Source organism: Camelina sativa, chromosome 12, assembly GCF_030686135.1.
Source record: "Camelina sativa cultivar CO46 ecotype springtype chromosome 12, ASM3068613v1".
Taxonomy (NCBI): Eukaryota; Viridiplantae; Streptophyta; class Magnoliopsida; order Brassicales; family Brassicaceae; genus Camelina; species Camelina sativa.
The window spans coordinates 11333969-11468451 of NC_141891.1; the positions used below are offsets into that span (position 1 = coordinate 11333969).

Consider the following 134483-nt stretch of genomic DNA (forward strand, 5'->3'; position numbering starts at 1 on the left):
GAATCTGATTTGTTTTTCCAAACGGTATATTATGTACGTTTTAAACAAATAAACAATTACGAATTAACATAAATGTATATAAAACTTCAAGAGATTGGTGTTCCAAAAAGAAACTCCAAGAGATTGATTCATGCAAATAGTAGAAAATGAAATCATTTATAAAATACAGAGCAACTTGCAGTCTTTCGCCGAGATTTTTATTTTAAAAAACCAAAGTTTGATAAGATGGATGATTCGTCTAGATACTTCATTGTGCTTATAGTATTGAATAACATTTTGACATTTTTGTCGTCTCTCGATTTAGAAAGTTATCAGATATTTAAGCCGTCGTCTCCCTCGATATATAGTCTAATAAATTCATTCACTGAACCAAAGTAACATTGAAGTCAATAATCTAACCTCAGCCATTGTTTGTCATTTAACTCTTCTTCTTATCCTTTTTTGTTTTGTCAACTCTTCTTCTTATTAAATGTAAAATAAAAAAATTATGACTTCAGAAACTGAATACACATGTTCGTGTGTTTATACAATGAGCAAGTGAGAGTTTTTTATGGCGTGGATCAAAATGTATGAGGTGGACGATTATAAGCTCCCATGTTGATGATAAGCACAAGGACGTCGATTTCGTTTTATATAGCTCTACCGTAAATCGTTTGATTTTATATTATTTTCATTCAAGCTAATCTCCAACTTGCTCAAAATTTATAATTTCATCTTTCGATAAAATTATTAATATGTCATATAGTATATTTTCGTAATCGAAATTAAGAACTTCTAGCTTTTACACAAAGCTTACGAAATAACTTAATTATTATTTCCTTGAGTTATTTCTATGTTTCAATTTAAAACTTAAGATTATTTACTCTCTTCTTTAGAAGAAAAATATATTTACTTTATGAATATTTATTAGTTTCCGTTTAGAGATATATCCTAAAATATTACTTACAAACTACTAGTTCTTTTTGAGAAAAAAATACTATCACTAGTTTTTTTAATTCCAAAATTAAATACGATTACAAACTTTTTAGTCCAAAAATATCACAGATTAAAATAATTTTTGAAAGTTTATAATTAAACACATTGGGTTCAGATTTAGTATTTTAAATTTAAATTTTAATTTTGTAGAGTTTACAATTTAGTTTTGAAGATATAAAGTTTTAAGTTTGTGATATTTAAAAGAAAAAAATTTAGTGATATTTTTGAGAGAAAAAGAAAATAATACTAGTAATACTTTCATAATGTTCGGTCATTTATTTTCTACAAGTTTTAGAAATTGACTTTAGTTTCGTCTCGCAATTCTATACTTGTACAACATTAATTCACCGAATCAAAAGCAATAATTAATGAAGTCAACGTAAGCCAATTTTTCATTTATTTCTTCTCCTTCTTATCTTTTGAAATCTAATAAGAAATTAATTATTTACTGACTTAAGAAACTACAAAAAAAAAATTATACTTGTATATGCGCGTGTGTTTGTTTATATATAGAACAACTTGTTCTGAACAAGTCGTACTTTCTTAATTTGTAGCTCCAATTAGTATTCATTCATAACGTACCACAGCAACGTCGTTTTTGTTTGATATAAGCTCTCTTCTATATCATTTGATTTTATATTCATATACAGTCTAATCTCCAGGTTGTTGGGAAAAAGACTTTCATATTTCGATAATATTTAAATTTGTCCACATCACAAAGCATCTTCGTAAGTTCGTATACATTCCTCCAAAAGAACAGCTTGTAGCTCTTTTTCACAGTCCCGTATTTTTCATATATATTAACAGCGCCCCATGACACATAACTTACTACTCTGCGTAAAAAAACGTCCAAGAACAGAATCAATATGCTAATTATGTAGGCACTTCTACGTCGTTATTTACGCTTTTGTTGTTGTGTTTGTTTAGATGTCTTATGTGTTTGGTAATTCTTCCTATATAATTAGTTAGCCCCTTAACAATTTTTACATCGATAAATTAATAATATATAGACAAGTTCTTCATAACAAGTGGTCTTATTTAAATTATTATCGTATAGAATATAACTCAAGTTTTTATATATATGGTTACCTAAGATCCGAAGGATATTCTAAGTAGATGAACTCACTGGCCATGTCACTAGCTTGATCTTTAACTACAAAATATTCAAATAATGTGGAAATTAACCATTCATTCAATAAGAAAATTAAATTACTTAAATGAAAAGCAAGTTGCTTAGTTTGCTTGACAGCTTTATTATATGTTGATAAAGTTGATAAGCGAATAGATAATTGATAGCGCTTATAATATATTGACCATAAGAGCTTTGTCTTAATCACGTGGTTTAATATCTAATCACACATTAATTACTTATTTAAAGAGCTGTTAGGCCGAAACGCCAAATTGCAGATGCAAGAGCAAAGTTTGAGCTGTGGAATCAAAGTCAAAGCTGCACACTATTGTCTTTCGTCAGCTTTGTTCTTATCGTTCTTGCAGTTTCCACGTAGTAGCCGATCTTACTAAGTAACAAAAGATTTGTTCTTTTTAAAGATCGACCAAAATCGGAGTTGGTATCAAATATATAAATATGACGCCTAAAAAACTATATAATATACGTTTTCATGTAGAGTAACTTTGTACCAGTCCCTGATATTTAGTCTGATAATAATAATAGTGTATATATATAAATATATATGTATATATTAGATTATTACTTATTAGTAGCATAGCTTATCGCATATTGTCATTTTGAAAATAAAAGCCATGTTAGCACAAAAAATTAAAACTTAGCAATGCCTTTTACTTTTTAGCCACCCAGCTTCGGGCCTAATAAAGAAATTTGATTTTTCTGAACGTCGTTTTCGTAGGAAGACATAAAGCTTCTTGGTTGGGTGAATTTACAAAAAAATATTCAACGTAGTTTTTGGAGGACAGCTTGCGCGCCGACGACAACATTCTTCAAGTTGCCACTTGAACTCTCAAATTGGCTGCTTAATTAACATACCTTAAAAAAATATTTAGAATTAAAAAAAAAAATGTCACTTGTTACTTTGTTAGTCTTTTTACGAAATATATATATTTAGATTTTTGTCGTTATATATAAGTTGGTGGGTTGCATTTTTGTCTTATGATGGTCCACGTTAATTTCGTGAGAAACCTTTAACGTGTTTCTTTTGAGTTTTTTTTTTTCTTTTATTTGTCTGCTCAAAAACAGGAAGGAATTAAAACCAAAATCATTACTTGATTACGTGTTCCTTAATATCGTGTTTTGTTTGTTTACAAGGTATCGTTATCGTTATGGATGACCAACTTATTCTTGCTAACTTGTAATAATCTGTTGTACTTATATATTACCCACTTCATACCATTGCATTAGAACGATGATGATGAAGATGTGTTACTTGAACTTATGGTACAACTTATCTTCCGGTATCGATCTAATTTAGGATTTCACGTCATTTTCAGTAGTAATTTACTTAGTGTGCAAAAAGTTTACGATTCGGATTGATTGGATCCGTGTTGGAGTGTATAATGTGCATTACTTATTTCAAATTCATTGTTGTAGTTTATATATTTAAAGGTCTATTCATATATCAAAATGAAAATATCCGTCCAATAGACTACAACTATTCACGCTTTCCACATAAAGTGTATTCACATTTCATCATACTTTACGTGATCATTTAGATGTCTTGAGATTAGTCTGTTATAAAGAAACACGATTAACCAAATAAATTATATATATTACATCATCGAGAGATGTAAAGATTTTATGAACTAAGTAGGTAAACATTAGAGTAAATATACTGTTAGGTTTTAATTAAAAAGTGTAGTGATGAGAAGAGAAGTTCATTAAGAGGTTGAACTCTGAAAGAATAAGTATGAACCAATGTTTTAGGTTTTTTACGGTGGCCTTTAGTACCATTTTCCGGCAATGTATGTGCCTTTCCCGATTGCCGTGTTATGTGGTTGAAATTAATATAATTTGTTTTTGTTTTAAAGAACTTTCGTATTAGTTTGCTTAGTAAAATTGTCGTGGGCAAATTGGATTTGACTCAACCGATATTAACACTACATCTGCCAGTCCCTGAAAACCTAAGTCAAGATATGTAATTTCTAAACTACTACTCCTTTGTTCTACATTTAGTGTTTAAACATAATTTTTTTCTTTATGGTTAAATTTAGTAAGACGTATATGAACAGAGTTTTATGACAGCATTATAGGTATTGTTTTTGTAACCTTTTTTTAGGCCATTGCAAATGTAAAACGTCACATGATAACTTATATTTTGATCAAAAAAATTAGTTTACACAAAATGTATTAGATAGAGTCTAATTTCTTAATATTCAAACGTTGAAAATTTGAAATATTTCCTAGCTTCATTGAATCTAGACATTCGTCGGATAAGATCTAAAAGAAAAATAGTATGTTTGTATAAAAGTTTTGATTACACCAATACCCAAACATGTTTGTGTTTATCCTTCAAAATATGTAATTATATATAATTTATATGTTTGAGAAGATAAACATATATCGATTTGTTGACACACAAAAAAAAAGTTGAAGAGATACAAAACAGGAAATAGCAAAGTAAAAAAAAAGTCTCAAAGATTGGACTTAAATTAAGGCTTATTAAACTAAGTTTAGTTCACATTTTTAATGGCCATTCTTAATCCTTAGTGAGAAGAGTCGCAATCGAAGACAGCTACACACGAGCGTAGCGTGCTTGAAAGAGACACCAAATCCTGTTTTCGTGGGGTACGAATACTATACTTTCACTTTTGCTCCTCTTTGTTTATTTTTATTTGTAGTTTTTGTTTGGTTTTTTTTCACTCTTTTTTTACAAATTCATTTTTTTTCTTCATCAAGTTTTTTGATTATTTCAGTCTCTTCCAGCAGCCTTCCAGGTGTAACTGGTCACACATTTGCTCGGCTTACCTTTAACCAGGTGTTTTTCTATCTTCATAGATTTTAGGGAAACTGTTTCTCCAATTTTTTTTTTATGTTTTATTTTACTATATTATAATGTATGTTAAAAAAATATCAATTTTACATCACTATTTTCTACATATTGAATAAATATTTTTTTTAAGAAAACAATATATTTATTACTTACTTTTAAATTATTATTCACAGTTATCATGTAGATCTTATTAATTATCAATTTACAGATAAAACTATTTAAAATACCATAATTAATTTAAAATTCAGTTGCGAAAATCCACCGAATATTACTTTTTTGGCATCCCGTTTTTTTCATTTTCTAATTAGAAAAAAAAAAAAAAAAAAAATTAAAACCTGAGAGAGAAAGAGACGTCAAAGAAAGGATCTCTTCAGACTACAATTTCTGAGCTCTATAAATAATAAACTCTCTTCTTCACACTTTTCTCACACAACTCTTAAATCTCCCATCAATTAAGCATCTCTTTCTCTCTTTATCACTCTTCTTCTTCTTCTTCTTCTTGATTCTTGTGTTTCGTTCTTGTTTTTAGCTACTTCGTTGATTCCAAAGGTTCACTCCTTTTTCTTCTCCAACCATCATCTGTTTCCTCTTTATGGATCAAAAAGTTAGACAATTTGAGGTTTGCACTCAAGACGGTAGCGTTGATCGTCACGGCAATCCAGCTATCCGAGCTAATACTGGCAAATGGCTCACTGCTATTCTCATTCTAGGTACATCTCTATACTCTTCTTCTCCTTCTTTATATCATTGTTTGTGTTTTAGACGCTAAAGAATTGTTTTTTTTTTGTTCTGATTGATATAGTGAATCAAGGACTTGCGACGCTTGCCTTCTTCGGTGTCGGAGTGAATTTGGTTCTGTTTTTGACGAGAGTGATGGGACAAGACAATGCGGAAGCGGCTAATAATGTTAGTAAATGGACAGGAACTGTTTATATCTTCTCTTTGCTCGGTGCTTTCCTCAGTGACTCTTACTGGGGACGTTACAAGACTTGTGCAATCTTTCAAGCTAGTTTCGTTGCTGTAAGTCTCTTCAAATCAACACACTACTCTGTTTCTTGTTTCTTTAGGGTTTTTATTTCTTGAGGCATAAGTTAAACTTGCTTTATTTATAGGGATTGGTGATGTTATCTTTATCTACTGGTGCGTTGTTGCTTGAACCAAGTGGTTGTGGAGTTGAAGAGTCGCCGTGTAAGCCTCACTCTACGTTCAAGACGGTTATCTTTTATCTATCGGTGTATCTAATCGCGTTAGGGTACGGTGGTTATCAGCCGAACATAGCTACCTTTGGAGCTGATCAGTTTGATGCAGAGGATTCCGCTGAAGGACACTCCAAAATCGCATTTTTCAGTTACTTTTACTTGGCTCTGAATCTCGGATCGCTCTTCTCGAACACTGTCTTGGGTTATTTTGAGGATCAAGGAATGTGGCCGCTAGGGTTTTGGGCCTCCGCAGGCTCTGCCTTTGCTGGTTTAGTACTTTTCTTGACTGGCACGCCAAAGTACAGACATTTTACGCCTAGAGAGAGTCCTTGGTCTAGATTCTGCCAAGTATTGGTTGCTGCAACAAGAAAGGCTAAGATTGGTGTGAACTATGAGGACTTGAATCTCTATGATTCCGAGACTCAACGAACTGGAGATAAGAAGATTCTTCATACCAAAGGCTTCAGGTAGATAATGTTATAGTCTCAGAAACAATCTTCAAGATCAGCTCTAACTCTCTATGTTTTTTCTACAGATTCTTGGATAGAGCTGCGATCGTTACGCCTGATGATGAGGCCGAGAAGGTGGAGAGCGGATCGAAGTATGATCCATGGAGGCTATGCTCAGTGACACAAGTTGAAGAAGTGAAATGTGTTTTAAGACTCATACCAATCTGGCTCTGCACCATTCTCTACTCTGTGGTTTTCACTCAAATGGCTTCACTGTTCGTTGTGCAAGGCGCGGCTATGAAGACAAACATCAAAAGTTTCCGGATTCCAGCTTCAAGCATGTCTAGTTTCGACATTCTCAGCGTTGCCTTCTTCATCTTTGCTTACAGGCGGTTTCTAGATCCGCTCTTTGCTAGACTTAACAAAACAGAACCCAACAAAGGTCTCACTGAGCTTCAGAGAATGGGGATTGGGCTCGTGATTGCGATAATGGCGATGATTTCAGCTGGAACCGTAGAGATATACAGACTGAAAAACAAGGAACCGGAAAGTACTTCAGACTCGAGCTCTTTGAGCATATTCTGGCAAGTACCTCAGTACATGTTGATAGGTGCATCAGAAGTGTTCATGTACGTTGGTCAACTCGAGTTCTTCAACAGCCAAGCTCCAACTGGGCTAAAGAGCTTTGCAAGTGCGCTATGTATGGCTTCGATATCTCTAGGAAACTATGTAAGCAGTTTGTTAGTTTCCATTGTCATGAAGTTCTCTACAACAGCTGAAGTGCCTGGCTGGATTCCTGAAAATCTCAACAAAGGACACTTGGAGAGATTCTACTTCCTCTTAGCTGGTCTAACCGCAGCTGATTTTGTGGTTTACCTGATTTGTGCGAAATGGTATAAGTATATTAAGTCTGAAGCAAGTTTCTCCGAGTCCACAACTGAAGAGGAGGAAGTCTGAGTAAAGAGGTGGAGAGTTTTTGTGAGTGCTTATGCTGTGAAGCTTTTTACAGTAATCTGTTCAAAGCTGAGCTTGTTCTGTAAAATAAACTGGTCTTGTTGTGCTTTTTTGGCTTACTCTTGTGCAAAATTTTTGTTGATATTCTCAAATAAAGACAAAGTTGTATTCCACTCACCAGTTATAGCAATTAGCAACTTTTCTCTCCTAAACATTGAATCAGTCAAATTTTATCTCCTTAACATTGAATCAGTCAAAAACTAAACAGTTAACAACAGAAATTACAAAAATTATAAACTTAATGTCTCAGTGCAAACAGGGACTGTGTCAACTGTGAAACTGCAGAAAAAGCTTTATGAAAACTATTAACCAACTTTACTAATTTCTACTTGAGTACTAACAGCCTGAGAACAAGCCAAACGTTCATGCTTAGGTCTTTCTCTGTAGTCCCTCGAGCTGTTGCTTCAACAAGAGTTTCTTATGATACAAAATCGTGATCCAGCCCCAACTGTTGTTACAACAAGAGAAACAAGAGAGCAAGCCTGGTTCATCGTTTTTGCAAAGAAAGGAACTTGGCAAAGAATTCGTCTTGAATTGATGTAGAGAATGCTTTGTTCTTCAAATGGTTCTAGTTTACGAGTATCTTCCTGAAGATGGCATCCGTTGCAGAGACCGCTGAAAGTCTGGCTTCAAACGCTTGTTTGACATGCCGGCAAATGATCTACACATCAACAAGAAAACCGGTTTTAATATATATCAACTAACACATATTTATGTTCGAAAATCATACATATGATGAAGAACAAACCGTGGAGATCCTTGTCGCTTATGCAGAGGTTGACCAAGCATTGATCTCACACTAGACAGTGCTCTCTCAGCAGCCTAAAGGGAAGAACATCAGAGAAGGGGAAAGTTGGAATCAGAATAAAACAGAGGAAAGATTTTAGTTGAGTTACCTGCATTCGAGCTTCGTCCCATGTTGATCCAACTCCTTCCCCTAAAACACGCCCATCTATTTCAACCTGAAATCATTTACAAAGAGAATCAAGAGGGGTCTGCACTGTAGATATCTCAAACCAAATGAAAATATATGGAATATACTGATGACCCTGAGGAACATGTCATGAATGTTTATTTTTTTCATAAATGCTGTTCAGAACTGAAAACTTCTGTCTTAGATTTTCATAAAATCCAACACTTATGTGGAATCTTTAGGGGTGCGAACCTGAGCATGTAATTCATCTCTGTGGACCATGTCAGATGGAAGTGGACGCTGAGATTGAAAAGCCATCTCAAAACCCTCCGATGCACACTGGAAATTGGTTAAGGATATGAATCAAAGATGAGAAAAATAATAAGCGAAAGTGAGCAAGCAACCTTATCAACTAACAGAAAGTAAGGAGATACATACCAATTCCCTAAGCGCAGTAATGGAGCCAGTGTGCCTCATCGAACCTTCTAATCTCGGATCTGTAGGTCTAGAAGGAACTGGCATTGATGTTTCATCTCTACCAAATGGCTGATTATCAAGTGCATTTGCGTTTCCCATTATCATATTTCCATTGGTGAAGGGGCTAGCATCTCTGTGGCTTGGCACTGAGTCACCATGTGAACGCATATATACATCTGCAGAAAAAAGGGTAAAAACTCAAGAAACAGGAAACTAACAAACAAAAATCCTAAGAACAATGTGAATGAATCCAACAAATATTAAAACCTAACTAAAGGGATGGGACCCACAGTTTTGTAATATCTGTTGATGTGATATCAATTATCAAAACATACTGACACACGACCGACTGTGGTGACAGTTCTCATACTCATCCATATAAACCCTACGAGGACTAACAGGAATCTACAATAGGTCTATTAACAACATTGAACACTCCTATGAGTAGTTAGTTGGCGTGGGATTGTTGCAGACTATAACAGATTAGTTATAGCCTGAGATCTACACTCTAGAATAGCTACCAACAATGTGAAGGTGGTGTAGGAACGTCAAACAAATAACACTTGCCCAATATATCTCAATTACTATCCCTGCAGACAGTTTAAATCACGAATACATCAGGAGTGAGAATGTCTTACCAGCTAAGTTCTGTATAGAAGCTTCAGCAGCCTTGTGCAGGGCTTCTCGTCTCGATTTGCCAGTCCCTTCTCCAATTTTTTCACCAGAAAGCCAAGCCTGCAAAGAATAACATAGATTTAGCGTTACAGTTGACAAAATCAACAAAGCAACTCATCTAAGGGAATAGAGGATCACAAAGAGCATAAGGTTCCACCAAAATTACACACAGCATACAATAGGCAAGAAACAGATAAATTATATGTACCTCAACAGAAAACCGCAAATCCGTACTAGCAACCAAACTTGGTTTGTACTCCACCTACAATATCATGGAATATATAATACATCAACTCACGTTTGGAAACAATGGTAATCACGATGATATTCACATACCTTGGCACCACATTTGATAGCAATTCCATGTAGAACATCAGCAGAAGTCTCTGTTGCTGAGACACTTCGTTCAGGTAGGAAGTCAAGATCACTGTTCCTAGAAGAAGATTGATTCCAAGACGCCTCCTCCCCTAGAAAGTCCATCCCAATTCCCCCAGTCAGTAATTTATCTTCAGAAAAAAATTGATACAAGAAGAAATAACTTTAATGGCGTACCATAGAAAGGTTGAGAGCCAGGTAGATTGTTGTTTGACCTTAATTGTTCATCCCTCCGGAGCGACTGCAAATAGTGAGCACCGAACAGCGTAATGTAGCAGTATAAAAAGGCCAACAAAATTCACAATTGATTAATCATTGGTCATATAAGATTAGTGGTACCTCCTTCGGCGGCCTGCGATTCTCATGAAGCATCCTGTCAGATTGAGTTGAGTTATCAATCTTAGAAAAAAATGATGGATGGCGAGGCCTGTGCTTTTCCATATGAATCATTTCAGAATCTAATGGATATTCTTTGGGGACTGCTCGACGGATTTGAGCTGGATCCATCTCCTCCTCAACAGGAAACCAACCATTTCTTGGCTGCACATGTGGGGGTGGAGCTTGAACTGGAGGTCTCTGAGGAAAAGGAGGTTCACTTGAAGCAGGATCCCTTGTATCTTGTCCATGCTGCAATATGAGGAGCCTCCTCCTAGTATCTGGATCTAACTCTGATTCAGGTACCTCACCTTCCTCTCTAGCAGGAGAACTCTGCAAGCTTGGTTCTATAGGAACCAAGTTTTTAGCTATTGATGTTGGTTGTTGAAACGGAATACTTGGAAAGGCCATAGCAGATGGTTGTGGTGCTGCTTGTTGAACGACTGGTACTGGTACTTGTACTGGAACTGAAACAGAAGAAGCAGATACAGATGCCATGGAGTACTGAACAGGAGCAGCTATCCTCGGATCTATATTTGCCGCCGGAAGGACAACTGAAGATGCAGAAATTGCCTCCTGAATAAAAGGGAAAAATGTATTTAATTTTCATCATAGGGTAGAAGACATGTTTACTGGAGTTGACATCCTTAATGGATCACCACAATAACTCTGTAAAAATGAGCCTCAAAATTTAATCACCTTCAATCTTCTTTCCACTTCAGCATCAGCCATTCCGTCATAGGAAAGTGGATCTTTGTTCCCATTTAAAGATGTATCGTCCTACATTGAAAAGAGAATGAGCTACTGAAAGCGGTTTGGAGGGTGAAAAAATATATATTGTTGCATAGAAATGACACAATCTCCCACAATGCCTGGAAGAGACCCAAAAAATTATCTACTCACAGCCACTAATAAGTATCACAACTAACCTCCGGCACCAAATAATGGCTGACATCAGGCGGAGAAGGAATATCATCATTCTCATAAGATATTTCATTAATTCTTGGTACCAGACTCTCATCAAAATCCCTGTAACCAAGTTCAAATACCATGTACCCGTCAGTATGTACAAAGGAAGCACCCTTGATCTAGTAGAGATGCAAGGAAACAAACGTCTATTATCAAATTTGAGATCTTACTTGAAAAATCCACCTCTGACACCACAAGCAACGTTTCTGGCAACACATAGTACTGGTGTCGCAGATGCCTACAGAAAAAGAAAAGGAGCTATATGTAACCAATTTCAACCAAGTTAAAAAATTAATTACCAATTTTAAACAAGTAAAAATTATACTTACTTCCGCTTGAGGAGAATAATAGGGAGCGAATGCAGGAACAACATGCACCCTCGGCTGATCCTTCTCATCCCAAACTTTCAGCCGATCATCAATTACCAGTGCCATCTTCGGATGGCAGGTTCCGTCGAGAAACACATTGAACAGTGACTTTTTAAAACCTGTGGTGGTTAATTACAAGCTTGTTAGAAGTAAACCATGATGAAAAATAAGCAGGTATAAGTTACCAAAAAAGTATACCTGATTTCACACAAACAATGCGAGCTAGCAAGTCATTTATGTTTATCAAACTCCCTTCTGGATCAAGGAGCCTCCACATCTCTAAGGCATAATCTCTTTCAGCCATCGTGCAAACATATACTTCAAAACGCTTGCGCCCCTTTGCTGTCAAATAGCTTCGAAGTTCCTCCCATGAAGGCCTCATTCTCACAAGAACACTTGTATCACGATTCTGTGTGTAAAAATACAGGAATCGAGATTCAGCCACAGGAAGTCAGAAAATTCTAGGTGCTCAAGAAAGAAACAAAAGACAAAAATTAACGGTTATCTTTCCAATGTGATCCCGAAAATATACAAGTAAATACCACATGTGACTTCCCTGTTGGATAGTTACTCATGGAAACCATCCACACAACAAAACACTACTTGATTGTGTTTTAAAAGTGTGGTATGCATCAACATATAGGAATATACCGGAAACAGAAACTAACAGACATATACTAACTTCAAGATTTGCATACCATCGGATTAATGCGAGTCAGGATAATATTCTTCTCTTGCAACCTTATCAGGGGACGAACAAGAGGCTGATGGTTGTCAGACAAGGCAGGAACAATTTCAGATTGCACCTTCATCACCTCCCCGTTTTCAACAACCTGGTCACTGTCAACATATTGCTTCAATAGATTTTTATCATCTTGATAACGTTTCATCTCAGCCACCATAATGGCAATGCGTTGAGGGTCCATCTCATTGTTTATTCTCCGCTGCAACCCATCAATCTTATCCTCAAATGAGCGCATGGTATTCGCCACTACAAGGGTTTCATCAAGATCAAAGACAATACCCAGACATCTAATATTCAACATGTCAAGACAGGACTCGTATATTCCAGGAGCAACAACAAATGCCCAGAAAAAAGGACGGTCATTGTTGATATTTTCTGAGTACATGGCAACCAAATGGAGCTCTTCTTCACCCAGGAGCATTACTGCCGTCTGCAAGAAACCAGAAATCCAAAAAAAATCAGAAATATGAGGACAGTTCAATTACGCCTGCCTATTCTTAGTTAACATCAAAGACATTTAAGCCACACAAGATTCAAACCCCCCACTCTACTAGTATCTAAAGCCTCAGACTTGATGCAATTGTGACATTAAGGAAGTTTTCATAAGTGTTTCTAAATTTTATTTGATAAAATCCTAGTTTTAAAGGTTCCACAAGGTATAATACTATACCTTGTTCTGCGTGAGACAGGACGAGTAGAAAAAACTTAGTGACTCCTGAACAGGAGAAGGTGAAGCTTCCAATTTGAAACACAGGCCATAAGATGAAATTGTCGTAAGTACAGCAAGAGGAGGAGATCTCTCGCTAATTGAAGAAAAGTGGCTTGTTCTGATTCCCATCTTGGCTTTCTCCATAACTTCCCTCTGTTTCTTCTTCCTCTGCTTCATCACATCATCTTCTTGCTGATGATATTGCTGCTGCAGCAAGTCCCTTGGAGCGTATATCTCCATTTCCCCAACTCTCCCATCATCATGAAACAGTTCTACTCTATTATTATTACCAAACATACTTTTTTTCCTTCTCCCTTCTTTAAAAGCAAGTCCGTATCAGAAAAAGGTTAACAGATCAATGAGGGGGATGTCTATTGTTGTCTCATCTCAAAATTGGTTCATCAAAATCTAAACGTTTTCTTGTCCCTTGGCCTGATTTGGATTTTGATTTGATCACCAGTCCACACACACAAGTATTTTGAAAATTGGATCCAGAGTTTTTATATTAGCAAGAATCAAGAAAACAAAAAAACAAGAAAAGGAGAGATTTTGATAAATGGGTTAAGAGAGAAAAGGATGAGAATTTAAGTGGTTTGTTCTTTAGAATATTGTTCTCCCTTTTTGAATATATATAGATATAGATCTGTAAAATACCGATGATGAATGAAAAAAACCTAATTCTTCTTCCTTCTTTGGTTGATGAGGAATGATGATTTTGTTGTTGTATCTGGGGAAAAAAGTTTTATTTTAGGTTTTGTGGCTTTTTTTGTGCTGCGTTCTTAAGAAACAAGAGAAACCCTAGATCTGCCAGATAAAACCAACCCCAAGAGAGTCAAGATTGTGAATACGGCATCATTGAGCGTTTTGGTCTTTGGGTTTTTAAAGGGAAACACGAACGTCCCTTCATTCTTTTTTAACCATTCTTTTTTTTTATTTACTTTACAAAAATAAAAAAATAATACTATTTTTGAAAAATTAATAAAACTGCCTAAAATAGTTTGCTTTTGTATCAACAACACAAAACCTGTCAAATTCTGGTATATTTTTTTCCGACTACTTCTTCTACTTGTGTGAGTCTGTGTTATATGTACTTTTTGATTATACTCTGTTCTGATCTCATGTTTAGATTTTTTTTCCTGTGCCAAGATTCATATATACCACAAGATATTTATAGTTAATATCTCTAACTCTTTTTTTTTTTGAAATAAACACTATTCATTCAAAAGATATGATTCTTCTCATTTGTTTTAGTCTTTTTCGGTTGTGAACATTTATATATATACCAAGCTTGAAGAATGTTTTTCTTTTCTTCATAAAAGTATGGTTTAGTATATAAAACTAAATTTTGTTTTGTTTTTTCAATGATACATAGTCCCGAAACCGTAATTGTTTTGGTTAAATTTCTATATATAATTAGAAAATATATCCGTTACATATTATTCAAAACAAAAAAATATCCGTTACACATTTAGTAACGGTTACTTAACTGTTTCTTTATATATTATAAATACGATATTCATAAGCAAATATATATTTCCTCTGTTTCACAAAGAGTGTCATTTTGACATAATGCATACAAATTAAGAAAACTATCTAAATTTCTATTTTACCATTTATAAATGCACTAAAAAATTTCCTCTTTCTAATTAATTAGCAAAAATATAAGAATAAAAAAAGAGAATTTAATCTTTAAAAAACTGCATTATAAACATAAAATGACATTCTTTTTGTAACAAGAAAATAATGTCAAAATGACACCTTTTATGAAACAGAAGGAAGATTATTCCATTTATGTAACTAGAATATACGACTAATAAATTCATGCTACATGGAGATTTGTGATTTAAAGCTGAATGTTTTTACAATAATAAACCATTCTTTTTGAATTTTTATTTAAAATTTGTAGAGAATAAGAGACAAACCTACTAACTACTATATAGAATTATAGATGATACAAATTATACTATTACAATTTGATTTGGGTCCAAATCTTAAATATATTTTATGTAAAAAAAACAAGCATGTACCTTATTGCTCAAAATAAGTTAACTTTAATTTTTACAATCAACAATCTAGAAATTTAATATATAATCTAAATAAACATTGGAAATCTATTAGTCTGTGTTGACTTTATGAAATGGAAAAAAAAAACAAATCACAAAAGATTATTTTAATACCATAATTAGTTAAAACATTTTTAATCAAAGTAATAATGGTAAATATACCACAAGTTTCATCCAAGACGAAAATTAAGTAGTGAATGTGGCAGCAAAAACATGTTAAGTTTTATGATGTTAATTAATTGACAATGAGTGTATTGCTTTAAATCCATTAAAAACCTTTGTTGAAGAACACCCTCTTAGTGTTGGTCATTTTAAACTTTCAATGTAGCATCATATTAAAACATAAGAGGAAATAAAATAAAAATGAAAACACCACTAATAGAATTGAAAACACCACGGTCAAATCAGAGTATGCGGTGGAGCGTTTAGCCATCCCACACACTTTTCAGGCTTTGGGGGCAGGTCCAGAAATAACCTCACTTCTGGCTAAGGTTTGGGGAATTCCATGTCCGCCAAAACTGCAGCATTTTATGTGGCAAGTCTTGACGGGCTGTATTTCGGTATCGGCTAACTTGAGACGACGCGGGCTTGATTGTGATAACCTGTGTACACGATGCGGGGCCGAGGTGGAAGATATCAATCATGCTATCTTCCTGTGTCCTCCCGCTCGACAGGCATGGGCTCTTGCACAGGTTCCGGTGGGGCCACTTCTTTTTCCTACAGAGTCTGTCTATGCTAATATGGATCATTTTTTGGGTTCCACAAACCCGGGTTCACAAGCGGAAATTTTTTCTTGGTTTATGTGGTATATCTGGAAAGCTCGGAAAGCACGGGTTTTCGAGAATGAGGTGGAACGACCTGATGTGGTTGTCCGGGTGGCGGAAGGAGAGATGCAGACTTGGCAGCAGGCACAGGTGGAGCCCGAGCAGGATGAAATTTCTTCCTCCCCGCGGGCTCTGTCTACCAGGACTCCGGGATGTGATTTACCGTCGGTTTTTTCAGGCCATAGGTGTTTTGTTGATGGTTCGTGGAAAGAGACGGATGTTTTTGCAGGTGCAGGATGGGTGTGCACATCTTCACATGGCGCTCCTTTGTATGGCGCAACCAACTACCGGCGCAGTTTGTCTCCGTTGCATGCAGAAGTTGAAGCTTTCATTTGGGCGATGCGCTGCATGATTGGACATGATTTCCGGGAGGTGGTCTTTTATACGGACTGTTCTGACTTGGTGAAGATGGTGTCTTCGCCCCAGGATTGGCCGGCCTTTGCACCTTATCTAGACGATATCCAGAGTGACAGGGAGGAATTTTCTTCTTTTTCTTTGGTTTATGTTACTAGAAATGCGAATGTACGAGCGGACTCTTTAGCGCGCCGTGCGCGCTCGTCTCCGCATCATCTTCTTTTTGTAAACAACTTTCCCGCAAATTGGCTCGTTTGAGCTGATTTCTTTTTGTTGACAAAAAAAAAAAAAAGAATTGAATCCATTGCAGAGTTAGCTTTCGAGCATCATGAAAGAAGTGACAAGAGCATGAGCATCTATGCATTTAGACTTCCAATGTGGGAGCCTAACAAGGCACAAAACAATTTGAAGAACGAAGAACATCACAAATAATCGAAGTGAATACACAATAGAGTTAACTTCAGTGCATCATGAAGAAATGGAGACTAAACAAAAATGGGTAAATTACATTCAGCTAATCAATCTCGACTTTGCAAGAGGAGATTTTTGTTTTCTTCATGATTCTAAAAGACATAGCGTTAAACCTGTAAGAGAATATTACCTGACCCTCCCTCCTCAAAAACATATAATCGGATTTGTAATTTGTTTTTATTTTTTATTTTTTTATTTTTTTATTAGCTATTCGATCTTTTCCAATAATTTAATTTTGTAACTTCTGTTTAAATTATGAAAATAATAACAATTGATACGAAAAACATATAATACAAAGATGCATAGTTATTTAAGGTGGGTTTAGACCCTTAGCATTGGGCCACTTACATGGGCCTTTATCGGCAGAGACGGGAAAAGAAACAATTGATGCAAATATCAAACCGACTCCCTTCATATATATCCATCCTCTCGATTTCCTTCTCTCTCTCTCTTCTCTTCCCTATCTATCTCTCTCGCATCACCGTTTCTGATACTTCACCCCAATATGACCGCCGATTCAACCGTCGCACACGAGAATAGCGTCGTTACCAACGGCGATGTCTCCAACGGCAACACCATCGTTTCCTCAAAGAAATCTCGCGAGAGCGACCGTCGCCGCCGCAGACGGAAGCAGAAGAAGAACAATAAAGCATCTCAGGCCGATGTAGATGAGAAGGACGTCTCTGGTGCTTCTGATTCCAAGGAGAATGCGGATCCGCAGCGACAGGTTAGCTTTGTGCTATTATCCTCGCTCTCTATTCATGGGATTGGAGATTTTCTAGGGTTTTGTTTTTGTTAGGGTTTTTGATTTTTGTTTTTTTTCGAGTTTGTTTGGTATTGATTTATGGTTTGTGATCTTTTTGTTGCTGTTGTTATAGGTTTCTGAGGAGATTGTGATAGAGTATGTTCCAGAGAAGGCTGAATTTGAAGATGGTTTTAACGATGAGTTTAAGGAAATCTTTGAGAAGTTCAACTTCCGGGAAACCGTTGCCACTGAGGAAGACGGTAAGAAGGATGAGTCTGAGGAGAAAGAGGATGTAAAGAAGAAGGTTAACTCAGACTCAGACGACTCCGACGAGGAAGAGCAGGATAACCACCTCAGAGAGAAAGGCATCTCTAATAAGAAGAAAAAGGTCTATCTCAAATCCTATTGTATTTTACTATTTTTACCTCTTGTTTTTTTAAGCTTGGTATACCACATTTGTTCTGATTTTAAAGATTCTGACTATTCTGTTTTCCCAGCTTCAACGTAGGATGAAGATTGCTGAGCTGAAGCAAGTTTCCGCTAGGCCTGATGTCGTTGAGGTATGAATAGTTCCAAGTAGGGGTATCTTAAGCTTTATCTCTCTGTGTAGCTCTTTATATCTTATTCAGTAGTTCTGTTTTAACATTTTCAGGTCTGGGACGCTACTTCAGCAGATCCAAAGTTGTTGGTGTTCTTGAAGTCTTATCGGAATACAGTTCCTGTTCCAAGACACTGGTCCCAGAAGAGAAAATATTTGCAGGTTTGTGATATTTTTGAGTAATGGTAATGGTAGTGTAGTTAACTATATGCTTCTGTGATTTGTGGGTGTGGCACTTTAGGGGAATTATATCAAGAGGGATAGAACATCTGTGATAACCATGTCAATTAAGTTTCCTTATACCTATATATGCTTCTTGCAGGAGAGCGTCTGATAACCATGGCGCCTGGACTTGTAGGTGTAACCGGAGAGGACTCTTTATTATTTTTTGTTCTATATTTGAAATCTGTGGTGCTTAGTTTTGAAGATGTTTGATGCTTTTCTGGGAAAAGTGTATAAATGTATCAGCTGGGTGGGATATTCCCATTCTCAAAATGTTTTTGGTGCTTTCATATCCATTTTAGTGACCTTGCTTAGATGGTCCTGGATTTGTAGTACTCCTAGGATTCTGTCAAGTATCTTTGTGTTAGGTTATTTTATTACTTGCTCTCTCTTTCTCTAAGTTGGTGACATCTCATCGGGGTTTGATTTTTGCAGGGAAAGCGTGGTATTGAGAAGCAACCATTTCATCTTCCTGATTTCATTGCTGCAACCGGAATCGAGAAAATTAGACAGGTATCTTGTCTTGGAACCCGTGACTTAACTTTTCTATTGACTTGCATATTTTTCTGTCAGACGGTGTTTACTTTTATAGAAATATACTAATTAGGTATGAGGAAACAAGCTTTTTTTTCTAGCATCAGTAGATTTCTCATTCGTTTCGATCTCAGTCATACATTGTATCTGCTTGAAATTTAGTCATTTCTTGGTGCCATATACATATTCAAAATTAAGTTATTCTTTGTCAATTTTAGTTGGATCCACTTAGGTGTAAGTCGCCAAATGCTTCTAGTAGTCAGCTAATTCTTGTGTGGTTCTTGTGCAGGCTTACATTGAGAAAGAAGATGGTAAAAAGTTGAAGCAAAAGCAACGGGAGCGAATGCAACCAAAGATGGGAAAAATGGACATTGACTACCAGGTTTATATCTTTCTTTGTGGTGATTATGTATTGATATTGTTCTATAACTGATAAGTGAAAATGTACCTTCCTTTCTCAGGTCCTCCATGATGCATTCTTCAAATACCAAACAAAGCCTAAGCTGTCAGCTTTAGGCGATTTGTATTTTGAAGGGAAAGAATTTGAGGTACTTCCTTGTGACATACTTTACATCTTTATCTATAATTACATTGTTTGGCTTTATTTTTGTGTACCTGAATCTAAATAATACCATTTGGGAATTAGGTTAAACTGAGGGAGATGAAACCAGGGCTTTTATCACATGATTTAAAAGAAGCTCTTGGTATGCCTGAAGGCGCCCCTCCCCCATGGCTAATTAATATGCAGGTGAGTTTATTGTGACTTGTCTTTTTAATTATTCTGATTGAAATTGAATTGTTCACCTTAAATTTCTCTTTAACAGAGATATGGTCCTCCCCCTTCTTACCCACATCTGAAGATTCCTGGTTTGAATGCCCCTATTCCACTTGGAGCTAGCTTTGGTTATCATCCTGGTGGCTGGGGAAAACCTCCTGTTGATGAAGTAAGCAATTTTATCTACATTCTTTTAAATTATTTTTTGTGCCATCTATTAACTTCATTTTTTATTTTTACTTATTTCTTCTTATTGTCTGTGTCATATAGTCCGGGCGTCCATTGTATGGTGATGTCTTTGGTGTCAATCAACAAGATCAACCTAACTATGAGGTAATTGTTTTCATCTATCTGCTCAACTCCGGGGTCTGTTTTAAAATTTTACGTCTAAATGGTAGTTGATGTGGGCCGCGTGGTATTAAACTAGTGGATTTTCCTGTTGAATATTTAAAGTTCAGAAAAAAATGACGGTTATTCTTTTATCATTATTTCAGGAGGAGCCTATTGATAAGAGCAAGCACTGGGGTGATCTTGAGGAAGAGGAAGAAGAAGAGGAGGAGGAACAAGAGGAACAAGAAGAGGAGATGGATGAAGATGAACTAGCAGACGGCACTGAATCTGTTGATACATTGTCGAGGTATCTTTTTGCTTATGCAATTACGTTGATGCGGTGTATTTTTATTTGTTGCTTATCATTACAATATATAAGTATAAAGCTGATTTTTAATTGTTTTCCTTTTTTTTCAGCACTCCTACTGGTATTGAGACACCAGATGCAATTGAACTTCGTAAGGACCAGAGAAAGGAACCCGATAGGCCTCTGTACCAGGTATGAAACCTACTGATAATTAAACACACCATGTAGAATTTTCTAGTAATTAATGTCGAGCAATATTTCAATTCTCACCGTTGCTGCACTTCAATACTGTTTTTTAATTTGTGAAGGTTCTCGAAGAAAAGGGTGAGAGTGTTGCTGCTGGAACAGTGCTGGGAACCTCTCACACATACGTTATTAAGACTGGTACTCAAGAGAAGACGGGAGCCAAAAGGGTAAGGAATCTGTTGTTATATTACCAGTGATATGTTTACTAAAGGAATTGGTAGAGTGTGTTAGATGGCTAGCTTCATATGTTACATAATACGTAGTTGACAACAAAATTCCATGTTAGTTGAAAATGAGGAGGTAAGGAGGTAGTTTGGTCAAATAGGTCGTGTTAGTTTGTATATTCCAAAATAAACATGGTAGCTTTTCTGAAGCTTTGATAGTTACACCTTGATCTACTGTTTGCTTTATGACAAGTGGCTAATACATGCATTTGTGTCGATTTGAGCAGGTTGATTTGCTGAGAGGGCAGAAGACAGACAGAGTGGATATCAGTTTACAGCCAGAAGAGCTGGATGCTATGGAAAATGTTTTACCTGCCAAGTAAGTAGCAACACTTTTGTTGATTTGTAATCTCTACAAAACCGAATATATATTAGTTCTAAACTAAATGATTGACTATTTTGAAGGTATGAGGAGGCAAGAGAAGAGGAGAAATTGCGCAATAAGCCAGTGGACTTGAGTGACATGGTCGTGGAGGTAATGATTCTCTCTCTCCCCCTCTCTATATATTCGAAAACTATTGATATGAATGCGGATGATAAAGCTTTTTACTTGGTTGGTTAACAGCACGTGCAGCAGAACAGTAGGAAGAGGAAAATGCATGATAAGGAAGGGAAGAAGAAGAAAGATTTCAAATTCTGAGGTAGCTAAGGAGATCTATGGAAGAGACATGAAAGGATTCTGGATTCTGGACATGAGAGAAATCATAGATTCATGTTTTAGCTTTTGAGTCTGGAGAAATCTTGAGTTTTTTAGTCTTAAATGCCGTGGATTCTTATACTATGTTATCATAAATCTATCTTAGCTGAAGTAAAACTTTTTTTGGATCTGAACAATTCTAAGCCTGTAAAAACCTTAAAAAAAGTGAAGAAGAAGGCTTTGTTTCGTAAACGCCGTCTCGCTTATATTATCTCGAGCACCTTTAGCGTTATGTTTGTGAATTAATTCGTTAGAGAGTTATGTATGATTCAGGTTTATGCGGCGAGTTTAAAACATGGTACGTGAACAATTCTTGGTACGTGACTTATGTATCTCGTAACACAAAAATAGCAGTGAACGTGGGACAATATAGTAAAATTAATAGTGCAAGGGATCCAATGTTTAAAATTGACGCTTCTTTTTGTCAACACATCCCATAAATGCGAAGAGAGTCCTATATCAAAGGTACAGACTACAGAATATATTCATCTATACTAAAATGAGTAATTTAGTCGATCATGCGTGATCTAACAACTTTCCTAATTTGTTCTTCTTCTTTACCTTTTGGTATCAATAATGTTAAGTATTTGTTCTTCTTTTTGTCAACACGTTTAAGAAGGCCAGGACCGATCCTTGAATTTTGGTGGCCTAAAACATATTTTCTATGTAAAATCTAATAATTTTTTTTCCACTAAAATACTAAATATAATTAAAATATATATTTAAAAATTATTAAATACTTTAGCAATGTAAAACAATCTATGCAGAACAAGAACATAATTTTGCAATTCCTAATTCCCAAATACATTTATTATTTTTAATTCATAACCTTTGAGTTAATAATAATCACAAACGATTGATTATAATGAAATAAGGATTAAAATCAAGGAGGAGAAAAATTAAGATATTTCGACAACTCTAACCAAAACAGAAGGAAATAAAAACATAAAGAGAAGGTGCAATGTATAAGGCTCGAACTGAAGAGAAGATAATTAATTGCAGAACACCTTGCCAGCTGACCTACCTAATCTTTTGAATATGTAAATCTAAAATTTTTAATATAGTGTGTGGCCTAAAGCAAATGCTTTGGCTGCTTTATGGGTGGGCCGGGCCTTTATACTACTTACGAAAATTAAGTCGATAATGATCTAACAACTTCTTAACTACAGTACCTAACCTACTGAATTAGTCAGACATTGTTGATATTCCTCTTGTTCATTATTATCGAGTATATATATATTCTTAGATCTATATGAGATAACATCTATTAATAAATCTATAATTAGAAAGACGTCTATTATAAGAAAGACGACAATTGTAAGAGTTAAAGAACTCAAGACTGAGACAGTGTCGTGGCTCATGTATGTTGAAAAGGGCTTTTGCCCAAGGCCACATAATATAAATATATTCTAAAGCCACATATATTTTTTAAGTTAACTAATGCATTTAGTTTGAAAATGTGTTTACGCTTTTAAAAGTCTATAATATTTTGTTTATTATTAATTCTTCTTATTTGATATTACATAATCTTTTATTTGCATTATTAAAGTATTATATAATTTATTAAATGTTTGAAAGGAAAATGAAAAACTACATAAAAGTTGAGAACTTGTATTAAAAGTTTATACGAAAAGATATTATTAATTAACAAACAAAATGCTAATGTGTAATAATGCATAAAATATACTCTCAAATATCATACCATCTATTTTTTATTGTCACGTTAGCATTTGTTAGTGTGGTTGCAAATTTTCAACTTTCATGTGGTTTTTCAATTTTACTTTCAAACATCTAGCTAATACATTATAAAACACATACGTAAAAATATTTTACTTATGTTTTGTTTATATTTTGCAGGTTTTGCTTAGTTTTTGTTAATATCTATTCAATATTTCAAAGAACAAAAAAATGACTAATTTGCTGCCATATATAAACAATCACACCTACAATTTATATTTATATAAAATTTAATGTAAACTATATTCAATGTATCAAGCAATCAGATAATTTTTATATTTGTAGATGATTTTGTCAGTCACAAAATAATATAAAAATATAAACAATTAAAATTACATATCATCTACGTTTCTGATGGGTAACCATCTAGTATATATATATATATATATATATATCATTTTTAACTTTCTTTTAAAACAAAACAAAACAATTTTTTTTCGTCCTAAGTCTATATGAACCTAAGCACGGCACTGGACTGAGATGTTTTTTTCTAAGTGAGTTTGTTTGAGTTTTGATACTCCTCTCAAAGACTCAAACCAAACCAACCAAATCCAAAAATTGAATCAGAACCGAATTCGAAGTTAACCCAAAAGTTCATCACTAATGGTGTGGTGTCATGAACCATTAGTTGAAAGACGAATTACCTTATAAATAACCATAGAGGCTTCTTTTTCGCGCACACACACACACACACACTTCACTTAAGAAATGAAAAACTCTTTACGAAGTTACAGACCTGTGCTTCTTCTACTAGCAATTGCTCTGGTCCTATGTCTAACCATGATTGAGCTGAGTCTTCTTATTATAGCTAAAGGAGCCTTAGACACTAACAGCAAGGTCTGTAACCAAAGTAATACCTTTTTCTATACTCGCTAAGAGTTTACTACTTTTTTAAAAAATTATGTTGTTTTTGTGGATTTATTAGGTCTATATAGTCAGTGCCGGCTTAGGACATGTGCGAGAGGTGCAAGGGCACCGGGTCCAAGGGTCCAAAAAAAAAATTTTACATGTAATTTTTTCTTTTTTGAAAAAAATAGTATATATTTAGGGGGTTTTCAGAAAGTAGCACTGGGTCTAGTTGATATTTGAGCCGGGCCTGTATATAGTGTATCTTGGCCAACCGGAACACGATGATCCCGACCTTGTCACAGCTTCTCATCATCAAATGCTTGAATCACTTCTCCAAAGGTATTTTTAATCATCTTCAAATACCGATCTTGGACATTTACCTATTGAACTTGTTTATATGTACAGTGACTGTTCGTTAAACTTTTCATATGTATAATTTAATCTTCATTGTATAATATTTAGACATCTGATATGTTGATAATACAATATTACATATCTTGTCACTCAAGAAACTCCTCTTGCCATACTCTGTTTTCTTCACAGAACTTAGACCCTCCTCTGTTTCTTTCTTTTGTTTGTTATGAGCTCTTCTCTTACTTGCATCCCTTATGTTATATACAGCAAAGAAGACGCACGTAACTCAATGATCTATAGCTACCAACATGGATTCTCTGGTTTTGCGGCACTTCTTACATCTTCACAAGCAAAGGAAATCTCAGGTATTGCACTCAACAAAAACTCAAACTCACTTTTAGAAATGTTCATATCTTTGAATTTGGGAATTGAACAGTTTTGTGGTTTCAGAACCGGAATCTTGTATATAAACACAGAGCATCCAGCAGTAGTCCATGTTATACCAAACCGGATTCTAAAACTGAAAACCACAAGAACTTGGGATCACCTTGGCATCTCTCCAATCCCAACTCCTTTTTCTTCTTCATCAGCTGTAAAAGGTCTTCTTCATGACACCAACTTGGGCAGTGAAGCTATCATCGGCGTCCTTGATACCGGTCCTCTCTCTCTCTCTCTCTCTCTCTTGCTCTATAAAACCTAATTCTTTCTCCCATTCGGCTCAAAATCACATAATGAATATACAGGGATATGGCCGGAGTCAAAGGTATTCAACGATCAAGGTCTTGGACCAATACCTAAGCGTTGGAGAGGAAAATGTGAATCAGGAGAAGAGTTTAACGCCACAATACATTGCAACAAAAATTTAATAGGAGCTAAGTACTATCTTAAGGGTCTACTCGCCGAGTTTGGAGATTACAAATCCAACAGATGAGTAGTACCATAAGCTTCATTTGGTTTTTAAGCTTGTTGTTGTCTATTTATTATGATGAAATTATAAGTGTGTTGCTTTTGATTGGATTTCAATACATGCTTCTTTGCATTCATTGTGTCTCAGATTTTCTTTTTTGGTGAAAACAAACAGACATGGCCACTCGTGATAAGAACAAGGGCTTGTTTCATTTTTGAGTTTGGGTCCGATCCATCAAGTTTCAAATTATTTTGTTGTAAACGTAGTAGGACAACTAATTATATTTACAGAATTTTACATGTTTATATTTTAAAAATATATTTTTCTAAATCAAAAAGGAAAACTAACAAAATCAATATATTTTTTATTGTATGCTAATTATTTTATACATGTGTTTCCAATAAAATTTGACATGTGTAATCAAAAACAAATTAATAAAGCATTTATATTAATCAATAAATAATGAATAACAAAGTTAGAAAGAATACCATACATTATTTAACATAACTTAAGTCAGATCTAAATTGTATTAATCATTGTACAGTAGAACCTCTATAAATTAATACTCGATAAATTAATAATCTCTATAAATTAATAATTTTCTCTGTTCCCAAGTTGGGACTAGTGTAATTTTGGACACTATTCGATAATATAATAAAATAATAATTTTTTTGAAACTCCTTTGTAAATATATGGTCCCATCAATAATATAAATTAATAATTATATAATATTATCTAAATATATGTATATATCTACACATTAATTTTTCTTAGAGTTAATTTTTTATATTTTTACTATATAAAAATCTTTGAGTGCTATCTTCAAAATCATGATAATTGTTATTTTCACTGTAATTGGTTTTATAAAAATATTACTTATAAAGATTAAATCTTATTTTTAATATTTTTTAACCAAATTAGGAAAGTCTCTGTACAAATTAATAATAATTAATTTATCGATAAATTAAAACTTCTATAAATTAATAAAATTTTATGGTCCCGACTTTATTAATTTATAGAGGTTTTACTGTAATATAAATTTTTATTGTAAGTATGCACACAAAACCTTGAAAGAGTAATGAACTTAAAAAGAATTTTTTTTAATACATGATGTGTATTAGTATAGTTTTAAATATTTTATTTTAAAGATTTTACTGCATGTAGTAATATGAGAAGCCTGAAAAAAAAATGAGTTTGTAGGAATGAATTTTTGGTTAATTGATGAAAATTGACAAAAGTATTACTTATGAAATTATGACATATAAAAGAATAATATTTAGGATATTTTTGGATTTCCAAAATTTTTGTGGATGTTAACTGATTTTTTACTGATTATTTTTATCATTAAAGTTAAATACTAACCAATATACATATAATCTCATATGATGCTCATGTTATTTTTTTAATTAAAATTTTAACTCTAATCCATGAAAAAGTGAATTATGGTTTTACGATGAAATATATAGTTAAATGTGATTACTAAACTGAATGTCTAATGACAGAATTTATTCCAGATTTAAAAATTTTCAAATATTAATATGTATCATTTAAAAAAAATCATTTAAGAATATTAGTAATATTTTTTATGTTTGATTGTATAATCTCAACACATGTATTTTTATAATGCATATGTTAAAACATAAGATATAGATTATAATTTATATGAATGAATCTTCAGTTATTTGATAAGAATGTCTCTAATATCTGTATATCTGTTTTTATTTTATAAATTTCACTCATTTAAAATTGATTATGACATGAGATAAAATTAGTACTTATGAGATAACAACATAATAAATAAATCTTAAATAATGTTGATTCAGTTTTTTTGCGAATTATATCTTTTAATTTATATTTATATTTTCAATTCTTACTAAGATATAAGTTTGATATGATGTATTAATTGCGTTTGATATAAAATATTTAGTTCTATGCATAAGATGAAATGTATAATTAAACTTAAAATATGGTTAATTATGATGATATAGATATTTAAATGGCACTCTTTGTCCTATAAGAGTTTTTGGGTAAAAACACAAAGATTAATAACAGTAAATATTATGTCATTTATAAAATTTCAACCAATAGAAAAATATACTGCATAGTTCAAATAGTTATAAATTGTTATATTAATAAAAATTATACATAGAAATTTGAGAAATTATTATAAAATAGAGCAAAAAAAGTCTTAAAACTCTTATATAATAGAACTGAGGGAGTATTAAAATAAAATATGAAAGGTTCATATTCAATATTAAAATGTTACAAAATAAAATTTTAAAACATGTATATTACTACTTAATTATTCTCAATATTTTTTTTTTACCCGCGTTATAACATGGGCTTTATCTAGTTCCTTATAAGGGGAGATTATCTCTGGAAATTTAAGGATTTCAACGTAACATTCTCTCATTCGAATCATCTTCTGTTGCCGCTTCCTGAATTTACTCTCTCGCTGATTTTGCGCGATCCCTGAATTTACTCTCTTACCGTTTTTAGCCATGGATTCAAAAGATCAAAAGGGGAAAGAGAAAGTGACTGTTTGTAAGTTTTGCTTGCGTGAACTCCCTTTTTTCATGATATGATGACACATTCTATATGATTTTTTATAAAAAAAAATCCAATGAACTACTCTTCTTCATCTCAAAATATAAGCTTTTGGCTATCAAACTTTGTTAAATAGTTCAAAATCTGCACAAATAGACCTCGTCGACATGAATCAATATATTCATCAAAGCCTGAAGCTGAAGTTTGAGCTGATGTATCAGGTCAGCAACTTCACTTGCCTTGTGAGTTTGGCGGCTTGGAGAAGCACACCAAAGCTTTTGATCATTGATTCATTCCTAATAACTAAAGTCATGATCAATTCTCACTAAAAATATTTTTAACCTACAACAGTATTTATTATCATAATTTTTGTAACCAAAATATTTTTTCATATACACTAATCCCGAAATTAAAGATTTTATTAAATAATTTCATAATTAATTTTTTTTTCTTAATTAGTTATTAATGATTTTAAGTTATTTTTGGTAAAATCCATATTAAATACACATGGATCTTGGATCATATAATTGGATGGTCCAAACCTTTTCATCAATACCAAATTACCCTTATTAATTTTAAATTCTTTTTCTAAAATAAATAATTGAGTGGCAATTGAAGTAATTAAACTAATATTTTTGGACATTCTAAAATTTGTATTTCTCTTTTGATAGTATTAAGGATAAGAAGTAATTAAACTAATATTTTTGGACATTCTAAAATTTGTATTTCTCTTTTGATAGTATTAAGGATAAGATGAGTGAAACCTCTTTTTTTCATAAGCATAAAGCCAAAAAAAAAATATTAACTGTAAACCAAATTGGTTTTTGGTTCGGTAAGTTTTTTCTCAAATCAACCAAAAATGAAAATGGTACTTTAATGATGATAAAACCGAGTATTAACCGAAGAACAATGGGAAAGAAGTGAGTTTGTTTTGAGTTTGACACTACTCTCAATTCTCTAATTTAACCAAACCAAATCCAAAAATGTGAATCCGAACAGGATTCGAATCCAAGACAAAAACTTCACACCTGGTGGTGGTGGAGTCATGAAACGTGAATTGACAGACGAATTATGTATTATATATATACACAAGCAAAGAGCTTCTATGCCACCACCCACACACTTCTCACTTAAGAAAATGGATAACTCTTTACAAAGTTCCAAACTTATGCTTCTATTGGCAATTTCTTTTGTCCTATTTCTTAACACAGAGCTGAGATTTCTTACAGCTGCAGGAGCCTTAACAATGATAGCAAAGTATGCGTATGCAACTAACTTACTCTATTTTCGAAAAACCCTAAGAGATTACTGATTTAAATTTTGTTTGTATTATATTTGGGCGGATTTATTAGGTTTATATTGTTGGATAAACTTCAAGAGTTTAAAGCACAAGACATTCTTACCAAGGAAGATAAGGACAAGAGAGGTTTAGGACAATTCCTTAAAGGATTAGGAGTTAGTTAGTCCAAATAGAATTAGGAGATACAGTAAAACCTCTATAAATTAATACTCGGTAAATTAATAATCTCTATAAATTAATAAATTCCTCTGGTCCCAAGTTGGGACTAGTGTAATTTTGGATACTATTCGATAATATATTATAATAATAATTTTTTTGAAACTCCTTTGTAAATATATAGTCCCATCAATAATATAAATTAATAATTATATAAAATTATCTAAATATATGTATATATCTACACATTAATTTTTATTAGAGTTCATTTTTAATATTTTTACTATATAAAAATCTTTGAGTGCTATCTTGAAAACATGATAATTGTTATTTTCATTGTAATTGACTTTATAAAAATATTAGTTATAAAGATTAAATCTTATTTTAATATTATTTTTACCAAATTAGGAAAATCTCTCTATTTATTAATTTATCGATAAATTAAAACCTCTATAAATTAATATAATTTCATGGTCCCGACTTTATTAATTTATAGAGGTTTTACTGTAAAGCACTATATATATCATTGATTAAGGTGTGATCAAGATATAGGAAAAGAGTGCAAACATTGTTTAGTTTTGAGAGGAGATTTTCTAAGCAATAATATAAGAAAGTTGTTCTTATAATTTCAGTCTTTTCTATCTTATATTTGGTATCAGAGTTTCTAGGTTTAATCGATCAAGTTGTGTTTCGATTAAAGAAGCTGTTGAACATCAAGCCACAACTATGGGAGAGATAGTTGAAACATCACGTCCGAAGGAGCTGGAGAAAGGGATCTCTCTGCAGTGTCCTCTTCTGACTTCAACGAACTACACGGTATGGTCCATGAGGATGAGGATCATGCTGCGTATTCAGAAAGTATGGGAAACAATAGAACCAGGATCGAATGATCAAGAGAAGAACGACATCGCTACTGCTTTGCTGTTTCAGTCGATTCCAGAATCACTTACCATACATGTTGGTAACTTGAGTACTCCTAAAGCGATTTGGAACTCAATCCAGTCTAGAAATATTGGAGCTGAACGTGTCAAAGAGGCTCGTTTGCAGACACTCATGTTAGAATTCGAGAAGATACGAATGACAGAGAGTGATAAGGTCGATGTTTTTGCTGGAAAATTGTCAGAGATCGCAACCAAGGCAGGAGCACTTGGTGAGGTCATTGAAGAACCAAGACTTGTGAATAAGTTTCTGAACAGTCTACCTAGAAGCAAGTTTATTCATATGGTAGCTTCGCTTGAACAAGTTCTCAACCTCAACACCACAAACTTCGAGGATATAGTGGGGAGATTAAAAGCGTTTGAAGAAAGGATTGCAGGAGAAGGACTTCCTGAAGAAAATCAAACAAAACTTATGTTCTCCAACTCAGATCAATATCAAACGAATTACAATAGTGGAAATAATGGCTTTCGAGGCAGAGGACGTGGTAGAGGGAGAGGCTATGGAGGAAGAGGTTACCGAGGAAGAGGTAGAGGCAGAAACAATTCGCAGTATCAGCACAACACACAGGATCAGTCGAATACAGAACAGAACAAAGCAAAAGACAAGAAGGAGAAGACTATTATTTGTTTCTATTGTGACAAACCGGGTCACTACGCCTCACAGTGTCCGGAGAAGGTTTAGAGAAATCAAGAAGCTAATAAGGTCGAGACATTAGAAACAGAGGAAGCGGATAAGGCTCTGTTTTACATGAAATTGTTTACTTGAATGAAGAAAGGGTTATTCCAAGGAACACACCAAGGAAGATGGGATGTGGTACTTAGACAATGGAGCTAGTAACCATATGACAGGCCATAAGGATTATTTTTCTGAGCTCAATGAGAACATTGGAGGCAAGGTGAAGTTTGGAGATGGATCTTGTGTAGAAATAAGAGGTAAAGGCTCAATAATTTTTCAGAGTAAAGGTGAGGAACAGGTTCTAGTGAAAGACATTTACTATATTCCTGACCTCAAGAGCAATATTTTGAGCTTGGGACAAGAACAGAGGTTGGCTGCGATGTTCGCATGAGACAAGATTGGTTAACAGTTCATGATCCGAGAAACAGCCTGTTGGTGAGGGTTATGAGATCGACTAATAGGTTGTACAAAATTAGTCTAACAGTTGGAAGACCAGTCTGTCTACACACACGCATTGAGGATGATACCTGGAAGTGGCATGCGAGACTTGGCCACATAAATTTCAGAACTATCAAGTCAATGTTTCAACAAAAGATGGTTCTTGGCTTGTTTCAAGTAAGAGATGAGAAGATGCTGTGTGAGTCATGTCTTGTCGGGAAGCAGACTCGACAACCCTTCCCAAAAGCTACAAATTTTAGAGCTTCTAAGCCTTTGGAGCTTCTCCATGCTGATTTGTGCGGACCAATAACACCTGCAACACTTGCGCATAACAGATACATTTTTGTTATTGTGGATGATTTTTCTAGATACATGTGGTCCATCTTATTAAAGGAGAAAAGCGATGCATTTGGAAATTTCAAGTCGTTTAAAAGTGTGATCGAAAAGGAACTGGGAAAGGAGATTATTACTCTTAGAACAGATAGGGGAGGAGAATTCACATCAAGTGAGTTTAACAGTTTCTGTGAATCAAGTGGAATTAAGAGACATTTGACTGCTCCATACACTCCGCAGCAAAACGGTGTGGTTGAAAGAAGAAACAGGACCTTGATGGAGATGACAAGAAGCATTCTCAAGGCTATGGAGGTTCCGAACTATCTGTGGGGTGAAGGAGTTCGTCACAGTACGTATGTGATCAATCGGATACCAACTAAAGCTTTGATCAACATCACACCATATGAGTGTTTGCATGAGAGAAAACCAAACATTGAGCATCTGAGAGTTTTTGGGTGTTTATCCTATTCAAAAGCTGAAACTGCAGGTCTCAAGAAGTTAGACGATCGATCACAGTCGTTAGTTCATCTTGGAATCGAGCCTGGTTCCAAGGCTTATCGACTGTTCAATCTGTCTACAAGGAGAATTGTGATCAGCAGGGATGTAGTTTTCAGTGAAAACAACAAGTGGAGTTGGAGCAGAACAGAGGACAGCCAAAACAGAGAGCCTGGGATGTTTCATATGCGTTGGGGTGAGATAGAAGATGTTGGTAATGGTCCAATATCATCGCACTCTACAGAGCAAGATAAGGAAATAGCAGAACCTGAACCTGAAACTGACATGTCTCGAGAAAGCAGTGACAACAATGAGAATGTTGTTGTTCAAGAACCGATCATAAGACGATCAGAAAGACAAGTTAAGAAGCCAAAACGTTTTGAGGATTATGTGCTACCAACGATGAGCCACGGTTCTATGAAGAAGCAAGAGGAATGCAAGTGTGGAGATTAGCTTGCAAGGATGAGATTGACTCTATCAATAAAAACAAAACTTGGTTTCTTGTTGATAGACCGCAGGGTGCGAAGGTAATTGGTCTCAAATGGGTTTTCAAGATCAAGAGGAATGCAGACGGGACTATAAACAAACACAAGGCTAGGCTCGTTGCTAAAGGTTACGTGCAAGAGAGTGGCGTTGATTTTGAAGAAGCTTTCGCTCCTGTAGCTCGTATGGAGACTATCAGAATGTTGATAGGAATGGCCGCATCAGATGGGTGGGAGATCCATCACTTAGATGTAAAAACAGCTTTCTTACACGGTGAGCTGAAAGAAGACGTTTACGTTGATCAACCTGAAGGTTTTGAGATCAAGGGGGAAGAACATAGAGTTTATAAGCTGACAAAAGCTCTATACGGCTTAAGACAAGCTCCACGAGCCTGGAACACCAAGTTGGATCAAATCTTGAAGGAGATGAGCTTCAAGAGATGCTTAAAGGAAACTGCAGTCTATCGAAAGGAGAAGGGAAGAGATCTGTTGATTATTGCCGTGTACGTTGATGATCTGTTCATCACGGGAAACAACCTCAGAGCAATTGAGGAGTTTAAGGCAGGAATGTCATCAAAGTTCGAAATGTCTGATCTTGGTAGACTCACTTACTATCTCAGTATAGAAGTGCATCAAGGAGTTGATGGTATCAACATCAAACAAGAAGGATATGCACTAAGGATCTTGAGAGAAGCTGGACTCCAAAGCTGCAATTCGACAGTAATTCCAATGGAATTCGGGTTGCAGGTCTCAAAATCTCTTGATGAAGCAGAGATAGACCCTACTCTGTTTAGAAGGAACGTTGGCTGTTTAAGATACCTTTTGCACACTCGACCTGACCTGTCTTTTGCGGTAAGTGTTGTAAGCAGGTACATGCATAGCCCGCGGAAGCCTCATGGAGAAATCATCAAGCAGATCCTGCGATATCTCAGAGGTACAACATCTTATGGTCTCAAGTATAAACGAGGAGGTCTAAAGGAGATTGTTGGTTTTAGCGACAGTAGCCACAACATTGATCAAGACGATGGGAGAAGTACTACAGGGCATTTGTTTCTTTTCGGTGAAACTCCGATCACATGGTGTACAAGGAAGCAAGACACGGTTGCTATGTCATCATGTGAGGCTGAGTTCATGGCAGTTACAGAAGGAGCTAAACAAGCTTTGTGGCTGCAGGATCTGTTCAGCGAGGTTACAGGGAAGAAGGAAGCTCAAATTATGATGTATGTTGACAACAAGTCTGCAATTGCACTTGCGAAGAACCCAGTGTTTCATGGGAAGAGTAAACATATACATAAGAGGTACTACTTTGTGCGAGAATGCATTGAGAGGGAGCTCATCCGTGTGGAGCATGTACCAGGAGTGGAACAAAAGGCTGACATCCTCACCAAGGCACTGGCTAGAGTGAAATTTGCAGAAATGAGAAGCTTGATAGGAGTTCATGAAGTGAAGAAGGAAGACTTGAAGTTTAAGGGGGAAAATGTTGGATAAACTTCAAGAGTTTAAAGTACAAGACATCCTTACCAAGGAAGATAAGGACAAGAGAGGTTTATGACAATTCCTTAAAGGATTAGGAGTTAGTTAGTCCAAATAGAATTAGGAGATAAAGCACTATATATATCATTGATTAAGGTGTGATCAAGATATAAGAAAAGAGTGCAAACATTGTTTAGTTTTGAGAGGAGATTTTCTAAGCAATAATATAAGAAAGTTGTTCTCATAATTTCAGTCTTTTCTATCTTATATATATAGTGTATCTTGGCAAAAGAGAACATGATGATCCTGAACTTGTCACAGCTTCTCATCATCAAATGCTTGAATCACTTCTTCAATTGTACTTAAATTTAATGATCTTTCGAAAATGCCAAATCTCTATAGAGGCTAATAATACCTATATTAGACATTCACCTATTGAACTTGTTTGTCATATATATACATTTTTATCTCCATTTGTTAACAGATATATACAGAGATGTCTGATAGGTTGAAAATAAATTACATCCGTTTCTTGTCACTAGGAAAGTCTACTAGCTAATACTGATATACTCTGTTTTCTTTTGTTTGCCATGTTATATACAGCAAAGAAGACGCACATAACTCAATGATCTACAGCTACCAACATGGATTCTCTGGTTTTGCGGCACTTCTTACATCTTCACAAGCAAAGGAAATTTCAGGTACTCAACAAAATTCAAACTCACATATGAGGAAAATTCTGATCTTTTTGGCTGTAAAGACAAAGTTTCTAAACCAGAATCTTGTAAATAAACACATGCAGAGCATCCAGCCGTAATCCATGTTATACCAAACCGGATTCTGAAACTGAAAACCACAAGAACTTGGGATCACCTTGGCCTCTCTCCAATTCCAACTTCTTTTTCTTCTTCATCATTATCTGTAAAAGGTCTTCTTCATGACACCAACATGGGCAGTGAAGCTATCATCGGTGTCATTGATTCCGGTATCTCTAACTCCAACTTTAACTCTCTCCTTCTCTCTCTCCCCTTGGCTCAAATCATGTATGTATGTATGTATGTATATTCAGGGATATGGCCAGAGTCAAAGGTAGTCAACGATCAAGGCCTCGGACCAATACCTAAGCGTTGGAGAGGAAAATGTGAACCAGGAGAACAGTTTAACGCCACAATACATTGCAACAACAAGCTAATAGGAGCTAAGTACTATCTAAATGGTCTACTCGCCGCGGTTGCAGGAAAATTCAACAGAACAATCATCCAAGATTTCAAATCCACCAGAGATGCAAACGGTCACGGCACACATACGGCCACAATAGCCGGTGGCTCATTCGTTCCCAACGTGAGCTTCTATGGTCTAGCCGGAGGTACTGATATATAGAAGATTTTTCCAAACTAAGCCCAGAGTTTTCACCAGAGAAATTAGCTTAAGAGTCAAGGTACCGGTTTTTAAGACAATAATTTGTCTCCTTTCTAACCGATCGATGTGGGATTCTTATCAGGTATGGTCCGAGGTGGAGCTCCTCGGGCCCGCATAGCCTCTTACAAGGCGTGTTGGAACATAATGGGAGACGAAGGAGGAAGAACTGAGGGAAGATGCACATCTGCTGATATGTGGAAGGCTTTTGATGATGCGATACATGATGGGGTTGACGTTTTGTCAGTTTCTATTGGTGGGAGTATCCCCGAGGACTCCGAGGTCGATAAGCTCGATTATATCGCAGCTTTTCACGCGGTGGCTAAAGGGATTACGGTTGTGGCTGCTGCGGGTAACGAAGGCCCTGGTGCTCAGACTGTTGACAATGTTGCTCCTTGGCTCTTGACCGTTGCTGCCACTACTCTTGACCGGTCTTTTCCTACAAAGATCACACTTGGGAATAAACAAACCCTCATGGTAATTATGTTTTACTCCCAAACAAAAAAAACTCAACGTTTAAACCTTAAACCCTAAACCCTAATTCTTATTTTTTTTTTTTGTTGGTGTGTAACTAGGCTGAATCTCTGTTCACTGGACCGGAGATTTCAACCGGTTTAGCTTTCTTAGATTCAGACAGTGATGATAATGTTGATGTAAAGGGGAAAACAGTTCTTGTTTTCGATAGTGCTTCTCCAATTGCAGGGAAAGATGTAGCAGCAGTCATCTTAGCCCAAAAGCCTGACGATCTTCTTTCTCGATGCAATGGTTTACACTGCATTTACGCAGATTACGAGCTTGGAACTGACATTTTAAAATATATACGTACCACCAGGTACCTATCTCGAAAGATACAAAATATTAAACTCGGTTACATAATAAGTACATTTACATTTCTGAAATACATACATCATTGATCTGTCGAGCACAGATCTCCCACTGTGAGAATTAGTGTGGCTACTACACTAACCGGTCAGCCTGCAACGACTAAAGTTGCTGCATTCTCATGTAGAGGACCTAATTCGGTTTCACCAGCCATTCTCAAGGTTCTAAAGCCATTTGTTTATTTATCAGTTGAAATCTTTTTGAGTAAACTTGTTAAATATCTGGTCACGTTTTATTCTGTAGCCTGATATAGCAGCTCCGGGTGTGAGCATACTCGCAGCGTTAAGTCCGCTTGATCCTGATGCGCACAACGGATTTGGACTTGATTCAGGGACATCGATGTCGACTCCTGTTGTTTCCGGAATCATAGCTCTGCTCAAATGTCTACACCCTAATTGGTCTCCTGCTGCAATGAGATCAGCTTTGGTCACAACAGGTTCTTGCTTCTTCTTATTCTTCTTTTTCATAGAATAAAACTGACTAATCAGATTTCTTTTGAAGCTTGGAGGACAAGTCCAACTGGAGAACCTATTTTTGCTGAAGGATCAAACAAGAAGCTTGCAGATCCATTTGACTATGGAGGAGGACTTGTAAACCCTGAAAAAGCTGCAAAGCCCGGACTTGTCTATGATATGGGGATCAAAGATTACATCAGTTATATGTGTGCCGTGGGTTACAACGACTCCTCAATCTCTCGTGTGCTCGGTAAAAAGAACAAGTGTCCAACTCCTGAGCCATCAGTTCTTGATATAAACCTACCTTCAATGACAATTCCAAATCTTGAGAAAGAGGTCACACTCACAAGAACTGTAACCAATGTTGGACCCATCAAGTCAGTCTATAAAGCTGTGATCGAGTCTCCTCTTGGTATAACTCTCACCGTGAACCCGACCACACTCGTGTTTAACTCTGCAGCTAACAGAGTACTCACTTTCTCGGTTAAGGCTAAAACGAGTCATAAAGTCAACACTGGCTACTTCTTTGGCAGCTTAACATGAACTGATGGTGTTCATGACGTTACCATTCCTGTCTCGGTTAAGACAAAGATCAAGCATTAGCAAGATAACTCATTACTGTGTAACCGATTTAGATCGATGTAATAAACAGAGCCATATGAAGCTCATGGTCTTTGTCCTTATGTAAACTTTAGAACCAAAACAAAAGAAATGCACCGCCGGTTCGTTAGCGACGTCTTCTTCGTTTACTTATTTAAAAATTGATCCGAGTACTTTGGTCATTTAGGTCTAGGGATAAATCCATGACCGTGATCTATTTCAATATCAGTGTATGTACCTTGTTTTGTTTAGTATTAAGACAAAAAAAAAAATACGTATATTTTTCACGACATTCGCTCCTGAAACCAAATATGTAATGTTTTTGTTATATGTATAGCCATGATCCAGGTTTGTTGGGGAGTTTTTATTCCTGCATGTGTGTACTCAATTTATATACTGCATTGTAATGTGATGGAAACAAACTGAACATACAGTTGATTTTTTATTAATTATAATATTCAATTACTTTTCCAAATATTAGGAGACGAATAATATGGCGACACCTCATCCCGGGAGAGCAATGAAACTGCGACAAAGTGCCAAAATTATGCCGCGCATTGCCCTACCACCATATGCATGGCATGATGACTTGTAGGGTTCCTAAATTGCCTTTGTTCACCATTCTTTGAACACTATATCTTTTTCATCTTCAAAATGTAAGCTTTTGGCTATCAAACATGGTTATATAGTTCAGAATCGCTACAAAAAACTTTGAGAAGGAGTTTGATGGCGCCATGGCGGAATAGATATATTATTTGTTTTGTATATAGTTTTTTTTTTACTGATTAAATTGTCTAAGGTTTATTTTTCATTTTTTTCCTACCGTCAAATTGGTTTCTTTTAAATCTTGGAGGACAAGTCCATCTAGAGAACCTTTTTTTTTTGAAGGATCAAACAAGAAGCTAGCAGATCCATTTGACTATGGAGGAGGACTTGTAAACCCTGGAAAAGCTACAAACCCGGGACTTGTCTACGACATGCGGATCGAAGATTACATCATTTATATGTGTTCCGTGAAGGCCACAAATTTAAAAGCCACAATGATTGATCTTCGAATATCCGTCAGCAGTTGGTGGTGGACCAGCCATGGTCGAGGTATTTGGAAGGAGATATTTTGGGAGAGTGTTAGGCCATGGTCGGACGTTCTGAAAAACGAGTAACATATGTTTCAGCGTACCACTTTGGATTCCAATATCAAAGTGGTTCAACTATTGGTGGTCACCATTTTATCTAATAAACTGTGAAAAACAAATTCAAAATTATATTCGAGTACATCCAATCATAACAATTTTTAAAAATATCTCGTGGCATAAATCTTTAAAATTGAAGTGAAATGTATAAATTTGAACGTAACACATAAGGTATCTAAAATTATATAGTGATTGGTCACTAAAAAAATGGATTTAAATAGCAAAGAAAAAAGAAAATGTTAGAATATATAATTGGGCCCAATTTCACAAATTAACACATGTTTCATATTGTTAACAATTTTACAAAATCGGGACTGGTTTGCTCTCCTGAATGTGAACATTGAACCAAAGTGAGTTTGTTTTGAGTTCGGTATTCCTCTCAAACCGAAACAAACCACGTCCAATAATTGAATCCGATCGAACCTATATTGCTAGCCCCAACCCGTGAAGCTGAAAGGACAAATTATGTATTCTTTATATATAAACCTTAGAGGCTTCTATGTCATACAAACACTTCTCACTTAAGAAAATGGAGAATTCTATACAAAGTTCCAAACTTGTGCGTGTGTTATCAATTGCTTTGGTCCTATTTCTTAACATAGAGTTGAATTTTCTTGCAGTTGCAGGAGCCTTAGACAATGATAAAAGAGTATGTAACTAAAAAAACACCTTTCTCTATTTGCGAATAAATACTTAAGAGTGCTGATTTTAAAAATTTGTTGGTTCTTTTTTTTCTTTCCGGTGGATTTAATAGGTTTATATAGTATATCTTGGCGAAAGAGAACACGATGATCCAGAACTCGTCACTGCCTCTCATCATCTAATGCTTGAATCACTTCTTCAAAGGTACCTCTCTATTCATCTTTCAAAAAGGCAAAATTAAATCTCTATAGACACTAATACCTATATTTGACATTCACTAATTGAACTTGTTTGTATGTACACTGACTGCTCATTAAACTTTCCATATGTTTATATTATATAATCTTCATTAGTTAACATAAATATTCAAACATCTGATAGGTTGATAATATGTTACATTCGGTTCTTGTCGCCCAAGAAACTCATTTTCACTAGTACTCTCATAATTTCTTCACATAACTAATTAGGCCCTATTTTGTTTTTGTTTGTCTGAGCTCTTCTCTTACTTGTATTTCTAATGATATATATATATATATACAGCAAAGAAGATGCACATAACTCAATGATCTACAGCTACCAACATGGATTTTCTGGTTTCGCAGCACTGCTTACATCTTCGCAAGCAAAGGAAATCTCAGGTACTCAAACGCACATTTGAGAGACATTTTCATATCTTTGAGCATTGAAGATTTTTGGTTCACCGGAATCTTGTATATAAACACAGAGCATCCAGCAGTAATCCATGTTACACCAAACCGGTTTCTAAAACTGAAAACCACAAGAACTTGGGATCACCTTGGTCTCTCTCCGATTCCAACTTCCTTTGCTTCACCATCATCTGTAAAAGGTCTTCTTCATGACAGCAACATGGGCAGTGAAGCTATCATCGGTGTCATTGATTCCGGTCTCTCTCTCTCTCTCTCTCTCTCTCTCTTTCTTGCTCTCTTGGTCTCTTGCTCTATGAAGCCTAATTCTCTCTTCCCATTGGCTCACATCATATAATGAATATACAGGGATATGGCCAGAGTCAAAGGTATTCAACGATCAAGGTCTTGGACCAATACCTAAGCGTTGGAGAGGAAAATGTGAATCAGGAGAAGAGTTTAACGCCACAATACATTGCAACAACAAGCTAATAGGAGCGAAGTACTATCTTAAGGGTCTACTGGCTGAGATTGGAGGAAACTTCAACAGAACAATCATCCAAGATTACAAATCCAACAGAGATGCAAAGGGTCACGGCACGCATACAGCCACAATTGCCGGTGGCTCATTCGTCTCCAACGCAAGCTACTATGGTCTAGCAGGAGGTACTTTTATATAGAAGATTTGTTCAAACCAAGCACACATAAACGTTTGGATAGTTCACCACAGACGTTAGCTTAAGAGTCAAGCTACCGATTTTATTTGTTTTCTTCCTAACGGATGTGGGATTATTAATTATCAGGTACCGTCCGAGGCGGTGCTCCTCGGTCCCGCATAGCTTCATACAAGCCGTGTTGGAACATAATGCGAGTCGACGGAAGTTGCACATCTGCTGATATGTGGAAAGCTTTTGATGATGCTATACATGATGGGGTTGATGTTTTGTCGGTTTCTCTCGGGGAAGATATTCCCGAGGGTTCTGAGGTTGATACAAGCGATACAATTGCGGCTTTCCACGCGGTGGCTAAAGGGATCACGGTGGTGGCTGCAGCGGGTAACGAAGGCCCTGGAGCTCAGACTGTTAGCAATGTTGCTCCTTGGCTCTTGACCGTTGCTGCAACTACTCTTGACTGGTCTTTTCCTACAAAGATCACACTTGGGAATAACAAAACCCTCTTCGTAAGTTTTATACCCGAATAAACTGACATAAGTTTAACAAAATAGTTTCAAGTATCTAGCATTTTTCTCCAAAAGCTCAAATTAGATAAAATATAGTTCAATGTTTGGAGCTTCTTTAACTTGTTCTCTTTTTTTGTTGTTCAAATTAGATAAAATATAGCTCTAATTAGGCTGAATCTCTGTTCACTGGACCGGAGATTTCAACCGGTTTAGCTTTCTTGGACGTACACAGTGATGATAATGTTGATGTGAAGGGGAAAACAGTTCTTGTTTTCCATAATTCCTTTGCAATTATAGGGAAAGATGTAGCAGCAGTCATCTTAGCCCAAAAGCCTAACGATCTTCTTTCTCGATGCAATGGTTTACACTGCATTTACGCAGATTACGAGCTTGGAACTGACATTTTAAAATATATACGTACCACCAGGTACTTATCTTTGAAACATAAAATAAATCTCTGTTACATTTTTGAAATATATACATACATCATTGATCTGTCGAGCCAACAGATCTCCCACTGTGAGAATTAGTGCGGCTACTACACTAACCGGTCAGCCTGCAACGGCTAAAGTTGCTGGATTCTCATGCAGAGGACCTAATTCGGTTTCACCAGCCATTCTCAAGGTTATAAAAGCCACTATGTCTATCATATATGTGTACTTCATAATCTGAAACCTTCCTTCTTCAGTGAACTTGTTAAATATCTGGTCATGTTTTTACTCTGTAGCCTGATATAGCAGCCCCGGGTGTGAGCATACTCGCGGCATCTAGTCCGCTTGATCTAGAACAACACAACGGATTTAAACTCGACTCAGGGACATCGATGGCAACTCCTGTTGTTTCCGGAATCATAGCTCTCCTCAAATCTTTACACCCTAATTGGTCTCCAGCAGCAATAAGATCAGCTTTAGTCACAACAGGTTCTTGCTTCTTCTTATTCTTCTTTTTTTTCATAAATAAACCGACTAATCAGATTTCTTTTGTAGCTTGGAGGACAAGTCCATCTGGAGAACCCATTTTTGCTGAAGGATCAAACAAGAAGCTAGCAGATCCATTTGACTATGGAGGTGGACTAGTAAACCCTGAAAAAGCTGCAAAGCCCGGACTTGTCTATGATATGGGGATCAAAGATTACATCAATTATATGTGTTCTGCGGGTTACAATGACTCCTCAATCTCTCGTGTGCTCGGTAAAAAGAACAAGTGTCCAACTCCTGAGCCATCAATTCTTGATATAAACCTACCTTCAATCACAATCCCAAATCTTGAGAAAGAGGTCACACTCAAAAGAACTGTAACCAATGTTGGACCCATCAAGTCAGTCTATAAAGCCGTGATCGAGTCTCCTCTTGGTATAACTCTCACCGTGAAACCGACCACACTCGTGTTTAACTCTGCAGCTAACAGAGTACTCACTTTCTCGGTTCAGGCTAAAACGAGTCATAAAGTCAACAGTGGCTACTTCTTTGGCAGCTTAACATGGACTGATGGTGTTCATAACGTTACCATTCCTGTCTCTGTTAAGACAAAGATTAGGATCAAGCCTTAACAAGAAAACTCATTATTGTCTACAACGATCTAAATCGATGTAATAAACAAAGCCATATGATGCTCATGGTCTTTGTCCTTGTGTAAACTTTTGCCAATCCTAGTTCAAAGTGTGTTGAATAAAATCAAGATCATTATAATAAGATCAAAATCACCATAAAAACATAGTAGAATCCATCTCTCACTCAAACACAAACTGAGAAAACCGTAAGGGTTTCCTCATTTATTCATCACAACCATTTATATTATGCATATAAAAACTAGTACAATCGGAATCGAGACAAAAGGATCCTCATGATCATAATCTATAGCTATAACATTACATAGCAATATATAATCATCATAGTGACTATATATATGATAGAGATATGATTCTTAACAATAAGCGATACACTTCTTCTTACAATCCATGGTGCAACCTCCTCCACCACCTCCACCGCCGTATCCTTTCCCGGAGCGGCTAAAAGAGCTGAAACACTTAGCAGGACACCTCAGCTTCTTGCCATTACAAGGTCCTTTCTCTTTACAAGTCACAGTTGGCCTAACCACACCTCCTTTCCCAAAACCACCTTTTGGACCACCGAACCCTCCACCGTATCCACCGCCCATTCCGTTCCCCGGAAAGCCGTTTCCAAACCCGGGTATTCCAGCAAATCCGGATCCGGGTACTCCTCCAAATCCTAAACCATTGTTCCCACTCTTCTGACGAGATGATTCAGTTGTAGCAACGAAGATGATGAGAAGAAGAGAAGCTAAAAGGAAAGATTTTGTAAACATTTTTCTTGTGATTTATGTAGATTGATGAGTGGGTTTGTTGAGGAGATTAAAAAGTTGGATGAAATATAAATACAGTATAGAGAAAGAGCATTAAATTGGGGAGATATGAAAATACAGTTAAGACATTGATTCGTGGACTTTAGTGTGTTAGATCACTTTAATGCTCGCACTTTGCAAAGAAGACTCTTGTGTTTTGTCTCTCTATCACTTCCGTAACTTGTTGAGAGTCTGTTCAAATATAGCACTTGGCGACATTTAATTTATGCATGTGTTATTTAAACTCGACAGATCGTTTTAATTAAATACTAGTACTAGTAGTATTTGTTAGTGGAGGACTTTATTTGACAGATGTGTTCACGATACAAACTTAAAGATAATTCAATCTACCCGAAGTTGGGTTTTTATTATTTCAGCAAAAGATATAATGTGGTGCATAATCTAATCTGTCCATAAGACCCCACTCATTAATTCAACCCAACCATATTATCATTTCTGTCTTATATCAAAAACTATCCAGGTCTGATTAAATAGATACACCGGTTAACAAAGTTATTTTTTGTCCAAGGTTTCATTAAATTGGCTTTGTTGACAAATTGGTTCACTACACTGACACAGCTCTTGTTAGCTCTCTATCCCTCGATGACCCACCATATATTTTATTTTATATGATAGTGTAAATTAGTTATGTATACTTTGATATTCCATGTTTTGGTGTGGTAATTTATACGACCTACTTATTGGAACTCATTGACAAATTTGGCCCAAAGTAGACTGATAGTTACACCTCACCTGTGAAAAATGTATCCATAGCTGTGTTTGTTTATAGTACTATTGATTGGTCCAGTAGGAATATCAACTTTTTATGGATGCACACATTTTAACCACTAAAGCATAAAGTTAAAACAGTAAATGAGAGAGAAGTGGGCAAAGGTATCTGAAAGAATGCGAATTCAATGATTATCATTGATTTTGTTTCATCTAATCCTTAACATTATGACAAGTTTTTGTCATCAAACAAGTTTCAAGTTTAGTGTTCTCTCTACTTACCGGACACTGCTTAAACTTTTGGCTGGTCCTTGCTGCTCAGACCATGGAGGTCGTTTGTTGTTTTCCTGAAATATAACACAGTATACAAATGATCATCACAAGAATAAGTTACTCAGAATCTCGGGTAACGAAATGTATTACTTTCCTAAGTAGGATTTGGACATGTACCACTAAAGGATCAGTCAAAAGGGTTTCAAGAACTCTAAACAGATTAAGCTTTTCGCTTTATCCATCACCAAAGAAACCAAAACAATTCCATTTATACATGCTTGGGAGAGAAAATAAAACAAAATTGAAAGGTCACACATACTCTGATATCTGTGATAGAGTTGCAGGAGGAACATCTAACAGATGGAGCTCCATAAGGATACATGAGGAGCAGTTTGCAATTATTGCAAGTCACCTGGCCGACCTGGTTAGCTGCAAACAAAGAATCACGTATCAGAACCAATAAGCGGAGAAGAGTATGTTCATCAATTTAGGAGATGTTATACATAGAGAATAACAAAAATTGAGCAGAGGCCAGGAAATTCATCAGCTTATAAGAACAACTTTGGAAGATTCTTGTTTCAGCTAATAACCAAACCCATCTAGTTCATAAAGCTAAGAGAAGAATCCTAGCCAAAGGTAATTTTTGTTTCAGCTAATAACCAAACTCATCTAGTTCATAAAGATTAACACTTTCGAAACGGAATTGAGCACAAGAACACAGAGATATCATTCACACAAGCTAAGTAAAAACCAGACTGACAGAGCATTCACAAGATTGTTCCTTTTAACAGTTTCAAGTCACTGAGGATTATCAATCAAACACAAAGCTTTCAGTTAAATGTTATAAGAAACAGTAAAGAAAAAAAGCCAAAGGAAAAGGAACCTTCAAGAACGAGATTAGCAGTGTGACAACAAGAGCACTTGACTTGTTTGGATCCTCTTAGATACGAAAGCAAACGCCTGCAAGATCCACATACCATTTGTGCCATCTCTGCAAACCCCAAAACAAAAATATAAAATTTTGCAGAGAATCTCCAAATCATTCGCGGAATCTAAAGTGGGTTCACTCTAAAAGCCTACAAAATCCATTAAAAACCACTACTTTGATCAGACTGTACCAAAAAATGAAGCAAATCGATAAACCCTAAATAGACAAATACCGGGAATTTTGACGGTGGTGGGATTGTGGTTTACGGCAGCGACTGGAGGAGGAAGAACTGCAGCTTCCCATCCCGGAGGTGGTCCTTCTTCGTCTTCCTCTTCATCTTCTTCTTTTTCACGGTGCTTTTGTTCTTCTTCCTTCTCCTGCATTTGTGTCTCTTCCATCACGCCTTCCCGTCTCGGCTCCGGCGAAGATTTCCAAGTTAACTCCCAATTTTTTCTTTTTTTACTTTTTTAACTTTGTCAAAGCAAAAATTCACAACAAGTTCAAAAACAAAGAAAAAAAAAAAAAAAAAAAAATCTTATATAATAATCACATTGTGACATTTGACACATGGGTCCATTGTGCCTTTAGAACTAGAAGTTTAGAAATTGATGTAGAACTGAAACGATAGATCGTAACTTGGATATATAGCTTATATTAATTACATACAAGTCAATCAAACCGAGACGGCTATACCATGCAAGAGCTTCTGACGTAACGGTATACAAAACATCAACCCACTCTCAGCTTTTCGTCAAATTGTTTGTTAACCAATTTGGTCTCCACATTTTTTTTTATATCACAGAAGCCTGGTTGTGGCTTGATTTATTGATCAAGATGGTTCCAACTTTTTCAAAACACAAACTTAACTCAAGTGTGACAGATTTTGATCTTTTGTGATCGGAAAAGAAAGACACAGTCATCAGCATGTTGTTAACACAAATACAATGAATCCGGTTTCACGATCAACCATTAGGTACATTATATCCAAGAGTCAAAGACAAAATACTATTTTAATTTTCCATATAACTAGTTTGACGAAATTAAGGGTTAAACCTTAACTAATCAAATCTCTTGTTGTTCACTTTTTGACTCTGCTTTCTTCTCCTTTATCCAAGTGGTCAATGATACATTCGTTTGTAACGGAAAAAAAAAAAAAAAACATTTTGTTATCTCAAACTTTGGCAAATCGTATAAAAGAAGCATGAACATTTTCATTTAGCAATGTAATACTCAATCTTTCCGTTGACTTAGCCAAAATGTATCCAAAATGTATATATATATATATATATATATATATGCCTAAGAAGAAAGACGAAGACCTGACTCAAGACATTGACCAAATATGGGTCCATTGTGCCTTTAGAACTAGAAGTCTAGAACTTAGAAATTAATGTAGAATTCAAACGATAGATCGTAACTTGGAGTATTATACAAGTCAATCAAACCGAGACGGCTAGACAATGCAAGAGCTTCTGACGTAATTTGGGGACAGTATACAAAACATCAACCCGCTCTGATTTTCCATAAAGCCCACCTCCAACATACTTTTCCACGACGATCTCCGTGCACCAAATCTTCTTATTATCGGGATCACTACGGTTCCCGCACCCTTGCCAAACAAGTAAGAGTTTCCCACCACAGCTAACTAATTTAGTTGTACTACCGTTCAAATCATACTTTTCCCTTAGTGAGTGTGAGTCTAAACTTAACTCACTACCCGACGTGTCAGGGAGACGTTCCCAAGCCTGAGCCTTTATGTCGAATACCTCATCACATGATTCCACCCCTAGGCAGCCTCCAGTTACATATATTTTGCCATCGTGTAAACTTGCCAAGGCATTCATCCTGACTATATTCATGCTAGGTGCATCGCGCCAAGTGTGAGTGCAACAATCAAGCACCCGCACGGCAGAGGACGGTGCATAGTCCACTGGTCCGCCAATTACGTAAATTTCTGAACCAACAGCAATGGTGGATTGTGATACTGATGGAAGATTAGAAGAGTCATTAAAAGTTACGGGAACCAGCAACTGTTGATCAGTTGTCTTCTTCTTAATCACGGAGTCGGGTAGGGTTCCATTAGGGTTAAGCAAAAGTCTAAACCATTGGTGAGTGTGAAACTGCTGTCGTATAGACAGACGTAGAGCCACTGTTCGGTGTTTCCAAGGTGGGATCGAGCTGCTTTGAACTCGGCGGAAGATAGAATTGAACGGAAGCTTTTGGAAACGATTGAGAGCGTTGGGTAGTACGAACTCGAGACCCTGGCTAAGCAACTCACAAGGACATCGTCTGGGAGTAAAGAAAAAGACGGAGGTGGTGAAGAAGAAGGAGACGTCTTCTTCGTCCTCTTCCTCTTTCTCTTCCTCTTCTTCTCCGGTAGTTCTACTTGGACGTTCATAGCCACACGGATGATTTTGTGGAACTGTATCAGATTAGAGAAACTAGGGTTTGGTTTATTTAATAGCAAGACAACCCCCTAATTATAAATAACTTTTTAAAAGACCACTTTTTAAAAATGTATGTAGTTATGTTATCCAATTAGTGTGTGGTTTGTTATTAGAACCTTTTCCCAAAACACCAAAGTTATCTGATTATAATTATTGGAGGTTCATTCAACCAGACTTTTTAAAAAGTGTTGTTGGACTTGGATGATCCAAGTGGGGTTTCCTAGGATTTTTTTCTTTAGTTTCATGATCCAGCAAGCTTAGGTTTTGCAGAAAAGATGCGGTTAAGAGTGGCTGCCAAGCGAATTCCACCTTGCGCAAGTCTCTTCTCTACAACTGGTAACCGAGAAAGGAAATAGTCATCTGCAGAGAATGCAGAAGATCATCAAGTCATGTCCATGATAAAAAAGCTATGACGTACGATCTTGTTTCAGAGTAGATAGAAACTTTGAAACTCATTGCTCAGAGAGTTTGTATATATATATATATACCTCCTAAAGTAGTCCCTGGGGTAGCGTTCCTGTATGCGTACTTGCAGGCAAGATCAATGCTTTCAGACGCGTACCTTAATACATCAAACAACATACAGAATCAATCAACATTGGTATATATAATAACTAAAACCTGCAGATTTCTCCCTTCTTGTTGCAGTCAAATATAGATAGATACTTACTGATTTGGACAGGCTGTTTTGTTAAGTTGACATGACTCCCACAACGGAACATCATTTGACCAGCCATTCTATTATATTAAGACAGCCGTAAAAACAAACACTCAATGTGAGAGTTGAGTTTATCTTGGATATATGACTATAACTTGCTGAAGCTGATCAGAGAAGGGCAAGATTGTACCTTGAGTTTGGCTTGAAGGGATTGAATCATGCTTGGAAGGCTTGAGTTGTAGTATGTTTCTAGAGCAGACTCAATTATCATGTTATCCCAGACCTTCAAGATAAGACCACTCCAGTTCCGAGTCAGGAAAGATACTTAATTATTTAGCAAGCAATATGACCATAAAACAAAGCACTTACATTGTGCAAATCTGTTTTGTGATGGTACCATTTGACTATTATTGTGTTACCAGCAAGATCTCCAAGAAAACCAGTATGCAAGGGCTGTGAAAATCAAAATCCACTTAAAGATTAGCCATACATACTCTGTGTTCTTACTATACACTAATCAAAACTCCAGAGTAAATACTAAATAGAGTAGCCAAAAGTGCATATAACTCTGACAGCTTTTGGTTATAATAAATCTATGATTCGACAGAATTTGCAAAATAGGATTAACCTGATGAACATCTCCCATATAATGTGATAAGAACATGAGAGCCTCTGTCAAGTTGTCTACAAATCATTAAAAGTCTAACTCACAGTGGACTATACTCTGTGAGTTTTCAGAAGTAGACATTAACTGGTTTGTGTAATTGAAGATTGCTCCTGTCACACACCAGTCTTTATGCTTATTAGCGTCGTGGCAGTCCCCTTCACAGAAGAAAAAAAGGAACAAAGATTCAAACTTAGCATACACATTTATGCAAATACATATACAATGGAAAACAGAAACATGTATGAAGTTAGAGGAAAAAAAAAAAAAGATAAACCCACGACAGTATTCATAGTTGCATCTGTATTCAGGTGTGTTAACGTAGTGCAAAACACTAGTCCATTTCCATTGCGAGAGGTGTTTGATTTCATCAGGCCATGAGCAAAAAGCTGCTAGATCTCCTTCTGCAGATTCAGGTAGAAGTTTCTTCACTGCTGCTATAGTATCATCCTCAAAGTATCCCTGATCAGGATTTGGAAATTTAAAAAAAAAAACTGAAATCATTTTTACCACAAAGCTATAACCTTTTTACTCCATCCTAACAAAGAAGCTCTGACGCTAAATTGATTAAACATTCTCAAGCATCACAACCATCATAATTAACTAATCTCTCTCTCTCACACATCTATAATCAAGATTCAAGAAACCAATCAAGAAAATTCATCACCTCGGCTATTTTGCAGACAGTGTAATGACCTTCCTTCCCCCAACAGAGAGCTCCACACACAAGCTGCGTAAGAATGAGTACACTCGCAAACCACAATCTCAAGGAAAATCTCATTCTGAAACAGAGCTTTCAATTTCTTAACAATCTCACATAACGTCAAAGGTCAATCTCTAGTCTAGATAGCCAAAACAACATTGTGGGTTTGTCCGTAAGGCGAATGGAACACGATTCAATGTGAAGTCAACGACTTACCTAAAACACAGGCTTGATCTTTACTCTTTGCCTCTCTGCTTCTTTGATTTTTTCCTTTGCTCCTCCTCCAATAGGTAATAATAAAAAACTAATTCTTCTTCAATCTATGTTTATTTTAATTTGATTAGTTTAATCAAAAAGTAATAAACTGATAGTTGTTTTATCAATTCACATAAAGCTCTTGAGATAACATTGCAAAAGTCCCTAGGCCTTTACAATAGTATCAATTAAGTGAGTGAGACTAGCACATAGAAGGGAGGGAAGCTTTCAAGGACGAGATTAACAGTCTGATATACCACAACCACTTCACGTGTGTTTGGATTCTCTTTGATACCAGGCAATTGACATACCATTTATTAATGAATATTGCAATTTGAGTTGGTTCCTATACCAAACTCTAAGAAAAATCACAAGTTTTGACAATAAAAATTAGAAAAATGATTAGAATTGAAATGATTCTTCCCTAAGCGTGTATGTATCTCTCTTTCCCTCCAGCTTCATGGCTTATTATTTCCTAGTAGATCATGCAGAGCAAACAGTACCTAATAACAACGATGAAACTATTAACTTAAGAATTGTAGTGTATACTACTTAGAAATTAGAATTACTCCCCCCGTTTTTTTATATTTTATTGATTGATTTTCTGAGTTTACCACACACTTAGGAAACATTTAATAAACTTTTTAAAAATCGTTTAATTTACAAATAACACCACATTCAAGAAACTTTCATTAATTATATTCTATATTATAAAGTTTTTTTTAATAATAGACCAATCAAATGTAGTTATCTAATTATAATAAATTACCTAGTAAAAAAATGTATTAATTAGGGTCTAATAATCAATCTTTTCAAAACAAGGAAAAAATTAGAAAATCAATCTTAAAAAAAAAGAGGGAGTAGAATGCTTAAAAACTTTTTAAAAAAAATCTCTTGGTAAAAGGATTAATTTGTCTATTAATGAAATTAACTTGTGTGTAGTTTTAGTTGATTTTTTTTTAGGATTTTCAAAAAGAAATGTGAATCGCATTTGAGACTAGTTGAAACAAATGTGAACTACACTTGATTATTGGAACAATGTGAACCACAAAGAGATGAAGAATTAGCAGAATGAAAAAAAAAACAGATTTGAAGTAAAATGAGTGTATGAGAGTTGACAAAAAGATAAAAAAAAAAAATGGTATCCATTTGTCTAATCAGATACAACATTTCATAATCTTTATGATGTGATCCATCAATAAATAGAATAAAAAACTTTATAGCTTTAGTTAGTCTACCTGTTTTCTTTTCTTGCATTATTGAAATTATATACCAAAATTTTGTATATATTCATTACAAATGTTAGAATATATTATTGAGGATTTACAAGAGAGCTTAACCTAGGTTTGTAATCTTGCCAAAAAAATAAACAAATAAACAAGATTTACAAGCAATTGCAGATAAGATGATCTTATTATCTTAATCTTTGACCAAATTAATTGATTTGATAGTGAGTTTATGGAAACTGCATGGCATGAAAACTGGTTTATCTCAATTCATCTGTCGGGAGCTCTAACACAAATCGAAACCTAATAGCAAACGGAGGTAATGTATTAGTGATCCCTTCACAATGTGTAATAGAGTCTCTCCAAATAATATATTCTCAACTCTAAAGGACAATCTGAAAATTTTCAATTTATATTCTATTTTATCCGCAAAAAAAAAAAAAATCGAAATTAGTAAAGACTATAAAATATTTTGAAGAATAATTTCTATTGTTTCTGCGACGATCGTGAGCTTCCTTTTGTCGACAACCCCACAAGACTATGATTCCAATCCTAAGAAACATACGACACGTGGATTTAGATGTCGCGCAGTACGATGCCTTTGGATTAGTGGATGGTACGAATATAAATTTTATTCACATAAAAAAATTCGAATTCGAATTTGATAATATGTATAAGGTCAGCCAATCTTTTAAAAAAAAAATTATATTCTTCAATATACGGTTGTAGTCAAAATTCTATCTTTTTATTTGCTTGCATGCACTAACATGTCTAAAACCATGCATGAATTTACTATATACAATATTTTTAAATATTAATTAAAGCAATCCACACATTTGCCTCAACGTATGCCTGCCTATAAATACCTACATCATTAGTAAGGGTTTTGACATATAGAAAATCACATGACAAGAAGAGAAGTAGCTAGAGAAAACAATATTAGTGATGATGATGAGAGTCTCTGACTGTGTCGGAGGGTCTTGCATGGAAGAGTAGAGAATGAGGTTGAGCCAAGGATGACTTGCCGATTTTACCAAATGAATCTGAACTGATTATGGTGTCGGCAAGTTGACCTTGGCTCTGTTTCCTTCTCTTCTTTTCGATGTCAGACTCCGGATATGTGGTTTCAGTGCGATCCATAGTACCATGATTTTGTACCAATATCTTCGTGAATTGTCATCAAACTTTGTAAGTTCGCTAAATTGTGCTTTTCTTTTGCAAGGATTTGATGCACACTAATAGGTTTTGCGCCATATATTCCTTTTACTCTACGTAAATGTGGATGTGTCGGTTATGGTTTACCGTTTTTGAGTGAGTTATACATATAAGGTTTTGTTTTTTTCCGGTTTAAAAATATGATAAAATCAGTCAGATTCTATGCTAATTACACTTCATATTTCTCAGGTTATAAACATATTGGTTTGGCTTAGTTCAGTTTGATTCTTTCCACCCTTAATTCCAGCATTTAGATGTTGACAGTTTTAGTTTCATAATTATCATAGTTACGTTATAATTAACTAACTCAGGAACAATGGCAACGTAAACTACCATTACACATTTGTTATAACCAAATGATTGTTCTTAATGTTTAAATGAAGATCCTAGATCTTTCTTCATGATCATGCTCTAGAAATCTTCGGTTTTGTAGAAAATATTCGGTTAAGAGTCGCTGCCAAGCGGATTCCGCCTTGTGCAAGCCTCTTCTCTACAACGGGTAACCGAGAGACGAAATAGTAATCTGAAGAAAGAAACGTGAGAGAAATCAGAATATCAAACTATACCAAAGCATTGTTGCATATTAGAAAAGCTAGCTAAAGAAGATCTTGTTTCATAGTTAATACTTGTCTTTAAATGCTCAGAGAGTAAGTTATACCTCCTAAAGTAGTCCCTGCGGTGGCGTTCTTGTAAGCATATTTGCAGGCAAGATCAATGCTTTCAGAAGCATATCTGAATAGACCAACAACATACAGAATATATTCAAACAATACGGTCATATAGGAAAAAAGATAACTAAAACCATATTTCTCTGCTAATCATCAACTTTTACAGATCTTTTACCACGGATTCTTGTAGCAAACACATATATGCAAATGAAAAAGATTATATGCCTATTTTATATATGCTTACGGATTTGGGCAGGCCGCTTGGTTAAGTTGACATGACTCCCACGAAGGAACATCATTTGACCAGCCGTTCTATATATAATGAAGACAGCAATTACAAACAATTACTGTGACTTGAGTATCACTTGGATATGGTTATAACTTGATGAGCTGATTAAAGAAAGTAAAAATATGCCTCGAGTTTGGTTTGAAGGGATTGAATCATGCGTGGAAGGCTTGAATTGTAGTATGTTACTAGAGCAGACTCAATTATCATGTCATCCCACACCTTCACAATTTAAAGGGGTTCACAAGTTGGATCAGTAGAAAGACTATAGAATACAATTTATCTTGATTTTTCAACTTCCAATCAGGAAAGACATAACGTTTTTACCATCAGTACATGATCGAAAACAGAACACTTACACGGTGCAAATTAGTTTCGTGGTTGTACCAGTGGACTTTTATTTTGTTACCACCTAGATCTCCAATAAAGCCTTCATGTAAAGGCTGTGGAAAAATCCAAAAAATTCACAATCAAAATTAGCCATATATAAACTAATCTCAGCTGCAGTGTAATTAGACTAGTCTCCATTGCATATAAATATAACTCAGAACATCACTTCGTTGAGAAAATGATTAGTCTGAAAATTGCAAAAAGGGACTAAGTAACCTGATGGATATCTCCCATATAATGTGATAAGAACATGAGAGCCTCTGTCAAGTTATCTGCAAACGAAAACAAAAGACTAACTAACTCAAAAAACTATGCTCCTTGTAACTCACAGAACAAATTACCATAACCGAAACATAAATAATGGTATTCAGATTCACGCAAGCTAACTCACAGTGGACTATACTCTGAGAGTTTCCAGAGGCAGACATTAGTTGGTTTGTGTAATTGAAGATTGCTCCTGTCACACACCAGTCTTTAGGGCAGTCCCCTTTCACAAAAATACAAAAAGAAATAGACATTTACGTCAATGTCAAAGAGAATACATGAATGAATTTTGAAAGAAAAAGAACTCACGAGAATACTCATAGTTGCATTTGTAATCAGGTGTGTCAGCAAAATGCAAAGCACTAGTCCATCGCCATTGAGGTAGCTTTTTGATTTCATCAGGCCATGAGCAAACAGCTGCTAGCTCACCATCAGCATATTCAGGCAGAAGTTTCTTCACTGCAACTACTGTATCTTCCTCAAAATAACCCTAAAGGTCCAAAGAAGATTGCGTAAGACTCAGTGATAAAGCCTCAAGAAAAAGAAAATAAGCCTCCATTTTTTCCCTCTCAATCTATAAAACAGAGTATTAAACTGATGTTCAAGAATCTTCCAACACTCTTGTAAAGTATTGAAGCTCTCAGATCCATTTTAGACAATTTTAGAGCTGACCTTATAATAAGAAACGAATTTTAAACAAATCTTTTCACCTGAGCTATTTTGCAGACAGAGTAATGACCATCATCTCCCCAACACAGAGCTCCATGAACTAGCTGTGTAAGCACTAGTATACTCACAATCCACATTCTCAGAGACAAACCCCTTCTGATAAAAGCTTTCAACAAAGTAAGCAAAAAAGATGGCTTTTTGGAGATGAGAGCCGGATTCAAGAAGATAAGAAGGAGTAGTCAAGGAGTTTTGCTTACCTCGAAAGACGTGGATTTTATCTATCTACTTCCTCCAGTATACTTCCACTGATATAGTAGTATCTTATAAATGTATGAATAAAGAAATAAAAAGAGAGTTATAGTACTTGTTTGACCTACTGTTGTTGTTGTTGTTGTTGAGTCATTTAAAACGAGTCTCACCCGAAAAAGATGTAACGGCCAGTTTTCAAGTTCATAGTGATTTTCACATGTTATTTGGTTGCATGTGTGATTAAGTAACAACATTTAAATAAAATAAGCAGATAATTATACAAATGGTCTAATAAAGAAGCAATAAATGATGGACTTAGGAGATGAATAGTTCAAAGCTTTAATACTAGTCAATGAATATTATTAAAAGGATGGAATTTAGTAATGCTGAAGAAAAGAAATGGATTCACCAAGAACATGTTCTGTAAAACCAGCTTGTGATAACATTACCAAGATCTATCCTTTTCCAGTTTCAAGTGCCTGAAGCTGATACACATTACATATGGTGTAGTTCTAGATGTTGATAGTAGAGGACAGTTTTTGTTTGTCTACCATTGCATAAACTTAACTAACTTTACATGAATGCGCTAAGGAGCTAATAGAGTGACTGCAAATGTTTCTTGGGGATTTTTGTTCTCAGTTATATGAACCAGCAAGCTTAGATTTTGAAGAGAATATACGGTTAAGAGTGGCTGCCAAGCGAATCCCACCTTGTGCAAGTCTCTTCTCCACAACGGGTAAACGAGAGAGGAAATAATCATCTGCAGAACAGACATGAGAGAAATTCGAAGATCATCGCATTACATACAAGTGTCTAGCTGGAGATGAACATGTGTGGGTAAACAAAGCTAAGTTCTTTTTCCAGAGTGAATACTGATTGTCCAAATTTCAACCTAAAGTTTTGAATTCAATGCTCAGGATATAAGTATACCTCCTAAAGTAGTCCCGGGTGTAGCGTTCCTGTAAGCATACTTGCAGGCCAGATTTATGCTTTCAGATGCATACCTGAACAGATCCATCAACAATGATGTAATTAGGAAAAAGAATATGACAGCTATAACTATATGTCTCCACTATTCAACAACTTGCTAGATCTCTTAATGCAAATTCTTTTTCCATTTTTTCTGTTCTTAACATCACTGCAAAGATAATGATATGCTTATCTTGACTTTTGAAAGGAAATGACATATCTACATGCTTACGGATTTGGGCAGGCCGTTTTGTTAAGTTGACATGACTCCCACGATGGAACATCATTTGACCAGCCGTGCTATATTCAACCAGCAGTTAAAGCCAAAAGTCAATGTGAGTTAATTGGTTATAGTATAACATACTGGCACTGGAGCTCCCCAGAAAAAAAAAGATAGATATTACCGTAAGATTGGTTTGAAGTGCTTGTATAAAGAGTGGAAGACTTTTATTGTAGTATGTTTTAAGAGCAGACTCAATTATCATGTTATCCCAGACCTTCACATAAGAACACAGTTTAGTCATTTCCAAAAGTGTAAATTGTTGAGCACCAATATGATAGATAACAAACACTTACATGGTGCAGATTTGTTTTGCGACGATACCAGCGGACTGTTATCGTGTTTCCACCTTCATCTCCCAGAAAACCAACATGCAAAGGCTGTGTAGATTACATATAGATAAGATACATACTTTTTTCCTGATAAGACTCATTTAAATGGCAAAGGGAATGACCTGGTGAACGTCTCCAATATAATGTGATAAGAACATGAGAGCCTCAGTCAAGTTGTCTGCAGACAAAGACAAATCATGGCTCTATGCTCCATAGAACTAAAACTGAAGCTTTAGAATCAGATTCACTATAATAATCTCACTCACAGTGGACTATAGCATGCGAGTTTTCAGAAGCCGACATAAGTTGCATAGTGTAATTGAAAATCGCTCCTGTCACACACCGGTCTTGATGCTTATGAGTATCGTGGCAATCCCCTTCACAAAGACACAACATATTGATTGGATTTTCGGATATGAAAACAGGAAAAACAGGTAAGCAGTTGGAAGAGGGAAGAATAAACGGACGACAATACTCGTAGTTGCATCTGTAATCAGGTGTGTCAACATAGTGCAAAGGGCTAGTCCATCTCCATTGCCAATGGTGTTTAATCTCATCAGGCCATGAGCAAACAGATGCTAAATCACCTTCAGCATATTCAGGTAGAAGTTTCTTCACTGCAGCTGCAGTTTCTTCCTCAAAGTAGCTCTGAGGATTGTAAATATATCATTATCACAGATAGCACAAAAGATTCAATCCCAATCAAAGGTATAGTCTTTAGCCAGATTCCACCATTACAGTAATCTCCTAGAGCAGTGTAGAGCTAAATTGATCTTCAATTTTAGTAATAAAGTTCTCAAATTTATAAATCACAGTGTTTTCAGTAGCTCTAGGGTTTAAGCTCAGAGTCTGATTTTTACCTCGGCGATTTTGCAAACGGCGTAATGACCTTCTTTGCCCCAACACAAAGCTCCATGGATGAGCTGTGTAAGCACGAGTACTGTAGCTAACCACTGTCGCAGCGACAAACTCATTCTGAAACAATTACAAAGTTTCGATTTTTTTTTTGTTACCTCGTCAATCGAATGAAAAGTTTCGATTTTGCAGAACTTTTCTATTTCGGTTTTGAAATTGGGTTTATCAGAAGAACAAAGCTACAAGTCAAAGTAACTGTCATAGAGGTACCCTTCACAAAGCCGTGATCTTGAAAATATCCAACAATTTTCCCATTTTTTACATTATAAATCCCAAAAATAAAACTAAAATAATTCATAGGATAGGTCGTTTGTTGATTTTGTCATTGGAAAGTGAAATTGTTCATAATGGTTCTTGTTAAAAAGTACACATCATTTGATTCAGTCGACTATAATTATTTGGTATACAAGAGCTTATCTGATAGACTCACATAGTCTTTTTGATCAAACCAGAAGATATACACAAAACTCTTGTACATTTATTTGATTATTCACCATGATTCTTGTCTCTCTGAACATTTCTTCCTTTGGAGAGAGGATTAAGTCTCAAGCAGAATCTTACCAATATGGTTACTACTCTCCATAAGGCTATGACCTTCTGCTGCTTGTGACAATGGTAAATACTTGTGAATCACCGGTTTTACCTTCCTTGCTTCTATCGCTGGCCATACATTCTTCTCGACTTCTGCTACAACAACCGCTTTGTTTTCCGCACTTCTTGGTCTTAATGCAGCTCCTGTAGGAACAAAACAGATCAAGATTATCAGTCGGTCTCAGTTTTGATTTTCAGATGTATATGATTAATTGATTATGTCATGTGTGTGTTAAGTACCTAAGACAGTGAGACGCTTTGGAAGCAGACTACTTAGTTTTATTTCAGCATTGGCTCCTCCCATTAAACCGATAATACATAACCTTCCATCAAAGTTTAAGCTGTCGAGGTTTTTCTGCAAATATGGTGCCCCGATGCAGTCCAAGATAACATCCACACCTTTCCCATCAGTTTCCGCTTTTACCTTTGCGACAAAGTCCTCAGTTTTGTAATTTATGCAAACATCAGCCCCGAGTTCTTTGCAAGCAGCTAGCTTTTCCTCATTCCCTGTAAGTAAAAAGAACATTGGAACATTGTCAACAACAACCAAAATAATGGAGGTTATGGATAAATTAAAGCTTAGACCAAACCTGCTGTGACAAATACTCTCACTCCTAGATGTTTAGCTATTTGAATTGCAAATGTTCCAATCCCACTAGAACCTCCATGAACCTGAAATTTTCAACAACTTTCAACATTAGCAAGGAGATAGACAAAATCTGAACTAAAACCCCAAGGTGAGTAATAGATGAAGCCTCTGGTATTGCTTGTACAAGGACTAGCTACAAACAAACCATAGAAACGGTCTTACACATAGTAAGTGGAGAAGTGAAATACCAAGAATGATTCACCAGGGGAGAGGCGCCCCATCATGAAGACAGTTGACCAAACAGTGCATGCCACTTCAGGGAAAGCCGCTGCATCCATTAGCGAGATACCAGCAGGGATTGGGAGGATTTGTCCAGCAGGTACAGAAACTTTTTCTGCATAACCTCCTCCAGAAAGAAGAGCACACACCTGAGACAAAGAGTGACAGTCAGAAGTTTAACCCAAGGCATCAACTTCATACTTTGAAACTAGTACTGTGGCCTAATAAGCCTAAAGTGAAAGTAAAGCCAAATCAAACACAAAACTGTAACAAGCCTCAACAGCTAAGAACATGGAAACGAATTGCAACTAAACTGAAATCAAATTAGTTCTAGTTCAAATGCTCTGAATACTAAATCAGTAAGAACACGAGTGTAAGCACTGAGCACTAAGCAGCATATTCACACAAGTCTTAATCCAAGCTCGAAGATTCCATCAAATTCAGAGACACCAAGAGTATTACTGTGGCCTAAACTGAAAACTAAAGCCAAATCAAACACAAAACTGTAACAAGCCTCAACAGCTAAGAACATGAAAACGAATTGAAACTAAACTCAAATCAAATTAGTTCTATTTCAAATGTTCTGAATCCTAAATCAGTAAGAACACGAGTGTGAGCACTGAGCACTAAGTAGTATACTCAGAAAAGTCTTAATCCAAGCTCGATGACTCAACGGAACTTAAAGACACCATACCCTAAAACCAAAAATTGTGTATCTATAAGCCCTAAACAAGATTTTCCCCAATTCCAGAAACCAAAATGATATAGGAATCGAGCTTTGTACCTGGTCTCCGACCTTCCAACGAGAGACGTTCTTGCCAACAGATTCAATGGTTCCAGAACACTCAAGACCAAGGTAAGGGCTTGAGCCTGGTGGTGGATTATAAAGGCCAAGCCTTTGGAGAGTATCTGCACGATTCAAAGCAGTGGCGACAACTCTGATAAGAACCTCATCTTCCTTGACTTCTGGGTCTGCCACATCTCGGAGTTGTAGAACCTCCGGTTTACCTGGCTCCGAGATCACGATCGCCTTCATTCTCTTCTCTAGCTTCCGTATTCAAACTTTCCTCTTTCTCTTCACTTCGACTCGAGCAAACAGATGAAAAGTGTTGACCAAAAAAGCCCCAACCTTTAACGGTTTTATTGGGTTTGTTCCATCCAAATTAAAATTACTTTGGTTTGGTTAACCACCACAATTGGGATTGGTTTACCAATCAGCGTTCCAAGATGGTGGTGGCTCACAAGTACAAAAATTGTGTGGTTGGTTTGTAGAGAACCAAGTCTCAGCAATGACGTAAACAATGAAGCAAAGTCAATAACTACCATCTCAATCATATACATCAATCATACATACCATACCATACCATACCATAACATACCGACGTGTGTAGTTCGTAAAAGTTTCCAATACTTTTTGTTTTTTTTCCTTGTCCAAACAAAAATCCAACAAAACCGTGTGAGCGAATCAGAGAGTCACATCTCACATGTAAAACCAATGCCGACTTCTTTATGCAAATCGTAGCGACTCACGTGGTAAACGCGTCGGCTCGTCAATTTTTATAAAAATCTCTCCCAAATTATCTTATCTCAGGACCCACGTTTGTGACTCCATTAATGGCGGTCTCTTGCTCCCTCATTTCTTCATGATCTACTCAGAGATCTGATTATACTCTTCAGAGACTCTCACTCTCTCATCTTCGTTTCTTCTGTGGTAGCTCTTCTCTGGTTAGTCCACCTCTCTCTCTCTCTCTCTCTCTCTCTCTCTCTCTCTCTCTCTCTCTCTCTCTCTCTCTCTCTCTCTCTCTCTCTCTGTGGTTAGCTAGCTCTTATGTTTAGCTTTGGTTCAGATATTAATGGAGATCGCATTGTTTCTTTGGCTTTGAATCATTCTATCGGAGTAAGAAAAAATCGTACTTTTAATTTGGGTTTAGGGGTTCCTTCGATTCTAGGTTTTTGACTTTTGCCTCAATAAATCTAAAGTTTCGAGCTTTTCAATCGGTTAGATACTGTTTTGATACGGCGATATATTGTTACTCCTCGTGTTCTAATTCGTATTTAGCTTTTGCGATCTCATGAAAGGATTGTTTTTTCCAACTCTACAAATAGCTTGATGTTAGATTTGAGATCAGGAGCTAATTGTTCTGAATATAATGCTGACACGTTTGTGAAGATTCAGATGTTATGGTTGATTAGAGTTCTTGCTGCTAAAGAGTTTGTGTGAAAAATTTGATGCAGGGTTGGGTTGCAAGGGAATAAAATGATGGACATAATGAATCTGAAACCTCCACAGATCACTTTTTATTGCTCGGCGTTTTCCGTCGTGCTCACACTTCATTTTACGATACAGCTTGTATCTCAGCATTTCTTCCACTGGAAGAACCCTAAGGAACAAAAGGCTATTCTCATCATTGTTCTTATGGCTCCTATCTACGCTGTTGTCTCCTTTATTGGTTTGTTAGAAGTCAAAGGAAGTGAAACCTTCTTCCTCTTTCTTGAATCCATCAAAGAATGCTATGAAGCGCTAGTGAGTATTTGGCTTTAATTGCTTGTGTAAATCTTCAACATATATAGAGACAACACTTACCAAAGTCTCGATATTTTGCAGGTCATCGCCAAATTCTTGGCACTGATGTATAGCTATCTAAACATATCTATGAGCAAAAACATTGTGCCTGATGGAATCAAAGGAAGAGAGATTCACCATTCTTTCCCAATGACTCTTTTCCAGGTTTGTATCTATCTTCGCATGATTTGAACTAATATATATTTGCCTCATTACCCTTAAAGCCTTTGTCTCTATTGTTTTGACAGCCTCATGTAGTCCGTTTGGATCACCGCACTCTTAGACTTTTGAAATACTGGACATGGCAGTTTGTTGTCATCCGACCCTTGTGCTCCACTTTGATGATAGCTTTACAACTCATTGGGTTTTATCCTTCTTGGTTGAGCTGGTCATTCACTATCATTGTCAATTTCTCGGTTTCTCTGGCGTTGTATTCTCTCGTGATTTTCTACCATGTGTTTGCTAAGGAACTTGCTCCTCATAACCCACTAGCGAAATTCCTCTGCATCAAAGGAATTGTCTTCTTTGTCTTTTGGCAGGTAATGGTTGCATAATCTTACTCATCTTTGGATTCAAATCTTTTTAAGTAATGGAGACAAATATTCATTAGATCATTTGGATTCTGAAACTGCAGGGAATAGCATTAGACATTCTGGTGGCAATGGGGATCATCAAATCTCACCATTTTTGGTTGGAAGTGGAACAAATTCAGGAAGCTATTCAGAATGTGTTGGTATGTCTAGAGATGGTTGTATTCGCCGTGGTTCAAAAGCATGCTTATCACGCTGGTCCTTACAGCGGCGAGACCAAGAAGAAACTCGATAAAAAGACTGAATGATCGTGGAAATCAACTGGTTTTTATCAGCCATTTTAAAAAGCCAATTCTTGGTGATCTTTGTATGTTAATTGAGGGAAAAGAAGCAAAGTTTTTGCTTTAAAACTTTTGGTGATTGGGGAAGAAACAATAATGTTGACATTTAGATGATATGAAAAGTAATGTTAAAAAAAAAGCACCAGACTAGTCTCCATTTTTGTTTGGAATCATCACTTATACAAAACGTACGGGAAAAATCTATATATAATAGCAATGTAAATGCCACTAAAAGTTATGTTTCTTCGATCGTAACTTTTTAAAAAAATTTCAAATAAATCTGTATAAAATGTAATTGTATGTTTTACATTGTTAAAATTGCAACTGTTTATTGTAGAATTGTGTTTATTCGAATATTCGTATTTTTTTAAATCTATATATATTTGTATGTTTGAACTGTTTTCATTTTTTTGCCATGACACAAAATAACATAAAATTTCAATCTCAACATTTTTTACAACTTTCTAAACTATTCTCTAGCATTCATTTTTTCTAAGTAAAGAAATTCTTCCAATTTTTGATTTAACAAAAAAAAAATTATAAAAATTTAATGAAAATACCTATAGTTTTTTTTCGAAGAGTTAGATGGATTATATAGTGAATTTTTGGATTTGACTTTTGAATATGATAATAAAGATATATTCTATTTAAAAGCAGTTTATATGGTTGCATACATCAGAATTTGGATGTTGTATTGACATTACTACAACGTCCAGATCTGAAAAGATATCCTCAAGCTATATGACTATCTTGTATATTTTTCATTACTGTTGGACGCTTTAATTGTGGTAAACGTGATACATTTTAAATAGTATCCATTTCCAGTTAAAATTTCAACTGTTAAAAGAAAAGCAATGATTCCATATAAATTTATTTTGCTGAAAAAAAAAAGAAGAAAAGCAATGATTCTCATTCGTCACTTCAATATAAAAGGAAGACCTTTTCGTTAAAATTTTTTTTTTTGTTTTTTAAAAATCATTCATTTGCGTCTGTTCATTGTAGCGTTGTGTCTTTTATCATTAAAAACTATAAAATATATTTATTCTTTAAAAAAATTCATATGGTTGCGTCTATTTACTGTAAAGTTGTGTCCTTTACAATAAAAGTCTATATAAGAAAAACAATCTGAATAAATAGCAGTAACAGTTGCGTTTTTTTGTCGTATATTTTTGTTATTAAACGGTTGTATATGTTCATTGTACAGTTATATAAAAGAAAATAGATGGTTGTTTTTGTTCATTGTACAATTATGTCTTTTTATCATATCTTATTTACAATTTTTTGTTCCAATAGTTATGTTTATCTAAATGTTTTTGTCTTTTGAACTATATATATGTTTCTTCTTAGATAACTAACAAATCAATGAATCATTATTCGATGACACAAATTTTTTTGTTTCATGCTGAATCTAAATAACATGAATTTTAATATTCAATATCCAAAATTATTCTATAATCTAACTAAAGATTTTATAAATGATTATAGTAATAAAAAAAATTCAACTTTAGTTATGTAATGTACAGTTGCGTTTATTTATTATAACTTTCGGTAAAACATGTGTTTTTTAAGATTTAACTATTTCATCTTTTATTTTTAGAAATTTTCTATTTTATTATAATTATTAGTTGATAAATTTTCACTTATGAAATTTATTTTATTTTTAAAATTATTTTATCAGAAATTGCATTCACTTATTATAATCGTTTGTTTGATATTCTCACTTAGGATCACTTCGTCATAATATTTTTTATGAGTAATATAAATATTAATAACTATTAAGATGCTTATTACTTTTTACAATAATTTTTCATACAATATCTTATATACATACAAATTATAGGTAGAGTTGCCTCGATTCATTATAACTTTTCATTTAATATTTTTTTAACTAGAGTTGAGTCTTTTCACCGATATTTTTTTTTATTATAAGTTTTTATTTTGATGGTTGTGTTTTTTAAACTCATGGTTATAGATATTTAACATTTATAAAGTTTTAGCCCTACTTATTATTTTCTTTTTTTGAGATAATTTTTCATTTTGTTATTTAGCATATATTTTCAAATAATTTTATAATATATAATTTTAAATTTGAAATTTAATTTAACTTGTTTTGAAATATTTTCCGGCGACATCGTTTCCTAATTTTAAAAAAGTAAATCAAAGAAAGACCAAACATCAGCAGCAGACTTGATTAACACATTTAAAGGTTTTTTTTTTAATCCAAAAGTGGAGAGTTCAATTGCCCCTTAAACAGAGACCTTTATTACATGCGAATTTAAAAAAATATATATTCAAAATCAAAGAACTACTTAAGGCTAAAATAAAGTCAGCCGTTATTATAATTAAAAACATAAAATTGAAAGAAGAAACTAGCCGCACGCTGAGCTCAACCATCTACATCTTTGCACAATCCGTTGGCTTAAATGAGACCTTCTTAGAAACGGTGTCGTAACCAACAAGAAAGTTCATTTGCGACAAGTTCCCGTATATGGATAAGCTCGGGCTCGCGCGGAAGGCAAAGCAAACCAAATCCTGCGAGACTTGTACAAATATATTGGAGGAGTCTAGCTTCACATCTGCTCCATCAAAATGCATAGTAATGACTGGCACTTTCAGATCAGAGGTTGCGCTGTAACACAGACTTAAAACTCCCTGTGGATCCTTCTGCTTCTCAGCATCGATTGAGGACGCAACCGCATCCTCGAGCTCCTTGTAAAATTCGGTGGGTAACAACGTCAGAGTTGTGCCCGAATCGATAATGATGTTTCCCTCGCCGCTTCCAGAGTCTGAGACTGAGCCTTGGAATGGAATTTTCTTGCTTCCCACGCTAATGGCTTCTAGGGTTAGGTAATAGAAGGTCTCTGGAGACTTGGCGATCAAAGGAGTTGAAACAACTCCGGTTCCCGAGACGTCGGCATTGGTTCCGAAGTTGATCTTGCTCGTTTTATCTGTTTCAGAAGATAAAGGGACCAAGCAGTATGAGAATTTACCGTTGATCGAGTCACCGAGTTGAGTAACGAGCGAAACCGCACCACCACCAAGTCCGATGATTCCAGAGCCCTTTTCGTTAAACGTTCCAGCGTTGTTGTGACCACAGCCGATGATTACATTCTTAAGCTGCACGGGGCGGTTATTGGTGGAGCCTAACGTTAAGGTGTCTGCGGCAAGGTTACCCTTTGTGTATGAATGATCCCCGTAAGACATGGAGTAAGAGCAAGTGCTGCCATCTGTGGAACAGGAGGCTTGATTTTCAAGAGCACTACACTGGCTTGAGGAGCAAGGAACGTCTTTGTATGTGGACGACGCGTTAGGGTCAAAGAGAGGATCGTCTTGAGTGTAACAATCATCACAAGGTTTGCACTGCGTCCAGAGGAGATCACTTCCGGTGTCAGCGATGGCCATGATCGGAAAAGGAGGTGTCCCAAGGGATACGTTCATGAGATATTCACCGCCATTTGAGGTGATCTCAATTTGTGGTGAGTTAAGTGATGCATCCTCAGTGAAATGAAAAACACGGTTAACAGATCGGTGGATAGCGTTTCTCAACCGCTGGGAAGGGGTTTCCGTCGGGTTATAGAAAGGCGATTTAGGAGAATCGCGATGGATCAGATCGGTGGTGAAGCTTAGTTTTGGTTTGGCGTTAGCGTTTGAGAGAAAAGGTGAGCAGAGTAAACAAAGAGACAAGAGAACTGAAGAGAATAGGGAGGCCATTTTCTTGATTGGTAGTTTCAGTGAATGGTGAGGTTTTTACTTTTTTTTTACTTCTGACAAAATAATGAGTTGATATTTATAAGGTTAATGAGATGGTCGTAATTATATAGTAATAAATAGTGAGATTCTTACGTTTTAAGTATGTTATCTTTTTTTTTTTGACAATTTTGAGTATGTTATCTTCAAATTGATTTATCATTTGTGTTTTACAGAATCTGACAAATAATAAACAACAAAAACTGAAGATTTTCTACATTTATTGAATATATATTTTCTTCTTCTTCGAATCCAGATTCTTTATTAAAGCATTCAGCGAATGTAATTGAAAATTTTAATATTATGATATTCCCTCTGTATCATAAAGGTTGATGTTCTAGGATTTTTTTAGTATATTTAATGCATTTTTATTCTTAAAATCAAATAACTAATTAATGTTTTTTACCTTTATAATAAATAATTAAATATAGATATGCATTTGAATGACAAGTGTAAGAAAAGTATAAGTAAATGAGTTTAAAAAAAATATAAAATAAAAGTAATTAATAATAATACATTATTAATTATTTTCTTAATCCTGGTGAAAATCCTAAAACATCATGTATTTCTGAATTTCTGATACAGAAGGAGTATTTGATATTTCATGATCTCCTAATTTTTATGAATCATTCAGCTCGATATATGTACAACGTATGATTTTAATTTTATGAAATTTGATGCGTGTAAGTATAGATATCCATTTACTAGATGATAAAACGCGTTATCTTAAAAAGACAATTAATTTAGACAGATTTATGTTTAATATTCTAAATTTTTAAAAAAGATATAAATTCTAATTTTTTAAAATGGATATAAATTTAAAACTATAAGAAAAATGAAGCTAAATCAGCATTTGTAAATAATTTAAATATCAGTATACATTATGAGAATACTTATAAAATATAAAATATATCATATTATAATTTTATTAACACGATTTTCATAATAGCACGTATTGTATTCGATGACAGATTATTTTGTGGATTTATATAATTATTACATGCTATATGTTAAACGATAACACTTAATCTTTCTCTAATGGTTCGTGATTTGAAACATCCCACCAAATTTGCATGATCAATAAATAATATATTTTCATCAAATCTCACATAAAATAATTTCCCTTAAATATTTACAGAATTACGATCCTAATTATAAAGATGTCTAACATGCAAACCCGTTCGTGCGCCGTGGAATCTCACCCTAGACAAAAAAAAACAGCTAACTAAATAACTAACGGAACCAAACCGAATAACATTTGAATCGTATCCAAATCGAAGTTTATAATATAATCGAATGGTTAGTAAATTCTTCTATCCAAACTAACCAAAACGAAACCGATAATATCCAAAACCTAGAAGATACCCAAAAATAATAGATCTAATACCATTTTTTTGTGCAAGCAGATCTAATACCTAAAACTGTAATTATAAACACAAAAATATTAATTATCTTTCAGATTCAAAAGGAAAAAGAAAATACTTTAAATAATCAACATATCCAAATGTTGTTAGATATATTTCTCAAATTGAATTATTCTTTTGCAAAATAGAATCACATTCTAGTTTTTTTTATAGTATATATCTTAATACTATTAAAAGAGAAGTACAAAATTAAGAATGTCCAAAATCCTGGCTAATATTACAGCAATTGCCACTCAATTAAACATTAAGGATGATTAATTAAAATTGAAAAGGGTAAATTTTAATATTATGATACTCCCTCTGTATCATAAAGGTTGATGTTTTAGGATTTTTTCTTTTATCACAAAAGATGATTTCTTTAGTGTATTTAATGCATTTTTATTCTTAAAATCAAATAACTAATTAATGTTTTTTACCTTTATAATAAATAATTAAATATAGACATGCATTTGAATGACAAGTGTACGAAAAGTATGAGTAAATGAGTTTAAAAAAATATAAATAAAAGTAATTAATAGTAATACATCATTAATTATTTTCTTAATCCTGGTGAAAATCCTAAAACATCATGTATTCTGAATTTCTGATACAGAGGGAGTATTTGATATTTCATGATCTCCTAATTTTCATGAATCATTCAGCTCGATATATGTACAACGTATGATTTTAATTTTATGAAATTTAATGCATGTAAGTATAGATATCCATTTACTAGATAAAACACGTTATCTTAAAAAGACAATTAACTTAGACAGATTTATGTTTAATATTCTAAATTTTTAAAATAGATTTAAATTCTAATTTTTTAAAATGGATATAATTTTAAAACTATAAGAAAAATGAAGCTAAATCAGCATTTGTAAATAATTTAAATATCAGTATACATTATGAGAATACTTATAAAATATAAAATATATCATGTTATATTTTTATTAACACGATTTTCATAATAGCACTTATTGTATTCGATGACAGTTTATTTGTGGGTTTATACAATTATTACATGCTACTATGTTAAACGATAACACTTAATCTTTCTCTAGTGGTTCGTGATTTGAAACATCCCACCAAATTTGCATGATCAATAAATAATATATTTTCATCATAAAATAATTTCCCTTAAATATTTACAGAATTACGATCCTAATCATAAAGATGTCTAACATGCAAACCCGTTTGTGCGCCGTGGGCCACAATCAAATTAAAATAAAAGGATTATTTTGCTAATAGTAAGACTCAAACCCATGCACTCATTCCAACTAACATAGACAAATGCCACTAGACTAAACACATTTTTTGGAAAACAAGACCGAAAATTGTATATAAAATACACAGCATAAAATAAGGCCACAAGCTCATGCTTTATGAGCTTGGCCTTTGGGCCGGCTCTGGCGCCGTGGAATCTCAGCCTAGACAAAAAAAACAGCTAACTAAATAACTGACGGAACCAAACCGAATAACATTCGAACCATATCCAAATCGAAGTTTATAAAATAATCGAATGGTTAGTAAATTCTTCTATCCAAACTAACCAAAACAAAACCGATAATATCCAAAACCTAGAAGATACCCAAAAATAATAGATCTAATACCATTTTTTTGTGCAAGCAGATCTAATACCTAAAACTGTAATTATAAACACAAAAATATTAATTATCTTTTAGATTCAAAAGGAAAAAGAAAATTTTAAATAATCAACATATCCAAATGTTTTTAGATATATTTCTCAAATTAAATTATTCTTTTGCAAAACAGAATCACATTCTAATTTTTTTATAGAATATATATATATATATATATTTGTATTTTTCAGGTTAATTCGGTTAATTTTTGATATTTGGGGTAAAACCCCGAACCAAACCGAATTCGATAAAATTTTGATTAGTTACGGTTATATATTCAAATATCCAAACCGAACCAATCCGAACCAAAATTACTAGGATAACCAAATGGTTATTATATTACCAGATCCGAACTAACCGAAATCGAACGGTTAACTGAATGCTAAGAACTAGTAAAAATAAAAAGGAGGTAAAAATAAATAAACCGCACGTAAAATACGGGAAAAGGCGTGCGAAAGGACTCAACAAACAACAAACATAACTTGTCGTCTCTCTGATCAAATACGTCTCGATACCATATAAACAGGGAGATAGAGATACCCATTAATGGTGGCTCTCTGCTCTAGCGATTTTCTCTGAAAAAGTGAAAACCTTTTATTTGTCAACTCCTCTCAGGTCAGCTTTTTGTAAATTTCAACTCTTTTTATACAATTCTTGAGATTTAATTTTGGATTTAGGGTTTAATTGAGTTTTTCTAAATCAAGTTATAAAATTCGATAAAGTTTAAATTTTTAATTCGAAAGTTCCGTTTTTTATTTAAAATTGATTTGTTCGCGAGAATCGATGGTGATTGATTTGTTGATCCAGTGACAGAGTTCGTTGCCTTGCCCCTCGTGTTGTTTAGTTTCATACCGCGTGAAGCTTTCGTCATCAATTCATCATAAAGGAGCCGTGTTAGCACACGCAATCTCCAATCTCCAATCTCATCTCTCTCTCTCTCTCCAATCTCCATATCTTTCTCCTCTAATCCGGAGAAGTAGCTCGACCATCCAGATCCTCCTACTTGCTTCCTTGTGAGTATCTCTCTCTCTATATATATATAAATTGTGGCTTTTGTTTCAGCAGATGAATAAATTTGGGATTTTGAGTGTTGGGTTAGAATGATTTAGGGTAAAGATACATTGGGTTTTCTCCATTTCTTGCTTTGGGTGATTATGATCATGATTGCATATCATCTGCTCTCTTGGGTCTCTTCAATGTCTTCTGGTTCTTGAGTCTTTTGGCTGAATGATTCGTTTCTCAAGCTTTACCATTTTCCCTTTTTTTCGATTTACAAGATCTATGAAGCTTGGTGTAGTAATTTTGATATGATCCTATGATTGCTACCTGCATTTCTCCGTTTTGTTTTTTGGTTAGTTAGATGTGAATCTTCTTACTGTGATTTGTTAACTCTTGAGTTACTGTTTTGATAACAGAAGGAAGCTTTTTTGCTTTTTCTTCCTTGCGCGTGGCCCATTCTCTTCTCCATAGTTCCATATCTGTACTGAAAAGCTCATCAAGTCTAAAGCTCTTAGTTTCTGAAAGATGGAGGTCAAATTATGGAACGATAAGCGCGAGAGAGAAATGTACGAGAATTTCGCTGAGCTTTATGCTATCATCAAAGCTACTGAGAAGCTTGAGAAGGCTTATATCCGTGATCTGATCTCTCCATCCGAATATGAAACCGAGTGCCAGAAACTCATTGTTCACTTCAAGACACTATCTGCAACGCTCAGAGACATGGTACCGAATATTGAAAGATTTGCAGAGACATACAAGATGGATTGCTCAGCTGCAGTTTACCGCCTTGTGACTTCTGGTGTACCAGCTACTGTGGAGCATCGAGCTGCTGCTTCGGCTTCTACGTCAAGCTCTGCTTCTGTTGTTGCTGAGTGTGTTCAGAACTTCATCACTTCCATGGATTCTCTGAAACTCAACATGGTTGCTGTTGATCAGGTGTATCCGTTGTTGTCTGATCTCTCTGCTTCTCTGAATAAACTAAGTATTTTGCCACCGGATTTTGAGGGGAAGATAAAGATGAAGGAATGGCTTTTGAGGCTGTCTAAGATGGGAGCTTCAGATGAACTCACGGAGCAGCAAGCTAGGCAACTTCACTTTGACCTCGAGTCGTCCTATAACTCGTTTATGGCTGCTTTGCCTAACGCTGGGAATTAACCGATGTGCCACTAGAGACTGATGTGTGTTTCGGTTTATTTTGTATAACTTGGCTTGATGTAGTTTACAATGATGGCTTTAGGACAATGATTTTTGTTTTAAGACAATCTGCTACATTCGGGAGATGAATGTTTGTAGACAAAGCAATGCCTTTCCTTTTGTTTTGTGAAGATCATGTCAATCCCGAAAATTGATAATTTTTATTGAAATGTAATGTATGAAAAACTAAGGTCTACATTGTTTTTACTCATGGCTTTATGTTGTTAGGTTGGTTTATAACCAGGAATTTGTTTTATGACAATTTGCACGTTACAGAGAACTGAGAAGTATGTTAACATAAACCAATTATAGGAAACCTGAAGGGATTATAATTTTACCCATTGTCATTAGATGTGAGTCAGAAAAGTAATGAGCTTTCATCAGTAAGGATATTAACTGCCCATTTTATCTACAAAATGCGCAATGCCTGTGGTGTTAAAAAAATATACTTTCCCAAAATATTCAGTATTCACCTTGCAGCAATAGGAGTCTGCAAAATCTATATGGAGCTTGTGGTGGTGTCTGCAGTTTCTTCTTCTTCTTTGTTAATTTGGCTATGAGCAGTTGATGAGCTTGGTGACTTGAAGCTAGACTTTACTGTGTCATCATGATGCAGAGTCTTTTTCTTGGTAGTTTTGTTAGAACCAGGCAGAGATTCTCCGTCTTTCTCTGGTTTGAAGTTCAAATCCAATTGGCCTTTCAAAGGCGAAGCAAGACCCTCATGGTTCTCACTGTTGTTAGCAGATTGGCGAATTTCATTATCAGAGTTTGGTTGCTCGAGCTCCATGTGTGCATTGTCTTCTTTCCCCATCTGCTTCTTTTCCCTCCGTAACAACAGAGAACGCCTACGGCGTTTTCCAGCTTCACAGACCGCACAAGAACAGCATCGGTCGTGTTTAGTACCTGCCCCACTTGGGGATTGTATGCAAACGATACAAGTACAGTCATTTCTATGTCGGGGGTGCTTTTTGGTTGTTTTAGGTGACATCAAGAGTCCTTCAACATCTTCCATGGTTTCCTCATCCTGCTGTTCAGCTACAGGTTCTTGATCTGGAGTGCATGTTGATCTAAAACTAGACAAAATTCAGAAGAAAATCAATGAGCTTTCAACATTTGGCAACACTTTCTGACCATGAATAGAACCAGTACCCTAATTCGATTCTCCTGACATCATTTAAGATACGATTTACCATTTCAAAAAAAGTAAAGAGGAAAGCTAATAAAGCAAAGATGTGTAATTTACCCTGTATCATCGATAGGCTTCCCGATGATTGGAGCATCCTATTTTGACACCAGAAATATTACAAAAGATATAACTCAGTGAATTAATATGTTCCAAAACAAGTAACAAAGGATTTGAAAACACAACAAAAAGAAAAAGAAAAACATGGTTGATTATGGTAGAAGACTAATCAACTGTGCAGGTAAGAGCAGTCTACACCAATTATGTTTTTTATAAGCTTGAGATGAACATTTCTAAACCTTATCTGGTGAATATATGAACAACAGCAACAGGTTTCTATATCATGAAATATTCTTGTCTTCCAGAAGAACAATAGAAACTACAGCCAAACCATAAGGAAACTGAAAGAGAAGTAATATTCTTAAGCGGCATAGACCTCATATGCAAATAAGTAAATCAAGAACATCTGGATGTACCTCATACTCCTCGAACTCAGAACCCTCTATCACAACTTTAGATGGAGTGAAGTTGGGAGGAGGCAGGAGGAATCCTTGAGCTTCTTCCCACGTTAGCTTCAGCTCGATGTGGTCTCCCTTTTCAACTTTTCGACGTTTACCTCTTGTAATCATCATGCTACTTTTCTTCTTACTGGAGGAAATTTCTACCCCTGAGGTATCTTTAGTTATATAGGCGGACTTCTTAACTTTAGACAGTGAATGAATATCAGCTGGTTCAGCCTGCCAATGGAAATGGAGAAGAGATATAACACTACTATGTTTTGTTACAAAAGCTAACTTGTCATGAAAAGGTGTCAGATAGGATTTTAATTGCTTACATCTCTGTTTGTGCAAGTGTCACGATTGTTATTCGTTGAGTCAGTTTCCTGCAAAGACACATTTGATGAATAACAAGATATCCAGGATTTCTAGTATTTGCATCAGTTATGAGTTTCTACAGCTAAGAAATTCTGCTAGAGACAAGCCCATTCGCAACAGCACAAAGTCTACTTCTAACATAGATCCATGTAGAAGCACACTTACTCATTACTTATCCATTTTATCTGTCCACAAAGAGCATATCTTGTAACCAATTTACATGGCGGAATAAACATGACTTCCCAGAACTTTGAAAACTAATCCAAGTCATGAGACAGAAAAAAAGTGATAAAAGAAACCATTTTCGAACGCATACTTGAGAATTTTCTCCAACCTACTGAATCTCTTCACACAGACTGAAAAATTTCTAGAGAAGTAAACAATGCATTTGCAACGTTGACTATATTCTAAAGTGCAGCTGACATTTAGGAAAGCTTCTTAAAACTAGCCGTTACTTGACTAGTAAATTAAGATTGTAACAATAGTGAACCAAAAGTACTTACTACCAAAAGCTATCTAGTTAATTTAGAAAGTAACCTGATCAGATGATTGAGCAACGGAAGCCTTTCTGAATCCCAACATTAACTTCCTTTCTGGATCTAATCGATTGAATATGACTATAAAAAAAAATGGAAATCAGTTCCCAAGCATAAGCTCTAGAAAAAAGAATTATTAACTCAGAATAAGTGTAATATGCTTGACAAAAGTTATCAACTAAAATAGTAATTCAGAGAGGAAAAAGAATTGCTTCCTCATTAAACCGATGGAATTGTGAACAGTAAATTATACTACATAAAACATATTTAAGCATGAGCTACATGGTAAACCAAATTACTATATTACGAACGATATACCTGTATCACCAGTCTGCAACCGCAGGCTCTGTATGCATGGACCTACACCCTCTAGAACATAAATTCTGCTCTTGTTGGTGGCCCAAAAGCGAAAACGAAATATCCATTCTTTACCCACTGGGTCCAGTATTTTGAGAGGCACACCCTCGGGGTCGGAAATTTGGGGCAAGAAAGCCTGTTATATAGCAATGCTTTGTTCATTTGGCATCTTATACTTGATATTAGACGACTGTAAAGTTTACAGATGCTATGATTACTATTTTCATGATACAAAAGCAGTGAAGTATTTGCTATAAGCACCAGATAGCCAAATTCTAAATTCTTTCCACATGAACCAACCATATAAATAAGAAAAGAAGATTCCATACTTGCATAAGCAAACAGTATTTTACCTCTGCACATTTCTTTGGCAGCACCATCCGCCCAACTCTTCCAGTATCACTTGCACTTAGTATCTTCTCAAAGAGATGAGTGACAATGGATTCAGATCTTGCACATTGTTAAGGTTCTGATAACTTAAAGCAACCATCATTTTTTAGTTTTACATGTCATGAGCCTGAGCAGCGAAATATCCAAACAGAAAAGTAATAACCTATCTCTAAAACCATTCATCTTTAAGGCTTACATCCACCCCCTATTCTACAACCTAGTATAAACTTATTCAAATTAAAAGCTAGAAAGACAAACAACGAGCAAGATTAATAGAATACTAAAGAATGAAAAAGAAAAGCACGATTCATATGCTTATGGTGAACATACAACATTATTATCCAATGCAGTATCTATGAGACAAGAAGGATACTCTTTTGATTGATTCTGCAGAACTTGGTTTATATATGAAACCTTGGGCCAATATTGTGGAACCGCCTGATATGTTCCTGGTGTATCAAAATGAGTCCTCACATTACGACTCTTGCATTCGAATGGCGAGTCTGCTCCGCCATTCAAGTCATTGTGTAAGCGACTTAGTGGAGAACAATTAGCTGTATGCCATAAATGACTTCCACCTAGTCTAGAGTGACCAGTTCTCTCAATTGGTGTTGTAATTGGCACAGGAAACGCAAGCTGTGTCCCACATGAACCCTCCTTTAGTGAGATCAGTGGGTGATAGACATTGACATTTGTTCCATTTGGAAAAGGAGATACTTCATAATTTTTTGAGTTTTCACTCACTAATTTCCCTATCATGTTATTTAGTCCCCTTTTTCTCTCCATGGAACATGCAGTGGCCCTCTCTTTAGAAGTAAGTTGACTAAATTCATTATTATCTCCACGATTACGCAAATCAAACTGCAGAAATGAAGGACCTGAGCAACTAGGAGGCTGGAAGCTCATCTGATTTGACCTAGTTGAAGAACTCCAGTTGATCGACAAGTCCTTGAATCTCTCAGAAATTGGAGATTGGAAAAGAAAGGATGGTGATGGCGAAAAATTGGGTCCCTGAAACACGTGAATAAAGACTGTTATAGAACACAGATTAGAGATCAAAATAGATATTCAACTTGAGAAGGATCTTTGTACAGTTGGAGTTTGTTTGCTAGCTCAAGATATATAATCACTGAAAGTCATTGATTCAGGTAACATCATCCCTTTGAGGAAAACGAATGGATGGAATACTGTGATTAGGAAATAAAAAGCGAAATCGTCCCTCACCAAAGCAACTTTTTTTCTTGCGCAAGCCAAACAATCAATTCCTCCAGCATCCAGTAACATGTAAGCAGATGCAGAAACAATACAACCACAATGAACTCGCTGCATGGAATGCTATTAGTGAGATACTTCGTATATGGAAACCCCGACTATGATTTTTGTGATGCCAAGGAGACTTGAAAAGTTTTAACGAGTAAATCATATACTTATTACTTACCTTTCCACATGACTCACAACACCTCCACCCGGAAGCCTTTAGGTGAAATACGTCACAAAACTTTCCTTGCTCGTAAACAGAGCTGGAAGCAGAACAGAATCATCATATGCAAAATGGAAATACAGTAACGAGCTAATGAAATTGATGCAGGGAGCAGGTAAAAGAATTGCGTCTGCAGTGTACTAAAATCACAAAAAGAAAACCACACTCTTTGCATCGGTTAATGCACAATGCAAGTCGAACTTGCAAACTTTAAACTATTGTTTTTCAGCTCTGATGAAGCTTACATTATACACCAAAAATATAAGGCTCTGGAAAATATACAGGCATTCATAGTTATAGGAATAAAAAATTCGCATGGTTATCATTTATCAAACACACATCTTTTCTACGAAACAAGCTACATACAGAGATGAAAATGATTGAAGAGTCACCAATATCATCGAACTGCTAAATGTTTTCCAATCAAATACAGAACACAACTATGAAAATGACCTTGTGCTTACATAAAAACCATTGCTTTACCCAATTTTTATAGTTTCGAGAAGTACTCGTTATAACGCCAACTTTGAAACCCCACTAGTGGACAAATTCTCCAATCAAGGTGGATCAGAACGCAATGTAGCTTCCTATTGTTTAAATATTTTTGTGTCCTCTAGTTTTACTTGGTCAATCTCTGTGTCGTGTCACTGAACTTGAACCTCTAGACTCTCTATTTGGTACACAACATTGATGATGCTACATGAAAAACTCATTGGTCCCCCCCCTCACATCCATCAAAATGCTTAAAATTCTATACCCCAATCACTAGTTAATGGACAGCGTTAGAAGAGTGGCTCCTAATCTCTCGGATTCTAGTCAAACACAAGCGGACACTATACTCCAAAGTCCAAACCCAAACCATAAAAAACAAAAAACAAAACTCAGAAATTCTCGTTTCAAAATTTGTCACCCACATGATACCACAAACACAAATTACACAAAAGAAAAAGAAAAAAAAAAAACCAAAAATTTAACTAAACGTATTCACTGAGTTTCAAGATCGAAAACAAGCACACACACACACACACCATAAACACGAACTGATCACTCATAAAAATGGAAAAAAGCGTTAAAGTAAAGGAAAAGGGATGATTACGCGCAACGATCACAGAGGTCGACGAAATCGCCAGTACGGAGACGCCAACCAGGTCGACAATGTTGGAGCTTGAACTCGGAACATTCGTGGTTGAAGCAAAATCGAGAGGATGACATGGAGGAAGACGAGAGCATTAAAAAAAAAAACACCCTAGAAAAGCGTACCCGACTGAAATTGATGGAGAGAACAAAAAAAAAAAATGGTGAAAGCAAAGTGAAGTGGTGGTGGTGCTTTGGCTGCTGCTAGTGCTGGGTGGGTATTGCCTAGAACTGTCAAATGGTCCGTCCAGCGACCAATGGGCGTGTCCGCTTGGACAGTATTTTATATGGGCGGAAGATGGTCATGACCAAATGGACAATGGTCCAAAAAGTGTCCATGCCCATTAAGACCATTTCCAGATGGTCATGACCATGGACAGCCCAATTTTTTTCTATTGTTATTTATTTATAAAATTTGAGTTTTATTTTTGTTATTATTTTTTATAAAATCTGAATTTATTTTTGTTGTTATTCATTTATAAAATCTGAGTTTTGTTGTTGTTATTTTCTTTTATAAAATCTGAATTTATTTATGTTGTTATTCACTTATAAAATTTGAGTTTTATTTTTGTTATTTTCTTTTATAAAATCTGAATTTAATTTTGTTGTTTCTTTTATAAAACCTGATTTCTTTTTGTTATTTCTCTTATAAAATTGCTAGAGAATCCTTATTTTTCGTCAAAACCGTAAAATTGCGTTTTCCCGCCAAAACCGTAAAATTATGTTTTCTCGCCAAAACCGTATAATTATGTTTCCCGCCAAAACCGTAAATTATGTTTTTCCGCCAAAACCTTAAAATTGCGTTTTCCCGCCAAAATCGTAAAATTGCGTTTTCCCGCCAAAACCGTAAAATTGCGTTTTCCCACCAAAACCGTAAAATTATGTTTTTCCGCCAAAATCGTAAAATTATGTTTCCCGCCAAAACCGTAAAATTGTGTTTTCCCGCCAAAACCGTAAATTATGTTTTCCCGCCAAAACCGTAAAACTGCGTTTTCCCACCAAAATCGTAAAAGTATGTTTTTTCGTCAAATCCGTAAAATTGTGTTTTCCCGGCAAAACCGTAAAATTATTTTTCCGCCAATACAATAATTTGTCTGTTTCATAAAAATAAAAAATTATAAATGTGTTTAATGAAAATAAAAATTTATAAATGTAAAATATAATAATTTAAAATTATTTAGTTGTAAAAAGAATTTTTCATAAAAATAAAAAATTAAAACATGTTAATTTTGTTAGTTAGGCATGCCCATTGTCCATCTGGTTAAGCCCATATAGTTTATGGACAAAAATGGTCAAATGCCCAAATAGACCATTTATTTTTTGGTCCGACCATGGTCCGCCCATATGTATATGGACATGGACATGTCCATGGGCGGCCCGTCCAATTGACAGCTATAGTATTGCCTCATCAGCTAATACCAACAACACCAAAAGCAATTCTCTCTCTTTTGAGGTTTTAACGAAAAAGAAAGCTTTTATTATCTCTCTCTCTCCTAATCACTTTTCTCATATTTATTTCCACTTTTTCTATGATTTTTTAATATCAAAGTATACGCCAAGTCATCATTAGTATTGGTAGGTCCAAATTAAATTCCCAGGAACATTATTATATCATTTGATCATTCATACCATGTGTCGCATCAGTTTTTTTTTTTACTCATATGCTAGTTGACAAAACTTATATTCTTCATATTTTATTTGTCACAAAGCTATATAGGCTTTTAGGAGTACTCTTTTACAAATTAAAAATCACTTGTTTGTTGTTAGTATGATTCTTTTATATATGGATTAGTTTTATATGTTATAAAATCTATGACTAAACATGACTAGTCATAAAATCTATAACTTAAAGCTTGACTATTTTTATTTTTTTTTGGACAAAAATAGCTTGACTAAAATGTAGATTACACTAATGAATAAAATCTATAACTTTTTGGCTAAAAAAGTAAAAGAATAATCTTAGTATTTTATTATATGGTTTGATGATCAGTATCTTTATTCGGCAAAAATACAATAATACACAAAGTTTACACTTGAAAGTTGAAAACAATACACTCCATGGAATTTTATAAGTAGACTCGAATCACTCCCCTTTGCTTCTCATTTGATGTGTACTGTAATAGCTGTACATGTCCATCAAATCAATATTATAGCCACAAAGGAACATCAACTTTTGAATTGTGTCTTCCTCTCATCTCGTGTCAGAACTACTCAGGAGAGTAGAGAGTTGCTAAACCTTGATCAACACTTATTTGAAGCTTGTCGTAAGACATCAAAGCCTTCTGATCACATTTGTATGATCTCTTTCCTCTTGCCAATACCTCTCCGTCTGAATCTATGATTCCTTCCTTGTCTGGGTCGTCTATGCGTGCGCCTGGCTCCAGCACGAATGCCTTCACCTTTTCAACAGTAAAAAACACCGTGTAAGCTTTTTAGTCAATCATAAAATCCAGATTCATGCACAGATACATCGAAGCCATCAACTGGAAGAACACCACTATAAATATCGGTTCAGATGACAAACCTTCAGATATGACGCATATGGTGATTGAACATGTGTTCCATCATTCAACTTTGTCATCAGTGATAGCAAGGCAAGCTTAGGGCAGTCTTTCATGACAATCAAATCCAGGAACCCATCAGAAAACTGTTAAAATCAGAATGTATATGTAAGAAGCATTCACGGTTTGTTTGCAAGTAAACAACCCTATGACATCTTCAAAAGAAGATCCAAAAATGGTGTTTTCCTGGTTTAAAAATGTTATCAATTCTGTAACTGACCTTTGCATCAGGAGCAGCCAAAGTGTTCTCAGCACCCCAGGGAACATTATGAAGCCATACTGAAACAAATGGGCCTTTCATTTCTCTCCAATCCAGATCTTCAAGTTTAGTATCAGGTCCTTGGTATCCCAGTGCCTTATCACCAACATATGACTCTTTATCTACATTGCAAATGACTGGTTTCCCATAGCTTTCAAACCCAGGAGCCGGCACAAATAGAATTCGCCCATTGTATTGTCTTAAGCATATTATTCTCTGAAGACCCTGCAAATACAAGCCGTAGAAGAGAGAGAGAACACAAGATCCCTTTAGTTGAATAAGACAACATCCAGTTAGAATCATACAATCACTTATTTTTGTTCAATACCGACTAGCAACTTAATGGACAGCTTTGAATAGAAACGCATGCTTAAAACTTGCATTATAGGAAAATTTCAAAAGTTCAACTAAACATACATAGACATCAAAGCGAGCGCTACCCATCCATCTGAACTTTTCTGACTCGATGTCAATATCAGCCACTAAACCTGAAATAAAGTAAAATTATCTCAATACAAGGAACAGAAGAATTCAGTAAGTACAGCCACTACTTGCATCTGCAAATTAATTTCTAAATTCTAGAGTAATACACATACCCCAAGCAAGCATCAAGACACTGAAGAATTTGGTTGTCCCTTGTGAGATGGTTGCTACATCTAGAGAACGTGTACTACCTGCTAATACAGAAATAGTGAGACAGTAAGTTCATTAAGTGGGAAAGTCAATATATTTTCGAATTGATTGAGTAACCGTAAGGTATGGAGCAGGACCTCGGATAATCGAAATAGTAGCACTTGTTGCACTACAAGGAAGCCCTACCGGTTCCAACAATGATTTAATCATGCCATTACCACTTCCTGCCATAAAGAATTGTAGTGCAATGAAGAATTAGAAAGTAAAAAGTTAAGCTCAAGTTTCTCATACACAAGATATCAATTTGATACAATAAGCGGCAAAATTCTATCTTACTGAAGGATAACCTTTACATCTTATCTTTCACATGGAACACACAAGACAAGAGAAGCATGAAGCAGAACGAACCTGCAGGGACCATCCCAATAGGCAGTTGTAAGGCAGTTCTCCAGTCTGCTCTTTCGAGCAGTCCATTTACAACCTACTAAATTAAGGAACCAATCGTAAGAATCACCAACAACAAAATAATTGTCTAATCCTAGAGTCAAATCTAAGCAAAACAGTAAACATATAATTCAGAGATTGCTTTCTTTTAACAGATACTTCCAAAAACAATATGCTATTCCCGTAACTTCATACACATGATTTATAAATTCCTTTAGTTTGAATCATAATAGCACAAAAGACACTCATCATCACTTACAACCAAATTGACCAAAACAGAAAAGCATCCTACTTACCTCAACAAGGACACCGTCACCGCTAACACAAACAATACCATCGTATTTTGATACATCCATGGACCTAACAATTTCCTTAGCATGCAACTGATACTTTGTTTCTGAAACAATTCATCATAAAATTAATTTCTCAGACAAGAGTTCTTGACATCAGGAAGAAACAAAATAGAAATTCACACAACCTTGAATCTCAAGTTGAATATTAGCATCTTCAAACAATGGTTTCACTTCCTCTACAAATATCTTCCTCGCCGATTTGTTCCCGCCAAACGGGTTCACAAATACAAACAGCTTCTTCGGCCGACCTGAGGAATTATCAATTTAGCATTTCCATATATAGATTTCGATTTAAGCTCCGGTGATACAGAAGTTTGCGAGAATTGAACTAACCGAGAGAGTCGAGGTGTTGATGGAGCTTATCGCACCAAAGCTTTCTAGATTCGTCAGAGAGAGGCTCGAAACCAAAGTCCTTCCTCGCGTAATCACCAGCATTTCCTCCGCAGCAGATCCCTCCCCCTCTCTCTACCAAGGTTTTTACTCTTACCTTGTTACCTTCCACGACGAAACTCAGGATACCTTTCTTCGCAGTCGATTTCCGCCGCCCAGATTCCGTCCACCGTAGCTCTCCGTCAGCAGTCAAAGTTAACGGTGTCACAACACCATTTACCAGAACTCGGTAGGAGATTATCGCCGGAGGATCGTTCTCCGGCTGACGATCCATAAGAAAAGAGAGAGGAGTTTCGCTGTTGGTGAGAGCTAAGATTTAAAAATTGACGTCGAAGCTAATCTCTCTGGTTAGACTTTTCCGATCATGTGGGAAATAAACTTCACGCGCTTAGGCTGGCGAGTGGATGAGATGACGTGGCAATACTCTTTCTAGTAGTTATTACGTGTCGAATTATTGTAGGCTAGAGAGAAAAATCAAAAAGGATGGCTAGACTCACAAAACGGCAGCGTTTTATAAGTTCTAGAAATTGACGCTTGTTAAGACTCTCTCTACTTTCTAAACAAGAAGTGAAATTATTCAAACTGTGAGGGTTTATAGTAAATAACATTTGACAGTTTCAATGATCAATGGTTAAAATTTAACATTACCTTCAAAATCAAGTTCTAGCTCCCTCTGGTTAATACCAAGTTTACACTTCAAGATCTAACATAAAATCACAAACAACTCACACAACAATCTTGAGATTAATTATAAGAAAACACAAAACAGCTGTTTGCTTTTCATTTCCTGTAACGTACTGTACTGTACATGTGTATCAATCAAATTACCCCCACAACCACAAGGGAACAACATTTACAAAAAGAGATATAAATATCAAGGTTTATGAATTATGTATGATGTGAATGTGTCTTCATCTCACGTGTAGTTTTTAACATTATCAATATTCAGGAGAGAAGAGTGTGGCTAAACCTTGATCAACTGTTATTTGAAGCTTGTCGTAAGACATTAATGCTTTTTTATCACAATTATACGTTCTTTTTCCTCTTGCCAAAACCTCTCCATCTGAATCTATGATTCCTTCCTTTCCTGGTTCGTCTATAAGTGCACCCGGCTCCAACACAAATGCCTTCACCTGTTCACAGCACCGGGTAAGCTTTTTAGTCAATCACAAACGCAGGTTCACAAGGTACACTAAAGCTATATGAGGTTTTGGATGACAGACCTTTAGATACGCTATATACGGTGATTCAACATGTGTTCCACTACTCAACTGTCTCATTAGTGATAGCAGGACAAGCTTAGGGCAGTTTTTCAAGACAATCAAGTCCAAGAAGCCATCAGAAAACTGTTCATCATACCATATCCAAATGAAGCTTTAACAGTCTTTTTGCAAGTAAAAGAACCTCATGAAGGCCTCTTGATGATGCACAACAAAAGAATGTCCAGGATCTTAGTTCTGAGATGTGTAACTCACCTTTGCAGCAGGAGCAGTCAAAGTGTTTTCAGCACCCCAGGGAACATTGTGAAGCCAAATAGTAACAAATGGACCATTGATTTCTTTCCATTCAAGATCTTCAAATTTTGTATCAGGTCCTTGGTATCCGAGTGCCTTATCGCTAACAGTTGGCTCTTTGTATAGACTGCAACTGGCTGGCTGTCCGTAGCTTTCAAACCCTGGAGCTGGTAGAAATATAATTCGTCCATTGTATTGTCTTAAACATAATATCCTCTGAAGAGCCTGCGAAAACAAGAAAATAAAAGAACATCCGATTAGAATCATACAGTCTCACCAGCAATTAACAACTGCAATGCAACAATTGTCAAATGTGTTAACTAAACGTACATAGAAGTCAATGCGAGCACTTCCCATCCATCTGAACTTCTCTGACTCAATGTCTATATCTGCTATTAAACCTGAAATAGACTGCACTAATCAATACTACCAAAAGTATGTTACCAGCAAGCTCAATAACTTTCTGACTCTGGACACAGAACCAAGAAATAGAATCCACTGGCATACCCCAGGCAAGCATCAAGACACTGAAGAATTTGGTATTCCCTTGTGCAATAGTTGCCACATCGACAGAACGTTTATGACCTGCCAATACATATATAATGTGCTAAGGAGCTTATTACTGAGGAAAAAGAAAATGATATGCAGGATAAAATTTTATATGGAGCAGAACCTCGGATAATAGAAATAGTAGCACTATTTGCACAGCATTGAAGCCCAACCGTGTCCAACAATGACTTTATCATGCCATTACCAGTTCCTGCAGTCAATGATTTAAATGCACATAAAGAGAGTCGAGCAAATTCACGAAAAGTTTCTGATGCACATGTTATCAATTTTTAGTATGATAAACTACAATTTCGTCATTGTTACTAAACTGAAACCATCACAGGGAACACCACACAAGACGAAAAGGAAGAAGCAAATTAAACCTCCAAAGATCTTCTGATTACAAACACATAAACAACGAAATGTAAAGCAACTTAAGAGAAGTTACATCCTATTGCAGAATGAAATCCTATTGCAAACAGCTTTGAAGTCCGAGGATGAAACACAAACCTGCAGGGACCATACCGATAGGCAATTTTAAGGCAGTTCTCCAGTCTGCTCTTTCGAGCAGTCCATTTACAACCTACTAAATTAGGAACCAAGTGTAAGAATCAGCAACAATAAAACAATTTTTTATCCCCAGAACCTAAGAAAAAAGAGTAACCATATAATAACTTAACAAGAGACTGCTTCTTCTAATCACCACTTCAAAAAACAATATTTTTTTCCTCTAACTTCGTTTTAGTCCTGAATTCTATATTCATTTAGTTCGAATCAGGTAAGACTAGCACAAAAGACACACAACATCACTTCCAATTGAAGTTAACCAAAACAAATTGACACAGAGAAAATGATACTTCCAAGTTCCAACTCACCTCAACAAGAACACCATCGCCACTAACACAAACAATACCGTCGTAATTTGATACATCAATGGACTTAACAATTTCCTTTGCATGCAACTGATACTTGGTTTCTGAAGACTCATCATAAGCAATTCCAATTTGTCAATTTCCCCAGAGAAAAAGAGTTCTTGAACCCAGAAAGAAACAAAAATAGAAATTAAAAAAAACCTTGAATCTCAAGCTGAACATCAGCATCATCAAACAATGGCTTCACTTCCTTATCAAAAATCTCTCTCGCCGATTTCTTCCCGCCAAAGGGATTCACAAACACAAGCAATCTCTTTGGCCGACCTAATGGAAAAATTTCCAATTTTTAGCATTTGAGTGATCCACAAGTTTTCAACTTTTTTACAACAACAACTAACCGAGAGAATCAAGGTATTGACGGAGACTATCGCACCATCCATTCTGATCGATGAGTGGCTCAAAGACCAAATCTTTCCTCACGAAATCTCCACTAAATCGTCCACAGCAGATTCCTTCATCTTTCTCCACCACTGCTTTTACTCTAATCCGCTTACCTTGGACGACGAAACCAAGAACATCCTTCTTCATCGACAAACTATGGCGGAGTCCGTTCTCTGTCGACCGTAGCTCACCGTCGGCAGTCAAAGTCAACATAGCCAACTCACCGTCTATATACACTATGCCGGTGATTATATCAGTCGGAGATATCATTTGATCATTCTCCATCAGACAAGACAACCTCCGTCACGGTGGCGAAACCAAAAGAGAGAAAAAGAAAGAAAGAGAGAGAGTTTGGTCTTGCTTCTGAAGTTGAGCTAAGTATAAAAGCAAGAATCGAAGGTGACTTTAGTACGTCTTTGTCCGATCAAAGGGGACGTGGTAATCACGCGCTTAATCTGGCGTGTGGATGAGATGACGTGGCGTAACGCTCTTTAATTATGACTTGTGTTGTTGAATTAAATGAAGACCTTTGGTGGTGAAGTGTGAATTTGTTAACAAAAGTCGTAAAGTAGCAAACGACACCGTTTTACATATTTTAGAAAGTGACGTTTGTCTTTCATAACTTAAGAGTAATCAAATAAGGACGTCAGATGAGATTTTTACTTGTCCTCGGTGATTTCTTCGTCTTCATCTTCTTCCAATATGTACACCAGAGCACGTCTTCTTTCAGCAAATACACAAGCCACTCCTCTTGAAGCTGTGACAAATATAAGATAATTAAGTCAAATGCAGTTTTAAAAAAGCATTTCTCATTTGAAGTAGATATGCAACAGGAACTAAGCGCTTACCGCTTACTGCTAGAGGAGCAATGGCAGAATGTGGTACTTTGCGAACCTTTTCATTCTCCAATTCCAGGTTAACAATTGACTCCTGGAGAAAAGATAATATCGTTTCAATATGGATAAGTTCCTACGTTAACCTTCACATGGTTCACAAAACGTAGATGAGAATGGTTAAAATTAGCAATACCTTCAAATCGTCTAGCTCCCACTGGTTTAGACAACTAGATCTTGAAATGGAAACGAATGGAAGGTCACCAGTTTGTACAACCATCATGCATGCTTCTCCCGAGCCTTCAGAGTTTGTACTTGTCTTATTCAATAGTAAAACCAGTTCTTTATCCTGTTTCAAAATTAGACAGAAGGGTTTACAAGGAAACTCCACAAAAAAAGGCAAAAAGTACAAAAAGTTAAAAATCAACCAGTGCTGCAGAATAGAACGAGTATTCACCTTGTAGAGAGACAAGTCAACACAATTGTAGCCATTAGGTACAGATAACAAAACGGCTTCCAGAGAGGTATAGCCATTTTTCTCATTGTTGGAGTTCTGCTTAAAACCCTTAGCTATACCAATACAGTTCGGAATGTCCGGGAAGGTTTCATTAGGGATTTGAAAAGATATGTAATCTGTGTACCCACTTTGGGAAGGCGTGTCATCAGAAAGTTCATTCTGCACGAGCAAACGAAGACTTTAGAATATCAGGACTCAGGAGCAAATGAAGACTTTGGCGATAGTAATCAGCAATTTCTTCCTAAAGATATCCTATGGATCATAATAATAAGCATTAAGAGTGTTGTTGCAAGTACCTTATAGAAGGTAAGAGACATGGGAATTGGTGTAGGCGTTTGCGTTGTTGACAACTGAAGAGGACAAAGTGGCAATAACTTCATACATGATATCTTTCTTGATATGGTTGTAAAGGGCATTAGAAGAGCCGTCTTGAAGCTAATATTGTCAAAACTTAAAATCAATTATGATGTCCAGAAAGCCATGAGAAAGTATGACCAGACTCTAAAGACTCCGCACACTTTTTGTGTGGGTAATGGCACTTTTAAGGTGGCATCAGACCTCTACCATAACGTTTTGCACAATCAATTTACTACCGCTACACTCAACGATTTAGCATGTGTAACGAAATTTTTGTTTTAAGAAGTGGAAATGTAAGGAAATATACCTATACTCCATGTGTTGGAATTCATTAGCCAATGTCCTCTGCAGAAAATCACAGTCTTGAAACCCTCCAAACTGAAGTAACTCTTTGACTCTTCCAATGGTTTTTCTGGGACATAAGAGAACATTAAGAGCTTATATACGACTTGAGGAATATAACGTGAAATGAACAGCCTTAAAGGATACACTGGACTTCATGTTTCATCCATTTCTATGATATGCTAATATATGGTCATGTATGCAGAAACTTCTCAAACATACATAGCAGCACACAAACGCACACACATTACCCATATCTGATTTTCGTTTTAGGGTGGTTAGAGAAACCTGTTGGATATTCTTTTGTGATATCGCATATGACTACCCCTACTAAATCTGGTTATAGATGGCTTGAAAAGTTAGGTAACCTGACAGAGATTCTGATCGATTACAAGATAACTACGCAGAAAAAGTAAGTAAATGCACAGATATAGAAAGAGGTAACCTACAGATCAGTTTCAATGCTATCACCAGCTTCAGATAGCTCCAGGAGGTCCTTCACAGGATCTTGATCATATAAGAACTTCAAGAATACCACAAGGAGTTCACTGCCACAGAAAAGAACCGTGTAACTACAAAGATTTGGCTTTAATGCCATGAATAACATAGAAACATATGTGCGTACCTGTTGTATGACGAAAGCTGATCATTTGGTTCTTGCATAAGATACTTAATGCTTCTGACAAGCCAGTTGAAGAAATTTGAGAACTGAAACAAAAATGTTATAATTATTCTAATATGACCATTGCGGAAAACATGGGACAGCCAACATACAAAATATTTATGATTTCAGTGCTATATGCCTCTGTACCTGTTGGACAACAGAAGATAGTACCATCATAAATCGTTGCACTTGTACAAGTAAAAGACCAGCATTCTCAGTGGCTTCATTAAGGAGTAATTCATTCAAACCAATGCCTTCGTATCGTGCACGCCACCTCGAGAGACCTCTTAATTCACCCATCCTGAATCCAATAATTTCTGCTGCAGGCTGGAAATGAAAGCTTATTCGTGACAAAACTTTCTATATAAAAACGTATTGGCAGGATAAACAAATGATACTTCGTCTAACAATTCCAACTCTATTTCCAGGAATGAGACGAATACTAAACCTGAAGATGGTCAAGGACAATCTGCTGAAGCTCTTTTCCTGTACCACATACAGACTTCAAGACACGCTTCACACCCTACTAAACAAGATATTCACTTAGTGGTATATGATAAAACAAGTACCCTGAAGATGATCAAACAAGTAAAGCTTACCACTTCACCCAGAGAGTTAACTAGAAACTGATTAAGCGCTGGACTTATTCGCGCACCACCCAAAAGACTAAGAAATTCTTCTTGAGGAGATGATTCCAGTCCTAGGAGAAAAGCAACAGAACCCTGTGAATCTATAAGAAAAAGGGGGAAAAAAAAGACTCAACCAACAAACTGATAGTGGCAAATACCATTATCTACGATCAAGGTGGAAAGAGAATGAAACTTGTCATGAAATGTTTTCATTGCATCCGCCCATTGTTTGCTCATAACCGACAGGGATGCTCGAATAACCTCAGTCAAATCTTCAATGTTAGAAGCTTGTTGAGCAACCTGATGAAGCTCATATTTCCTGAATAAAAATTAGATGAGATAACGAATATAACCGATGCAAGGCAGAACCAGATAGTTGAAGGTATTGGAAACCAGATTTAAAACAATGAGCAGGAAGATAATAATAATAATGTCTGGGGACAAGTTACCTTTTCCAAAATATAGATGTGTCCATTGCAAGGCAATGTAAACCATGTTGATCTTGAACACTAAATTTTTCCTCTTTGGGATTGATATCACAATCTGTGAGCTCTCCTGTGCACATAACTACCAGACGGCAGAGGTCTTTCGACAGAGCAACCTAAGAAAGGAATTATACAATAATTAGACTCTTAATCATACACCGCGCCCTCCTTTCTTTGTTTCCACCACAGACATTTATAGTCAGAGACATGAAAATTGAAGAGATGTCATTTCTATCGTTTGGAAAGCATGGCTCTTGAAAAGATTCAAGTACCTTGTGGATGGACGCAATTGATTATTTTGCAAGAGGCATGCTCATCCAGATGCTGAACAGGAACAGACAGCTCGTGTATGTTCTGATCATGGTTTTGCAGGAACAGCAGAGCAAACACATGAAACAAGAGAAAATAAGACAAATTAAAAACAGTTACAAATAAACTTTACCCCTACTATTATTCAGAATATGTAATAAGAGAGCAACATAAAATTTCAGAAGCCAATTTCCGTATGCAAAGAGTGTCTAAAATTAGTTGAGCATCCTGCAATTCTATATGCAAGCAGAATTCGAAAATGATGAAGCACCATCAACCATTATACAAGAATGGTTTATTAGGTCTTAAACTAATGTACTTACAGTCAGAAGGAGCGACTTACAATCTTGCCTATCTGAAATATTCCAAATATACTAAAGCATATGCTCCCATCCTGATCTCCACTGCAGAGAATGTTAAACTTCCGGAATGAGGTATTAGATAGTTCTGCCAAAGAATCTTCACCGTCATCCATGAAACTGGAATCACCAGCAACCAGTCCAGGCACCTTTGGAGCTCTTGGAGCAGGAGGGAAAAAACGGGAGGTCCGGTCCTCATAAACTGAGAAATTTTCAATTTTATCCTGAAAACCGAACTCAAAGAAAAATTAAGCACTGGCTCAATAGCTTTCTATGTTAGAGTTGGGTGTAAAAACAAAAACAAAAACTAAAGATGTTTGCTTATCATTGCTCAATATCAATATAAGCGAAAGAAAATCCCTAGATATGAAACAAACATGAGTTCTTATCCAAACTAATCAGAGAAAAGACATACCGTATTGGACTGTCCATCCTCCTCCCAGTTAAGACACACGACAGCTACAGCATGAGGCTTCAAGCTCCTTAATAGCTTCCCGTTCTGCATAAAAAGAGTACCAACCACTTTCTGATAAGCATAAGATCTTTTTGCTTTGCAAGCTCATAAATAAAACTTCATTATAGAAAACATGTATCAGCTTCAACCTAAACATACCTCAACATCATGAAGCGCAATGGTTCCATCATCAAGCCCAACAGCTATGGCTTTACCATCAGGACGCCAACATAATGAAGTAACAGACTTCCCTATAAAAGAAAGGCACCAGAAAACAAAATCTGAATAACCGAGTAATCCTTCTACTATTGACAAGCTACTTCAAATTGCATTTCAAATTCAATTTCAGCAAAAAGTTATTGAATACATGAATCAAAAAAACCATCTTGTATTCAAAGATGTCTACTTTAATCTAACAAAGTGAACAAAAGAGAGAAACTTTACCAGGAGAAACAGTCCATAATCTCTGCCAATTGAACCGATGCAGCAAAATCTTTGAATCCTCCGTAACCATAGCCAGTAAATCCTTCTCCGGGTTCCACTCAGCTATCTTAATCTATATAAAATTGAACAAAAACATGAGAATCCATCTCAAATTTCCCCAACAACAAAAAAAAAAAACGAAATTTGAGTAGAAGTAAAATCAAAACCTGAAAAGGTATGGGCTTGTCGAACTGTAGCTGGAAAGGAATGATATTTTCACCTTCATCACTCCCCATTTCCGACATTCTGAGAAACTTAGCAACCAGAGTGAAGACGGCGGTCACCTTCGCCGGATCCGCCGGTAGTAGAAGAAAGACGCACTAATGACGAAACCTGGGCGGGCTTTTTCTTCCAATTTTCCAATAAAAATACCTAATCCGGTTTTTGGTTTAATTTCGGTTTACTTTTCGGTCTGAGATTGAAATCACCCGGTTTGGGTTTTTGAGCTTTTCGACTTTGGGGTTTAGAACAAAATTAAACCTTTCTATGCTACTTTTCTCTGACGAAGACGACGAAGATGGGTGAAGAGGAAGTAGCAGTAGCAGATGAAAATGGCGGATTAAAGGTAGAAGAATCAGGAGAGAAAACTTCATCGTGGCCTAGTATGAGATTCGATGTATCTCCTTACAGAACGCACCATTTCTTCAAGCAGTTCAGAGCTGCTCGAAACCCTAATCATTTCCTCAAGGGTCTTAAATGGTTAACCTTTTCTTCTTCTTTCAAATTCACTCTCTCGTTTAAAGTTTTGTGTTTTTTTCTCAAAGTTTGATTTTTTTTGTTTTTTTGCCTTGTACTGTTTCTTATATAGGTCACCTGATGGTTCGTGTTTCCTTGCAAGCTCTGAGGACAATACACTTAGTCTGTTTTATCTGTAAGTACTGAAACCTCTTTGTAGCTCAAGTATCTGTGATTTTTATGTTTGAGTAGTTTTTAAGTTCTCTGTTGAATCTTTTTGTATTGCAAAATTGTCTATCAGGCCTCAGGATGGAGGAGATACTAATGGCTATGGAGTGCCAATTCCTGAAGAAGGTAATCTAACTTTACATGTTGTGTCAGATGCCATTTTATTAAAATGTGAAGTAAATTTGTGATTCATGGTGTGTTTATGTTTTTCTTTCTCAAATTTTGGAATTGTAGATTCGTATGGTGCGAGTCTTCTTATCAATGAGGGTGAATCTGTCTATGATTTCTGTTGGTATCCATACATGTCAGTTTCAGGTAATATGAATAACGTTATCTCAAAGGGTTCTTTCTTTTGTTGTTAATGTTCATCATTTGAGTTACTGATTTTTGGGTTGTTCACTGATTGATTTCAGACCCTTTAACATGCGTCTTTGCTACCTCCACTAGAGACCATCCAATCCATCTTTGGGATAGTACTTCTGGTGAGGTGCTGATTTTTCTTTGAATCTTAACATGTTTACTTGTGAGTTGTTCTTGTTCCACCATCATTCTACTGTGTATCTGGTTATTTACATGTAAACATAACAATGGCAGCTTCGGTGTACGTACCGGGCCTATGATGCTATGGATGAAATAACTGCTGCATTTTCAGTTGGATTTAATCCTGGTGGAACCAAGTAAGCAAGAACTTCATCTAAGTTTTATCCATCTTTCCACATGCTAGAGAATTTGATTAACAATCATCTATATTCATTTGTTTTGTCTTTAGGATCTTTGCTGGCTATAACAGCTCCATCAGAGTGTTTGATCTTCATCGTCCCGGTAGAGACTTTGGGCAATATTCAACTCTTCAGAAAAATAAAGAAGGCCAAGCAGGTTTTTACTTAGCTTACCACTCAGACGCTGCACAATATTAGTATTACAGATTACACAGAAACAGGAAGCAAACGTTCTGATGGTTTATAATTTCCAGGTATATTATCTACTCTTGCTTTCTCCCCAACTAATACTGGAATGTTGGCTGTGGGCTCTTACGGGCAGACTACTGGGATTTATAGAGAAGACAACATGGAGCTATTGTATGTTTTACATGGTCAAGAAGGTGGTGTTACACATGTAAGCAAGGGTCAATAATTGTTACTTTCTTTATGTGCATTGAGGTATGATAAATCATAATTTGAACTGTTCTTGCTTTCAGGTCCAGTTTTCAAAGGATGGGAACTATTTATATACAGGAGGTCGCAAGGTAATGTACTGTTATAAACCTTTTTCCCTCTGAATGTTTGTCTTGATCATATTACATCCAGAGAAACTTTCGTTGGTGTCCAATATTAAAGTATGCTTTTAAATAGGACCATGTCTGTTAGTAACCTTACCAGTAAATGTTTCTTTTTTGTGTGGTCGTTTCAGGATCCTTACATTCTTTGCTGGGATATGCGGAAATCTGTTGAGACAGTCTATAAGTGAGTACTTACTTCTTTCTTTTGGTTTGGGTGGTCTTTGGGTTTCATACTTGTTCAAGAATATAATCTAGAAGCGAAAACAAGTGCTGTAAACAATATGAATGCTTAATGAGCCATGAGCAGCACAAACTTAACTCTACATTAATGTTGAAGTTACTAGGAAGTATTAGCTTGATGGAAAAGGGTAGATGTTGAAGCTCTGATAAAGTTGAAATGTGTTTTGAATTGGCTCATTTATATGTGTGTATCAGATTGTACAGAGCAACTGAGAACACAAACCAACGTGTATTCTTTGATATTGAGCCATGTGGTCGACATTTAGGCACCGGTGGTCAAGTACTATTGATCTTCCTTTCCTTTCTAATCGAAAGCAATATTTTTTCCTCTTATGAACAGACACACACACACACACACTTATGGTTAAATCATGTAACCCCATTTTATCATTCCTCTTGTCTTTTATTCCAGGATGGGCTTGTTCACATGTATGATCTACAAACGGGAAACTGGGTGTCTGGATATCAAGCTGCTTCAGGTAGCTTACACTTGGTTCTTGGTTCCACTCTCAAGTTCTTGATGAGATCCTTATTACCCTAATCGGTTTGATGCAGATACTGTGAATACTTTCTCATTCCACCCATACCTTCCAATGGCTGCTACATCCTCTGGTCACAGACGTTTTGCAATTCCTGATGATGACGATGAAGATAAGAACGATCTTCAACTGAAAGGTACATTACATTACATTAAACTCTTAATTAGTTTATATTCCCATCAGTGTTAATAGATACATAATCAAATCTTTCGTTTTCTATTTGTGGCCATCATGCAGCTGATGAAAACTGTGTATCTCTCTGGAGTTTCTACGTTACATCCGAAGAGAACAACAACAATTATGATGAAAATGACGTTACAAGCAAGTCTCATCCCCAAAATGTCACAGGAGAAGAAGAAATAGCCTAAACGTATTTTCCAATTATTTTTGCTACTCAAATGTTTAAAAAGGAATTAAAAAGTAATGTTTATTTATTAGTACTACTAATATTTAGTCTTATCCAAAAATAGGTTTGGCATATTCTCAATTTTGTGCTAAAAAAAATACACAAAACAAATAACAAATTCCAATACATATCTCTATTCCACATGGTATCCACATCTATTGTTTATGGAATCCAATGAAATCTTCTGTTTCAAAACCATCAAAACTTTTTTCGTCTGCTTATTAATTCAGTAGATCCAAACCGTTCAAACTACCAATACGTACACGTGGCAAACGATCAATGGACAGCACATTGATAATCCCATGCAACCGCACGCACACGGATGATTTTGCCTCCCGCAAAAACCGGGTTAATCTTTGTGTACAATAACTGATAGCAAAACGCGAATGACGGCTGTCCAATAAAAATCCGCCACGTGTATTTTCTCTCTCTCTCTCCGAGCTTTATTACTCTTGAACAAATCTCTCACTCTGCTTTGCTCTGTGTTTGTTAGTTTTTGGGGCGTTCTAACTTCTAAATGATCCATTATCTCCATTTCATCGGTGAGTTTTGGTTCTCTCGTGCTGCTAAAGTAGTTAAGTGGTTCTCGGAGAAGCTTCTTCTTAGTAGCAGAAGAAGAACGACAACAATGGCGTTGACGAAGAGAGGTTTCGTTGTGATGAAGTCTAACGGTGAGGAAGAGGAGCTAGAGTTAGGTTTAGGATCAGTGAGGTTCACGCGAGGTTTAGGCAGGAAAAGGATTCTGATTTCGAGCAGTGTTCGTCAATCTCTGTCTAGATCGGCCGTTGAGATTCCGGTGGTACCTGATTCGCCGCCGGTGAAAAGTTCGTTGAAGAGACAACGAAGCAGCAGAACTATTGCTTCCTCTGAGAAATCTCGACTTGAGTCTCTACCTCAAGATCTCTTGGTAAAGTTTCTTAATCTGTTTCGTTTTGATTATGATTCTGAGTCACTAATCTAAAACATGTTTACAGATTCGTGTGATTTGTGGTGTTGATCATGATGATCTCAAGAGTCTCAAACTTGTTTCTAAATCAATCAGAGAAGCTGTAAGTTTCATTCTTTTATATACCATTGTTTTACAGTTTGATCGATTCAAGTTCAGTGTTCTGATTTCAGTTTTAAACTATTAAACAGAGTTTAGTAGCCAAGAGTTTACATTTTGCGTACACCACACCGAGAAAGACTCGTGCTTTTCGAAACTCGATTGATCTCGAGGAGGTTTCGGATTCGAGCCGTCAAGAAGACGACATAGAGCCTCCTAATGCACCGCATCACTATCGATGGACCAAGGCTAAGAGGAAAGAGCAACTCTCAAGCGTCTCTGTGGCTTTGTTTACATAGAGAATGTTATGTGTTTGTAAATGGTTTGAGTCGAGTGGTGGCTAAGTCCTAAGTGTGTTACTTACACAGTTTGACTACTGTGATGGTTATAGTTCTTTTAGAGTTAGTTTTTGCATTTTGATTCAGAGAAAAGGGTTTAGAGATGAATTTTTGTATAGAAGAAATTCATCTTTTGCATACATTGGGAACTGAAAATGGTTTTTTTCTTCTTATATATGTATTTTAGTGTAATGGGTTTTAGTCAGAGACTCAGAGTATCCAAGGTTCTGTTTCTGTTTTTTGTTTGTCGTATATTGCAATAAAAAAGTCATCAGTTTCTTCCTATACTTATGTCAACACATTTAATGAATCTCTAAATAATTGATTGGTTGTCATAAATAAACCAAATTCTGACTACCCTAAATTTTTATCTTCATTACTAGTATATGGTAACTTACTAACACTCATGCACTCTCTATGCATTCAAATACTCAGCAACATTCCTTTAGACACAGAAGTTGATGAATGATGACCATACAAAGTTCACAACTCCCCATATTAGAAGTTCAAGTGCGTGTGATACACAAAATGGTTATAGTACTACTCCAGTGGTTGCATACTGTTGATTATAGGTCAAAGACTTAAGACTCAAAGCTATATATTGATTTGTTGTACTCTTAAGCCCACTGCATATTTCATAAGATTGCTGTTCTATTTTATGATTAGTTTGGCTTCAGTGAGATCTAAGCTATCAGAGAAAATGAAATATCATGAATGTAACTATTGAACATTTAATATAGGATGGTGCATTTGATAGCAACTTTGACAAAAACAGTTACTATACAAATTTAACATACTGAAATTTAAGAATTAGGCCAATAATGTTATTACAGCCAGGCTCTTTAAGCTCTTTTTTCCGATTGTGACTCTTTCGTTCTCTGTTTCTGGACACTGGATAATTGGCATCACTTAGTGAGACGTCGTTGTCCTCTCTGCTATTACCAATTATTCAAGTTTTCACTACAATGGACTTCTCTTGTACATTTTTGTAATCTATTTCCAACTTTACATGAATATATAATGAATTTTTAATATAGTTATCTACACTGAGTTACACAATAACGTAATTATAATATATGTTTCGGATCATGCATGTTAAATACTTAGATAGATTCTGTGTCGATCTCAAGATATATTAATTGTACACTAATTTAAACGATTATTTATATATAACATATGGTTACTTTAACTTTTGATCAAGATTGACATTTTATCCATACGTCAACATTCCCATATGCATCTCTATACCTCTCATTATCATTATCTAAATAGAATAGCTTTGTTTCCACTTTAGCCCATGCATTGAAAGAGACCCAAGAAAAAGAGAGGGGAAAAAGGAAGATGAAAAATGATGCCTTAATTCCTCTTTATATAACGTATCATCACAATCCAAATACCAATTGTTCATTTGCTTTAAAAAACTTTTGGACAACCAATTTTTGAAAATCATTTCGTGGAAGTCAAGCCTTGGTGATGGATGTGGTCGGTCCAAAAACAGTTCCAAGTCACGTGGTGGTGTATGTCCTTTGGGTCCATTCTCCCCTAATCATCAAAACTTTGATTAATTTTGTCGACTTTTATAAAAAGTTCTTGCTTCTTTCTTAAATAACCCTATTGTATATAAGTCAAATAATCTATTAAAAAAACCAAAAACTTGCAGTCTATTCCGCAGTTTATAGCCAGAAATATTCAATTTTGTTACTTAATAAGAAAATTCAGTATATAGAGTTTTAGGTTAAGGTGAACATATTTTCTGTCTTTTTGACAAATTTAATTAGAAATAAATCTTCATTTAGTTCATGCCAAACCTAAGAAATCGGAAACCAACTATACTCCTTTTAACCCGAACCTAACTAAAAGTGAAACACCCATGCCAAAGTTGTACTATGCTTTATACCGCAATTTGATCACGGTTCACATGTTCAAACTCTCCAAAACGAATTAATAAAATATTATACAGAAAGAAAGGAAGAGTCCTAAAAAAAGAGTAAGACATTTTTGCGAAAAAAGACCCACTCCGACTGCCCACACAACACAACTACCAATTCTTTCAGGCTTTCAACCTTTCTCTTTCTCAACAAACATAAAGCTGAACTACTTTGCTTTGTTTGATCATTCATTATTACAAGGGAAGACATATCTTATATGTTAAAGTGAAAAACAAAAACTAAACTAAGCATGTGGAGACTAAAATAATTGAATGCAAAAGATGTAACAGAGACATGTTGTGTGATGAAAACGAACTCAAAGAAATGACACAATGCATGCAACTCACCGGGGAAAAACAATTTATATGCATACGATTGGTCAAAATGGGAAACAATAAGACTTGTATTTGAGTATTGTTGGGTTATTAAATTCAACCGTTAGAACCTAGCTAGTTCAATTATATAGAATATAGTATCTCATTTTACGAAGTTAAGTAAAATTTAAATGTAATATAAAAACTTACGATCTCAATTCTTTATTCTTGTAGCCTTTGTTGGGGGACCAAACGATCATCTCGGTAACTAAACAGTTAAATTAGGTAATCTGGTTATCGGGTAAATTACATGTATCATCGTCTGATTATGCCAAATACACATATTCTTACAAAACTAATCAAAGTTAACATTTAATCTAATAGAAAGTAACCCGAAGTGTCTATGTCAAGTTAAATATTTATAAACGATTATTCATTTAAAATGAAAATATAGTATTATTTTCGTCTTTAAAACCTGACTCAGTTCTGAATTTATACAAAAAAATGAAAGAACATAGAGTGTGTACCACCTGAAAGTAAACTTTTTGTTCTTCTAGAAAATCTATAGAACTTGCGATAACATTTTCGAAAGTATTTCTAGTTACATGAAAACAAGAACATGAAGAATTTTTAACAAAAAAAAAAGAAAGTATTTCTAGTTTTTTTTTTTGTCTGGACTTTATATTTCAGAAGTATATTAGAGTGACCACGTCTAGGCTAGTATAATACTATATTCGTTGCCTTTGTCCTACGCACTTTAAAGCTTTCACATTTCCCGAACCAACAACACCCCAAGAATCGAAGCAATAAAAATCAATTCTCAATTCCTTTGTAAAGAATCAAGACAAATACGTCATTATGTCTGTATGGGTTAAAATTGAAATATTCTTCTGTTACTCACATCATGTATTTCTTTGTCATCACATCATATCCTTTTCTTTTCTTTTGGATTCTTTTCATCATTATATCACCAAATTATACTAGATCTTTTCGAAAGGAGATTTAGTAAAATATGGGTATTGATCCCATGACAAAGAGACTTTCCGGTGATTGCATTATACTTATATGGGTATATGGGTATTGATCTTATTATTCAAGAGAGAGTTTCAAACCAACAAACACTTTAATGCAATTTAACCTCCCAATACGAAAGCCTTATGCGACCATCTACGTCAACCTCCGGCTAGAAGACTTTTAAGCCATACATACATGATACATAGAAGCATTATTCAACGCTATATTTAGTAGAAAGCTAATGCGTGCATGATGTGAAAATGAACCTCGCACCAAATCAAAATGGAAAAACACAGGAAAAAAAAAAGATAAATAAGATAATTAAAACATGTATATTCCTAATCCATTTCACTTAAATATAGTATAACAGTACAATTTCAATTTAAATTCAGAAAAATATCCAATTCAAATGTATAATCCATCTACTAGATTCAAAGTTTCTTTGTATTTAACGAATTCAATGTTTCAAACAAGGAAATTTATTGAGAGAGAATTAAATATGTGTTGACTACTTGTAACAAAAAAAAAAAGACAAAACAAAACAAAACCCTCTTCTTCGGGGCATTTAAATGCAACGACCACCAAAGTCTCTCTTCTCTGTCTTTGTCTCTCTAAACTTCAAACTTCAAACACCGTCACACTCACACACACACGCCATGGGAGAAGAAGAAACCGAACAAGTCTCTTCCTCCTTCTTCTCTCATCCTCTCTTCTCCTGTTTCATCACTCTCTACGTTCTAATCCTCATCTACTTCCCTATTGAGTTGCTTAGAATCTCTCTCTCCCCTGTTCTCCTCATCTCCGGAGCTCTCCTCCTCTCTCTTCTCTATCACGGGTCGACCCGAGAATCCAACACCCGACCCGATACAAGCAACGAGAATCTCGAGGAGACAGCTGAAGACTACTACTCTAACGTTGTTCTGGTTCAAGATTCCGACAAGAAGCCCGATCATTTGACGTGTGGTTTTGTGGAGTGGAACTTGAGAGCTCCATTGGAAGTGATACACGAAGCTTACGAAGAGAACGATGAAGACGAAGAAGAAGAAGAGAACCCGGGTGGTGAAAAAGACCCGACCCGGTTTAAAGAAATCGTGAGGTTTCCGTCGTTGTCTCTCTGTTACCCAGAATCAGATTCGGATTCGGATTCTGCTTCGTCGTCGGAATTCAATTTCCCGGAGATCGGTGACTGGAACTCGCCGGAGAACATGGGATTCAGATGGGAAGAGGAGGACGACGGCGGTGGAACTGGAGGAGGAGAAGGTTTGATTGAGATAAAGCTTGATCGTAGCTATAATAATAACAAGAGCAAGATGATGATGATGAGTAAATGGAATCAAACAGAGTTGGATTTTCATGGAGAGGACGAAGATGGTTTGATCGAAATCGATCTTTTCCCATAGAAAGAAGACAAATTAATTGATAACCAAACCAATCCAAACCAAAAAGAATTGTTCGGTTAAATTCGGCTATCTTGACCTTTAACCAGAATACATGAACCAAATTCTATACAAATCGGTTCAAATTGACAGGCGGCTCTATAAGCCTCTTTTATTCCATGTCAATTTTTCAATTTTTGAGTCTTCATCTTCTTCATTAGCAATCTTTGTCATTAGTTATGGAGATATATTCAGATAAGTATGATAATGAATAGTTTTTGTTATTTTACATTATTTAGTATCAAATATTAGTAGCTCAATTGGCTAATAATCTCTTGATAAATCAAAAAAAAAAATATGAGTAGTATTTTACATACTTTGTGACACTACCATGTGTTGTTATAATTGAAAATTTTCATCTTGCTCCTCTCATAAACCTTAGTTATAGGATTATTGAGTTTCTCATCTACCTTACTAAACTTCTGATTAATTATTCAGAATCTCTTCTAGGTTCTAACAAAATCTAATATAGGTTTAAACAAATGGTTAAATGCAAAGGCAATATGGTATTTTATCCAAAATTGATTTTTTTTTTATATGATCTTTTGTCATCATCTTTGTAGTACATGTGATCTCAACGATTAAGAATCGCATAGCTATTTCCAAAAAATTGTTACAAAATAAATTAATGTACGATTTTGTAACTAATAATTATCATGAAAAAATCTCTAAAAGTTGTAAATTCATCTTAACTAATGGAGTTCTCATGCAAATAGTACTCAATCATACTCTTAGCATTTTCCAAAAAACTGTTATAAAAAAATTAATGTAAGATTTTTTAACTAACATTAATAGTGAAAAAATCTCTAAAGATTGTAAATTCATCTTAACTATTGAAGTTCTCATGCCAATACTGTATATGGATGATTAAGATGCAGACCATTTGAGTCGACGGATACATAGAGAGATATGTGTGTACTCAATATTGACTTTTATTTTTATTTTTTCAGCATTATTCACCCATAAAGCTTTAATCCATACAGACAGTCCGCATATATACAATCCTCTGATTAGTAAAAGTTTTAATTTTATTTAACTTTTATCCCCTACTATTAATTCAGAAGTACATTTGGCAAAGTAATCTTCTAGTTGTAAGATTTACATAATTAAACACTTACTATTTGAATAAATATCAAAATTTGAAGTTATTATTTATAATATATTTATTTTCACAAACGGGTGTGTGAAATATATGTCCATCAGTTAATGTATTTCGCCGCTGATGTTTTTTATTTATTTTATTATTGGAAAAATGATTCCCAGCTACACAGAGTATTCTCCAACACATCACCACATATGCAGACTAAATTAATGTTATCTTAACTACATAGACTATTGGATTTACATACGGAGATGTATAAACTAATGTCGGTTATGTCTACAACACCATAACCATACATATCGGTACCGCTCCGGTGTACGGCTCGACGGAATCCGGTACCGTCGATTAATTTTAGTTAGACCCAATTAAAATTTTGACCCGTCAATAATTTTGACCCGCTAATCAAACCGGATCAAATTTAATTGGGCCCAAACCCGGTCCAATTACTAATTACAAAAAGATAAAAAGTAAAAAACATAACCCGATGGTTTCAGTTTCTCATTTCTCGATCTAACCTAAAAAAAAAATTCCTCTTTACTTAGGGTTCTTGAGAGAAGAGGTTTCAGATCGAACACGAATCAGAGTGAATCGAACTCGTTTTGTAGGGTTTCACTACTCACAGTGAATCGAACTCGAATCTCGTTACAATGAGGTAAGATCTCTCATTTTGCGACTTTAATTAAATGTTTAAATTCCCGACAGTAGATTTTCTGGGTAGAGTTTATGAGTTTCTAGGTTTCTAATGGAATGGTTTTTGTGGAGTTATGTAGAGTTTTGTTGGGTTTATATAAGGAATCGAACATGTGGGGTTTGTTTTGTCGAGTAAAGAAAACAAAGTTTCTTGTCTGTTTGTGTCGGGGTTTTGTCGGAGTCAAAGTATTATTTTTTTCCAATTTTTTTTATTGTTTAAGTCAAGTTGTTGACAGATTAAGCTAATACGTGTTTTTTTTTGTTTGTGAAGTAACGAGGGGCTTGTCAAAGTGAATTGCTACCATTCTGGGCAATTCCAAACAATTGGTGGTTCGTCGTCTTACGTTGAGGGCACGATGGACGTGTTTCAAGTGGATCCTGCTGTTATATTCCAAGATGTGATATTGAAGTTGCTTGATAAAAGGATTGACATCGGGAGAATGTGGTACAAGCTACCATTTGAAGATTTAGGAGAAAAGCATCCTCTCTGGGAAAATGTGGATGCAAATAAGAAGAAGATGCAGGCCGCAGGGCGTTGGATGAGAGAGCTGGACGTTTATGTTGAGAAACCAGTTGTTGAGGAGTTACAAATGGAGATTGGGAACATCTTACCGCATGAGAATCAGAGTGATGGAGAAAACGACCCAGCATATGAACCTGAAAGTGAAAATGATGCATCCGATGATGATGCTAGTGATGAAGAAGATGGTTTATCTGACAATGCAGAATCAGCTGATGAGGATGAGGTTGGTGAAGCAGATATAGAGGTGTTTAACCATGACAGTTATGAAGAACAAATCCCAGATGAAGATGATGTCTACCCTGCCACTGATGATTCGTCTGGTGATGAAGAAGAACAAGCTGAGAGGTTAGTAAGAAGGAATTTACCTGATGGTGTGTTCAGCCTAAGGCAAGTATTTGCAAGTGGTCAGGAGTTCAAGCAGAATGTGATCAGATATATACTGAAGACAAGGCGTAATGTTGTGTATGATAGATGGGAAAAGGAACGACTTGGTGCTAAGTGTAATGAAAAGGGCTGTGGATGGCATATATATTGTGCCATTGAGAATCCAATAGGGAAGTGGATGGTGAAAACATTTTATGATGAGCATCAATGTCATCTGGTGGGAAGATGTAAGCAAATAAAGAGCCTTGTGGTTGCAGAATTATTTGTTGAAGACATAAGAAGAGACCCTGAGATGAGTGCTCTGGAGATCAAAGACAAGATGAAAAGGAGATACAACATCATCATCACACCTGCACAGTCACAATCAGCAAGAAGAAGGGCATTTAAGAAGCTGCAAGAGGAATGCAATGAGCAGTTTTCAAGGCTTAGAGATTATCAGTATCAACTCACCAAGTAAGTTAATGTAACAGTTACTCTCATATTGTATGTTCTCAATAACATATTTCGGCTTTTAACTTTGAGTTTGTTTTATCATTCAGGACAATGGTAGGTAGTACAGTGGAGATTAACACTACAGCCAGAGAAGATGGAACTGATGAATTCTACCAGATGTACATATGCTTTGAGCCGTTGAGGACATCATGGAAGCAAAACTGCAGACCAATCATAGGATTGGATGCTACCTTTTTGAAGCACAATATCCAAGGGACTCTACTTACAGCAGTTGGAAGAGATCCTAACAATCAAATATATCCGATAGCTTGGGTAGTGGTATCAGGGGAGAACAACCCCAACTGGGAGTGGTTTATTCACAAGCTGAAGGCAGACTTGGATTTGGGTGATGGGGAAAACATTACCATCATATCTGACATGCATAGAAGCATCGTTCATGGTATGGCAATGGAGCTACCAAGGGCATAACACCGATCTTGTGCTAGACACATCTACGCCAACCTGAAAAAGACTCACAAATCTGATACATTGAAGCCATTGTTTTGGAGAGTTGCAAGCAGTTACAATGAAGCTGATTTCAAGACTAACTTGGCTGTTTTCAGAGAGATGGATCCGAAGGCTTGTGATGATCTTTTGAAGAAGGATCATCGTAAATGGTGCAAGGCCTTCTTTAGGATTGGTTCTAGTTGCGGTGACACACACAACAATCACACCGAGTCCTATAATAGAACATTGAAGAAAGCAAAGAGAAAACCATTTGTGGAGATGTTGGAGCTAATAAGAAGAGATGCAATGCAGTGGATTGCAAGAAGGTTTAAGATAGCTGAGAAGGAGACTGCCAAATACACAAAGAAAGCAAGGAAAGAGGTTGAGAAGTCATGTGAGGAGGCTCAGAATTGTTTCTCTCTTTCTAGCACAGGTGGAAAATATGAGATTTTGGAATTTGGTAATGGGTTTAGTGTGATGTTGTCTAAGAGGGAGTGCGCATGTAGGAAGTGGGACTTAACGGGCATTCCTTGCCGTCATGCTGTATGTGCAATCAGAGAGAATTGTCAAGAGATTGAGGACTACATTTCTGATTACTACTTGACAGAAAAGTGGAGGGAAAACTATCGCAGAGGGTTGGCTCCAGTGAATGGAACTAAGTTTTGGGAGGAGACTGGAGGAAGACGCATTTATGCACCGCCGTTTAAGCCCCCTCCAGGAAGACCTAAGGGAAAAGCAAGGATCAAAGGGTTAAATGAATCACCAAGTAAGAATAAGAACAAGCATAAGGTTGGCCGACAAGGAAGGATACTACATTGTGGTTTATGTGGTGAAGCAGGGCATAATTCCAGAAAATGTCCAACTGAGGTATGATTCGGCTTTGATTTATGACATAATTACCATATGCTTTTAAGTTGGTAACTATGTTAACATTTATATCACTTTGTAGTCTGAGGAGAGCAGAACAAAGAGAAGGAAACTTGCGCTTGATGCTCAAAATGCTGCTCAATTGGAGGCTCGAGATGAAGCAGAGATGGAAGCAGCAATGGAAGCAGCAATGATAGCTCAAGATGAAGCTTGGACCTCAAACCAAGCTGAAGCTGAAGTCCAAGATGTTTCATCAACTGCACCACAAGGAAGCCAAAGGATGCGAAGGTTACTCTTTGGATAAACTACTCAGTGTTGATGTGTTTTGGTTATGATAACAATGCTTTAGGCCTTTTGGATGGGTTTGCGAGTAAACTTTATACTTTGTCACTTGGTTTTTTGTCTCTTTTTGGTGGATTTGTGACAAAGAGAAACTCGTATCGGGTTGTATGGGTTTTTGTAGTTCAAGACTCAATATTTTCGGATGTCTGTAATCAAACTCGTTTTGGATTAATATGTTTGCTCCACTATTAATCCTTGCTGATATTTAGTTTTACAACAAACACACAACTAACAACACACACGTACGACAATTGATGATTTTAAAGCAAACACACAATGGTTCCAACATCACATACAAGCAATCCAGATAACCCATGATTTTAAAGCAAACACACAATGGTTCCAACAGCACATACAAGCAATCCAGATAACCCAGTGATGATCAATCGATGCCTATACATTATTTTTTCTGCATCTTCGACATTCTTCTCCAAATCACTCCGCAGTTCCATAATTGTCTTTTGTAGATGCTCTATCAATTTATCTTTCTCACGATTTTCAGCTCAGCTTGGTTCAAGGCATTTCGCGGCCACCCTCTCACCTCTTCTTGATCAAACCACTTAAAATACTTGCAGTGCTCAGTTCCACCACCCTTCAACCATTTAAAACACTCAAAAGTTGCCAATTTTAATCACATTTACAAAAATACAACACACACAACAAATGTACCTTGTACATTGGACACCCGAAAAACTTTCTACCAGGATTCTTTTGAGTCTTAGATGTAAATATCTTTGCTGGCAATCCACAATCACAGTTCTTCATAACTCCAGAAGATGTACTCATGCTAGATGAACCCGTGCTTAAGTCCATCGATCTGATTCGTGTTCGATCTGAAACCTCTTCTCTCAAGAACCCTAAGTAAAGAGAAATTTTTTTTTATAGGTTAGATCGAGAAATGAGAAACTGAAACCATCAGGTTATGTTTTTTACTTTTTATCTTTTTGTAATTAGTAATTGGACCGGGTTTGGGCCCAATTAAATGTGATCCGGTTTGATTAGCGGGTCAAAATTATTGACGGGTCAAAATTTTAATCGGGTCTAACCAGAATTAATCGACGGTACCGGAGTCTGTCGAGCCGTACACCGGAGCGGTACCGGAATGTATGGTTATGGTGTTGTAGACATAACCGACATTAGTTTATACATGTCCGTATGTAAATCCAATAGTCTATGTAGTTAAGATGACATTGATTTAGTCTGCATGTGTGGTGATGTGTTGGAGAATACTCTGTGTAGCTGGGAATCATTTTTCCTTTATTTTTACTAGGATGTCGGCCCGTGCGTTGCCGCACGGGAAAGTGAAAACTTAAAATGACAAACATTATTAATTTCACATTTTGAGTGGATACTTTATGATAATTTTTTAACTGTATAGTATAAAAGTCGGAAATAATGACTAAGATGAATCAACCAAATTAATTAAATATTTTTTTTTGCTGTATATATATAAGTCAATTTAGGGATAACAAGAGAATAATTTAAAGATATATGAATCTAGGTTTGATGAACATACTCAGATAATCAATTTTGAAAGATATTCACATAAAACAAAATTTAAATCATTATTCTATCGAAATTTACAAAAGAAATAATAATAAGAGAAGCAGGGAGAAAGAGCTCATAGCTGCAAGCCTGCACCCAACCAAATTGACTAAAAAGATAAATCTATGAAAAGAAGATTGATGCGGGTATAAATGGAAAACGACACCAAACAAAAGTTATATGAAGTAATCAATAAATAAAATAATCCAAATTTTAACGAAGATGAATGAATCAATGTTGATTAATAAATTGAAAGAAAATAATAGTACTCAGAATTTTTAAAACTTGAAGGTGTGAAACAATACTAAAAAAACAAAAACTCTTCCCAAAATCAATAAAAATCTGTATATATATATATATATATATATATATATATATATATAAACAAAGAGATGTGAAAACAAAGAAGTGTGAAACAAAAAAGTGCGAAAACTAACAAGTGCAAACATTGAAAGCTAGGAGTACGATGAAGAAACACAACTGTTGGATCTAAACATTGTAACTTTTGAGATCATTAACAAATCTAAACTGTTAGATGAGACAATAAAAAGAATCTCATCCATTAGATTTAAATTGACCTCTAAAAGTGGATTTGCTATTATATTAAAATAAAATAAAAAAAGAAACACTCCAATAAATCAATTCTTTGATTTTGTTTATTAACTGGTAAGTTTAAAATCAAAATAATACCCATGAAATAATAATTTTGAAACTTGTTTTGATAGTTCATACAAATCTATATATAATAAACAAAAATGTGTAAATTACGGAGTTGTACAAGAGGGAGGTGTGAAACAAAAAAATGTAAAAACTAATAGGTTCGATTAAAGATGGTGGTCCGACGAAGAACACAATTATTAGATAAAAACTTGCAACTGTTAGGATCTTTAATAATTCTAAACCGTTAGATGAGATAATAAAAATAATCTCATCCGTTAGATTAAAGTTGACCTCAAAAATGAGTTTGCTATTATATATAATCAGAAATGATAATCTTATTTCAAGGAGATTGAATAAATAGAAACAGACATAGCCAGCAGCCGAGTTTAACAATCAAGATATCTGTAAAGCTCGGTGTGACAAGATTATTAACAAACTCAGGGAACAAATCTTTGTTGCGGCAGGACAACATGTACGTTTTTGGATTTGTGGTTACAACTCTTGTTTTACAAGAGTCTCTCTTCCCTTTGGTAACCATTTCAATTTATTTTATAAACTACAAAAAAATAAAATTTATTCCATGAGAGATCAAGCTAACAATAAAGCAAACTATTGTTGTGGTAGCCAACACTATAACCTCTTTACGACCCTCAGTGGCGGAGCTAGTGAATTGACACCCATGTTTTAGGTTCTACTACCCTTTTTGACAACTTTTTTCTATTTTTCTATATATTTTTTTTTTGTGTTTATATAACCTTTCAAGTTTTCAATAAAAGCTCTCATAATTTTTACATATTAGCAATACATGACCCCCATGATCCATTATTCTGGCTCCGCCACTGACGACCCTAGTCATCTTTTAAATATGACACATGATGTCGATGAGGAAAAAATAAGAGTGCAACGAATGTGATAAATACTACAAATTATTTTCCCTATGTATTGAAGGAATTGTCAATTATTCTATCCCAACGGAACTCCTCAAATTTCATATTTTTCTCTACGAGAATTAGAATAATTTCATAATCTATGAAATATCCTCAAAGAAGTTGAAAGGACAAATTTAAGAAACAAAAGCTTTTCAACGACACATATCATTGCCGACTGATCGGTTTGGTGGAAAATATAATAAACTGCATTTTGTTGATAAAATCGTCAAGCTTTTTTCTTAATTTCTCAAAACACCAACGCCTATTCATATCTACACCAAACAAACTATTCTATTACTAAATGAATTAATGTTCACTAACCCCTACGTTTCAGTAAATCCCACTTTGGGAGAAGTTCTAAGGTATTGGCCTCTTTTCACAGCGATACAATTGCAGTTCAAAAAGTATTAAATTCTGAATTTTTTTTTCTGGGAATGATACATAATTTAATCTAATGATTTAGAAACAATGAATGAAGTTTTATTATTTAAAGTTGAGATCCTTTACTGAAGAGAATTATTGTTACTATCATATTTGAATAAGTTTGTCTCTGAATTTTAATCGTTTGATTGAACATGGTTGATATTACATGGTTGCCTACCTTTCTCATCGTTTTTGTGGTTTTGTTTCCTGTCACATGAACTCGGCAAACCCAGGTTCAAGTCTTCATGTATTATGTATATCTCTTGTTAAAGTTGCTCTTTATGGTTGTCATTGAGTCCGTTTTTAATACGGCAGTGGAATTATGATTATTTTGTGTATAGTAGTGTGATCACAAGCACTAAAATGGGTATGCGGCATCGCCGTGGGAAAGAGATTAGGAAGAGCTCACTATTGATAATTTTTGTTTTACAGTTTCTTTAATTTTAAGTATATAAATGAGGACGAAGAGGCACAACCAAAAGTTGTGAGAAGAGGAAGAAGCGATGCTTCAAAAAAACGTGAATAAAACGGTTGCAATTGAAAAGACACATCCTTTTGGTTTAATGTATTTTTCAAAAAAAACACAACCCTTAGATTAATAAATAAACTAACCTCAACCATTAGATTAAAAGATGACATCAGCAGTCTTTTAAAAAATAGGTTTGCTATTATATATAGATATTATAAAGTCAAAATCTCTTATATAGAAATAAACATTAGGCAGTCCAACAAAAAAAATACAAAAAATAAAGAGTAGCTCTATGGTTTATATAATGTTAATATGACATGTTAAACTGAAAATTTAACTTACAAATTATTATGAAAACAGTTTAGCATGTTCATCATATTAGTCATATAGTTTAAAATCAAGCATATATATTAACCAATAGTTAAAAAAAATATTCAACCAACTTTCATTATTTGGATTGAAAAGTTTGAAGAGATTGAAAAAAACTATTCAACCATTCAACTTATTTTTTTTTTTTAAATAATTATAGAGGAAAAAGTGTTAAACTTGTTTATCTATCTTTTTTTAGATGAATGAGTATATTCAAACTAACTTTATTCAACTTAATATTCTCAAATTATTCTGTTTTAAACAACTATTTGTAACCCATTCATCTCAAATCTTATAAAATAATAATGTAGAAATTGGTGTTACTATACATTCCACGACAGAACAAACACAAGTCATTACAAACCTGCAGTGCAATAGTTGTTTTTAACGGTTTGTTTGCAACATTTGTATCCCCATCAATGAGCATTCCACCATGATCCCCATACACTAGTATGATTGTTAATGTACATGTCTTCTGCAGACTTCTCTGACAGATTCATCTCTTGTACAACAATTAAAAAAGAAATCACAAGCGGTTTATTCACTAGTTGAATCAATAAGGAAAACAATACATGTCTTTTTCTAATCCTCCCTGTTCCATCATAATGAGTTTCCTTTTCGCTTTGTCCAAACAAAAGTGTCATTGGCGTTTCTTATTTTGCAACTGCATTTCCGTATTTACTGATGATTACGAAATTGTACTTCCGAATAATTAATTAATAAATGTACTTCCAAATAATAATAGGGGGATGACTAATATTATTTGGAAATACATATTTTAACTTAAGCTTGAAAAATGTAAATAATTACATCACTATGATATTATAAATATAGATTTTAAAGAATAAATTAATAATAGTTATTAAGGGTAAAAATTTCAAATATTAATTTATTCAATTTAGGTATTTTAAAAAAAAACTAAAAATACTTTATTAATTTCAAAAAGTTATTTTTTTTTACCAAATAAACATAGAAGATTTGATATCTAACATATCATATTAATTTGTCATTAATCTATATACTTTACATTTTATATTCCTATAATTCTATTTTTGTGAAATAGCATCATATTATCCATATAGTAATAAAAAGTATATTTTCCGCATATACTATGATTAACTAATAAAATTATTCAATTTATGAAGAAAAAGTTGTAATGAATTAAAAATTCCGACTAACATTTTTGAGAATTTATATTTAGTTTCAATACAATATTTTGTTGAGATACATAATTTTATATAATAAAATAAAATATTGATTATTTTAAATTGTTTAAGTTGATCTTTTTAAAGAATCTCAATCAAACATTCTCCTCCAGTTCCACCGCTGTCCTCCTTCTCTTAATCATTTCTTATGTTAATATCTCACACTTACCACCAATCTTACCAACTAGGACTTCACCGCAATAGATATAGGAGGATCAACTAACAACACTACCTACAGCTAAAGATGATATGAAACACAACATGTACATTATTTAGTCATTTAGTACCTCTCTTCGTCACTTAATTGTTTTGATACATGTTTTATGGACACTAATTGCGTCGAACCTATGAGATTTATTCCGTGGAAAACATTCCACAAAACAATATAAAAGACTATAAAAGCAATTAGTAAGTAAGGCATATGCTAATTCATTCATGTATCATGTATGATGTTAATTCTCTGCTGGGGCAGCACTAAACTCGTTGTGGTATTCTTGAAATTTTTATATGATCAAGATCCTGTGAAGGACCGACCTTTGTGGAGGTATCTAAAGCTAGTAATTATTAATGACATTTAAATTGATCTGTTGGTCACTTAATTCTTCCTCTATTTGTGCTTCATGTTTTACGTACGTAGGTATCTTTATTTTATATCAGAATATTCATCAGGGAATCATAAATGCATGACAATTTAATTTCTACAGACATAGACGCATGGTTTTAGAACATGTGCCTTTCCTTAGTGATTTATTTTCTTTCAAAACTAATGTAAAGAATCGTATGCAGTCACTCTATTAGCTCCTTCATCTCATCAAGTGCAACTTAATTTTATGGTGATGGATGCTATAAATTTGTACTAAAATAAGTTATCAACATGAAGGATTATACCATATTGTGTCTATTAATTGAAGCCTTCAGAGACGTTTAAAACTGAATGAAAAGGAAGGATCTTGGGAACGTTATATGAGGATTTGTCTAAATAAGTTGGTAGTTAGAGTAGTTGTTGCAGCATACACGGGAGGTGGCCGGAGGTGGAGCCATTGAAGCAAGCATCTACAAAGAGATTCACCGGTGCTAATTTAGGTTGCGGTTGTAGATTTTTGGGACATGAGAAACTATCAGGTTTATGTAAGAATATAATCTAATAGTTTAGTTTTTCTTGGTTATACAAACCATGTGTGTTTTAGTTGATTTTAAAAAGTCATATTCAGTATTTAGATGTCCTCTAACTACTGAATTGGTGAGTTACACCCCCATATTAACCATCCTTTTTTCCAAATTGAACCGAACCAAGATTTCCAAATTTGGTTGGTTAAAAGAGTGAACTAGTTGATAGCTTTTTGAAATGAATTCAGTTAGCTGTTTGATTTGGTGAACCCTAAACCGAACAGTTAACAATTATTTAGTTTTCTTATTTATCTAAATTTTACGAATGGTGATTGATTTAAATTTGAGATCTGCCTCGTTTTGTGGGTCAGAGAGAAAAAGTGAGATCTGCGATTTCTTTGCGAAGCTCACGCCGGCGTGCGGCCTCTCGCTGTTCGCTGAGAATAATTCCCCTTTCTTCCTCCTCTTTTCATTTCTTGTTCTCCTTCAGTTCTTCCCATGACGGATCCCTCATCCAAGGAGGCCCTCCCTCGAGAACCTAAAGCCATTTCTCTAGATCTGACTCAACAAACTCCAGTCCCCACCTCAGTTAAGGCACCTACCGCCTCATACTCGAAAGTTACTGCCTCAGAGAAAGTCCTTGATCATTCCACCCCTTCGCAAGCGGAGAGGTTCAAGGCCTCATTACGTAATCTCAGAAAGATCTCCGCTCCGACCTTCCTCGACGATGGTACACCAGTCGTTCAAGCTCCTCCCTCTGTTCTGTAAAAGACAGCGGAAATCTGGAAAAGTCACATTGTGGCCCATTTTCACGGTCTCATTCCTCCCGCAGGGAAAATTTACTCAGATCTAAACCCAGTATGGGGGAAATATGGCAATATTGTCATACGGATGGTCTCCGACACCTCCTGTCTAATTTACATCCCGTGCACCTCTACTCGGGAGTGGGTCTTGCAAGTGGGGTACTGGCAGGCCGGCAACTGTGCCTTCTCAGTGTTTTCTTGGACAGAAAGAGCATCTCTGGAAATGCCTATCCTGAAGACTGCTCCGACTTGGGCGATACTCAAAGACGTCCCTCCGCAAATGTACTATTTGGATGGTATAAGTGTCATCACAAGTGCAATAGGAGAGCCTCTTCACACAGAAAAATCCAGATTGGATCCCTTCCATTTCGGAGATACTAAGGTCAAGGTGGAGATTGCGCTCGACAAATCCCTTCCAACCACCATCATCGTCCGGGATAACCAGATGAACTCGGTAAAGGTCTCGGTCTCTTACCCGAGATTTCCTCCGAAGTGTTGCAATTGCGGGTGTTTTGGTCATTTGCTGAATCGATGCCCCAAACCCCTCATGAAAAGAAAGCACAGTGGGTTTGTCCCCGGAGGAACTGCTGAGACAACTACAAAGATCAATCTGGTTGAGGGGTTAGAAGGGAACCAAGATCAGGTAACTGCGACGAATCCCTCAAACAAAGTTGCAGAGCTCCCCCCTACGAACCCCAAGGTCAATCCACTTCCTCGATCGGGTATGACTCCAACTAGGAGACTTCAAGGGAGGCAACGACCTAAGGTGAGGGGTAAGAGTAACCCCCCAGTAAAGGAAATCCAGAAGCATCAGAGTGACCCGGAGATGTCAGCTCAGACACAAGAATCGATCAAAAAATGGATTCTAGAAAGAGAGGAGAAAAAGAAGGTAGCAATCGCCTCGAATGCTGTTGGTCAAGTAAAAGAGGCTCTCTTTCAGGCCCCGGCCTGTTCACCTCCTGTGCCTGCAGAGCAGGGTCCGGTGATGCTAAAGAGCGATGAGGCAGTTGAGGAGAAGGGAGAATGGACATTGGTGAAGGCTCGTAATTCAGGAAATTTTAAAGGTTCTCAGGCCATGTTGAGTGGAAGGAAGCTGGCCAAGCACGAGAATCACAAGAAGTTTTCAAAGCCTAAAGGGAAAGACACAGTGGAGATAAAAGCGCAAAGAAGGAAAGGCGCTAAAATTTCCAAGGATTTAAGGGTTTTTAACTCGCAGGGGGAGCTTCCTCCAGTGGATATGCTTCCCTCTGAAAGCAATGGCTTTCTTTTGTTTTTTGGTAGTATCTATGAAGATATTTTCATGGAATATTAGAGGATTAAAATAGCCACTCTAGGCAGCGGTTTATAAGGAGTTGAAATGGAAGGAATAAACCACTCATCGGTAGTCTTTTGGAAACGCATGTTTCTGAGGAAAATGCGGCTTCGGTTTTGCACTCTACCTTCCCCGGTTGGAGGAGTGAATACAACTACCATTTTTCGGAGAATGGGAGGATCTGGGTGGTGTGGGATCCATCAGTCTCCGTAGTTTGTTTATATAAATCGGCTCAAGTAATGTTGTGCGGAGTTTATGATCCAGCAACAGGTGATGGGTCTCAATAGCTTTTGTTTATGCCTTCAACACCGTCATACAAAGGCGCACGTTGTGGGAAGACTTTAAGATGTTTGTTCAGAACTCTCCAGCTAGATCAACGCCTCTTTTATTGATGGAAGACTTTAATCAGATCATATCCACTCATGAACATTACTCCATTGCTCAACACCTTCTACCCCTTGCGGGGATGCCAGAGTTCAACAACTGTTTGATGGAAACTGAGCTCGAAGATATCCCAAGCAGGGGAGTTTTCTTTACCTGGTCCAACGGGAGACCGGAGGATCCAGTTCTAAGGAAATTAGACAGGGCACTAGCAAACGATTCTTGGAGAGCAAAATTTCTGGAATCACTAGCAATCTTCGATCCCCCAGGAGACTCTGACCATGCTTCTTGCTTAGTATCTACTGACGCAGCTGTCGCAAGGGGCAAGAAAAGCTTCAAATACTTCTCCTTTCTCTCGTCTCATCACAACTTCAAAACGTACATTAGGGATGCCTGGCTCGAGGAAGTTCCAGTGGGATCTCCCATGTTCACTCTTGGCCAAAGAATGAAGCGCATTAAAGCTGCTTACAAGAGGCTAAACAGGGAAGGTTTTGGCAATTTGCAACAGAAAACCAAGGGCACTTTAACGCATCTGGAGAGGATACAAGAACAATTGTTGGTCTCTCCCATAGATTCTTTGTTCAGGGAGGAGTTTGTAGCCAGGAAAAAGTGGAACTTCTTTGCCAAAGCCCTGGAATCTTTTTATAGACAGAAGTCTCGTATTCGATGGTATAAGGATGGAGATGCTAATACCGCCTTTTTCCACAGATCAGTTCTTACTCATTAAGGGAGGAATTGTATCAAAGTCATTAGGGACTCAGACGAGACCAGGGTAGAGAATCCAGATCAAATAAAGGACATGATCCTGTCTTACTACCAGAACTTGCTGGGAACGGAGAGCTCAGGTGTCAACCCGATGCAGATAGAAGAGATCAGAGTGACCCATCCGTTTAGATGTCAACAGGACCTGTCTACGGAGTTAGTAATGGTCCCTACGGAGCTTCAAATAAAAGAAACTTTGTTGAGAATGCCAAGAAATAAGGCTCCAGGCCCGGATGGTTTTCCTGACGAGTTCTTCTTAGAGGCTTGGGAGACTATGGGAGAGGATACGGTACACGCCATCCAATCCTTCTTCACTACGGGTCACCTACCGCGATATAAGAATGCCACTGCGATCACTCTAATCCCCAAACTACCAGGGGCTGATAAGCTAACACTATTCAGACCTGTCTCTTGTTGTACGACTGTGTATAAGGTCATTGCCAGGTTATTAAAGAGCAAGCTTCAGTTATTCATATCAGATACAGTACAAGGCAACCAGGTAGGATTTGTGAAGGGTAGGCTGATTTGTGAGAATTTTCTACTAGCATCTGAGTTGGTGAATGGCTTTCATGCTCCAGGAAATGTTACTCGGGGTTGCCTTAAAATAGACATCACTAAGGCCTTTGACAATCTGAATTGGGAATTCCTGCTCAACATCCTAACGGCGATGAACATGCCCGAAAAGTTCATTCTTTGGCTTCGGGAATGCTTCACCTCTCCGAGTTACAGTGTAGCGATCAATGGTGAATTAACAGGCTTCTTCCCGGGGAAAAAGGGCTTCGCCAAGGAGATCCTATCTCGTCCCTCCTTTTTGTTCTGGAAATGGATATTCTATCTAAAAAACTAGACTCTGGGGCCATGGCCAACAGGTTTGGACTTCACCCAAGCTGTCATGCCCCTATGATCACTCATTTGAGTTTTGCGGACGATATCCTCATATTCTTTGATGGCAGAGAGGAGTCGGCGCAGGGAATTCTTGAGATTCTAGATGACTTTAAAGCTGCATCGGGTCTGGGTATTAACAGAGAGAAAACTGCCCTTTTTCTAGATGGCGGTAACAATCATCTCATTCAAGATATGTCTTCAAGGCTAGGGCTGAAGCATGATTCATTTCCCGTGAAGTACCTAGGAGTGCCACTCACCTCAAGAAGGTTAAGAAGACAAGACTATCACCCACTTCTTGATAAGATCATAGCAAGGTTCAATGCGTGGACGGTCAAAAACTATCCTATGCAGGCCGTTTGTAGCTTATCAAATCAGTTATATACTCCACCATAACTTTTTGGGCCTCAGTGTTCGTCCTACCAGTGCAGTGCCTGGAAGAGATTGAGCATATGTGTTGTGCTTTTCTTTGGAAGGGCGTCACCGATTCTGCAAGAGGAGCGAGAGTAAGTTGGGAATCAATGCACCCCCAAGGAAAGTGGCGGGCTTGGCTTGAGGAGATTAGTTCCTTGGAATAAGGTTCTAATATTGAAATTGATTTGACTTATTTTTGCTGCTGGAAGCTCTCTATGGGTATCTTGGGTGAGAAGACACTTGATCGGAAGGCTGACCTTTTGGACATTGGACCAATCCTCTTCGGGCAGTTGGATTTGGAAAAGCATATGCAATCTGAGACCGCTAGCTCGCCAGTTTATAGTCTGTAAAGTAAACTCCAGTATTACCTACAGTTTCTGGTTAGACAATTGGACAGGCCTCGGTCCATTAATTGAGTTGATTGGCCCGGAAGGCCCCAGAGTCTCAGGTCTACCTATTACTGCAGTGGTTGCAGACGCCCACAGGAATGGAGAGTGGTGGTAGCTCGAAGCAGAAGCAGAAACAGGATCATCCAATTAATAAAGAACTCCTTGCCACAGCCTACAATCATTGGTTATGATGATGACTCCGCAGATGATGAGTATCTCTGGAAGATAAACGGATCCCAACCGGCGGGAGAGTTCTCCACTTTTAAAACTTGGCACCACTTACATCCGCCTGAGAACAGAGTGACTTGGTGGAAGGGAGTTTGGTTCAAGGACAGAATCCCGAAACACGCTTTCATTGTGTGGATGGCAACTAGGGATAGGTTGCTCACGCGGGATAGAATGCTCAGTTGGGGTCTTCATGTTCCAGCTTCGTGTCTCCTCTGCAGTGGTCATGACGAATCAAGACAACACCTCTTCTTCGACTGCACTTACTCTGCAGAGGTCTGGTGGACATTCACAACAAGGGCCCATGTAACCCCCCCCCCCAACTATGTTTGAGGACGGGGTTAGATGGCTGAAGAATCCTTGCCGAGATAAAAATGTAGCATTGATTCTCAGACTCGCCTTTCAAGCCTCAGTTTACTCGCTCTGGAAAGAAAGAAACGCCAAACTCCATAATGCCTCCTCACGATCTCCAGCCTCCATCATTGCCGACATCATGAACATCATCCGCTGCCGTCTTGACCCGCTAACTAGATCGCAACGGATTGGCCTCCATGAAGAATCTCTCCTTATCACTTGGTTTTGTTTATTCCAGCCTTAATGTAGCAGCTGGCTAATGTTTGTATTTCCTCTTGTAGGTTTGTTAAACCTCGTTGTAACTTCGGAGCAGGGTTGTTTCTCCTCGCCTGCTTTATATATAAAATGGTATGTGTTAAAAAAAAAAATTACGAAATTATATCCAAATTCCTTTAAAATTTATACCAAACCGATAATCAAACTGAACCAATTAAAATTGTATGGGTTTACACTTTTACTTATACATAACCATATTATCCAAACCAAATGTTTGATCCGTTGATTTTGGTAACCTTGGGCCTTAACCAGAATAATTGAACCGGTTCAAATTCACATGATAAATCTCTACTCTCTAGACCATCTCCAATGGTTTTCTCTATTTTTTCCTCTATATTTTACTCCAATGGTCTTCTATAAAATAGAGATTGCTATTTTTCCCTCTATTTATAGAGGAACCTTTGTGAAAAAAAACAGAGTTTCTCTATAAATAGAGGAAAACATAGCAATCTCCATTTTAGAGGTGAGAATAGAGGACCATTGGAGTAAAACTCACCTCTATTATAGAGTTCCCCTATTATAGAAGCAAAAATAGAAGACCATTGGAGATGCCCTTATAAGATCATATATTAATCCCTCTCTTTTATTGCATGTCATTTTTTTTTTACTTGCTTTTTTTTTGTTTTTTTTTATATGAGTTCTTCCTAAATTGGATTGATTGAGGCATAAACTTGGATGATCATTTTTGTTAATAACAGATAAACAACAAGTTAAGAGCATCACCATTAGTCATATATTGGTGAGTGTCAAGACAATAAAAAAAAAATATATATTGGAGAGAGAAAGAGACACAAAATCTCTGCCAAGACTTTTATAAACATACTAGGTTTTGAACCCACGCTACGCGTAGGTCTATTTGATTTATTTTGGTAAAAATTATATATGATTGATGACAGTTATAAATTATTAGCTTATATAAAATTTTAAAGTACAATTGATTGGTAAAAATTTTACTTTTTAAAAATATAAAAGTCACTTGTGTTAAAAATTTTACCTAACATATCCTAAACCGTTTCTTTGAATATCAGACAAACAAAACATTTTTATAATCATGAATTAAAGTTTTCTCATATTTAATTGACCACCACCATCTATATCATTTTCATTGTCAAATTTTCATGATAAATGTCAACGTTACTTTTACCGTCCGATTCTTCATTATACTCTTCTTCTTCCTCTTCCTCATCAGCTTCCTCACATTCTTCCATTGAATAATCATTTAAAACCTTTTTTTAGACTACCACACATGTTAACCCATCAAACTCTAATACCAAAATCATTGTCTCTTGTCTCATAAAATTTGTGCAATTTTACGGACCAGCTTAGTCACTACATGCACCCAATTATTGATACTTTCACCTGTATATTTACTCGGTTTTAGATCCACATGTATTGAAACTTTTCAAACCAAAATCTTTAATACTACAAAATTGCAAATTACTTGTAGAGAAAGTAATATGAACACATGTATAGCTAATAAAACAAGTGTGCTTGTCATCGATCCTTCTTCTTTAAACTTCAAAAATTAACTCAAATAACATCAAATCAAGATCTTGTGATGTCAATCCTTCTTCCTTTGATCCAAAATTTAATTTTACAGAAAAAATATTAAATCATTTATAAAGTCATACATAAAAACATGTTTTAAATTTTTGAAAGTTAAATATTAATAATACTTAAACTTCTTATAGAGTTTAAATATTTATAATATTTTAAATTTTCTATGAAGGTATTTATAATATTTTTAAACATCCTATAAAGTTTAAATATTTATAATATTTGAACTTTTTAAAAGTTTTAATAATTATAATATTTTAAACTTTTTAAATTTTTAAATTTGGACGCCTGATAAATCAAACTTCCTGCTCATTCATAGTTGGAAGCATATTAGTCTTATTTATAATGGTTCTCAACCATTGTCTAAAATTTTCTAGCCGATTTGGGACGTTGTAAATACACTTATTTAGAAGTATTTTAATATAGAAATTTAACATAATTTCAAAAATGTTAAATATTGAGTTGTATGATCGCGATTTGTCGTTTAAAAAATATTTTAATATAGAAAATTCTAAATTTTTTTTAAAATGTTAATTAGTGGCATGTCAAATTCTAATTGGATGTTTTAAATCCTAGGTGAACAGCCTTAGGAGCTTATAGCTTCTACTTTTATTTAGTATAGATGTTATTAGTGAAATATCTAATTCTTATTGGTTTTTTAAAATCCTATATGGACACCTTTAGGAGTTTATAGCTTCAACTTTTTATTAATATAGATATAATATTTTAAAATTTCTATGGAGGTTAAGTAATTGTTATATTTTCTATGAAGTTTAAATATTTTTAATATTTGAACTTTTTAAAAGTTTCAATATTTATAATATTTTAAACTTTTAAAATTTATAAATTATAATTTTTTTAAAATCTTTTAAATGATAAGAAATTTTTAAATTTTAAAAACTATAATATTTTGAAACCTTTTAAAAGCTAAGACTTTTAGAAGTTTCAATATTTATAATATTTTAAATTTTTAAAATTTAAAAATTATGATATTTAAAAACTTTTTAAAAGCTAAGAACTTTTAAAAGTTTCAATATTTATAATATTTAAACTTTTAAAAATTTTAAATATTAGAATATTTTTTGAAACTTTTTAAAGTTTTAGTTTGATGTCAAATAAAAAACCGGATCAAACCGAATAAAACTTTTAAACTTGGACGCCTGATAAATCATATTTTTCTGCTCATTCGTTGTTGGAAGCATATCAATCTTATTTATACTGGTTCTGAACCATTGTCTAAAAATTTTCTACCCAATGTGGGATATTGTACATAGTTCTTTATTTCTATAAATTTAAAATTTTCCTTTTTCTAAAAAATTCTGGAAAATTAAAAAATGTTAATGAATGACATGTCAAATCATGATAGGTTGTTTAAAATAATTTTTAATATAGAAAATTCTAGAAATTGTATAAAATGTTAATGAGTGACGTGTCGAATCCTGATAACTTGTTTTAAATCCTATATGGACAGCTTTATGAGCTTATAGCTCCTACTTTTATTTAGTATAATTGAAACATTCTTCATACCATATCTCTTCATTTGATTAGCTGATTTTTTAAAAACAAACAAAATATAAATTGAATAATATTATTACATTAAAATATTATTTGAGAGCTCACTTTTGGAGGATTACCGATGATGATGCTTTAAATGACTAAAACAAAGTTGAAGGGCAATATGGTTTTTCGTTAATTCTATTTTTTATATTTTATGATATTGATTTAAGGTTCAATTCAACAACGGTAAAGAAAAAGAAGGTTTGCTCTCTCTCTCTCTCTCTCTTTCCCTCTTCTCTGTTATTTCTTCTATAACTCCATCTGAGTTCTATTACAAACCACTAGGTGAATACCCGCGCTAAGCGTGGGTTGTTGTTTGGAAATTTGTTTTTTAAAATATTACTTTATTTTTTATTGAAAATTGTTTTAAAGAGAATTATGTTGTCTATTCCTGTTGTTAGTTTTTGTTATTTTGTGTGTTTTGATGTAGTTAATAAATTAAGATATATTTAGTTACAATTTGTATGGTAAGATTCATCTTTGACTCAAAATATCTATTATATTTTTTTCATATATTCATCTGATTATTTCTATATTTACAAAAGCAATATAGAATATACTAATACAACTGTATGCAATTATATTACTTATATGGTTAATGCTTCAAACTTGCTTAACTTGATTCTTAAAAAATAGTTTCTTACTCCATATATTCTCTCATGTTCTAGTATTCGAGCTACATGCATCATGGTAGACTCTTGATTAAAACCTGGATTGACATAATTTAAACAACATATGTATAACTATAATTACTTATTTGCTTCATGAGTTTTCATATGAAAGAGAAAAAGAAAGCTAAAACTGAGAAGTCATTTCAGTAAACACTCTTAGATCTCTCACTTTGCATATATGAGAGTGTGTCATGTCTTGAATTTATTAGTACGTCTAATGTCTCCATGTCAATGTTACTTACATATGAGAGAAGGCCATATACATATGATAATTAGTATGTAGGTCCCAAAAAGAAATTAGTTATGAATAATTAGTTAAGTGTGAGATTAATGATAATTTTTATTTCCCTTTACTTAGTTCAGTTAAGAGTGTCTTTTGATTTTCCTTTAATTAAGTTGATTAATTTTTTAAAACGTAATAGAAAAAAACACATGTCATTTTCTGGTGTGATGATGTGGCACTCATATGGAGAGAGTTGTTGCCAAACTTTCATATATATGATTTCCAGCGAATAATAGAAGCAGTATCAAGAGAACAAGTGCCAAGCAAAGAGAGATCAAAATTTCTTCGACATGAAGAGAGGTTTGTATCGATTTACTTTGTTACTGTTTCTCTTCATGAAGAGGATGGTTTGAGGCAGTGGCGGATCCACGTTATGGATGGTGGTCCAGCAACTATTAAAAAAGATAAAAATTTTACATTAAACAAATTTATTTAAGTGGCAAAGTGGCTTTAGACTCGCCCAAAAATTTCATAAGGTTAGTCTGTAGCAAGTTTGTACTATATATACTCATAGATATAGAAGGATCAACTAACATGTATAATTCTAAAATAACCATATATATGTAACAGAGATTCATTCCGTGGAAAACATCACAAAACAATATGAAAGACTATAAAAGCAATTAGTAAGTTACACATATATATGCTAATTAATTCAGATATTAAATATTTTACATTAGTGTTTTGGAGCACGTTACAACAAATTATTAACAATCATAGTAGTGTATTGGGGTCATGGTGGAATGCTCATCATTCCCTTTTTTTTCTCCATTGATTAACTTTGATTTGTTTCGAAATCAACATATGCTTCCATAACCAATCCCGTTAATATGTTGTTACTGGTTAATGTTAGTATGAAGTACATGAAAAAACATGGTCCAATAGAGTGCAAATCGAGTTCGTGCTGGTGTCTTTTTTTAAAAGAATTATGTTAAAAAGAGAAGTAAGTTTAAAAAGACGCCGAATTATATTAAAAAAACTGAAATTTTACTTAATATTATAATTATTTGGAAACTATATTTTTATTTATCAGATATATATTTTTATTTAAACAAGAAATGGACAAAAATATATTTTTACTTATTAAAACATTAGTAAATATATTAAAATAATATAACAAATTTTAAATAACTAAAATTTTATTATTTAACTAAAAAGTGTACTTAAATATCTAAAGAAAAGAAAAAATGAGAAAATTTATATATTGTATTAAAATAATAATTATCTCAAGTTCTGAATAAATAAAAATATTGTTGATTCTACTATTTAAGTTTAAATTTATCCAAAAATAAGTAATTAAACACTATGTAGTATATAAGAAAATATCTCTATATAAATATATTTGATATATTTTTGTAGATTTATACCATTTAATGTTGATTTATTAATAAAGTTGGTTTTTTAAACTCTTAGTGGATATGGTGTCTTTGCCTTCCGAGTGGCCAGCCTTTCTGCCTTATTTGGAGGACATACAGACGGATAAGGAAGAGTTCGTTTCTTTCTCTTTAGCCTACGTTCCTCGCTCTCAGAATGGTAAAGCGGACAGTCTTGCGCGACGCGTTCGTACATTGCCGCATCTAGTTACCTTTGTAAATAATATTCCAACAAATTGGCTCACCTGAGCTAATCTTGTTCTCTGTTGTCAAAAAAAAAAAAAAAGTTGGTTTTTTAAACTACATGTTTATTTATTTTTACTTATGTTAACTTAATTTCCTTCTCTGTCATCTATTTTAAACAGTTAACTTATGTTATGTCTGATTGAATTATAACATAGTCGATTTTTTGGCTATTGACTTCTTTTTTTGTTTATCAATTTATATTTTTTTATGTAGATTTGTTTATACCGATAGACTTACTACATTCTATGTTGACTTATTAATAAAGCTGACATTTTAAACTCTTGACTAAAATTTCATTTTCGTGACCTATTTTATTTTTATCTACTTGTTTTATAATAGTGGACTTATATTTTGTTTGATTATTTTTATATAGTCGATTTTTTGTTATTGTTGACTTATTTATTTTGTTTGTTGATTTATAATTTTTTTGTCGATTTGTTTGGTCTTTATTATAAACTTATTTTATTTAACATTAATTATTAATTTAGTCGATATTTTTAAATTATCGACTTATATTTTCGACTTAATTCTTTTCTTTGTTGAACCAAAGCTCGGTTTTGGACCTTTGGTAGACAATGCTGTAATAAAATCTATTTTTATCTAGGCGGTTTAAACCCTTACTTTTGACCTTCTGATGACCAGTTCGAACCACCAGCATATTTCATTATGAGACTTTTCACCTTCTTTGATAGACTATCTAAATCTAAGCTTTCGATGATTATTCTTCTCTCTCCAGGATTCTAGTCGTCTCCACCATCAGGTCACTATACCATTTCTTCGCCAATTTACTCTGTTCTGGGTCTTCAGTGGCACATATCAATTTACTCTGCTTTGGCATGAATTGATCTGTATAACGATACCATCGATTCAGTTTAGGTCTTCTGTTCTACAAATAGTCTTCTGATTTGTAGTCAGGACATTGTATGTAATTAATATTTCTTGTTTCTTAGTTCTGAGCAGCACAACTTATAGTTTACTCTGAGGCAAACCCATCCTATAGCAACAATGGTGTAGGTTGAAACTGGAACCAGAAACAAAAAAGGTTATATCGCCTAGAAACTACTTTGCTTTCACTCCCTTGTTACCTAGTGTTACTTGTGGAACTGCTGAAGCTCGCAGCGTTGTTGAACCCATTCGCAACATTGGAAGGAAGGTAATTAATACTCTGAATCTCTAAATATAATGGCTTCCAAACAGAAACTATGCCTTCTGCTTGGCACAACATTTTGATTAGGAACACACACAGTTTCTACTTCTAGTATGGAATCTTTAGAGAAGATATCAATCCAGACTTGGTAATACTTTGGAGTAAATTATAAAGACGAACCCAGTTCTGCACCAGTGCAACCAGAAGTTAGCGCTTCCATAACCAAGGAGAGAAGTACTGAAGCACCAGTTGAAAAGAGGAAAGTTCTGAGATTCGTCATTTGGCTCATATAGACAAAACAATCAAATCCTGCATTTCCCATCTTATTTAAAACGGGAAGCTCTTGATGAGCTTGTAGAAATGTTTTGCCTTTCCACAGGATGCAGTCTGCATCATGCAGAAAATTAAATCACTGTAACTTCACTACGTCTTACTTACATGTGATCATATGACTGAGATTGCACAGGAGCATTGAGGACGTCACGCATAGAGCTGCGCAAGGTAAGGTTAGATTCACAAACAGAACTTTCAGTGTACCATTTCATCTGTACGTATTATTTCCCATACTGAATTTCTCTGTTTCATTTTTGTCTCTCTATACACTGCTGATCTACTTGAAACTATATGCTTCTTTCAATTTACTCTGTTCTGTTTCTCGCACGTCATGAATTGAAATGTTACTCTCAGATTTTGTTTTCCCGTATATGCAACAGAGTCCTGTTACGTTTACTTGTCATAGTTTAGTAATATTCACATCAATTTTGTTTAAATGGTGATTCCACGGAATATGATTTAGCTTTTAAATCTGTGTTTAACTAGTGTAGAGCTTATGTTCATAATCAAATAAACAGGTGACTGAGTTTGTAGTATATATTGGTATTCTAAGTTTTAATTTAGCCACTGAGTCCGCAATATATCCATGTCGTTTATATATGATATGCATGTGTAGTATTAGGAGGATAAGTTCACCAGCTTTTCAGTTATACTTGCTCTCGAGGTCTGATCTCTTGAGCTTAGTTAAAAGTATTTAGAAAATTAAGCTTTGTAGAACCAGGAAAATTTTATGAACAAATATTGTAGACAAAGAGACTGAGAGAAGACTGGAATTTCAGACATATACAGATGCAGAATATAAGATCTTAACACTATGTGATGAGTGTAAGAAAGGATCAACTTTAAAGACAACATTGGACCACTCAATCTTCCCCCAAATCTCTCCTCCCACGCGTCTCTCCAAGGAAATCTCGGCAGAACAAAGGTCCAAACACTCTGCCATCCAGAAGATAACAATGTTTCTGTCAGAAGTTTTGCAGAGTTTGATGATACGAAAGGAATGCCTTGAACTAGAGTGAGAGTGTTGCAGCTCTTCCTAACCTTTCACTTCCTTCCAAACCAATTCTTTCACCTCAGACCATACAATCTTTCCGCGAGTACTACGGCAGTACAATAGTTTCTCAATGATACACGAATCGTTTAAGGATCCTATCTCACCTAAATTTAACAAGAAGGCGAAGCCTCCATCATCCTCATCAACCCCGAAAACACTCTTCCCCTTTACAGCCATAAGCGGGATATTTTTATTGTGTGGTGTCTCACGAACCCAACGTGGGGGTGGAGAAAAAAGAGAGGCCCAAGTTTGAGTGTTTGGATCAAATACCTCTCCCCATGTATCGTATTGCTTGGACCCTCCAAACACGTATATCATCCCGTCTAACAAGCTTGCCAATGCGGAAGCTCGAGGTGTATTCATGGATGTGAACGAGACATCCGAAGTGGGAATACCGGAGACGGAGACGGAGACGGAGACGGAGACGTCTTCTTCCTCCTTTTATTGTCCGGTGGCACTTCTGGAGCGTAAGAGTTGAACATCGTCGTCAGTTCTATTTCACAACAACTCAAAACTCACAGCTACGTACCCTACTTCTCGACTTTTTTATTTTATTTTCAGAGATTCTCTTTTCTTGAAAAAGAAACCTAATTTCCTTCTGATATATATTGCAAATTTACTTTTATTTATTTATAATTTTCCTTAACATATTTTTCGTCAAGAGGTCTTAAATTTGACAGATTTTTGTTTTTTCTGTGGTCGTTGGAACCTTCCTAAGCTCAACATAATGAACATGTTTTATTCTCGAACTAGGCCTTTTTTTTTTGGAAATTGTGGTCCAACGTCCCATAATGGGAAATCATGTGTGGAAAAGACCTAGGTCGTAAAGGGTGGAGAGAAATTCACATACAAAAACCTGCAACAAGGAAAAGGAGTGGTCACGTCTAATCAGGTTATATCCAGATGGACAAGCGACATCAACGGCAGAGACGGTGTTAGATTTGGTGTGGACGATGAAGAGCTTCAAGAGACAAAAGGGTGGATAATCGATCGAGACTGAGAAGATCGAGATTAAGACTGAGAGTGGAAGAAGAAGAAGAGATTGAAGCTTTGGAGTAAACGAGGGATCAATTTTTATTTAATTGATGTTAATGAAAAAAATACGTAGTTAGTTTAGCGACTAACGATTGATGTTAATTCACATAATTATTTTTATGGTATTAGTTATTTTTTTTTGTTATAGCATCAATAAAAACTGAAGCAAATTTTGTTTCAACTTTATAAGCTGATGTAATAAAAAAAATACCTTTAAATAATATTATGTTAAAGATCTGTCAAATCCCCTCTATAACTAAACCATATACTGAACCGATAATCAAACTGAACCAATCCAAATTTTTGTATGGGTTATACTTATACATCATAACCGGATTAACCAAACTGATCCAAACCAAATGTTTGTTCCGTTGATTTTGGTAACCTTGGCCCTTAACCAGAATAATTGAACTGGTTCAAATTCACATGATAAATCTCTACTCTCTATCAGTTCTTCCTAAATTGGATTGGCTGACACATGAATCCAAATGTAAATTTTGGTTAAAAGCAAATAAACAATTTAAATTGGTAAAATAAATGGTTGAAGGGCAATATGATCTTTTATTAATCTTTCTTCTAATATTGATTAAAAGTTGAATTCAACAACGACCAAAAAAACCATAATAAGAAACTCTATCGCAGCAGATGACAAAAACATCATCGAGAGTGTTGTTGAAAAGTACTATGAAGAAAAAAAAAGATTGATGAGATAAATATGACTACTCTAAATATACATGTCAACTATATCTAAATATGAAATTCTTATTTAGATACAATTAATGTTGTTGAGTACAAGTATTGTACATGTCGACTATACTCGAAAGTTTTAATTTTAAATTCACCAAACATAAGTAATATTAAAGCAAAAAAAGGAGGATGTTTTAGTTTTTTAACATATTTAAAACTTTAAATTATACTCTCTCTATTCTTTTATTTATTCAATTTTTAGGATTTTCCACACATATTTAAAAAAAAACATATTAAAAACTGATTTTAAATACATACTATTTTTTGTGATTGAAAACTATAAACCAATAGTACTCAGTTTTTTTTAAAGTTTACAATTTATCATTAGTTACTTATTAAAAATTCATAAAAAAAACCTAAAAAAATGTATCTTTTGCATCAAATATTTTCATAGATATTAAATTAATAAGAAATTGATGGAGTGATGATTAACTGTTTAATATGTGTATAAAATTTACAAAAAAAAATTAATACCAAATTATTCTTTTATATGCATTACTTCAATTTATTTGTTCAATTAGAAAAAAAAAAACACAATGGTTATATAATCTAATTTTGCATGAATATATCAATATCGTTTTAGTTCGCTACTTATCTTAATTATCTATTGGTTATAAAAAATATCATTAGGATCTGCATCCGGACATGGGTCTTCACGAAACAAGTATTTGACTCTCTAAAACGAGGATTGTTGTTAAAGTAAAAGAATCCTACCAATTAAACCTTTTTGATTAGCTATGGAGAGATTTAATTAGATATGTATGATAATGGGTTTACATACCTTGTACCGTGAGCAGGTGTTTTTGCAGAGGAAGAAAGCATCTTGCTAATTCTCATCATTGATAATTCTCATCTAGCATCTCCTTCAGCTTTTCCTTCTTTAGATGTTCTTTCCGTGCACACTCTTTTGCTTCATGATGCTCAGTGACACTATGGGTATGTTTTTCAAAGTCGTAACCGTTGCACGGATATTTTTTACCTTCATAATCGTGTTCCAAACTCTCAATCTTTTCACCAGCAGCTATAAACTTGTTTGTGTACTTAGCTTCAATTTTCCTTGGTCGTTCGAGACAAAGCTTTTTACCATGGGTGCTAGATCCGCAATTGCAAAGAGAATGGAAGAGAAATTGAAGGGACAAAGATAAGGTTTAAAACTTAGAGACTGAACACAAAAGTTGATAATTGGAGAACCTACTTTTCATAGGCCCCTTCGCGGTATCTATCCGCTTGATAGATCTTTGCTCCTCTATCATACTAGGTGAATAACCGATCTTCATATTTTCCAACTGTTGTTGACAAAACAAGACATCACATGTCAACTTTTGACAACAGGGACTCTCACACAATTTTTACTCTCAACTTTTGACAATACAAAATCTAATAACATCCACATAAAGCACTAAACCAAACAGACTCTTTCTTTTCTTTTTTTTTGTCAACCAACCAAACAGACTCCTAATACGAAAAACTAGGATCTAGCGAAAGCCAAAGCTGTACAAACAAACCTTAACTTCCTCGTAAAGATTAAGTAAAAAAAAAGATTCTTGCATGACAGTCTAGCAAAGGGCAGAGTCACGTAAACCTTCAGAGGCCTTGAAAGCACCAAACCAATAAGACCGGTTAAGCAGTACAAACTCGTAAAAGAGATTAAGTAAACTGACTAAACCGACTCTATTTACTACTGGTTTATACACTTACCAGTTTACAAAGACTCTATTCACAACAGAGACTCTTCTAAAGAATACTTCTCTCACTTTCTTGCAGATTCTCTTCCGTCATTAAAATGCTGCATTCCAAAGATTCAGAATGAAAAGAAACGATTCGAGAGGAAGATCCGAAAGGGAAGGAGGAAGACATTCTTCAAAAAGAAATTGATCGGATCGGAGTGAATCAATTAATTCCACAACAAGAAGCGTTTCAAAGAAGCAAGAGAGATTTTACCACTCTTTGCCATGGATGGAGGAACCTAAGCCTTCAATTCTCAAGTCAAGAGTGAAGAGAGAAGAGAACTGGAACTTCAATTATGGTACAAGGGTTAAACAATTAAAGTTTACGGACCAAGTCTCATCAACATGTCATAAACATCAAAATCTAGAAATCATAGAGAACTCAACAATGTAAGTTTTCGATAAATAGAAACAGAGGCCTCTGCTCGATCATGAACATTCTCAAAGCATGCACCAACATTTCTAAAAAGAATAACTATTCAACTCTCTGTCAGTGTAATATTGGAATTCATACATAGACAGATACAGAATGTAAAACCTTAACGCTCTGTGATGGAGTTGAGAAAGGATCAACTTTAAAGACAACATTGGACCACTCAATCTTCCCCCAAATCTCGCCTCCCTCGCGTCTCTCAAAGGAAATCTCGGCAGAACAAAGGTCCAAACTCTCTGCCATCCAGAAGATAACAATGTTTCCTGCAGAAGTTTGGCAGAGTTTGTTGATACGAAAGGAATGTCTTGAACTAGAGTGAGAGTGTTGCAGCTCTTCCAAACCTTTCACTTCCTTCCAATCCCATTCGTTAAGCTCACACCATAAGATTTTTCCTCGAGTACCGCGACAATACAATTGTTTCTCAATGATACACCAATCGTTTTTGTTTCCTGTCTCATCATTTAAGATGAAGTAGAAGTTTCTTCGATCCTGCGGGGAAGTATTCTTCTCCTCTAAAACTATAACCGCACTTTGTGGGATATTATTTTTGTGCGGTGTCTCAATATCCAAACTTTGGTGTGAACAATAAAGATGGGCCCAAGTTTTTTGAGTCTCAAAATCCCAACTTAGGTGTGAAAAAAAAAGAGGGGTCCAAGTTTGAGTCTTTGGATCAAATACCTCTGCCCCAGCTCTTTCGTGGTAATGCAGGTAATGCTTGGACCCTCCAAACACGTATATCTTCCCGCCCTTCACCACGTGGGCCAATGCGGAAGCTCGAGGCGTATTCATGGACGTGATACGGTGCCATGTGTGAGAGTAACAATCGAGAAACGGGACATCCGAAGTGGGAATGCCGTTTCTGAGTCCACCGATAACATAGAAACCCCCATTCACCACCACGAAAGAAGATGAATCCGGAGGCTGATAAGGGTTAGGCGGGATGGGGTTTAGCCGCCGCTTAGGGGTAAGGATGAACCAGCGTGGAGTTGGGTTAGGAAAGACGCGGATGCATACGTAAAGAGATAATTCAGTGCAACTCATCTCCCATCTCAAGTTGACGAGCTCAGAGGATTTAAAGAGAGAGCGGTGGCTCTTGGAGGCGAGAAATAAGGACGCGTTGTCAAATCTGGAAGATACGCGAGCCAAACATCTCAGAGCTATCTCTTCTGGTAACAAGGATAGCCCAGACAACGATGGAGACGTCTCTTCCGTCTTCTTCTTCACCCGTTTACCCTCCGGTGGCACTTCTGGAGCATAAGAGTTTAACATCGTACATCAGTTGACTGATTAGTTCCAAAATTCACAACAACGCAAAACCTCCTCCTCGATTTTTTTTGAGATCTTCTTTTGATCCGGACAGAAACTGTTTTATAGAGATTTGTGGTTCTGAACTATGAAAACTTAAAGAGATGTTAGGTTAAAACTTGGAGAAGAAGAACTTTTATTAATCTTGACAACTCAAGCTATTTACAAGTGAGACAACTCATATTTATATGAGGAACTTAGACTGTTGCCCTAGACAGGTGTCCTATTGGCACATGATAGTACTAGATCCAAAAACTCCAAAGTTATTGTTGAGAAAGCTTTGTGGCAGAGTTCCTTTTGCCGAGAGCACACCATTTGTATGTGTGGTCCTGCTGCAGTGTTTTGGCGCCAAGGTTGGTGTCTTGATGGGCTTCGCAAGGTCCATAAACATCTTTGGGCTTAGACCGGTTTTGCAGAGCAAAACCTCAGGAACAATTGGAGGATCCTTGTTCTTGCTAATAAACTAAAACCGCAATTTCCTTGTCCTTTTTTTACTTGTAAACCTATACTATTTTTCTTTTTTTCCTTTGTTGATATAGTTGTAAATTACTTTCCTATTATTTCTAGTGATTACCTCAACATATGTACTCAAGAGGGATCAAATTAAAAAAAAAATTGTTCCTCAGGAAGTTAGGGCTACAAATCAATCACACCGCCTTGCCTAAAAACTAAGAGTGATATTAAACAATCCAAGTTAGATTATAGTTATATACGTCTCGCTCAGTCACTCTGCCAAATTTAAATTAAAAAAAAATTATTCAAATATTATAGATAGAGAGAGGAGGATCAGCTCAGGAGCATAACTCTTGCCGTGGCCGCCAAGTCAAGTCAAAACAAACAAACAAACCAACAGAATAAAACGACCCACGTTTCTGTTACTCATTTCCTCTATACTCGTTGCCCTCAGCTTTTTCTAAAATTTTCCAATCAAAACGGTTATAAAAAACAGAATCATCGTCACTCCTTCTCTCCCACTTGGTGGTCTCTCCACATCTCTAAAGACTTTGTAGTTTGTAACCTTCTTTTTTTTTCTTCTCCTTTCTCATGGTTTATCGGCTCTCTCTTGATAGTTTTAAAGGAAACCTTAGTAGTGGAATAGTTTCTCTCAATTTATTCATTTACCCTTATTGATACAAAAGATATAACTTGTCTAACAAGTTCTTTACATATTCAATAATGGCAAGTCTACTTATTCAGCAATAGGAGAATATTATACAAATGTTAGCTTTCCTTTTAACTCGCTCTCATAATCTCCAAGATCTCCTAGTATCTCTCTCTGTAACCAAGAATAACTAAATTGTTCTTGGAGAGTTTGAACTCGCATCAACAAGCCGTAATCATGAGATCTTTCACCGTCTTCGAGAGATTATCTAAAGCTTTCCATGATTATCCTTCTCTCTCCAGGATTCTAGTCGTCTCCACCATCAGGTTACTATACCATATCTTCGCATATTTACTCTGTTCTGTGTCTTCAGTGGCAAGGCACCTATCAATTTACTCTGTTTTGGCATGAAATTGATCTCTTTACTCTGTTTTGGCATGTATTGATCTGCATAACGATATCCTCGATTCAATTAAGATCTTCTGTTTTATAGATTGTCGTCTATTTTGTAATCAAGACAATTTTTATGTAATTAATATATCTTGTTTCTTAGTGGTGGGGGACTTATAGCCTACTCTGAGGCAAATGGATCCTATAGCAACAATGGTGATGAAACTGGAACCAGAAAGAAAAAGGTTGTGTTGCTCGGAACTGGATGGGCTGCAGCAAGTTTCTTGAAAAGTTTGAATAACTCCTCTTATGAGGTTCAGGTTATATCGCCTAGAAACTACTTTGCTTTCACTCCCTTGCTACCTAGTGTTACTTGTGGAACTGTTGAATCTCGCAGCGTTGTTGAACCAATTCGTAACATTGGAAGGAAGGTATGTACCTTCTCTTTTTTTCCATCTTCTAGTACTATAAAAGTGTTCTGTTTATATTTGTGTAAAACAGCATCTTGATTGTGATGTTTGTATTGTTGAAAACCTACTAAAGCCAGCTTTGTCTTGTGTCTTGACAAGCAGAATGTTGAGATGTCTTTCGTGGAGGCAGAATGTTTTAAAATTGATCCAGAAAGCAAGAAAGTGTTTTGCCGATCTAAACAAGGCCTGGATTCGAATGAGAAGAAAGAATTTGATGTTGACTACGACTACCTTGTAATTGCTACTGGAGCTCAGTCCAACACATTTAACATTCCTGGGGTGGAGGAGAACTGTCATTTCCTCAAAGTTAGTTCCCTAAGCTCTTTAAAAGTTTTCCTTGCTCCACTAATGACTGTTTATATGGATGTCAAAGTTTTCCAAGGGCTTTTATGTTTTTTTTTGACAATGTATCTAAGATATGGTTATTTTGGCTTTGTAGGAGGTTGAAGATGCACAGCGAATCCGTAGAGCTGTCATTGATTCTTTTGAGAAGGCAAGCTTACCGGGACTAAACGAAGAAGAGAGAAAGAGAATGCTACATTTTGTGGTTGTTGGTGGTGGACCAACAGGTGTTGAGTTTGCTGCTGAGCTGCATGATTTTGTTAACGACGATCTAGTCAAACTCTATCCTACAGCCAAGAATTTAGTGCAAATCACTCTTCTTGAGGCTGCAGACCACATCTTGACCATGTGAGTATTTTGCTTACCTCTTGAACTTTTGATCTATAGTCCAAGTATAACTCATGATTCGGAGTAAGTTTTTCTTTCACAGGTTTGACAAGAGAGTTACAAAGTTTGCTGAAGAAAAATTTAGTAGAGATGGTATTGATCTGAAATTAGGTTCCATGGTAGTCAATGTGAATGATAAGGACATTTCTGCTAAAACCAAAGGAGGAGATGTCTCTACTATTCCTTATGGAATGATCGTTTGGTCAACTGGTATTGGGACTCGTCCTGTGATCAAAGAGTTTATGAAACAAATTGGCCAGGTGGGTAATCAAATGTCTCATGGTATATGAGCTTTGCAAATATTACAATATTCATCATTTCATAATCCTTGTAATTTCCAGGGTAATAGACGTGCTTTAGCAACCGATGAATGGCTTCGGGTTGAAGGATGTGATAATATATATGCACTTGGTGACTGCGCATCAATCAACCAGAGAAAAATCATGGTAACCAAATTCAGAACCAATATAAATTGAGC

General features: G+C 35.5%; 24 protein-coding genes and 6 pseudogenes across 48 annotated transcripts in view; 15 read left to right on the forward strand and 15 right to left on the reverse strand.

Annotated features, from left to right (window-relative positions):
- The first annotated feature begins 5309 nt into the window (after positions 1-5309).
- LOC147930403 (protein NRT1/ PTR FAMILY 7.2-like) lies at positions 5310-7751 on the forward strand. The gene is made up of 4 exons (XM_087478372.1): positions 5310-5647; positions 5740-5957; positions 6050-6603; positions 6672-7751. The coding sequence occupies exons 1-4, from the start codon at positions 5530-5532 to the stop codon at positions 7540-7542; spliced, it is 1761 nt and encodes a 586-aa protein (XP_087334498.1). The 5' UTR covers positions 5310-5529; the 3' UTR covers positions 7543-7751.
- A 7-nt stretch (positions 7752-7758) lies between these two features.
- LOC104733426 (RNA polymerase II C-terminal domain phosphatase-like 1) lies at positions 7759-14114 on the reverse strand. The gene is made up of 17 exons (XM_087478371.1): positions 13167-14114; positions 12450-12926; positions 11950-12160; positions 11713-11870; positions 11554-11621; positions 11344-11443; positions 11114-11194; positions 10379-10990; positions 10217-10280; positions 10001-10131; positions 9873-9926; positions 9628-9724; positions 8951-9165; positions 8765-8851; positions 8496-8561; positions 8348-8421; positions 7759-8260 (listed from the first exon to the last, which is right to left on the reverse strand). The coding sequence occupies exons 1-17, from the start codon at positions 13500-13502 to the stop codon at positions 8173-8175; spliced, it is 2919 nt and encodes a 972-aa protein (XP_087334497.1). The 5' UTR covers positions 13503-14114; the 3' UTR covers positions 7759-8172.
- Positions 14115-15798: 1684 nt separating this feature from the next.
- LOC104733427 (uncharacterized) lies at positions 15799-16878 on the forward strand. The gene is made up of 2 exons (XM_087476852.1): positions 15799-16639; positions 16757-16878. The coding sequence occupies exons 1-2, from the start codon at positions 15799-15801 to the stop codon at positions 16876-16878; spliced, it is 963 nt and encodes a 320-aa protein (XP_087332978.1).
- A 376-nt stretch (positions 16879-17254) lies between these two features.
- Positions 17255-21787, forward strand: LOC104731372 (uncharacterized). 3 transcript variants are annotated; one of them, XM_087479725.1, is made up of 17 exons: positions 17321-17644; positions 17796-18050; positions 18160-18222; positions 18315-18422; positions 18583-18618; positions 18918-18995; positions 19306-19398; positions 19478-19564; positions 19663-19764; positions 19841-19960; positions 20062-20124; positions 20286-20428; positions 20539-20620; positions 20737-20841; positions 21126-21217; positions 21304-21373; positions 21464-21787. In XM_087479725.1, the coding sequence occupies exons 7-17, from the start codon at positions 19360-19362 to the stop codon at positions 21536-21538; spliced, it is 978 nt and encodes a 325-aa protein (XP_087335851.1). In that variant the 5' UTR covers positions 17321-17644; positions 17796-18050; positions 18160-18222; positions 18315-18422; positions 18583-18618; positions 18918-18995; positions 19306-19359; the 3' UTR covers positions 21539-21787. The 3 variants fall into 3 exon arrangements, with proteins under 3 accessions (XP_010449023.2, XP_087335851.1, XP_087335850.1); XM_087479724.1 differs by having other exon boundaries at positions 18583-18614; XM_010450721.3 differs by lacking the exon at positions 18583-18618 and having other exon boundaries at positions 17255-17644.
- A 2253-nt stretch (positions 21788-24040) lies between these two features.
- On the forward strand, positions 24041-25466 carry LOC104733428 (subtilisin-like protease SBT3.13). The gene is made up of 5 exons (XM_010453007.1): positions 24041-24169; positions 24423-24520; positions 24803-24900; positions 25012-25191; positions 25279-25466. The coding sequence occupies exons 1-5, from the start codon at positions 24041-24043 to the stop codon at positions 25464-25466; spliced, it is 693 nt and encodes a 230-aa protein (XP_010451309.1).
- Positions 25467-28934: 3468 nt separating this feature from the next.
- LOC109125192 (subtilisin-like protease SBT3.13) lies at positions 28935-37763 on the forward strand. Its single transcript, XM_087479727.1, has 10 exons — positions 28935-29252; positions 34557-34638; positions 34884-34981; positions 35083-35265; positions 35350-35646; positions 35782-36173; positions 36272-36528; positions 36625-36739; positions 36822-37014; positions 37080-37763. The coding sequence occupies exons 1-10, from the start codon at positions 29249-29251 to the stop codon at positions 37574-37576; spliced, it is 2118 nt and encodes a 705-aa protein (XP_087335853.1). The 5' UTR covers positions 28935-29248; the 3' UTR covers positions 37577-37763.
- Positions 37764-39144: 1381 nt separating this feature from the next.
- LOC104731374 (subtilisin-like protease SBT3.13) lies at positions 39145-42980 on the forward strand. 3 transcript variants are annotated; one of them, XR_015575381.1, is made up of 10 exons: positions 39145-39472; positions 39578-39669; positions 40006-40103; positions 40190-40369; positions 40479-40775; positions 40913-41289; positions 41439-41716; positions 41799-41913; positions 42017-42209; positions 42276-42980. XR_015575381.1 is itself a non-coding variant. In XM_087479726.1 (10 exons), the coding sequence occupies exons 1-10, from the start codon at positions 39323-39325 to the stop codon at positions 42836-42838; spliced, it is 2295 nt and encodes a 764-aa protein (XP_087335852.1). In that variant the 5' UTR covers positions 39159-39322; the 3' UTR covers positions 42839-42980. The 3 variants fall into 3 exon arrangements, 1 of the variants encoding a protein (XP_087335852.1); XR_015575380.1 differs by having other exon boundaries at positions 39159-39472; positions 41671-41716; XM_087479726.1 differs by having other exon boundaries at positions 39159-39472; positions 41487-41716.
- LOC104731373 (uncharacterized) lies at positions 42953-43614 on the reverse strand. Its single transcript, XM_010450722.3, has one exon. It carries the CDS (start codon positions 43612-43614, stop codon positions 43213-43215), a length of 402 nt encoding a protein of 133 aa, XP_010449024.1. The 3' UTR covers positions 42953-43212.
- On the reverse strand, positions 42953-46203 carry LOC104731375 (protein LOL2). The gene is made up of 4 exons (XM_010450725.3): positions 45813-46203; positions 45536-45643; positions 44972-45081; positions 42953-44726 (listed from the first exon to the last, which is right to left on the reverse strand). The coding sequence occupies exons 1-4, from the start codon at positions 45976-45978 to the stop codon at positions 44658-44660; spliced, it is 453 nt and encodes a 150-aa protein (XP_010449027.1). The 5' UTR covers positions 45979-46203; the 3' UTR covers positions 42953-44657.
- An 816-nt stretch (positions 46204-47019) lies between these two features.
- LOC104733429 (F-box/kelch-repeat protein At4g19865 pseudogene) lies at positions 47020-47978 on the reverse strand (annotated as a pseudogene).
- A 130-nt stretch (positions 47979-48108) lies between these two features.
- On the reverse strand, positions 48109-50333 carry LOC104731376 (endonuclease 5-like). 3 transcript variants are annotated; one of them, XM_087479728.1, is made up of 8 exons: positions 50269-50333; positions 50017-50131; positions 49314-49811; positions 49055-49138; positions 48876-48968; positions 48698-48765; positions 48516-48589; positions 48109-48387 (listed from the first exon to the last, which is right to left on the reverse strand). In XM_087479728.1, exons 3-8 carry the CDS (start codon positions 49347-49349, stop codon positions 48269-48271), a joined length of 474 nt encoding a protein of 157 aa, XP_087335854.1. In that variant the 5' UTR covers positions 49350-49811; positions 50017-50131; positions 50269-50333; the 3' UTR covers positions 48109-48268. The 3 variants fall into 3 exon arrangements, 2 of the variants coding, with proteins under 2 accessions (XP_087335854.1, XP_087335855.1); XM_087479729.1 differs by lacking the exons at positions 50017-50131; positions 50269-50333 and having other exon boundaries at positions 49314-49507; positions 49631-49811; XR_015575382.1 differs by lacking the exons at positions 48109-48387; positions 48516-48589; positions 48698-48765; positions 48876-48968 and having other exon boundaries at positions 49053-49138; positions 49314-49507; positions 49631-49811.
- A 2685-nt stretch (positions 50334-53018) lies between these two features.
- LOC104731377 (endonuclease 3) lies at positions 53019-55410 on the reverse strand. Of its 3 annotated transcripts, none has more exons than XM_087479732.1 (10): positions 55283-55410; positions 55067-55181; positions 54666-54846; positions 54484-54579; positions 54309-54364; positions 54062-54145; positions 53832-53924; positions 53661-53728; positions 53407-53480; positions 53019-53271 (listed from the first exon to the last, which is right to left on the reverse strand). In XM_087479732.1, exons 2-10 carry the CDS (start codon positions 55160-55162, stop codon positions 53153-53155), a joined length of 867 nt encoding a protein of 288 aa, XP_087335858.1. In that variant the 5' UTR covers positions 55163-55181; positions 55283-55410; the 3' UTR covers positions 53019-53152. The 3 variants fall into 3 exon arrangements, with proteins under 3 accessions (XP_087335858.1, XP_087335859.1, XP_010449031.1); XM_087479733.1 differs by having other exon boundaries at positions 55067-55178; positions 55283-55329; XM_010450729.3 differs by lacking the exon at positions 55283-55410 and having other exon boundaries at positions 55067-55274.
- A 283-nt stretch (positions 55411-55693) lies between these two features.
- LOC104731378 (endonuclease 4) lies at positions 55694-58061 on the reverse strand. 4 transcript variants are annotated; one of them, XM_010450732.3, is made up of 9 exons: positions 57716-58061; positions 57323-57503; positions 57122-57232; positions 56978-57033; positions 56820-56903; positions 56648-56740; positions 56476-56543; positions 56205-56278; positions 55694-56034 (listed from the first exon to the last, which is right to left on the reverse strand). In XM_010450732.3, the coding sequence occupies exons 1-9, from the start codon at positions 57827-57829 to the stop codon at positions 55910-55912; spliced, it is 906 nt and encodes a 301-aa protein (XP_010449034.1). In that variant the 5' UTR covers positions 57830-58061; the 3' UTR covers positions 55694-55909. The 4 variants fall into 4 exon arrangements, with proteins under 4 accessions (XP_010449034.1, XP_087335857.1, XP_019089731.1 ...); XM_087479731.1 differs by having other exon boundaries at positions 57331-57503; positions 57716-57978; XM_019234186.2 differs by having other exon boundaries at positions 57122-57503; positions 57716-58060.
- A 26-nt stretch (positions 58062-58087) lies between these two features.
- LOC104731379 (uncharacterized) lies at positions 58088-60614 on the reverse strand. Its single transcript, XM_010450733.2, has 5 exons — positions 60014-60614; positions 59199-59378; positions 58952-59033; positions 58602-58868; positions 58088-58505 (listed from the first exon to the last, which is right to left on the reverse strand). Exons 1-5 carry the CDS (start codon positions 60263-60265, stop codon positions 58309-58311), a joined length of 978 nt encoding a protein of 325 aa, XP_010449035.1. The 5' UTR covers positions 60266-60614; the 3' UTR covers positions 58088-58308.
- On the forward strand, positions 60576-63002 carry LOC104731380 (uncharacterized). Its single transcript, XM_010450734.2, has 5 exons — positions 60576-60954; positions 61465-61753; positions 61835-61957; positions 62041-62331; positions 62427-63002. The coding sequence occupies exons 2-5, from the start codon at positions 61487-61489 to the stop codon at positions 62628-62630; spliced, it is 885 nt and encodes a 294-aa protein (XP_010449036.1). The 5' UTR covers positions 60576-60954; positions 61465-61486; the 3' UTR covers positions 62631-63002.
- A 1822-nt stretch (positions 63003-64824) lies between these two features.
- LOC104731382 (aspartic proteinase CDR1 pseudogene) lies at positions 64825-66506 on the reverse strand (annotated as a pseudogene). The gene has a single exon (XR_015574266.1). The product of XR_015574266.1 is annotated as an aspartic proteinase CDR1 pseudogene (transcript).
- A 3378-nt stretch (positions 66507-69884) lies between these two features.
- LOC104731383 (vacuolar protein sorting-associated protein 28 homolog 1) lies at positions 69885-71860 on the forward strand. 2 transcript variants are annotated; one of them, XM_010450737.3, is made up of 3 exons: positions 69885-70071; positions 70270-70469; positions 70872-71860. In XM_010450737.3, the coding sequence occupies exon 3, from the start codon at positions 70981-70983 to the stop codon at positions 71608-71610; it is 630 nt and encodes a 209-aa protein (XP_010449039.2). In that variant the 5' UTR covers positions 69885-70071; positions 70270-70469; positions 70872-70980; the 3' UTR covers positions 71611-71860. The 2 variants fall into 2 exon arrangements, with proteins under 2 accessions (XP_010449039.2, XP_010449038.2); XM_010450736.3 differs by having other exon boundaries at positions 69896-70071; positions 70264-70469.
- Positions 71861-71919: 59 nt separating this feature from the next.
- Positions 71920-77978, reverse strand: LOC104731384 (B3 domain-containing transcription factor VAL3-like). Of its 2 annotated transcripts, none has more exons than XM_087479735.1 (11): positions 77567-77978; positions 76429-76510; positions 76215-76313; positions 75364-76001; positions 74954-75050; positions 74562-74736; positions 74245-74324; positions 73668-73715; positions 73309-73569; positions 72893-72930; positions 71920-72722 (listed from the first exon to the last, which is right to left on the reverse strand). In XM_087479735.1, exons 1-11 carry the CDS (start codon positions 77698-77700, stop codon positions 72149-72151), a joined length of 2226 nt encoding a protein of 741 aa, XP_087335861.1. In that variant the 5' UTR covers positions 77701-77978; the 3' UTR covers positions 71920-72148. The 2 variants fall into 2 exon arrangements, with proteins under 2 accessions (XP_087335861.1, XP_087335860.1); XM_087479734.1 differs by having other exon boundaries at positions 71920-72716; positions 77567-77941.
- Positions 77979-79550: 1572 nt separating this feature from the next.
- LOC104731386 (sphingosine kinase 1) lies at positions 79551-82947 on the reverse strand. Of its 2 annotated transcripts, none has more exons than XM_010450744.2 (10): positions 82188-82947; positions 81980-82102; positions 81798-81898; positions 81466-81538; positions 81195-81281; positions 81021-81098; positions 80842-80912; positions 80386-80649; positions 80129-80251; positions 79551-80003 (listed from the first exon to the last, which is right to left on the reverse strand). In XM_010450744.2, exons 1-10 carry the CDS (start codon positions 82516-82518, stop codon positions 79812-79814), a joined length of 1443 nt encoding a protein of 480 aa, XP_010449046.1. In that variant the 5' UTR covers positions 82519-82947; the 3' UTR covers positions 79551-79811. The 2 variants fall into 2 exon arrangements, with proteins under 2 accessions (XP_010449046.1, XP_010449047.1); XM_010450745.2 differs by having other exon boundaries at positions 81466-81541; positions 82188-82581.
- Positions 82948-82992: 45 nt separating this feature from the next.
- LOC104731385 (sphingosine kinase 2) lies at positions 82993-86147 on the reverse strand. Of its 7 annotated transcripts, none has more exons than XR_015575384.1 (10): positions 85578-86032; positions 85381-85503; positions 85183-85283; positions 84818-84890; positions 84432-84518; positions 84266-84343; positions 84089-84169; positions 83720-83983; positions 83468-83542; positions 82993-83377 (listed from the first exon to the last, which is right to left on the reverse strand). XR_015575384.1 is itself a non-coding variant. In XM_010450740.3 (10 exons), the coding sequence occupies exons 1-10, from the start codon at positions 85903-85905 to the stop codon at positions 83183-83185; spliced, it is 1443 nt and encodes a 480-aa protein (XP_010449042.1). In that variant the 5' UTR covers positions 85906-86147; the 3' UTR covers positions 82993-83182. The 7 variants fall into 7 exon arrangements, 5 of the variants coding, with proteins under 5 accessions (XP_010449042.1, XP_010449043.1, XP_087335865.1 ...); XR_015575383.1 differs by having other exon boundaries at positions 83468-83590; XM_010450740.3 differs by having other exon boundaries at positions 83468-83590; positions 84089-84159; positions 85578-86147.
- Positions 86111-91528, reverse strand: LOC104731389 (anaphase-promoting complex subunit 4). Of its 2 annotated transcripts, none has more exons than XM_010450750.3 (19): positions 91220-91528; positions 91014-91125; positions 90729-90820; positions 90531-90614; positions 90100-90339; positions 89720-89801; positions 89412-89563; positions 89121-89281; positions 88933-89033; positions 88782-88856; positions 88481-88660; positions 88295-88377; positions 88119-88217; positions 87635-87739; positions 87267-87405; positions 86911-87129; positions 86650-86802; positions 86469-86550; positions 86111-86377 (listed from the first exon to the last, which is right to left on the reverse strand). In XM_010450750.3, the coding sequence occupies exons 7-19, from the start codon at positions 89525-89527 to the stop codon at positions 86280-86282; spliced, it is 1611 nt and encodes a 536-aa protein (XP_010449052.2). In that variant the 5' UTR covers positions 89528-89563; positions 89720-89801; positions 90100-90339; positions 90531-90614; positions 90729-90820; positions 91014-91125; positions 91220-91528; the 3' UTR covers positions 86111-86279. The 2 variants fall into 2 exon arrangements, with proteins under 2 accessions (XP_010449052.2, XP_087335862.1); XM_087479736.1 differs by having other exon boundaries at positions 89733-89801; positions 91220-91400.
- Positions 91238-94493, forward strand: LOC104718180 (uncharacterized). 2 transcript variants are annotated; one of them, XM_010435869.3, is made up of 14 exons: positions 91238-91751; positions 91861-91923; positions 92029-92081; positions 92190-92270; positions 92369-92442; positions 92550-92632; positions 92725-92831; positions 92929-93071; positions 93154-93201; positions 93366-93418; positions 93670-93754; positions 93887-93953; positions 94030-94149; positions 94251-94493. In XM_010435869.3, the coding sequence occupies exons 1-14, from the start codon at positions 91570-91572 to the stop codon at positions 94379-94381; spliced, it is 1290 nt and encodes a 429-aa protein (XP_010434171.2). In that variant the 5' UTR covers positions 91238-91569; the 3' UTR covers positions 94382-94493. The 2 variants fall into 2 exon arrangements, with proteins under 2 accessions (XP_010434171.2, XP_087335866.1); XM_087479740.1 differs by having other exon boundaries at positions 91613-91751; positions 92369-92437.
- A 293-nt stretch (positions 94494-94786) lies between these two features.
- Positions 94787-96087, forward strand: LOC104731390 (F-box protein SKIP27-like). The gene is made up of 3 exons (XM_010450751.3): positions 94787-95326; positions 95394-95468; positions 95557-96087. The coding sequence occupies exons 1-3, from the start codon at positions 94937-94939 to the stop codon at positions 95761-95763; spliced, it is 672 nt and encodes a 223-aa protein (XP_010449053.1). The 5' UTR covers positions 94787-94936; the 3' UTR covers positions 95764-96087.
- A 3403-nt stretch (positions 96088-99490) lies between these two features.
- LOC104731391 (uncharacterized) lies at positions 99491-100725 on the forward strand. The gene has a single exon (XM_010450752.3). It carries the CDS (start codon positions 99628-99630, stop codon positions 100456-100458), a length of 831 nt encoding a protein of 276 aa, XP_010449054.1. The 5' UTR covers positions 99491-99627; the 3' UTR covers positions 100459-100725.
- Positions 100726-102243: 1518 nt separating this feature from the next.
- LOC147930404 (uncharacterized) lies at positions 102244-105303 on the forward strand (annotated as a pseudogene).
- Positions 105304-114509: 9206 nt separating this feature from the next.
- On the forward strand, positions 114510-115271 carry LOC147930405 (uncharacterized). Its single transcript, XM_087476853.1, has one exon. The coding sequence runs from the start codon at positions 114510-114512 to the stop codon at positions 115269-115271; it is 762 nt and encodes a 253-aa protein (XP_087332979.1).
- An 893-nt stretch (positions 115272-116164) lies between these two features.
- Positions 116165-117814, forward strand: LOC147930406 (uncharacterized; annotated as a pseudogene).
- A 7974-nt stretch (positions 117815-125788) lies between these two features.
- LOC147930407 (putative F-box/kelch-repeat protein At5g03000) lies at positions 125789-126430 on the reverse strand (annotated as a pseudogene).
- Positions 126431-130084: 3654 nt separating this feature from the next.
- LOC104733431 (putative F-box/kelch-repeat protein At5g03000) lies at positions 130085-131278 on the reverse strand. The gene has a single exon (XM_010453010.1). It carries the CDS (start codon positions 131276-131278, stop codon positions 130085-130087), a length of 1194 nt encoding a protein of 397 aa, XP_010451312.1.
- A 1227-nt stretch (positions 131279-132505) lies between these two features.
- Positions 132506-134483, forward strand: part of LOC104733432 (external alternative NAD(P)H-ubiquinone oxidoreductase B3, mitochondrial-like) — a 3077-nt pseudogene continuing 1099 nt past the window's right edge. The window contains exons 1-6 of the transcript XR_015575211.1: positions 132506-132742; positions 132970-133237; positions 133379-133582; positions 133716-133966; positions 134049-134265; positions 134347-134451. The product of XR_015575211.1 is annotated as an external alternative NAD(P)H-ubiquinone oxidoreductase B3, mitochondrial-like (transcript). The remainder of the gene's footprint in view (positions 132743-132969; positions 133238-133378; positions 133583-133715; positions 133967-134048; positions 134266-134346; positions 134452-134483) is intronic.

Coding starts and splice junctions, on each gene's coding strand:
- LOC104733426 (XM_087478371.1), bottom strand. CDS start 13,502: ATGTTTGGTAATAATAATAGAGTAGAACTGTTTCATGATGATGGGAGA. Junction 11,444..11,553: donor GTCAGAGGTGGATTTTTCAA/GTAAGATCTCAA, acceptor ACTTGGTTACAG/GGATTTTGATGAGAGTCTGG. Junction 11,195..11,343: donor GCCATTATTTGGTGCCGGAG/GTTAGTTGTGAT, acceptor TTTTCAATGTAG/GACGATACATCTTTAAATGG.
- LOC104733428 (XM_010453007.1), top strand. CDS start 24,041: ATGAAAAACTCTTTACGAAGTTACAGACCTGTGCTTCTTCTACTAGCA. Junction 24,170..24,422: donor CCTTAGACACTAACAGCAAG/GTCTGTAACCAA, acceptor TTGATATTTGAG/CCGGGCCTGTATATAGTGTA. Junction 24,521..24,802: donor CTTGAATCACTTCTCCAAAG/GTATTTTTAATC, acceptor TGTTATATACAG/CAAAGAAGACGCACGTAACT.
- LOC104731389 (XM_087479736.1), bottom strand. CDS start 91,297: ATGTCGGAAATGGGGAGTGATGAAGGTGAAAATATCATTCCTTTCCAG. Junction 88,661..88,781: donor TTGTCCTTGACCATCTTCAG/GTTTAGTATTCG, acceptor TTTCATTTCCAG/CCTGCAGCAGAAATTATTGG. Junction 87,740..88,118: donor GATAGCATTGAAACTGATCT/GTAGGTTACCTC, acceptor CTTATGTCCCAG/AAAAACCATTGGAAGAGTCA.
- LOC104731385 (XM_010450740.3), bottom strand. CDS start 85,905: ATGGAGAATGATCAAATGATATCTCCGACTGATATAATCACCGGCATA. Junction 84,891..85,182: donor GCGATGGTGTTCTTGTTGAG/GTGAGTTGGAAC, acceptor CTAATTTAGTAG/GTTGTAAATGGACTGCTCGA. Junction 84,160..84,265: donor TGTCTTGATGCTTGCCTGGG/GTATGCCAGTGG, acceptor AGTCTATTTCAG/GTTTAATAGCAGATATAGAC.
- LOC104731379 (XM_010450733.2), bottom strand. CDS start 60,265: ATGAAGGCGATCGTGATCTCGGAGCCAGGTAAACCGGAGGTTCTACAA. Junction 59,034..59,198: donor CCCCTGGTGAATCATTCTTG/GTATTTCACTTC, acceptor TGAAAATTTCAG/GTTCATGGAGGTTCTAGTGG. Junction 58,869..58,951: donor GAGAGTATTTGTCACAGCAG/GTTTGGTCTAAG, acceptor TTTTACTTACAG/GGAATGAGGAAAAGCTAGCT.
- LOC104731376 (XM_087479728.1), bottom strand. CDS start 49,349: ATGTTCTTATCACATTATATGGGAGATGTTCATCAG. Junction 49,139..49,313: donor ATATGGGAGATGTTCATCAG/GTTAATCCTATT, acceptor TGATTTTCACAG/CCCTTGCATACTGGTTTTCT. Junction 48,766..48,875: donor CCCTTCAAGCCAAACTCAAG/GTACAATCTTGC, acceptor TTAATATAATAG/AATGGCTGGTCAAATGATGT.
- LOC109125192 (XM_087479727.1), top strand. Junction 34,639..34,883: donor CTTGAATCACTTCTTCAATT/GTACTTAAATTT, acceptor TGTTATATACAG/CAAAGAAGACGCACATAACT. Junction 35,647..35,781: donor CTTCTATGGTCTAGCCGGAG/GTACTGATATAT, acceptor GATTCTTATCAG/GTATGGTCCGAGGTGGAGCT.
- LOC104731386 (XM_010450744.2), bottom strand. CDS start 82,518: ATGGATCGTCAGCCGGAGAACGATCCTCCGGCGATAATCTCCTACCGA. Junction 81,899..81,979: donor TATTCAACTTGAGATTCAAG/GTTGTGTGAATT, acceptor GAATTGTTTCAG/AAACAAAGTATCAGTTGCAT. Junction 80,913..81,020: donor TGTCTTGATGCTTGCTTGGG/GTATGTGTATTA, acceptor ACTTTATTTCAG/GTTTAGTGGCTGATATTGAC.
- LOC104731384 (XM_087479735.1), bottom strand. CDS start 77,700: ATGCTCTCGTCTTCCTCCATGTCATCCTCTCGATTTTGCTTCAACCAC. Junction 76,511..77,566: donor GACCTCTGTGATCGTTGCGC/GTAATCATCCCT, acceptor TTCTGCTTCCAG/CTCTGTTTACGAGCAAGGAA. Junction 73,570..73,667: donor ACACTTGCACAAACAGAGAT/GTAAGCAATTAA, acceptor TTCCATTGGCAG/GCTGAACCAGCTGATATTCA.
- LOC104731373 (XM_010450722.3), bottom strand. CDS start 43,614: ATGTTTACAAAATCTTTCCTTTTAGCTTCTCTTCTTCTCATCATCTTC.
- LOC104731380 (XM_010450734.2), top strand. CDS start 61,487: ATGATGGACATAATGAATCTGAAACCTCCACAGATCACTTTTTATTGC. Junction 61,958..62,040: donor TCCCAATGACTCTTTTCCAG/GTTTGTATCTAT, acceptor TTGTTTTGACAG/CCTCATGTAGTCCGTTTGGA. Junction 62,332..62,426: donor TCTTCTTTGTCTTTTGGCAG/GTAATGGTTGCA, acceptor CTGAAACTGCAG/GGAATAGCATTAGACATTCT.
- LOC104731377 (XM_087479732.1), bottom strand. CDS start 55,162: ATGTGGATTGTGAGTATACTAGTGCTTACACAGCTAGTTCATGGAGCT. Junction 54,580..54,665: donor ATGCAACTATGAGTATTCTC/GTGAGTTCTTTT, acceptor TTTTTGTGAAAG/GGGACTGCCCTAAAGACTGG. Junction 53,481..53,660: donor CAAGCGGCCTGCCCAAATCC/GTAAGCATATAT, acceptor TGGTCTATTCAG/ATATGCTTCTGAAAGCATTG.
- LOC104718180 (XM_010435869.3), top strand. CDS start 91,570: ATGGGTGAAGAGGAAGTAGCAGTAGCAGATGAAAATGGCGGATTAAAG. Junction 93,202..93,365: donor TATATACAGGAGGTCGCAAG/GTAATGTACTGT, acceptor TGGTCGTTTCAG/GATCCTTACATTCTTTGCTG. Junction 93,954..94,029: donor TGGATATCAAGCTGCTTCAG/GTAGCTTACACT, acceptor GGTTTGATGCAG/ATACTGTGAATACTTTCTCA.
- LOC104731390 (XM_010450751.3), top strand. CDS start 94,937: ATGATCCATTATCTCCATTTCATCGGTGAGTTTTGGTTCTCTCGTGCT. Junction 95,327..95,393: donor CTCTACCTCAAGATCTCTTG/GTAAAGTTTCTT, acceptor ACATGTTTACAG/ATTCGTGTGATTTGTGGTGT. Junction 95,469..95,556: donor CTAAATCAATCAGAGAAGCT/GTAAGTTTCATT, acceptor ACTATTAAACAG/AGTTTAGTAGCCAAGAGTTT.
- LOC104731375 (XM_010450725.3), bottom strand. CDS start 45,978: ATGGAAGAGACACAAATGCAGGAGAAGGAAGAAGAACAAAAGCACCGT. Junction 45,644..45,812: donor CACCACCGTCAAAATTCCCG/GTATTTGTCTAT, acceptor TGGGGTTTGCAG/AGATGGCACAAATGGTATGT. Junction 44,727..44,971: donor ACTCTATCACAGATATCAGA/GTATGTGTGACC, acceptor GTTATATTTCAG/GAAAACAACAAACGACCTCC.
- LOC147930403 (XM_087478372.1), top strand. CDS start 5,530: ATGGATCAAAAAGTTAGACAATTTGAGGTTTGCACTCAAGACGGTAGC. Junction 5,648..5,739: donor CACTGCTATTCTCATTCTAG/GTACATCTCTAT, acceptor TGATTGATATAG/TGAATCAAGGACTTGCGACG. Junction 5,958..6,049: donor TTCAAGCTAGTTTCGTTGCT/GTAAGTCTCTTC, acceptor CTTTATTTATAG/GGATTGGTGATGTTATCTTT.
- LOC104733427 (XM_087476852.1), top strand. CDS start 15,799: ATGTGGCAAGTCTTGACGGGCTGTATTTCGGTATCGGCTAACTTGAGA. Junction 16,640..16,756: donor AGCGGACTCTTTAGCGCGCC/GTGCGCGCTCGT, acceptor AATCCATTGCAG/AGTTAGCTTTCGAGCATCAT.
- LOC104731374 (XM_087479726.1), top strand. CDS start 39,323: ATGTCATACAAACACTTCTCACTTAAGAAAATGGAGAATTCTATACAA. Junction 39,670..40,005: donor CTTGAATCACTTCTTCAAAG/GTACCTCTCTAT, acceptor ATATATATACAG/CAAAGAAGATGCACATAACT. Junction 41,290..41,486: donor GGAATAACAAAACCCTCTTC/GTAAGTTTTATA, acceptor ACTGGACCGGAG/ATTTCAACCGGTTTAGCTTT.
- LOC104731378 (XM_019234186.2), bottom strand. CDS start 57,829: ATGAGTTTGTCGCTGCGACAGTGGTTAGCTACAGTACTCGTGCTTACA. Junction 56,544..56,647: donor CACTTCAAACCAATCTTACG/GTAATATCTATC, acceptor GGTTGAATATAG/CACGGCTGGTCAAATGATGT. Junction 56,279..56,475: donor AAAACGGCCTGCCCAAATCC/GTAAGCATGTAG, acceptor GGATCTGTTCAG/GTATGCATCTGAAAGCATAA.
- LOC147930405 (XM_087476853.1), top strand. CDS start 114,510: ATGTTTGTTCAGAACTCTCCAGCTAGATCAACGCCTCTTTTATTGATG.
- LOC104731391 (XM_010450752.3), top strand. CDS start 99,628: ATGCAACGACCACCAAAGTCTCTCTTCTCTGTCTTTGTCTCTCTAAAC.
- LOC104731383 (XM_010450737.3), top strand. CDS start 70,981: ATGGAGGTCAAATTATGGAACGATAAGCGCGAGAGAGAAATGTACGAG.
- LOC104731372 (XM_010450721.3), top strand. CDS start 17,423: ATGACCGCCGATTCAACCGTCGCACACGAGAATAGCGTCGTTACCAAC. Junction 18,051..18,159: donor TCTCTAATAAGAAGAAAAAG/GTCTATCTCAAA, acceptor CTGTTTTCCCAG/CTTCAACGTAGGATGAAGAT. Junction 18,423..18,917: donor AGAAGAGAAAATATTTGCAG/GTTTGTGATATT, acceptor TGATTTTTGCAG/GGAAAGCGTGGTATTGAGAA.
- LOC104733431 (XM_010453010.1), bottom strand. CDS start 131,278: ATGTTAAACTCTTATGCTCCAGAAGTGCCACCGGAGGGTAAACGGGTG.